The sequence below is a fragment of the Aythya marila genome (genome assembly GCF_965140915.1).
Source record: "Aythya marila genome assembly, chromosome: 29".
NCBI lineage: Eukaryota > Metazoa > Chordata > Aves > Anseriformes > Anatidae > Aythya > Aythya marila.
In genome coordinates this window covers 2,096,482-2,232,120 of record NC_139070.1, presented here as the reverse complement: position 1 = coordinate 2,232,120, position 135,639 = coordinate 2,096,482, and the positions used below count along the sequence as shown (strand labels likewise).

The following is a 135,639-nucleotide window of genomic DNA, read 5'->3' as shown; positions in this document are numbered from 1 at the left end:
GCTGAGCACCCTAAATGTCGAGCACCCCAAGGTGCTGAGCACCCCAATATTCCCAGCCTCAGCCCTGGGGGGGGGGGGGAACCAAATCACGGCCCTCCCCCGGCCCCAACCCCGCAGCAGAGCCGTGGGCCGAGCCTTCCTCCTCCTCTTCCTCCTCTCTCCCCAGCCCACCAGGGATTTGGGGTGGGGGGGGGTGTGGGGGTCTCTCCCCCAGCCCCACAAAGCCGGGGTGCCCCCAACCCCCTCCCTTTGCCCCCCCCCCAGCAGCGAGCAGCTTTGCACAGACGGGGTGACACCGAGAAAAGAAATTTGGGGAGGTGGGGGGGGGATTTGGGTTTGTGTTTTTTTTTTTTTTGGCGGGGGGGGGAGAAGGAAAAGGGGTTGGGGGCGGGGGGTTTAAGTGCAAATGACCGAAAAAAATCCCGAATGCTCCAAGAAGACGTTTCACAGTGTCTAACGAGACTAAGCCCCCCCCCCCAAAAAAAAAAAACAACAAATAAATAAATAAAATAAAATAATAAAATAAAATAAAATAAAATAAAATAAAATAAAATAAAATAAAATAAAATAAATAAAAAATAAAAATAAATTAAAAAAAAAAAAAGGAGAGGGGGCGAGGAGGAGGGGAGAGCCGGGATGAGGGGCGAGATAGGGCTGGCAGAGGGGGGGTCCTCTCCCCATTTGTGTCCCCCCCCCCTCACTGCAACACTTGCCCGCGGGTCTCCGGCAATTTCAAGGCGAGGGAGCTGCCGAGGGCCAGGGCGGTGGAGGCCAGGAGGATGGGCACGGCTTTGGTGATGCCCACGAAGGAGGTGAAGATGCTGATGCCCAGCACGGCCGCCAGCTTGCACAGGGCGTTGAGGAAGCCGAACGCCGTCGTCCTGCAGGGAAATAATCGGGGGGGGGGGGGTGGTGATTAGGAGGGGGGTGCCCGTCCAGGATGATCCCGGGGGTTTTGGTTCCTCACGCCCTGTGCCTGAATGGTTGTGACTGGGTGCGAAAATCTGGCAGCTGGGCACCAAAATTGTGTGCCTGGCACCCAAAACCTCATAAACTGGACCCAAATCCTTGCACCTGGCACCCAAAACCTCATAAACTGGACCCAAATCCTTGCACCTGGCACCCAAAACCTCATAAACTGGACCCAAATCTTTGAACCTGGCACCCAAAACTTCATAAAGTGGACCCAAATCCTTGAACCTGGCACCCAAAACCTCATAAACTGGACCCAAAAACCTCATACCCAGCACCCAAATCCTCACACCTGGACCCAAATCCTTGCACCTGGACCCCAAAACCTTTCACCTGGACCCAAAACCCTCATACCCAGCACCCAAATCCTCTTACCTGAACCCAAAAACCTTGCACCTGGACCCAAATCCTTGCACCTGGACCCAAAAACCTTGTACCTGGCACCCAAAAACCTCTTATCTGGTACCCAAATCCCCGCACCCAGCACCCAAATCCTCACATTTAGCACACGAAACCTCGCGCCTGGACCCCGAAACCCTGCACCCAGCCCCCAAAACCTCACCCCTGGCACCCTGTGTCCCACAGCCCGGCCCCTCGGCCCCCCAGCACCTCTTGTCGGAGGGGTAGAGCTCCACGGTGAGCACGTCCAGGGCGTTCCAGGAGGCGATGCTGACGCCGCCGAAGAGGCAGAGCAGCGCGATCATCGCCGACTCGCTGTTGCCGAAGGAGAGGAAGAAGCAGCTCACGCAGGACATCACGCTGGAGCCGGCTGCGGGGGGGGGAATAGTGTCAGGGCCGGGGGCGCCTCGCACCCCAAAAAGGGGAGAATTAAAGAATTGGGGAGCTGGAGGGGTTGGGAGGGAGCTGCGGAGATCATGGGGTCCGACCCCGTTGTGACAAAGCTGTTCCCTAGAGGGGGCTGCCCGGGGAGGCGTCCAAACGGGGCTCAAATATCTCCATAGGAGACCCAAAACCTCCCTGGGCGGCCCGTCCCAGTGCTCCGTCAGCCTTACTGGGAAGAAACTGGTGCAGAAAGTCCTGAGCTCCATTTTATGGCCATTACCCTTTGCCCTGTCCCTACAGAGCGCTGAGATGAGGTTGCCCAAACCCCTCTGCCCCCCACCCCACACGCTGAGATCCCCTCAGTCTCCTCTTCCCCAGGCTGACCACCCCCACGTCCCTCATCCTCTCCTCGTGGGGAGATGCTCCAGGCCCTATAGCACCTTTATGGCCTTCTGCAGGCCTCTTCTGCGCCCTTTTTGTGCAGGGAGGCCCAGAACAGGCCGCAGCTCCCCAGCTGAGGTGCCCGAGGGCGTCATCACCTCCCTCAACCCACTGCCCATGGTCCAGGACCCCCCAAAAAAAACCTGTGGGGGGGGGGGATTGGGGGTGCCCACCCAGCATGCGGAGGCGGCCGATCTTGTCCATGAGCAGGGCCGAGACGATGTTCCCGGGGAGCACGGCCAAGGTGCCCAGGAAGCTGACGAAGTAGATCATGTAGGCGTTGTTGTCGTCGCTGAAGTCCAGCTGGCAGCCCTCCTTGTTGTGCAGGAAGGTGCTGTTCACCACCCGGCTGTTGATGAACTTGTACTCGAAGAGATCTGCAAAGATTGGGGGGGGGGGGACACCCCAAAGGGGTCGTTAAAAGGGGCGGCGAGGTTGGGGGGCCCGAGGGGGGGGGTTCTGTGCAGCCCCGTCCCCGCTCCTACCGGTGTTGTAGAAGACGGTGGAGATGAAGGTGCAGTTCTTGAAGAAGGTGTTGCTGGAGGTGATGTCCTCGAAGTAGCACTCCTCGAACAGCGAGTCCTCGAACGTCACCGACTTCATCTTCAGGCCGATGAACCTGGGAGGGGGCAAAAAAAAAAAAGAGTAGGGGGGGGAAAAAGGGCTCGCTGCCGTCCGCCGAGCCCCCATCCCGGTGTCCCCGTCCCCGGCGGCCACGCACTTGTCGTTGAAGTACTCGCCGCCCTGGTGGATCTGGTTCTCCAGGGTGAAGTTGAAGGTGAAGTGCCGGACCTTCTCGCGGGTGAAGAGCTTGGTGCGCGAGGCGTACTCGATGTTCTGCAGGTGCTTTATCATGTCCGGGAACCACACCGTCAGCCCGTAGTAGCTGCGGGGTGAGAGAGGGGCTGAGCCCGGCCGCCAACAACCCAGCCCCGTGCCACCAGCCCCGTGTCACCATCCCTGTCCCTGTGCCACCATCCCTGGCCCCATATCACCATCCCCAGACCCATGTCACCATCCCCAGCCCCATATCCCCATCCCCATCCCTGTGCCATGATCCCCATCCCCATCACACCATCCCTGTCCCCATGACACCATTCCAATGCCCATGCCATCATCCCCATCCCCGTGCCACCATCCCTGTCCCTGTGCCACCATCCCTGTCCCCATGCCTTCATCCCCATCCCTGTGCCACCATCCCCGTCCCCATATCACCAGCCCCATCCACGTGCCACCATCCCAATGCCCATGCCACCATCCCTGTCCCCACAACACCATCCCTGTCCCCATGCCACCATCCCCATCCCCACATCCCCCTTCCCAACCCCGTACCACCATCCCCCTGCCACCAGCTGCCCCCACCCATGGGTGCCTCCCCCCATTCCCCCCCTCCCCAATTTCCCCAGCCCCACCTGAAGGACATGGTGAACCACACGGCCATCATCATCAGCGTGATGCGCCGGTACTCGGGCGCGAAGCACTGCTGGAAGTTGCTCCAAACCTACGCGGGGACGGGGCGGGAGGTGACGAGGGGACACCGCAGGGGGACAGCAGGGTCACCCCCCCCCCCAGGGCGCAGGGTCCGTCCCCGGTCCCCACCTGCTGCGAGAGGTTGAGGAATCGGACGAGCCAGCGCCGGTACCACGTGCCGGTGTCCGACTGGATCTCGATGAGCTCGTCCTCCCGCTTGATGGTCTTGATGTGGGTGACCTGCGGGCGCGGGGGGACGCTCTGGGCACGGTGGCCGTGAGCCCAGCCTCGTGCCTCAGTTTCCCCACCCGCTGACGTAGAGCTGCCCCCTCCCCTCCCTCTGTCCACGGGGGTGCTTTTCCTGGAGGTGGCAGCCGGGGGGGTGGCGGAGTGGGTGTGGGGGTATGGGGCAGGGAGGGGGGGTTCTCACCGAAAAGACCCTCTCGGGGTGGCCCTTGGCCCTCATGTTGGTGTCGTGGACCTGCTTCAGCACCATCCAGGCCTCGTCGTGTTTGCCGTTCTGCAACACAAAACCCGGGCTCGCCCTGGCACCAGCCCTGCCCCAAATCCCCCCCCCACCATCCTCAGCACCCATTTGAGGCTGGGGGGGACACCCCCGGCACCCCCTTTTCCAGCTCCGGTCACCTCCAGGAAGAAGCGGGGGCTCTCGGGCATGGTGGTGAGCGCCCCGATGGCGAAGACGGAGGGGAAGGCGCAGACCAGGACGAAAACCCTCCAGCTGTGGAACTGGTACGCGGAGCCCATCTGGAAGCTCCAACCTGCGGGGAGGGGACGGGATGGGACCGGGGGGGGGGACACAGAGGTGGCACCAAGCCCCGGAGAGCCTCACCGCGAGCGCCGGCGTCCTTACCGTAGTGGGGGATGATGGCCCAAGCCATGGCGGAGGCGTAGATGCCCCCGATCATCCAGAACATGCAGAGCCAGCTCAGGTGCTCCCCGCGCTTCTCCTGCGCCAGGAACTCGGAGAAATAGGAGAAGACGATGGGGATGGAGCCGCCGATGCTGGGGACAGAGGCAGAGCGGCCGTCAGGGGGAGGCTGAGGAGATTTTGGGGGGGGACACACGGACACACAGACACACGGACACCCCCCCTGCCTCCTCCCAGGGCGCCGTGCCCCCTTACCCCACGCCCGAGAGCAGCCTGCAGAAGAGGAAGGTGCCGTAGCCTTGGACGAAGGAGGAGAAGAAGGCGAAGACGCTGTTGACGGAGAGGGAGATGAGGAGGCACTGCCGTCGGCCCAGGCGGTCGGCCAGCCCGCCCCACAGGAAGGCGCCCACCATCATGCCCAGGTACACGATGAGCCCTGGGGGGGGGACAGGGGACACGGGGACACGGGGGGGACACGGGGACGAAGGGGGGGGACACAGCGGTGTCAGCCCCTCAGCCCCACGCACCGAGGGGTCCCCCAGCTCCGGGGCGAGGATTCGGTACTGGGGGGGTGCAGGGGGCAGAGGTCCCCCCCCCCCCAGCATCAACCCAGAGCCCCCTCCTCTCATTGTCTGCATCCAGCCCCCCCCCCCCCCTCCCCTCCTCCTTCTGCCCTGAGTTTGCCAGGTCTGGGGGGGGGGGGCACACAATAACACTCGGAATTTGGGCTGCATTGGGGGGGGGATGGAGGGGGGGGTGCCGCAGTGCGGCCAACGCAGCCGCCCGCAGCCCCCCCCCAGAGCGCTCAGCGTCCCCTTATCAGCCCCGAGCAGGAGCAGGGAGATAAGCCTGGGGCTGCGGGGGGGGGGCACAAGGCACTGCTCGGCTGCACAGTGATGCTCACCCCCCCCTCCGGCTGCTGCCTCTCCCCCCCCACCCCAGTTTTCCCAGTTGGGACCAGTGTGGGACTGGGAGGAGGAGGCTGGAGGGAGCTGGATGCCCAGAGAGCTCCTGAAACCCCCCCATGTCCCCATATCTTCTGTGTCCCCCCCCATGTCCCCTGTCCCCTCCCGTGTCCCCCCCCCATCCCCGAGTCCCGCTTGTCCTTCAGGGGGAAGGACGCGCACACCCCACCCACCCCATGGCCTCCCACACCTCCTATGTGCCCCAAATCCCCCAAATCCCCCCAAATCCCCCCAAATCTCCCCAAATCCCCCCAGCCCCATCTCCCCCCCATCCTCCCACACCCCTCCCCCTGCTCACATCCCCGTGTCTCCCCCCCCACATTCTCCTTTCTGCTCCCGTGCCCCCTATATGCCACATCCCCCCCCATCACCCCCCCTCGATGTCCCCTCTGCCCCTCCCCGTCCCCTCGGTGTCCCTCCATGTCCCCTGATCTGCTCGTGTCCCCCATAACCCCTCTCCCCCTCCATCTCCCCTATATCCCACGTGCCCCCCCATGCCCCCCCTACCTCCTCATGTCCCCCCAGACCCCACATCCCCCTCTCTGCTCACGTCCCCTTCCTTGCCCCCCTCTCTCCTCACATCCCCCACACCCCCTTTCCCTCTCCGTGTCCCCCACATCCCAGGTGTCCTTCCATGCCCCCCCTACCTTCTCTTGTCCCCCTCCATGTCCCCTAATCTGCTCGTGTCCCCATACCCCGTGTCCCCACACCCCATATCCCCCTCCGTGCCCCCCCACCTCCCCATATCCCCCATACCCCGCTATCCCTCCCCGTCCCCCTACCCTCCCACTCCCCCCCCTCACTCCCCTATCCCCCCACATCCCCTCCCTGCCCCCTTTCCCCCATCCTTCTCCCCCAAACCCCCCAACCCCAGGCTCACCCAGCATCCCCTTATTGGAGTCGGACAGGCACATGTCCTTCTCGGCGCTGGGCAGCACGAAGCCCACCACGAAGACCTCCACGCCGTCGGCCATCAGGGCCAGTCCCAGGACGAAGTAGAGGGTCCACTGGAAGCGGCCGTGGCCGCACTCCTGCAGGATCAGCTCGTACTGCTGCGCCAACTCCTCCTTGTCCTTCCTCCGCTGCCCCTCGGTGTCGTCGAAGGCGCCGGCGGCCGCCTCGGCCCCCAGCCTCTCGCCGCCTTTCATCGAGTCGTGCCGGGGGATGCCCTGGTACTCGCCCTCGTAGATCTCGTCCTCCTCGTCGTGGCCCTCGGTGGCGTCGCTGGAGGCCCCCTCCTCCTCGTTGGCCCCCTCGCCCCCCCGGTAGTAGCCGTCCTGCGGCGGGTAGTCTTCGTCGTCCTCCTCCTCCTCGAAGCGGGTGTAGGAGCGCTTGGTGTACTCGTCCTGCATGCGGTCCATGCCCTTGCTCACCTTCTTGGCCGCGTGCTTCTTCACCTCCTTGGCGATGTCCTTGGCGCCCCGGATGAACGCCGTCCGGTCTCGGAAGCTCTCATCCATGGTGCCGGGGGGCTGGGCTGGGGCACCGCTGAGGAATTGAGGCCGGGGAGGGGGCTCCGCGTCGGGGCTGCGCCCTCACGCCCGTGCTCGGCAGTGGGGTTTTTGGGGCCGGGCGGCGGCGCCGCCACCCATCCACGTGGCGAAGGCTGGGAGGGGGGCGCGGGGTGGGGGGGGAGACCCTGGACCTGGGGAGCCCAGACACAAGCGGAGCCCACGTTAGGTTGGGAACGGCCCCGCACGGCCCCTCTGGGGTCTGCGAGGTCCAAAGGACGGCGCAATTTGCGGCACTTTTCCGCCTGGCTCGGATGGAGACGGGAGGATTTGGGGCGCCTCTGCCCCGTGGCGAGGCTGCAGGGACCCGGGCAGGAGAGCCCGGTTCGGGGTCAGGCACCCGCAGCAGGGCACGGGGATGGGAAGGAGCAGGAGCAACCCCAGGGGGGGGGTTGTCACCTCTCAGAGTGCCCCCCAACCACGCTCATTCGGAGGAGCAAAGCTCTCGCAGACACATTTCGGTGGCCTTTGGGCACCCGTTGGCCTCGTTGGAATCCAAAGTGGCTTCCCCAGCGGCCAACAACGCGGCTGAGCACGGGGTTTGTTCTCCCCCAGCACCTCCCAGCTTTGGGGCAGCGGCCCCGGGGTCAGCCCTGCTTGGGCGATGCTCCCCAGGAGAGGGGGGGGCACACGTTAGGGTGTGTGGGACCCCCCCGAGCTTCACTTCCACAGCACCTCGGGGCTGGGATCGAAAAATAAACGCGGGTGAGGAGGGAGCAAGGCGCACAGGAGGCCGGTTTGATGCGGGGAGAGGGAGGATGGACCCGCACAGGAGAATGGGCGAGCCAAAAGCCAACGGGGCCACCTCGCCCCTACCTCAACGCCCCCCCACGAGGGACCCCGGTGGGGATGGGGGATCCCTGAGGGGGACAGGACCCGCAGGGGGAATCCCAGCAGCGATTGGGATGAGGAGGGTGCGGGTGGGCCCCACGGCCCCTCCGAGCACCCAGGGACAGCCCAGGGGCCCCAGGCCATGGGACCCCCCCAGTGCCTCCTGCTGCTCCCCAGTAGCCCATTGAGAAAAAGGCGGCGCCACCTCCTCAATGGGGCCGGGCGGGTGGGGCTGGGCCGGGAACCAATCAGCTGCGGGGGGCGTGGCCACCCCACTGGCATCAATGGGGCTAGGGGGGCACGGCCCAGCCGTTCGGCCAATCAGGTTCGGGGGGTGTGGCCACGCACCTGCCCTACCTCCCCCCCCCTTGCCCCTGGCTCGTGGCATCCATAGGGCGAGGGGGTCACGGGATGGGGACAGGGATGGGGACATGGGGACAGGGACATGGGGACGGGGACCCTGGGGACAGGGTCCTGGGGATGGGGTCCTGGGGATGGGACCTTGGGGATGGGGACAGGGATGGGAACATGGGGACAGGGACCTTGGGGACGGGGTCCTGGGGACGGGGACATGGGGATGGGGACCTGGTGAAAGGACCTTGGAGATGGGGACGGGGATGGGGACCTGGGGACAGGGACCCTGGGGATGGGGACCTGGGGATGGGGACCCCAGGGCTCTGTGGGCCCCAGCAGGGCACATGGTGCCCCCCTGGGGGGTAGGGTCCTGGTGACAGCGAGGGCTTGGGAAACCCCTGCCCATCTCCAGGGGGTCACCGAGCCCGCATCCCACCTCACCCTCAAGGGACAGGGGACGAGGAAACCGAGGGGACATTGGGGACATCGCTGCCACCAGGCCACAGGCAGCGCGTCCCCGGTGGGTTCAGCCAGGATTGCAAGTCACCGCCGGGAACCAGGCCGGCTCCGGGTGTCAAAACCACCCCAATCCCTCAGGAAGGGCAGGACGGAGAGAAACCAGCACCACGCAGCCTGAGCCGCCACCGGCCCCACGGGGACCGCGAGGGGAACCAGCCCCCAAAAGCCACGGGGGTCCCCAAAACCTCCCAGGCTTGGCATCGCTGCCCCGGCTCGGCAATCCCCAGCAGGGTGCCGAAGGAGGTTTGGGGTTGGGGGGGCCCTGGGGAGGGGTCCCCAGCCCCGATCCAGGTGCCCGAAGCTCGCCGCGGTGGCGGAGGCGGCGCCGGGGACCACGTGCCCAAGGCCACGTTCCCCGGGGAGGCTTCCAGAAGGGATTTGGCTGCGGCTCCACGAGAGCCTTCGGCCGGAGCCCTGGCCCCGTGCTGCCATCCTGCTGGGACCCCCCCCAACCCCACAAAAACTCAGCCCAGCTCATGACAAGGGATGGCCCCCAGACACCAGCGGGTACGGGCACTGCTGGCCCTGCTGAGGGGCCCGTCACGACCCCCTAACCCCCCCCAAATTGCTATTTTTGACCCCCCCGGCAGCACAAAAGCCTCCGGGCAGCAGCGGCCACGCGCGGCCAGCGCCGCAGAAGTTGAGCCGCAGGGAGAGGGACGCAGCCGTCAGGGCGCGTGTGTGTGTTTGTGTGTCCCCCCCCACCGACAGAGAGAGAGAGGGGGGGGACAGGGCACGGCGGCAAGCTAAAATTAGCCCTTCCAAAATAGCCGGGGCCGTCAGCAGCGCTCCCCCCGGGGTGGGCGCCCACGCCGGCTCTGCGCAGGCACCCGGGGACGGTGCGGTGCCGGCGCTGCGGCACGCCGCGGCCCCCCCCCACCTTATTCCCTCATTCCCCCCCCCCCCTTTTCCCCGAGCTGATTTCTGAATGAAGCCGGGCAGGGACCTCCAGGCAGCCTCAATTCCCCCGGACGCCCACCGCCCTCTGTTCCCCGGCTCGGTGGGGAGCAAAAAAAATCCCATCCCGGGGAACCCCCCCCCCGTTGCCCTCCTCGGGTTAAACCCCAGGGGGGCTCCCGAAGGCGCTGGAAGGAGCCGAGCCGTGGCCTTCAAGGTCATTTTGCCCCCTGTGGGGGCTGCCCCCCCCCCCCCAAGGTGGCACGGTGACACGGCTCGCAGCAGCGGGGAGCTGGCAAAGGGCGAGGGGAGCAGAAGGGAGGCCGAGAAGCCGGCGGGGTGGGGGGGGGGACGGGGACGGGGACGGGGCCCGTCCGCGTGCACCAAGGTCACCGCTGGGCTCCGAGCCGGGGAGCCTCGAGGAGCCGAGCTGGCACCACGCAGGTTGTCAAGACGAGGGGTTTGATCTCACGAGGCGCCCCGTAGGCAAAACGGGGGGGCCCCAAAAACGCTCCCCTGGCTGCACAAAGGCACCGCTGGCCCCCTACCCCGTCGGTGGCGTTAGTCCGGGGGGGCACTGCCAGCCCCTAGTGAAGCTGGGGGGCTCCGGAGCCTTTTTCTCCTGCCAGGTGCCGGGGATGGGCGCAGCCCTGCCTCGCTGCGCACCCCGAGACCCCCCCTCCCCATAAGGGGGTTCCCAGGTCTGGGTCCCCCCCGCAGCCCCCGGCCTTTCCGCAGAGCAGCCAGAACATGGCGACAAGGGAGAGGAGTTGGAAACCCCCCCCGGTGCCCAAGGTCATTGCCGAGCCCCCCCCTCAGCACCCCTGGGGGGGGGGGAGCCGAGGGGCTCCCCCTCCCCAAAACCCGCCGGTGCCCCCAGGAGAAATCTCCGTCCCCGCACAACGAAATCCCCGCTGGTGCTGGAGCCCGGCCACCCGGCAGGGATGCCGAGGGGCTACCAAGCACGCACATTAAAAAAAAAATAATAATAATAATAATAATAATAAAAAATCAAAAATCAAGACAACCCGAAGCCGGAGGCAAGGTTTTTCAGGACAAAATGGCCACAGCCACGGCAAAGGGGAAGCCGAACCCCTCATCCGTCAGCCGGCAACCCCGAGGATGCTCGGGAAAGGCAGCGAGGAGAGGAGGAGGAGGGCGATCCCTTTCCCTGAAGCCCTTTCTCCTTTTTTCTCCTTTTTTCTCCTTTTTTCTCCTTTTTTTCTCCTTTTTTCTCCTTTTTTTTCTCCTTTTCTCTCCCCCTTACCTGCTGCTGCGGCCCCGCTCTCCTCTCCGGCCGCGGGAGGATGCTCCGGCGGGGATGTGGCAGGAAAACAGCTCGCGGGTACCAGCGCTAACGCCGCAGCCTCCGCCACACACGCTGAGCGCTGGGAGAGTCCATTGCAAGGAGGGAGGCAGCAGGAGGGAGGGGGGGGGCCGTGCTACAGCTAGCAGCGATGCGGGGCCGGGGGGGGGGGCCGGGGGGGGGGTCTCTTCCCTTCTCCTTGGTTTTTTCGCCAAGGCGCGAGGAGGGCGGCGATGCTCCGAGACACCCGCGGGGAGCTCCCCGGGGGAGAGGGGTTCCCGTGCTCCGAGGGGTTGGAGGTGAAAGGGGGGGGGGGGACACGACACGTAACGGGGTGCGAGGAGCTGCCCCCCCTTCCCAACCCAACCCAACCCAACACACCACACGCACAAAATCTGAGTCACGTCTTCCTCCGGGGTGGGGGGGGGAATGGGAAAGGAGGAGGGGGGAATGGGGAGGGGGGGGGGGGGCGGATTTCGATTTCTTCCGATCAAATTTTGTCCGCCTGGACGGGGCCGCGCGAGGCCCTCCCGTCGTGATGCAGCACAAACGCTCCCGACGGCGCTGGGAGGAGCGTGGGCACGGGGGGGGGGGGACGTGGGGGGTACCCAACCCTCCCCCGGTGAAGGATTTACCCCTGGGGGGGGTGAAATCAGCTCTGGACCACTCCACCCGCCCAAAAAAAAAAAAAACATAACCCAGATCCCTCCTGGGGGACGCAGGGTGCCCAGGAGGGGGTCTCCCTCTTTTTGGGGGGGACCCCAAAAAGCCGTGCCCGCTCCCCCCGCCTCGTGCAGTGAGCTGGGGGGGGCCGTGCCTGCTCCCCCCCTGCTCCTTCCCTCGTGCAATGAGCTGGGCAGGTCTCAGCACCCCGCAGGTCCCTCAGCAGGTCCCCGTCCTCCTGCTACGAGGCCGAGGAGCTCGGGGTACGAGGCTGAGAGGCCAAAAGGAGCAGGGCGAGGGGCAGCTCGAGCAGCCTGGACGGGCTCTGCAGGAGGCCAACGGGGTTGGGGAGCGGGGAAAGGGGGTTTGTGCACCAGAGGCGGCGTGGGGAAGGATTTGGGAAAAGCCCCACAACCAAAAGAGCCCCTGATGGGAATTATCCTACAACAGGGAACGGGGCTGAGCTAAAGGGGGGGTTTCAGCCCAGCCGGGGCCGGCTCTGGCAGGGGGGGGGCTCTCCCAAAATGTGCTGGGTGAGTGCTTCTCCCTGCGGGTGCCACGTCCCACCGAGCTCTGACTCATGTGCCACGCTGCCACCGCGTCCCCTTCCCCTCGGCGCAGCAGCCGGGAGCTCGTGCTCAGCCCCGAGGCTCCCATGTGAAAAAAGAAAAGCGACACGCGCTGCAGCAGGGCCGGGGGGGCAGCCTGTCCCTCTCCCCAGCTGCTGCTTCTCAGCCTTTCTCCTTCACCAAGGCCTAAAAGCCAGGCACGAGGGGATAAAAACCCAAGGTGGGCTCCGGGGGCTGCCCTCGAGTGATGTCCCGGGGCACGGTGGCTCCTTCTGGGATGTGCTGGTTTTATGCTGGTTTCTTGGGGTCCCCCCCCAGGACCCACCTAGGCAGGACCAGGGCTCTTCCCCACCCCGACAGCTCACTGGAAGGGGAGAAAAAAAAAAAGAAAAAAAAGGGCATAAAGGCATCTTTTTTTTTTTTTTTTTCCTTTTTGCCAGGAACAGCTATTAAAATAGAAGCCGTTCCCTCCCTGCACACACACACACACACTGCAGAGGCTTAACCAGCGCGGCAGGCGAAGGTGGCGACGGCCCCGAATCAGCAGCCAGGGCTGAATCCCGTGCTGGAGAACCTGCAGACAGCAGCTTCCAGGAGCAGCCGGGAGGAGGTGGCACGGGGCAAGGGGCTGAAGGTGGTGCTGAGCCTCGCAGGAGCCGAGCCACACGCTGCCAAGGTCACCCCGGCGCAGGAGCGAGCGAGCCACCTCGCTCGTGGCCCGCGTCGAGGCTTGATCGATGGCTGGCAAGCTGCCTCCCTCCCTGGCGCGATCCTCTGCCCCTCCAGGAACGTTCACAACCACGGGAGCTGGCGGGGATTTGGGGCTTTGCTCACCCAAACGTTGGCAACGAAATAGCGGCTGCCGTCGGCTCCCCGCAGGCAGGTCGAGCACCCATGGGTGTCCCCCTCGCCTCCCTTTAGCTGGCTCCGCACCCATCGCAAGCTAAACCCCTGAAGCAAAACCCCACAGCCCTTCAAATTCACTCCCTTAGGGTCTCCTCGCCTTCAGAAGTCCTTTTTTCCACGCTGCGTTAACGTGTCCTCCCCTGCACCCATCGCCCGCACCAGGGGGGTTTTGGCACTCGTCGTTTGAAGCGTTTGGATTGCAGATTTCAGCTCTTGCAGCCACCTTCTCCAGGCCTAGAGGTGCGAGCGCCGGGGCTGGGGGTACGTCGGGACACGCAGCAGCGCTCCTTCGGCACGCAGACCACAGCGGGGAAGGCAAACGACAGCCCCACGCCTGGGCAGAGCGATCCAAACAGCGGGCGCGTGGTAAACAGCGCTCATCAGGAAGGAAAAAAAAAAAACAAAAACCACCTCCAGCCCAGCTGCTGGCTGCTCAGGAGCAAGCAGCAGAGCCCCTGGCAGCTTCTGGCCTCTTAACCAGCGTGGATTTACTGCTGGTTTACACCTGAGACATCTCCTCCTCCCCTTTTTCTTTTTCCTTTTCCTCCTGGCACAGGTGGAGGAGCCGGAGCCACGCAGGCAGCACTCGGAGGGCCTCCTGCCTCGTCACCCCGCTGCTCATGGCACGAGGAGGAGGTTTGTGGGGTGCTCCTCGGGCAGTTTTACCAGCCAGCAGCAGAGCAGCCCCAGGCTGGAGGCGAGGCTGGCACGGGGAGGCCGCGCCGATGCGATTGCGCCGGGCTCTGGATGAAATCAGCCCGCTCACAGCCAGCCCAAAACAGCCACAAAGCTCCAGGCTCCGAGCTGGGAGCAGTCCTGGGAAGGGTTCGCAGCGCAAGAAGCCTCAAATCTCCCCTACGGCAGCCCTGAGCCGTCCCCGAGGTTGGATTTGAGCACGTTTGAGCAGCACCAGGACCTCCAGCGGCGCCTCACCACTGCTCCCGACCAAGGGAAGCGCCGAGGAGCTCTTCCAGTTCATCTCCCAGAGCCTCCGGTGGCTCCTCACGTGCCCAAGGTGACACAAAATTCGCAGAGCGGTTTTGTTGCCTCCCCAGCAGGCTCTGGATCTCTCCAGACCTCACAGACGTGACTGCGAGGAGAAGCACGGCGCCGTTCTTCCTCTTCGGCCCACGAGGGTGACCAGAGATGGGAGCTAAAGGTCAGCTTTAGCCCTAGGAAGTTCAAACGAAGCAGAAAGCAACCAGCAGAGAGGAAAAGCAAGGCTGGAAACGAGACGGCTTCTCTGCAGGAGAAGGGAGAGCCACGGCAGCTCCCCGGGAAGAGTCCCTATAAGCCAAAAAAAACCCCACTCATAACATCAGCCCCCCACTCGTCCCTCTGGGTTCTTCCCTAAAGCCACAAAAAAACTTGAGGACAAATACCTGGAGGTAACTTTTTTTTTTTCTCTTTAAATCACCTGGATTTCAGAGCCTCCCACATTAGGAAGCCGACAACTCCCCGACTCCAACCGCAGGGGAGAGCCCCTGCCCTCCTCGCACCTCCCCGACTGCAGAGCCCGCTCACCCCCAAAATTTTGCTGCCCCGTGGGTCGTATCAACCCCAAACCCGCAGCTGGAGCGGTTTCCCGTGGCCGTGAGTGGTATCAAAACGGGGATCTCAGCAGGGAAGGGCTGGGGAGAGCAGGTTTCACTGCCAAATCTCTCCTCCGAACGGCGTGGCCGTTTACCTGGGTGCTCTGGCACAAACATCCGAGGACGCAGCGGATTTTAGGGCTTCCTCACAATTTTTCTTTGCTGCAGGGGGGCTGGAGCACGTCAGCCAGCAGCAAACAGCCCGGGGGGAGCAGGAGATTGGGGGCTTCAGCCCCAATTCAGCACCTCACCGGGACGCAGAGCATCAGGACGAGGAAGGAAAGGGCAGGCAGCAGGCGAGGCAGGGAGGGCCCCCTGCTCGTCAAAAGGGTTTATTGGTAAATGGGCTTCACATAGAAAACAAAATCCCGTTAAAAATCCCGTGAAAAATCTTCCGGGTGGAGTTAAAAGGAGGGAGGAGGGGAAAAAAACGACCAAAACGAACGCTATAAAAAAAAACGGGGGAAAAGATGGGGGGAATAAAAAAAAGAGGGGGGAGCTGTGGCGGGGATGGACCCAGCGACGCCTCTCGGGCACGAACACCTCAGTCCAAGGGGGAACGGAGGGCTGAGGGCGGGGAGGGAGCAAGTCCCAGCAGGGAGCTTCTGTTTTTAGGGCAGGGGGCCCCTCAAGGGACCCCGTGGGGGCACCCCGGGGGGCCTCTGGGCGGGCCGGGGGGGCAGGGGGACCCTCTGGTAGCCGTAGGGTGGGGGGCGAGGGGGGCCGTTGTAGCCGTGGGGAGGCATCAGCGGAGGGGGGCCGCGCATCCCGTGGTGCGGCATGGGGCCGGGGTGACCTGTAGGGACAGAGCAAAGGGGTCAGCACCCGCCCAGCCCACCCAAAACCCCACCCTTGGGTGCTGGTCCCACCCCCGGACCCGCGGTTTGGGGAAGCAGAAGGTTGGTGGGAACCCCCTGACCGCGACCCCAGGGGGGTTCGGGGGGGGGATCCTCGCCACACGGGGCTGCCCAGCTGGAGAAAACATCCAAAAACACCCCAAAAACACCCCAAAAACACCCAAAAACACCCAAAAACACCCAAAAACACCCAAAAACACCCAAAAACACCCAGCGGAGCTGCCCCTCGTTTGTCTCACCCCCCCAGGGATGACCCCAAAACTCAAAATCCAGCGCCGGGCAGCGTCTTTTTGTGCCATAATGATGGAGGCTGCCCCTTGCTGCACCCCCAGGACCCCCAGGCAGGGCTGAAGGACGCAGCAGCGCTCAGCACCCCCCCCTTTTTTAAACTTCCCCGCTTGGGAAAGGGGAAAAACTCCCCCAAGCAGCCCTGCATCCCACAGGAAAAGCCCCACACCGCAGGGAACCCGAGGAAAACCCCGCTCAGAGCCCCCAGGTCCCACCCCCAGACACCTCCCCGCGAGGAAACAGCACCAGAGGGCACCACAAATCCCCAAATCCCCCCAGCAGCCTCTCGGGGGGGGTCCCACTTACCCATGGGCGACCCGAAATGAGGTCCTCGGGGCGGCATCCCCATGGGAGGGGGGCCGGGGTGCGGCATGCCAGGCGGGGGTCGCGGCGGGGGCTGCCCTCCGGAGCCCGGGGGTCCTGGGTGGTGCTGGCCCATGCCGGGGGGGCCGTGGTGCACCTGCATGGGGGGCATTCCTGGGGGGAAAAAGGGGAAAAGAAGGGTTAGAAAGGGGGAAAAAGGGAACAAAAAGGGAGATCGTGAGGGTTAAAACATCAGGCGGAGAATCCACGTCGAGTTTTCCGCTATTAAAACGGGGGGGGGAAAGGAAAAAAGCTCTGCCCCGACGCAGGGGGCGAGTTCTGAGGAACAAAGTGGAGGAAATAGTGCTTGGAGAGGAAATAAAAACGTGAAATCTTGCCAGCAAGCACGGTGCAGCCATTAAAAAGGGTTCAGAGAGAAACCACCCCCCTCGGGGGTCTCAGGCAGGGCCCCCTGCAACGACCTCAAAACGTGCTCGGCGTGGCTGCGTCCCTCCCACCCTTTTTTTTTTTTGTTTCCCTAAGATTTTATCCTTTTTCACCCCAATCCACAAATCCTTTCCTCCTGAGGAGCCCGAGAGCCCGGCGCAGCTCTGCAGGGAGGCCTGCTGAGGGTAATTGGCCGGCTGAAGGCTGGAAAAGCAGCTTGAGGTCGGGGAGAGCAGCAGCCAGCTGCTCACAGAGCGCCCTAATCAGCCCGGGGGCTGCTCGAGAGCAGGCAGGAGGAGAAAAAATTCAAGCAGGACAAGAAGAAATTCAAGCAGGGTTCTTTTTTCCCCCTCTTTTTCTCAAACTGACGCCAATTTCCCCGAATTTCTGCGCTCCAGACTGCAGCCTGGATGTCTGAGGCTAAAAATGGGAGGGAAGCAGAGGAAACATTTTGTTCTCGCCGCTCCAACGAGCTCCCGGCTGGCGGAGCTGCAGGCTGCGCCGGGGAGGTTCACACCTCACGCAGGAATCAAGAGCTGGAGGAAAACAAAAACGCCTCGGAGCCTCCTCAGCAGCCTCCCAGCACAGCACCGGGGACTCCTGAAGCTGAACCCGGTCTCGTTTTCGCCTCAGCAGCTCGAGGGAACTCAAATCCTGCCCCGGCTCGATGCCTTTTGGAAGGAATTATTCCCTAAATTACCCTCCCAAAAATCCCACCGAGCTATTTCTGCACCTTTCAGCCCCGGGAGCTCAGGCTGCCGCTCAACAGCCAACTGTGGATCTCCCCCCGAGCTCTCTACCACGGCCACACCACGCACAGCAGCCGATTTTTCCCCGTTTTGCCCCAAAAAACAGCTCGGGGAAGAAAGCAGAGGGGGGATTTACGCAAGGACACCCCACAGCAGAAAGGGATTTGAGCTTTCCGAGCTTACCTGGGTGATGCATCCCGCCGGGGGGGAAGGGGTGAGGGTGAGGGGGGTGCCCACCGCTGGGTGCAGCCCCCGAGGGGGGGCCGGGGGCCCCTGCTCCTGGTGGCATCGGGGGGGGCGGCATGGCAGGGGGCATGCCGGGGGGCAGCGCTCCGGGGGGAGGCACCGGCGGGGGGAACGATCCTGGGGGGGGGAGGCCTGAAAGAGAGAGAAGGAGAGAGGGTTCGGTTGGGCGCAGCACGGAAAAAAGTTTAAAAAAGGAAGAAAAAAACAACAAAAACGGGCAACTGGGGAGGAGACTGAACACACAAACGGCCACGGCAACCAGAAAATGACCAGAAAACATCCAGAAAACCCCTCAGGGTGAAGCAGGAGCCCAGGATCCGACCACTGGGGGCTGAGCCGGGTGGGTGCCAGGGACCTGCTGCCCCCAAAACCCCTCCCCAGCCCACTCTGCAGCCCGCTGCTGCCCCAAACCCCCCCCGGGAGCCCCCAAACAGCCCCCAAACCCCCTCCTTCCCACCCAACGGGGCGCAGAAACCCCTCCCCACTGCCCCTACCCACCCGGAGGGGTGACCCCGGGGCCCAGCGAGGTGACCACGGGGGTGGGGACCGAGGGCGGAGGGGGGGCGTCGGCGAAGAGCTGGTGGGGCCGATCCGCCTGCGAGAGGGGGTTTTGGGCTGCCAGCAGGCGCTCGGCCGCCGAGCCGTGCCGCTCGCCCTTGGAATCCTTCTTGAAGGCGTAGGAGACGGTGATGGGGCGGTTGCAGAGGTACTGCCCGTTCATGGCCTCGATGGCGGCGTCGGAGGCGTCGAAGCTGGCGAAGTTGATGAAGGCGTAGCCCTTGGAGTTGCCCGTGTCGGGGTCCCGCATGATTTTGGGCGTCTGCAGGATGACCCCGAAGGCGCTGAAGGTGTCGTAGAGCAGCTTCTCGTCGATCTCGGGGTCCAGGTTGCCGATGAAGATGTTGGCCCCCACGTCCAGGTTCTTGTTGTGGGCCGAGGCTTTGTTGACGCGGATCGGCTTCCCGTACAGCTTGATCATGTTCATGATCTTGATGGCGTAATCCGCATCCTCCTCGCTGAGGAACTCCACGAACCCATAGCCTGCAACGAGGCAGAGGGTTTAGGAAGGGGCAGAAGCACGGCCTCGTGCTGCTCCCTGCTGCCTCCGACCCTGCTTGTTTTAAAAACAGAGCCCAAGAGCAGCGATCTGCCCTGCTAAGCACCCACCCCTCACCTCCCTTCACCTCCCTGCAGGGCCTCAATGTGCTTCGCGCAGTGAGGGGCCCAAAACTGAGCACAGCACTCCAGGTGCAGCCTCACAGGATGAGAGGGAACGGGCTAAAGATGCACCAGGCGAGGTTTAGGTTGGACCTGAGGAAGAACTTCTTTACAGAAAGGGTTGGGAGGCATTGGGACAGGCTGCCCAGGGAAGTGGCTGAGTCTCCATCCCTGGAGATCTTTAAAAGACGTTTAGATGTAGAGCTCAGCAATGTGGTTTAGTTGAGGGCTGTTAGTGTTAGGTCAGAGCTTGGATTTGGTGATCTTGGAGGTTTCTTCCAGCCTAGGTGACTCTGTGATGCTCACCGCCCTGCACTACTCCTGACACAACCAGGATGCCGCCGGCCTTTCTGCCCACCTGGGCACGCTGCAGGCTCCTGGTCAGGCGAGTGTTGACCAACACCCCCAGCCCCTTTTCCCCTTTCCCTCTGCCCCGTTTCCAGCCCCCCTGCCCCCAGCCTGCAGCCCCACACGGGGTCCCTGTGCCCCAAGAGCAACACCCAACACTTGGCCGCGTTAAACCTCACCCCGTTACCCTCAATCCACCCTCCCCAGCCCCCCTGCAGGCCTGTTGCCCCCCAGCACCCCCCTCAGCCCCGGCTCCCCCTTCCCCAGCCCCCCCCGGAGCCCCTCACCTTGGTGCTGCCCGGTGACCCGGTCCTTGGGCATGTGCGTGTTGACCACGGGCCCGGCCTGGAGGAAGAGCTCCCACAGCAGCGGCTCGCTCACCTTCTCGTCCAGGCCCCCCACGTACACGGTGGCATCTGAGGGGGGCACAGAGCGAGAGCCCCGTCAGGAGGAGGCGGCGGCGGGGGTAGGCCGCGGCCTAGCGGAACGCTACAGCTCGGCTTCCCGAGGCCGGGACCCCTCGAGGGTGAACCGTGAGGGGGAGTTGAAGGTGCCCGGCCCCTGTCGGCCTCCCCCCGGCCCCCGCCGCCGCTCCCCTCCCGGTCCCCGCTGCTCACCCTGGTTCCGCTCCGAGATGGGCCCCGCCGCCATCTTGGCCCGCTCCCGCCGCCGGGACGGAAGCTGCGTAACGCGGCGCAACGCAAGCTGCGTAGCGCCGGGCGACGCCAGGCACGTAACGCAAGCAGCGTAACGCGACGGCCGGGAGTCTACGCGATCTACGTAACGCAGCGCAGTGTGAGCAGCATAACGCAAGCTGCGTAACGCAGTGGAAAGTAAACGGCGTAACGGTGCAAAATGTGACATACGTCACGTAATCTACGTAACGCAGCGCAAAGTAACATATGTAACGCAAACTACGTAGTTCAGCCCGTTTAACCTGCTTAACGGAACGCATGTAACGTAATCTACGTAATGCAGCAAAAGGTAACCCATGTGACGTACCCTACGTAGAGCAACGCTGCGTAACATGCGTAACGCAGCACAAGGCAATCTATGGAACGTAACTTGCGTAACGTAAGCTACGTAACGCAACGCAGCGCCTCGCGCCCTGACGTCAGCGCCAGGCGATAGCCCCGCCCCCTCGCGGCCGGCCGGAAATGGCGTCGGCGCCATGTTGAGGCCGGGCCTGTTATGTCGCGATAGCCCCGCCGCGATAGGCGGCGATATCGGCCCCGCGGCCGGCAGCGCGGCTGGGACCGGGCACCCCCACCCCAGTCCAGAGCCCCCAGCCCGGGTCGTTCACTCAGAGCCACGCCACAGTGCCCGCAGAGCCGCTTTATTGAGCTCCCCGACATAAATCGCGATAAAAAGTGCAAACCGCCGCGTGCAGGCGAGATCCCGACACAAACCTCGATAAAAGTGCACGGCCGGGGGCTGCCGGCGCTCAGAGCCCCCTTTTCCTCTTCACAGCCCCGGCAGCCCAGCCGAGCCCTGGGGTCCCCGCCCCTCCCATATCGCGACAGTGTGTCGCCGATAGAGGCGTGGCGCTGGGCCCCCAGCAAAGCTCGGCCCCTGTGGGAGCAAAGCGACCCCGCGGCGGGGCTGGTGGCGCGGGCCCGGGGTGGTGAGCCCAGCCCCAAGGCACCTGGAGGTAGCAAGGATTTTAAGGCAAAAAAAGGGGAAATCGGCTGTGCCAGGGCGCGCGTGGCACCCCTGGGGTGCTCAGCCTCTTCCAGAGCAGCCGGGGAGCAGCGTGGCAGGAGCTGGCCCCAAAAAGCCTGCGTCAGCCCCAAAAAGCAAGCGCTGGACCCAAAACGCTGCAAAACAGCCCCAAAACGCTGCCAACAGCCCCAAAAAGCCACAGGAGCCCCAGCGAGGAGCAGGGAGGCAGCAGTAGAGAGGCCGCAGGGCGCTTTGGGGGCTGTTCCCCCCCAAAAAACCCCATAGGGGAGCCTTGGGGTCACCCCCCCGTGAGGGACCAGCTCTGTCCTGCTGCTATCGCGACTTATCGCGACGGTGCCAGGGGGCTGCCGGCGGCCCTGGTGCGGAGTCCCTGGGCTTGCCAGGCGCTGAGGCGGTCCTGGAGCAGCGTCAGCTCCTCCGCCAGCCCGGCCGGGGAGGGGGCGAAGCGGCCGTGCTGTGGGGGGGGGGCACCCGTTAGGACGGACGGACGGACACGGGGGGCAGGGTGGGACCCCAAAACCCCGTCCCGCACAGGCTGGGGGGGGGGCAGGAATCTGCTCCAAGATGGGGAGCCCCTCGGGGGGGCGCCCACCTGGGAACCCCAGCACCGCGCAGCCCCCCCCGGGACCCCATTTCCCCCCCCCAGTACCCAGTTTACCCCCCCATAACCCAATTTCCCCCCCAGGGACCCAACTTCCCCCGTAGGACCCAGTTCCCCCCCCCCATAACCCAATTTTCCCCCCAGGAACCCAGTTCCCCCCCCCCATGACTCACTTTCCCCCCTCATCACCCCCCAGCCCCTTTTTCCCCCCCCAGCCCCTTTCACCCCCCCAGCCCCTTTCACCCCCCCCAGCCCCTTTTTTCCCCCCTCCAGACCCCCCCCAGACCCCTTTTTTCCCCCCCCAGACCCCTTTTTCCCCCCTCCCAGCCCCTTTTTCCCCCCCATAGCCCCCCTTTTCCCCCTCCCAGCCCCCTTTTCCCCCCCCAGACCCCCCCCAGACCCCTTTTCCTCCCCCCCAACCCCCTTTTTTCCCCCCCCCAACCCCATTTTCCCCCCCACACACCTGATTTTCGGGCAGGCCCCGCAGGTAGCAGCGACGCCAGAGCCGCACCGAGGGTCCCGCGGCGCAGGGCAGGAGCAGCCCCCGGGGGGGGCTGGGGACGGGGCTGCCCCCAGAGCCCCCCCCCCGCTCGCTGAGGCTCTCGAGGGAGGGGGCCCAGCGCAGCAAACGGGGGGGGGGGCGGCCGCTGCGCCACGGGAGGGGCTGGGGGCACAGCGAGCCCTTGGCCAACGCCAACACCTCCCCGGCCCCCCCGCCTGGCCAGGAATCGGGGGGCTGGGAAATGGGGGAAAAAACGAGGGGTTAGGGGCAAAAGGGGTGGAAAAGGTGGTGGTCGGGGAAAATGGGGAGAAAAAAGAAGGGTTAGGGGGAAAAAGGGGTGGAAAAAATGGTGGTTAGGGATAATGGGGAAAAAATAGGGGTTGGGGTAAAAGGGGGTGGAAAAAATGGGGGTTAGGGAAAATGGGGGAAAAAAATGGGGTTGGGGTAAAAAGGGGGTGGAAAAGGTGGTGGATAGGGAAAATGGGGGGAAATCCAGTGGTTAGGGTAAAAAGGGGGTGGAAGAGACGGGGGTTAGGGAAAATGGGGGAAAATATAGGGGTTTGGGTAAAAAGGGGGTGGAAAAGGTGATGGATAGGGAAAACGGGGAGAAAAAAAAAAAGGGTTGGGTAAAAAGGGAGTGGAAAAAATGGGGATTAGGGAAAATGGGGAAAAAAATGCAGGGGGGACTCGAGCACCCGCATCCCCCCCCCGGACCCCTCCCATGGCTCACCGTGGCCGTGGTTTGGGGGCTCTCGGTGTCGGGGGGGCTCAGGGTGCCGCCGCCCCCCCCCGCCGGGTTCCGAAATCTCGCCCGCTGCTGGGGGCTGTAGCGCAGCGCCCAGTCCCAAACTGGGGGCAGGCGGCTGCCCGGGGGGGGGTCCCAGCAGCCGTTCACCGGCGTGTAGGTCTGGCTGCGGGGCTGCCGCTGCGGGGAGGGGAGAAATAACGGGGTGAGTCCCCAAAAAATTTAGGGAAGGGGGGGGGAATTTAGGGCACGGACGGGGAAACCGAGGCACGGCGCCAACCGCGAGCTGGATGCGGCCGCTTTGGGGGGGCTCGGAGGATCCCCAGCCCCCCCTAAACCTTATGGAGGGGTTTCAGGGGGGTCGCCGAGCCCCTGACCCCGCTCACCGGGCCGCCGCGGCCCCGTTGGCGCTGGCAGGTGAAGAGGAAGGTGCCGCAGTAGGGCTGGAAGGCGCCGTCGTGTAGGGCCAGCAGGAACGCCTCGGTGAAGCCAAAAGCCGCCGGGAATTGGCGCACCAGCTGCCACGTGCAGTCCAGGAACAACGGGAACACCGGCGCCTGCGGGGGTCCCCGACCCGTCACAACCCATACCCAGGGGATTTAGGATGGATTTAAGGGGTTTTGGGGGTCGCCCACCTCCTCCCGGGGGCTGCCGCGCCGCAGCCCGAGGCGGCGGGGAAAGGGGTGGCCGGCGGCAACCCACTCGCGCTGCACCAGGCTCTGGAAACCGGGGAGGGTCCGGGCGTGGGGGTCAGCCAGGAGCTGCACCAAGGAGGCCAGCAGGCAGTTGAGGTCGCGGTCGGAAGGTTCTGGAATGGTGAAAAATTAAGGGGTGGGGGCAGTTTTTGGGGTGTCCCCCCCCCCATCTTGCCGCGCCGCCCGGTGCTACCTTGCAGGAGGACGCAGCAGCGGCGCCCCGCCAGCAGCGATGCCACCTCCACGGCTTTCCTCAAGCAGGCGCTGGGGTGAGGAGGGGTGCAGGGGGGGTCAGGGCACCCCAAAATGTTGCCCCCGCCTGCCTGGGGGGTCTCCATCCCCCCCCCCCCCAATCCAAACTGTGGGATCGGGGTAGCCACCCCTCCGCCGCGGTGCCTCGTCACCCTGCGGCTGCTGGGGGTGATGAGGGGACCCCGAAACGGGGTGGGGGGCCAAATGGGGGGGGGGGGAGAATTTTGAGGGTCGGGCTTTCCCCCGCACCCCAAAATCACCCCGGGCTCACCGCACGTGGTCCAGCCAGCGCGTCGCCTCCAGCGCCGACAGCCACTTCTCCTCGGGCGCCGCGCCTGAAAGGGGGGGGTCAGGGCAGGGCGAGGAGCCTTGGGGTGTCCCCCCCTCAACCCCCCCACCCCAGAACGAGCCCTGGGGTCCCCCCCAATGTCCCCGTGCCCCTCTCACCGTGCAGGCAGAGCGCCCACAGCTTGAGGTGGGCGAGCTGGATGTCGGCCAGGGTGGGCAGCTCGGCGGTGTCGGCCAGCACGCACGGCCCGCGGCCGGCACGCAGCAGCGCCTCCAGGCACCTGGGTGAGGGGGGGGGGGGACACGGAAAATTTACCCCCCCGGCCTCTCCTCGGGCTGGGCAGCACCCCTGAAACCTCCCGACCCGGCCCCAAAATCCTCGCTAAGGATACGGGGGGGGCTCACCTCACGTCCTCGCTGCCCGGCTCCGAAGCCGCGTGGAAGCCGGCAGATCTCAGCAGGTCGCTGCCGCCCGGGTGGTGCCAGCACAGCCGCTGCGGGCGAGACGGGGACGGGGGGGGGGACAGGGGGACACCCCCCAGGTCACCCCTCCCTCGGCAGCACCCCAAATCCTCCCTCCCGCCCCGGCACTCACGGGCACGCGGCACTCCTCGAAGTGGGCGAACGTCCGCTTCAGGTCGTGGTCCAGGAGCCCGCTGGGCACCCAGAGGTAGCGGGGCAGGCTGTGGGCAAATTGGGGGGTGTGGGGGGGGGCGTGAGGTGGGTGCCCCCCACCCCCAAAAAGCAGGGTGGGGGCCGGCAGCCCCTTGGAGCCCTACCTGGGGGCCATGTCGAAGCGCTCGTTGATGGCGCTCACCCTCCAGCCCGCGGCGCCCTGGCGCTTCAGCTCCTTCTCCCAGTCGGGGAGGCTCTCGAAGAGCAGCGTGGGGGCCGAGCCTTCCTCATCATCACCCTCCTCCTCCTCCTCCTCTTCTTCATCCTCCTCCTCCTCCTCTGGCTTGGTTTCTGCCCAGGAGCTGCCGTCCCCGCTGTCCCATGGCCACGTGGCCGTCTCCCGTGCCTGGGCGATGGCGTTGGCCACCTGCGGAGAGGAGCGAGGGGACGGGGACGGGGACGGCGCATGAGCCCCCCACCCTTAATAATTAAACCCGGGGTCGCCCCGGATCGAGGCACGAAGCCCCCCACCCCCGGCTCACCCGGTACGCCTGTGGGGCCAGCCCGTTCTCGTGGAAGTGGAAGCGCAGCAGGCGGAAATCCCGGCAGAAAATCAGCAGCTCCTCGGGGATGAACTTGAGGCTGGAGGCGGCCGTCAGCACCTTGGCCTTGGTGAAGCTGCTGCCTGCGGTGGGATGGGGGCGGCCGTCAGCGCCCACCGAGCCCCCCCCCCCGACCCCATTTGTCCCAGCTGGGTGTTGTTTCCCCCCTCCCAGGTCCTTTACCTGCCACCAGTTTGCGGATGCAGGGCAGTGCCACGTTGTGCTCGCTCTGCAGCGGGGCGACGGAGCCGGGAGGCTGCAGGGGATTTGGGGATTTGGGGATTTGGGGGGCCGCCCCCCTACCCCAAAAAGGCAGCGGGGCTGCAGCCGGGACCCCACGGCCTCCGTCCAGCCGGTGCCGTGACCCACAGCAGCCCCTGTGCCCCCCCCTCGGTCCTGCAGCGAGGAGTTCCCCGGGTGGGTGGGGAATGGGGATCGCGGTTCTGTGTCTAAGGGGAGAGAGGGGGGGACGGGGATAGGGTCGGGAACGTGGCCAGGATGGGGATGGGATGAAGCAGGGGTGCAGCCGGGATGGGATCAGTGTGGGGTCAGGATGGGGCTGGGGTCAGGATGGGGCTGGGATTGGGGTTAGGATGGGGCTGGGATTGGGGTTAGGATGGGGCATGGTTTGGGGTCAGGATGAGTTTGGGTCAGGATGGGGCTGGGTTTGGGGTCGGGATGGGGCTGGGATTCCACTGGGATCGAAGCAGGACGGGGTCAGGATGTGCTGGGGCCGGGGCTGGGATGCAGCCGCGATGGGACTGGGACACGGCTGCGTTGGGGCTGGCTGGGGACGGGGCTGCAGCCAGCAGAGGGTCAGAACCGGGAGCGTTTGGGACCGGGAGGCAGCGAGGTCGGGATCGAGGAGGGGATGCAGCCGGGCTGAGCTCTCAGGGGTCTTTTTGGGGGGGGTCGCAAGGGGTCCCCACCTGCACGCCGTGCCCAGGGGCGGCCAGGAAGGCGACGCGGAGGTTGGTGCAGACCAAGGTGCCCAGCACGGAGCCGTCCCCTTCGCGGCACCGCAGCCGCACGCCCGCAGCCTCCTCCAGCACCACCTCCCCTGCGGGACGGGGCCGGTTGGCCTCCGGCGAGGAGGAGGCTGATGGGGGGTGCCCCTCTCACACCCCCCACGCCCCCCACACCCAGGGGGGCTCTGCAGGCTGTAGGTGACCCCCCCCTAACACCCCCCTCGCCATCGGTCCCCGTGTCCCCGGCCTCCCCTCCCCGTGCCCCCCTCGGAGACCCCCGAGGCTCCGGCACCGCGGAGGCCCCCGGCATCCGGCCACCTGCCCGCGGCCGGCGGCGGAGGCTCCTACCTGGGAGGCCGGGGAAGGCCGAGCGGCTTCCTCCCCTCTCCCCGTTCATGGCGGAGGACTTTGCCCGCCCGGGCGGGACGGGAACGGGACGGGAAGGAGAGCGGGGAGCCCGAGGTGGCAGCAACCGCCCCGTTTCGGCCGCCCGCGGCCCCCCCGGCATCCCGCGGCCTCCGCTCCCCGAGCGAGGCCGGCTCCTGGCAGCGGGAGGCCAGGGCGGAGCGGAGGCGGCGGCGGCAGCGCGGGGCTCGCCGCCAGCCTCAGTTTCCCCCCGCGGCATTGGAAAGGGGGGGGGGGGGAAGGTGTTCAATGAATGGGGTGGGGAGGGCAGGGGGGGCCCCCCCCGTGGGTATAAGGGGGGCTCTGAGCGGGTCCCAGCACCCCCAAAGGGATGTGGGGTGCTGGGGGGCACGGGGGGGTGACGGTTCCCTGAACCCCAAAAGGGATGCGGGGTGCCGGGGGGGGGGTATGCGGCTCCCTGAACCCCCAAAGGGATGCGGGGTGCTGGGGGCATGTGGGGACCTGCAGCTCCCGGCACCCCAAAAGGGATCACTGGTGCCAGAGGGGGGTGCAGAGGGGGGTGCCCAGCTCCTGGCACCCCACAAGGGGCTCACGGTGCTGGGGGGAGGACACGCAGCTCCCTAAACCCTATAAGGGCCGCCTGGTGCCAGCAGGGGATGCTCAGCTCCCCACACCCCATAAGGAGCCGGAGGAAGGGCGCTCAGCTCCCCGAACCCCACGGGGGACCCGTGCACAGCCGGGATTCACCCGGTCCCGTTCGGGTGCCCCCGTCCCGTCCCCGCACCTTCCCCCGGGGGCACCCCGAGGCTCCCGCGGGCTCCCCATTGAGGCCAAGCGGCGGTGCCGGGGAGGATCGAGGCGCTCCGTGACTCATCGCTGAGGCATCGCCATCTCCTCCCAACCCCGGAAAAGCCGCCGCTGGCCGGGCCGTGCCAAGCGGCACCGCGTGGGCCCCCCTCTAGGGGATCCGGGGGTCCTGACCCCGCTCCCGGCAGCAGATGGAACCCCCGGGGACCCCAAAAGCCAACCCCGCCGGCTCAGCCCCTCTGGCCAGGGCAGGATTGGGGTGGCCCAGATCCAAGAACTGGCACCGGCTAAACCTTGGGAAGGCGTCGGAGCACTAAAATCCTATTTGGGGCCCTTTTTGCCTCCAGCTTTTTGGGGGAGCCTCAGCGTCGTGCACCCCCATTTTCCACCTGTAGGAAAATCACCCGGCAGCACAGCCCCAGGGCCCCCCGGGGGGGGCGGCTTGGATGGGTCCCCAGCCCCAGCACCTTGCGGATGAGAAGAATTTCCTGCGGGGCTTGGGGCCAGGGATCGGCACTGGGGCAGCCTCTGCGCCAGCTCGGGGTCAGCCCGGGCCGTGGGGCTGCCCCGAAAGCTGCAGGAAAATTGGCGAGCCGGCACCGACGTGGCGCTGAGCACGGCCCTGGGAGGAAGGGAAAGCGCCGAGGGCAAGAATAAAAAAAAATCCCACTGCTCTAGGGGCTGGGGGGAGGCAAAGAAACCCCGCAGGAACCTGCTCTGAGCTCCCCTGACCCCACAGGGGCTCTCAGCGCCCGGAAGCACCGCGGCACGTTTCCAACCGGCCCCAAAACCTCACCCCGCGTCCCCCAGCTAGCAAACGCCCCTTACCCCCAAATTTGCATTATTAAGGGCACAAAGGGGGGGAGCAGCCTGCTTTGGGGTTTGGAAGCAGCTCCAAAATGTGGGGAGCTCGATGGCACCGGGACACCCCCAGGATGTCCCCGAGGGGGAGGCGCGGGGCTGAGCCTCGGGGCCATCAGCAGAGCCCTTCCTCGGGCTCCCAGCCAGGCCTGGCTGCAGCGTGGGGGCAGGTGGATGGAGCAAAAGCTGCAATAGTTGGCATTTTGTTCTGCTCCAGGAGGGAGCGGAGCTGTCCCACCCAGCCCGGGGCGCTCCCGTAACGCCCCAAGGCTAAAATCCAGGGGGGCTGCACCCGGAGCCGGGGCGAAGCCTCCGAGCGTTGGCCAAAGTCCTGCGAGTTCATGTAGGGATCAATCCAGCTGATTTAGTGCTCGGCTGCACCCAGACCTTTGCTCTTCGCCCCGCTGATGCCTTCTGAACCCAAACCTGCACCCAGAAACCCCGTTTCACCCCCAAAATAGCGCCACGGGGAGGAAGAGGGTGCAGGCGTGCACGGCCCTGGGGCTGGATGGAGCCGGCTGCAGCTCCGTGGGGTTTCCTAATTTCTGAACCTGCCGAAGCAGCCAGCGTTGGCAAGGAGCTGGATTTTATCACCACGCCGTGCTAAGCCTTTGGGTGGGTTTTAAATCCTTCGCCTGACAGCCCCAAAACACCGGGGGAAGGCCCCTCCAGAAGGGGGACGAAGGACGTGACCGGGGCTGGAGCAGCAGCTGGGGAGGGGTCCCCTTTAAAAGCAGCCCCCCAGGGAGCACCCAAAGAGAAGAAATTCTCCCCGAACTCCTCGGATTGATGGGAAAAGCCAAGAAACCCAACACGTCCCCGCAAAACAGTTGGGGGGGGGACGTGGTGGAAGGGCCTGGAGTGGGGGCGACGCTCGTCCCAAGGCGCAGGAAGGAGGCACGGCCGGCGGCGGTGGTAATTAGTTGAACGTCGTTTATTGTCAGTGAATCTAGGGTAGCATAAATGAAGGGTGCCGTGAACAGCCCGATTACAACGCGCCATCTAGTGCTCAGTACAGCAGTGCTCGAACGAGGAGTAGAAATCGCCAACCCGATATTAATTTAAAAAAAAAAAAAAAAAAAAAAAAAAAAAGGATTTTGCGGATAAACGGTTGCAGAATTAATTCAGGTCACCTCTTGTGCGATGGGTGAAGATTGGAGCATCCCCCCCAGCACCTCCCAGGAGGGGCACGGGGGACGTTACGGAGCTCGTTTGGGGAGCCCGGGTGAGACGGGGCCAAGATGGGGCCAAAACCCAAGCTGCAGGATGGGAGCCGGGGCTAAGACAAAACGAAAACGGCCCAAAAGAGTCGTGGATATTTACTGCAGGAGGGCCAGGCTGTGCAGAACCCCCCCAAGGTCCCGATGGCAGCAAAATTTCTTCCCGTTACACCGCTAAGGGCACTTGTTTCGAGACCTTGGGATCGAGGCGCAGCCTCCCCTTCCCCATCTCCTTCGCACGCCGGCGGGGCAGATACGGGAGAAAAAACCCTCGGGTGTTTTGGTGCCCCCGTGCGAGGTGCTGTGGAGCACGAGCTGCTCTCGCTCTCCCACCCCCCCCTTAAAAAAAAAAGGTACCAAAAATATATCGAGCCCCTAAAATATATCAAAACCCTAAAATACGGCGTGGGCAGGGGCTTTAGCGTGGTTAGGGAAAGGAACGGGTGGTTGGGAAATGTCTTCCAATAAATATAAGTTGTATTTAATAGTCCCATAGAAAAAAAAAAAATAATAATCATTAGTTTCACCATAAAGGAAACAAAAATGACCTGAAAAAATCCTTAGCAGTACTGAAGAAACGCGGCCGATTCCCTCGATTCGGTGTGTAAGGCAGGAAGGTTTGGGCTCAGGGATGCTCAGGGAACAGCTGAGATTCTGCACTTCGTAGAAAAAATACTCTTTGCTATTTTACTCTTTTCACTGGAAACCTAATTTTGCCTGAAGTTGTGTTTTTTTCCCACGTTTTGACTTTAAAAAAGCTACGAGCTGTAGTGACGGCGATAAAAACGGCAGATCGAGCACAAACCATGGGGCTGGGCTTCAAAACCGACCCCAAAATGGGGAATTGGGGAATTAATTTGGGGGGAACTTCGCCCCTCACCTCCACCCCCAGGGTCCCGGGGCTGCGGCCGTCGGGGATCCGCGGCCAAACCTCACCGGCAGGGCCACGGCATCAGCGGTGGGCACAAAGCACTCGTCCAAAATCCCCTTTTCTCCCCCAAAAACCCTCAGAAGGAGGAACAGCAGCAGCAGCTCCAGCAGCTGGCCGACACCGGCTGCTCCGCACAGCCCCCTCGGGTGGGTTGAGGTTGGCCGAAACGGGGACAATTCTCCCCAAAAAAAGCAGGAGAGGGGCAGTGAGCTGGTGGAGCAGCGATTTGTGCCTTCTGTCCTCCCCTGCCTGTGGTTTTGGGTGGGGGGCACGGAGCGGCCCCGCTCCTCGTGCTCTCGGCAGCCCCCAAAGGATTCTGCTGCTCTGGGGCACAGGAAAAAGAAGAGGCAGAAAGCGATCCCCGCACACCAAGTTGGGTTTTGTTTCATTTTTAAAAAAGAAAACCACTTGGGTTTGTTGATATTTGGGTTACACCAACGGATTGATGCGGGGTGACCGGGGGGAGAGCCGCCGGCACGGAACCGACCGCGCGTGCTCTCACCCCTGCAGTGAATCCAACGCACCTGAACCCAACCCCAGGGAGAAATTCGCCTCCTTGCATCACTCCAGGATCACAGCACGCCCGCAGCACTCACCCTGCACGCCTCCCCGACCGCATGCCAGCCCCAGGACCCCACGCCGCCGGGCGAAGGGACCCTAAGGAAAACCCCCACCTGCATCGACCTTACTTCAGTGCCCCTTTGGCAGCCGGGCAAGGCTTATCTACGCTCCGAGTAGCAGCGATTTAACAAAACCCAAAAGAACAGCTTGAGTTAGAGGGGTGAAGGAGCTGGGATATTTCCAGGCTGTTGGCTTCGAGCGCGACAGCCCAAACCCAGCCCCAGCGGGGCCGAGCTGCCCCGGTGGGAGCACCTGCAGGGCCTTTCCTGCTTTAAAAAAGCCAAAAGCAGCCATCTCCGACAGGAAAAGCCTTATTTTGGGGCTGGGTTGTTGTTTTTTTAGACGTACATTAAACCTTTAAAACTTGTACGTTAGAAGAAAGCCTTAGTGTATTTGTGAGAATAAGGCTTCAGGTGAGTCCCCAGTGTTAAGCACACTTTCACCCTCTCTGCCCCTTTTCTCTTTTCCCTTCTCCCCGTGGTGGGTGGGGGGGGGATCAGCGCGGGAAGGGATTGCATAGTTTGGTGCCTTTTGGGAAAAAACAAAAACAAAAAACAAAAAAACGAGGGAATGTTGTAAAGCTTTGACTCATCAGCGTAATTCACGTTTTATTTCCACGCGGTCAAATGCTGAACCTTTGCTCTCTACAGGACTGGAACGAGGATCGAGTCCAGTTCGGGATCTACAGTTACAAAAAAAAAGATCTGTGCAAACATTGCAGTGCTAAAGTTACACCCGCCCCGAAAAACGGGGAGCTCAGGGCAGCGCTCGTGCCGCGCCGCGGGGCTCGGCCGGGGAGAAGGGGACGTAGTGGATGGACCACAGCGAGTGTGGGAGGAACGCAGGAGCGGGTTCGTTATTCTTACATTTCACTCTTTAGCCCTATTATCAAAAATATCTTTAATATTACTCAGCCTAAGGTCAGTTAACGTGGCTCAGCAAAATGGAGCCGAGTTAATTCTATTCAGCAGAACAGAGGTAGTATGGAAGTAGCTTGCTCAAGTAGAAAGAGTTATCGTGTGTGTGTGTCCACGCACAGCTGTAAGCTAAGGGCAGCCCGGTGCAGATTTACCTCCCGGTGCCGCGGGGCTCTCTTTGTCCTCCCTGCTTCTCCACGCCGTCGGTTATTGCTGGGTGGAGACACTGACCTCGTTTCTCCGTCGATTCTAAGTCGCTTCGACTGTACCGGTAACGGTTCCGCACAGCACTTCTGCAGGAAAACTCAAAGCCACTCAGCGCTGTGACCACCCCGTCCCCCTCCCACCCCAAGAAGAATCCGAAAGTAACGTTTAAAAACAAAGAGCCGAGCCCCTCGGAAGGGCAGCGCCCCGAGCCCGCTGCTGCGGGGCGCTGGGAGACGTCCGCTGGGCTCAGAACGAGTTCAAACCGAAAACAAAAACAAAATAAAATAAAATAAAATAACATCCTCTTCCGACTAAGCTCCTCTCGGTACCAGAAAACATCACATAAAATAAAAACGGTGTTAAAAAAAAAAAAAAAAAAAAGAAAGAAAAAAAGAAATTAAAAACCTCTCAATTCAAAGGTCTGAGGCTTTCTAACTGAAATTGCTGGGGCATTTTTCGCTCGATTCGGGAGAAGCGCTACGAGAAGTGAGGGTGGAGCCCGGCCGGAGGACCCGTGGGGCGCTCGCTGCCCCCGAAGCTTTGGTCTGGATCGGCGGCGAGGAGCCCCCGCGCCTCGTGCTCCGACCTCAGCTCGCCCTCCACGGCGGCTGGCTAACCCGAGCCCCCCTGGCTAACCCGAGCCCGGCTGGCTACCGAGCCCCCCCCCCGGCTAACCCGAGCCCCCCCTGGCTAACCAGAGCCCGTCCAAGGCGCCCGTGCTCGTGGCGAGGCCGCGGGGAGGAGGGCATCGCGCTCCTCAGCCCGGCCAGGCGCCCGCCGCCTCCCTCCTTCCACGGACAGGGAGAGGAGCGTGGGGAGGGGAGGGGGAAAACTCCGGGCGTTATTGCAGCCCCCCCACGTGCCACGGGTCCGAAGAGCAGCGCGGGCACAGAGCGCTCAGAACCTGTGCACCAGAGCCTCCCGCTCCTTGCGCTTCAGCTCCTCCCTGTAGCAGCAGGAGCAGAAGTTCCCGGTTTCTGGGTGCCCGTAGAAGCTGCAGTTGGGATGCTTGCATTTGGTCTGCTGGACGTTATAAAGAGCCCGGCCCCTGGTTTTGTCTGCTCCTTTCTGCGAGCCGTCCTGCTCCGCCTGCTCCCGGCAGCCGTTGCTGTGCGGGGCCGAACCGCCAGGACCCTCGCGCTCCGCCGCCGGGAAGCCGGGCTGAGAATCCGTGTCCGTGGGGGAAAATCGCCCGGCGTGGGATGGGCTGGAGGCGTGGGGGCTCGGCCGGGGCTGGCCGCAGTGCCTGGGGAGGGTGGCGTAAGGGGGGAGGCTGCTGCAGGGCCCCCCCGCGACCTGGCGCCGGCCGTCGGGGAAGCCGGGGGGGTGAGATCCTCCTTCCGTGCTGCTGGCCACCGAGGGCCGGGGGAAGGTGAAGACGCCCGAGTAGCTGGAGGGAAAAGCTGCCATCTTCGCGCCGAGGGCCAAATCCGGGGTCTGGATGGCGTAAGCAGGAGGAGGCTGGGGGTACGCGGGGCTGAGCATCGCCTCCTCGCCCTTGTGGGCGTTCAGCTCCGGCTCCAGCCTCTTGGCGGGGGCAGCGCTCGCCAGCGCCTTCTTCTCTGCCTCTTTTTGCTTCTGCTCGGCCAAAAAGCGCTCCTCGGCGTCCAGCAGGTACTGCTGGATCATCTCCTCCTGGTACTGGAGCCTGTTGCTGGTCTTGAGGTGGCCGGCGAAGATGAACTTGCGCTCTCCCTGCATGGCAGCCCGGAGGATGCTGAGGCTCAGCCTCACGTCGTTGCTGTACTTGTAGGGGTCCGACGGCTTCTCGGGGGCTGCTTTCCCCGGGCAGGTTTTCTCCACGGGAGCCGACAAGTCTCCTTGGGAAGATTCCTCTTTGCTTCCTTTCCTTGACTTCAAGGATCCCTTCTTTTTCTTCTCCAAGGTATCTCCCTGCCCGTTGCTCACGCCTCCCTTCATACTTTTGCTGTGCATCAACCCTCCCATGTTCTTTTTTAGCTTACTTCCCAAAGTCTTGCCAAAGCTGCCCAGCTTGTTAGCAACCGAGTCTGCTCGTTTTTTATCCTTTTCCTTGTCCTTTTCTCGGTCTTTCTTTGGTTTCTCTTTGTCCTTGCAACCCCTGCTGCCACCGTTGCTTGCCGAGCTGCTGCAGACCGACTCCTTGTCGGACTCCCCTGACTCCGCAGCTGATCGAGCGTCGTCTCCTGCGGAGGCTGTGGGGGATTCTGGCTGGGCCAGAGGCGCCTAGGGAGAAAGAAAACACATATCAAAGTCAGATAAGTTCCTCAGATAAGCCTTTTCAGGCTGAAGGTGAAATAAATGGAGGCAAGCACTCGCTAGGAGAACAGAGGGGACAAGTGGTGGCTCTCAGATCCGGAGTTATTTCATGTCAGCGCTGCAGCCAAAGAGCAACCCGCAGAATTCAGCACACGCCCTGGCCTTGTGCTGGTTTCAGACAGATCAGAGCAGCTCACGTGTAAGTTTGGGGAGTTCTCTCCAAAAGAGAGGAGGAGAAAAAAGCAACACAAACAATAAAAAGCTAACAAACAAAGAAATCCTTCACGCCTGGCAGCCCGGTGACACCCGCACTGCTAAGGCAGCTGCCACGGGGATGTTGGAAGCAGGCAGAAGTTCCCAGAGCTCCACGAGTCAGTCCCGACAACGAAAGGTCCCAGGAAAATTACAGTCAAGCCGCAAGTCAGCTTCTGGTGGCCACAAACCAACAGTTTGTGTTTGTCTTGGAATAGGCAGCAGCCGGCCTCGCTGCCAGACACCTACACAGCAGGCTGCGCCGCTCAGCAGGACGTGCGAGGGCTGCGCTTCAGCTTCGCAGGAAGGACAAAAACAGGCAGGAAAAGCTCGAGAGAAACGCGCAGGCACAAAAACACGAGCTGTTTGTCTGCTCGGAGCTGCGCTAGCTGCCTTTTCCAATGGAAGCACAGACAACCTCACGTGAAGGAGGGCTGGGCAGATGACGACTTCGCTCCCGCCGGGCCCTGCAGAAGGGGGGCTTAAATAATTAAAGAAAACCCTCCTCGTCTCCTTACCTGCGTGTCACAAGGCAGCGTGATCCATTTAACATTCATGTAGCTGTGCAGCAAGTGCAGCTTGGCTTCCAACGATAGCGTCACACTAAAATTTGAAACAAGCACAAGAAGTCAGAGTCAAGTCTTTACCAAGGCATTTGCCTGTTGTATTTATGTTTAAAACGCATGTTTTAACAGGTAAAAACCATCAAGGCAGCAGCAATACAAAAGGTAACGTTTTTGAAGCCTTTTAATTAAAAAGGAAATGAATAAGTTAGAAGATTCCTGTATGTCAGAATCGGGTTTGCTACAAATTAATACCAACCTGGCAAATAATCTTACAGGTACATGAAACGAGTAACAAAAAAGCAGACGTCACAGATCTAAACAGAGCTAGTTTCAAAATGATTTTCCTCTCCACAAAAACAACTTCAGAAAAAAAAAAGCAAAGCTGTTTTCTCAACAATTTCCATTTGTCATTTTGTTTCCATCAAAAACACACAGTACTTCCTATCAGTTTAAAAAAAAAACAAAAACAAACTCAAAACAAAGTATCTGTACCACGTAATACCGTGTCGCTAAAACCTGCCCTGAGCTTTAATAAACGTGCTGATCTTGGAGGTTTTTACGTTTCCTAACCCGAAGTCATATGATGGACAAGTCATGCTTCCAGCTCCCCGACCACGACGCCCACTGTTGGTGACTCCTGGCTCAATAACAGGAAACTCGCTGCTACCAAACCGTGCCGCAGCTCGCCCGTGGTCTGAGCCCAAACCAGGACGGGTGTCTGCCTGCAAGCATCCCTCCGGCCCCTGGGGCTCATGGGCAAAGGTATTTGTTCTCTCTGAGGATGCAGGAAGGGAAAAATGCACCTTTTTGTGCCGGAGAACACAGGCTACAATACCTGACCCTCCTTATCGAAGCCGATAAGATGTCACCACCCTTCCCAAAATATATGAAAACACTCAGGACATCAGAAAAAAAAAAGGAAAAAAAAAGAAAAAGCTGCTCTGTCTGCACTGAATAGGTTCATATCCCAGCACAACTTCCACCCAGACACAAGAAACCCCCCAGTGCTCGTGAGCAGCTGGGGATAAAGACTGAACCGCGCGGCTGCGACCGCTCCGGCGTGCAGACAACCGACCTGGCCAGCTTGACGTTGTCACTGTCGTCTTTCCCCCACTGCCAATCCTTCCCGGGATCCACGGCGAAGTGCACGGGGAGCAGCTTATGCTCGGAGTCTGTCAGGGGGATCACAGCTGCAGGAGGAGGAGAACAGAAAGCCCACTTACTGCCCGAATTGACGAGGTTTGGCACGCTGCGCCCAGGCGACAGCGCCTGTCACTTCTGCGCCGCATCTCCCGAACTGCAGTCGACACAGAAGCCTGACGTCGATCTCCAGCATGCTCCCCACATAAATTAAGCTTTCTTCACGTCACCCTCTTCCTCCAGCCTGTCTAAACCCCATGAGAAGGCAACTTTTCACAGCATCAGCAGCCGAGCTCGGGGCGCTCCCCAAGATCGGTGTCGGTTCTGCCGGCCGCTGGTGGCGCGCCAAAACGTGCACGAGTGCTGCTGTGACTGCCAGGCTCGGGACGTAAATCACTGGGCTTGTTCATCACCTACCTTGATCTTTCGTGGGCTCCTTCTGCTCCATGGATACCAGGGCAGAGAAATGGGCTTGGTCGTACGCCAGAACCAGAGGGGAGCGATGGCATTTGTTGGCTGGAACTTCCAGGGGAAGATAGATGCCTCCAAAGGGAATAGGGGCAAAGGCTGGAAAGAAATCGGGCTGATTAGTTTTCTTAATAGGTTGGAGAGTTAAGACTTGTTTATCCTGAAACTGCTCCAGGACAGGCTGTTTCACTTCAAGGTTTTACCTGCAATTAGCTATCAACTTGAGGGGCAAAAAAAGAAAAACAAAACAAAAACAAACCCCAACCAGACATCCGTTTTATACCAGGAGGAACACAGTTGCAGGATGAATCTGTAGGTTCTACAAAAGCCCTCCTCCACACACACACACACAAAAACAACTTAAATTTGCACACAGAGTGATGGTAATTGATGAATCTTTTCTGACAGGAAATTAAGTCTGCTAGTGGAAAATACTACATGCAGGGAACGGAATTTCCCATCTGTACACACGCGTAGGGGCACAAGAAGATGAAAAGTCAGTGTGAAAAGGCAGCAGATCAGCCGGTGATGCTCAGCTCTATGGCTCATAGCCTCCAGCACAGTCACACCCAGCCCCATGCTCATCGACAGCTGAAAATCAGGCTCCACGGAGCAGAAAGAGCCCGTGGCAGCAGTGTACAGGCAATAAACAGCCTGAGCACGCACAATTAATAAAGACAAACGAGTGCAATTCTTACCTTCTCCCCCCGAGTCCCGCAGCATCGTGTCTGCCACCACTACTATGGGTCTCTTCAGCACGTGGGCCAGGACAAAGACATGAAACTCCTCCAGGCTCTCGTACACAGGTTCCTCAGAGCTTTCAACGCTGGGAAACAAGAAATAAATCAATTTTTCATCCTCTGTGCACTTAATCATTGCTTTTAAAGACAGGAAGCGTTCTTTACAGGCAACAGCATGGACTTGGATCATATTAATGGCATTAAGTTTCATCTTTCCTCTAATTTCGTATTTTAGACCCAGAGACAGATCCAAAAAATGTCCTATTCTGAGGCAAGGGTTTGTTTCCAGGAAATACCACATTGCTACTTGGCACTTCTTGGAGGCTCTTATCTAAAGAGCCTCAAAAGTTGTGTTTGTTTGGGATGGCTGCAGCGATAAAGTGCCCTTGAAACACCGAGGGGGAGAGAACACTGCAGAAATTCTCAGCTTTTGTTTATCGCTCTCATTTTGGAGCCAACAACATGATGAAACGTGAGAAAAGATTAGGTTTTTGTTCAATTCTGGAAAAAGAGCTTTTACCCCACAAAAGGGGTCAGGCAGCATTTAGAGAGATGGCTTTCCATAACATTTTAATGGATGTTTTCCTTGTTTTTCACAATCCTTCAACCCTCCCCTTAAAACCCTCCCGTACAAGCGGGACCAAAGCAGCAAACCCCTCCGCTGCTCCCAGCCAGGTCCCTGGACCTGCCCTCGGGAAAATTATTCCAAGCTGTACATTTAAGGAAGATATTCTCTTCGTTTTTTTTTTCCCCCTGTCCCATCTTCATTATGGCCACCTAAGCCCTGGACACCCCAGCCAGGAGGCTGGAAAGCCTCCCAGCCACTTTGCACGCCCCGTCGGCGCGCTCGCGTGCTCCACGTACCCCCCGCAGTTGCCTCCGTTGGTGCCGTAGTGCACGCGGGGCTCGCTGGAGGCCAGCTTGATCAGCTCGTTCCACTCCTTCTGCCACTCCTCTTCGGTGTAAACGAGACCAGACTGGGAAAGGGACGACAGAACAGAGTCCTCAAAGTGAGTTTTTTTTCCCCCAAATTCTGTAGCAATGCTTTGTACACGCAGCCACGACATCTCTCTATGGATTTAGGCAAAAATAATCAGTATTTTACGCAAAAAAAATGCTAAACTGAGGGAGCGTGGTCTGAACAATCAGGGTGGGAGGTGGGCTGTGAATTGGCTGAAGGAAAAAAGCCAGAGGGTTGGTACTGGGACGAGCGCTGTTCAATGTATTCATCCATGACTCGGATGAGGGAATGGAGTAGGGGATTGGGCTGGGGGATCTTCCAGGGCCCCTCCCAACCCCAAATATTCTGTGATTCTGTGAAAAAAAAGCACACATCCCTCACATTCTCTGATCCTGTGAAAAAAAGCACACATTTCCCAGTCAGCAGTTTCAAGCCAGCAGGGAGATAATCTGCCTAAAATGAAGAGTTTTCAGCCTTGTGGGGTGGAAGTAAACATTTCAACCCCCAGAACGAGAGGAAAGCTTTCCTCTTACTCTAACCACTCCAGTATTACAGCTGACATAACCTACAGCCAAGCGCCAGTGGGAGGATGAGGACTGGACCAGCTAAAGTTTGCCTTTAGAAGTTATTTTCCTTCCTTACTGAGCTACAAAAACAAAAGAAAGACACCGTAACGCCCAGAAGGATCCAACACAAGGCTCGCTGAGGTATTTTAACACACTTGATCCTTTTTTAGCTCTCCAAAGAGGCACAAGGCCCATGGCACAGGCAAGACCCGATGGCTAATTATAAGAGTGGGATGGATTTTTTCCGCCACTGCAGATTCTTTTATGAGCTGCAGTCAAGCTGAGTTGTTTATCCCTTCAGTCCTTTCTTGTTTGTCCATGCACTCAAACCGAGGTTTTACTCACATTTCCTGAGCATGCATGTGATGAGCACCAAACATCAACTCTGCAGTCGCACCACGTGAACCACGAGACCCCCAAAATCAGTGCAAGGGAAGCCCCTGCAAAGCAGGGCCCTTTCCTCGAAAAGCTGCTCTTCTGCTCGATGGAGAAGCTTTCCAATACGGTCCCAAGGAGTTAAAGGGCTCGTTAAGCCTTATTAATCCCAAACGAGGGGAGAAATACCTTAAAACACAAAGCTGCACTTGAGCCTGCCGTGTTAAGGCCGTGAGGCAAGCTGCTGAAACTGGCACGAGGAAGAGCAGGCAGCCCTGCCCTCCTCCTCTCTTCCTGGGCTCAGTGATCAGAGCCCCAGCATCCAAACACAACATCCTCAGTCCACGAAGCTGCCAAGAAAGCCTTCAAGCCACGAACCAGAAGCAGCTGACAGCCCAGCCGGCTCCCTGCTCGTTCAGTGAGGCATTAATTAAGTTTCCCTGCTCCTGGTTAAGCCTCCAGTGGGACTTCTTTCATCATCGATCTGAGCGTAAAGCAAAGAGAGGGAGGAGAATTGTACCCAGAGTGGGTTAGGCAAGCCAGAGCAGCTTCCATCACCCTGGGCTGCCTCTTTCCGAGCTTATTTGGAAAGGAAGAGCTCCTAATCCCCGACTTCCAGCCAACCCCTTACACAGTACCTGCCACACCGGCTGAAGCTGGGCTGCTGCACCTGACTGCAGGCACCACCTACACCCGCCTGCCTCCGAGAAGCTTCTGCCGAGGGTTATGAGAAGGGAAGGACACAAATGAGCCCTCACGCCGAGTATTTTCAAGCCCTTTAAGGTCTGCAAGTCCCAGTGCTTCGCTGGTGGCTAGTTCTGGAGATAGCCCTGAGCACGCAGTTTAAGGAGATGCAACAAAAGCATGCTTTTAATAGCAGTCAAACCTCCAATTATTTATCGACGACTTTGTTTCAAACAGGGAAATAGCTCTTTTTTTTTTTTTTTCAGCCTGTCGAGATGCTAATCTCCGTGCCCTTCCAAAAATAAAAAGGAAGTTGGAAAGTAAACAACATCCTTCAGTGTCAGGTGGAAACAAAAGTTTACTCTGCTCACAACACCACGGCGCGATTCGGGGACATCTAGTAACTTTCCGCCTTGACAAAGCCACGGCCCCGCTGTCGGGGGGAGAGCACGTCGCAGCTTTGAGGAGCCTTTCATGTGGCGAGCTCGCCGTTTCCTTTTTTAGTGGCGGAGGCAGCTCCACGCCTCGACAGAGGCGCAGCTTTGTGATCTTATCGCAGGAGAGCCCTACACGACAGCTCTTCTTTTCTCCTAAAAACACAGCAGCGATCGTGTCCTGGCGCTGCCAACAACACCCTCGCAGCCTGGACGAGGCTGGAGCTTCGGGGAGCGGTGACGTTTGTTTTCCATCAGCAGTGGACGTAACACTGAGCCAATAAAGTGATTTTCCTCCCTTGTAATAAAGAGCATTTCACCAAAGCTTCACAGCCATAATTTAGAGGGGAGGATATTTCTCATCACGGCACGGCCGAGTACTGCAAGCCACAGACTTGCCCAAAATTCAGGACCTTTTTTTTTGTTTTGTTTTTCCTCCCTACGGGATGTTTTCTCAGGATTTTCCCCTCTGCTCCCAGGACCGCGTTCAGTTCCTACCTCCTTGTTCTGCTGCGTTTGCTGCCAGCGCCACCTCCGCTTCAGGGCTTCCCTTTCCACACCTTTATCCATTAAGGTATAAAGGGATTTGCGAAGCATGAGATCTCTATCGTGGAAACCCCACATACCTGCACAGAGAGGGGGGTGGGGGGGGAGGAAAAAGCAGCAGAGGATTAGCGAGAGCTGGCGTTTCCCCATCTTCTTCTGCTATCTCACAGCTGAACTCCTACAACCTGCCACAAAACCAAGGGAAGTGGTAAACTGGGAAACAAGGGCAGAGAAATGTGAGGTGAGCAGGGCCAAACCGAGGAAAAAATTCAACAGCCCCCAGCCCCCTGTCCAAAGCCTCCCTTTCCCACCCGCAGCGAGTTTCTACGCAGCTAAAAGCAGCAGCTGCTGCCTTCAGCTCTAAGGAATGTCCCAGATGAAGCAAAATATTTGCTCATGAAATCACACGGTGCTTTCCGCCAGGCTGATCTGTCGAGGGCAAATTTAGACCAGGTGAAACAAGGCTGTGGTTTTGCTGCGTCTGAGCAGAGCCGGCCACACGAAGGAAATGCCCAACCCGGGTGATTTAGAAGTGTAGAAACCTCCAAAAAGGTTGTCGTGTTTGACAAGGTGAAGTCACAGGAGGCAAACCCAGGCCCTGGAAACTTCCCCGCTCTGCGGGGCCACTCTGCGGTGTGAACGGGCCCTCTGCTATCTCCCATTTCCTTCAGAACCACGGGGAAACTTGCCCAAGGGAAGGGGGAGAAGCTGAACCCCAAAAAAGAATAATTTGGGGAGTACAGAGGCGGTTGGCAGCCCGTTGCCTTCAGCTCAGCCTCTCCCGCTGAGCCCCAGGAGGGCACCTACTGAGGCTCACCCGGGACGAGCAGCGGGCCCATGGCTCCCTGCAGGGCAGGAGAGAAATGCTCGGTGCCACCACGGGCACAGCCTGTCCCCGAGCCAGGTCGGGGTCCTGGGCTCTCCCCACGCCTCCTCCAGCAGCGTCAGCTTCCCCGGGCTGATGGCACAAAGCAGCCAGTGAGGGGAAGGGGAGCTGCGGCCACACATCTCCCCGCACAGAGCTCCTTACCAGGGCCGGAGGGAACCACTTGGTTATTTTTGCAGTCCTGCACCCTACAAGGCTCTTACCCAGGGAGGCGGCGTGCAGCAGGCAGTTCCCGTCGCCCGTGGTGGCCAGGGGGAGCAGCCGCTGGCAGCTGGGGTCCACGTTCGCCCACCAGTTCAGGCGACCTGGGGAGATATTGGAGAGCGTGAAAACGGGGCCCGTTAACGCGCCGCGGGGCCGTTGGGTTCATCTGCTCAAAAAGAAAGGAAAAGAAAATAGAAAGATGAGGAGTGCAGCCTGCTTGGTTTGTGATGGGGAGGCCCGCGGATGTGAGCTGTGTGCCCGGTCTGTGCCTGGAAGAAAGGAGCCACGGAAATGCAACAAAAAGGGCAGAGTGTGGGGACTTGGGGAGGTGGCCGGGCTGCAAGGACAGGCAGGAAAATGCAAAATCCTTAGTTAAGGTCACACAAATTAGAGAGAAAGCTGAAAACAGGAGCAAATCCAGCCAGGGCTTTAACCCAGAGCAGCATTCTCCTTCTATCCAGTTCCCCCCAACCCCAAAAAACAAACATCCTGCTGAGAACACATCCAGGGCACTGGTCCCAAATGGTGCCCAACAACTTTTCCAGTTTTTCCAACTAATAACGAGGCTGCTTGGGGTTGCTTTTAGCAACCAGATCCCTCCTATTTAACGCATCGGTCATTTTTTCCCTGCTCACTGGTTTCGGTACAATCATCAGGAACTTTTGCTGAGCCAAGCAGCTAAGCAGCTTCACCAACGAAAATGCAAACTGACGGCGCTTTACCGGGTTTAAAAATAGCAACTTTTGGGTAATACCAGGCACTTGAATTACTACGAGTCAAGAGAGAAGGTTTTCAGAGCGGCTAAAAATAGTAGCTCGGAAAAATTAACAAACCCACTGCAGTTAAACTCAACGCTAGAAGTTAAACATTTATCCAGGAAACAAAACTGCACGAAATTACCACCTCAGGCTCACAACTCCAGCTAGGCTGTGCCTCGCCCGGCCGTATATTTCTAACAAATATCCCTGTTCCCGAGCACGGCCCCTGGCAGCCACCCCGGCTCTCACGGGAGCAGAGGATTTATGGAAATTGTGCAGCAGAAGCGGGGGCCACTGACAGAAAGCTGCTTTCCAACACCGCCGGGAGATAAAGGCAGGAAAACGCAGCACGCAGGGCTAACTGCGGCATGATGCTGCTCATTTCTCATCCCGGCATCAGGGAAGGAACCTGCTGGAGTTGAAAAAAGGGTTCAGTGCACAGCCCGGAGACAATAGCTCCGCTCGGAGAAGCGGGCTGGGCTCGCTCGGCACAGCTCCTGGCACGGCCGAGGCGCAAACCCGCGCCAAGTGGCGCGGCGCCAGGCGAGCAGAGCGAGAAGCAAAACCAGCATCTCCCAACAGCTAAACAAAAACGCGGGGCTACCGCGCTCAGAGCCGAGCTTTTTGATCCCCTGCACGTTTTTTTCCTGGAGGATTTTGGCTGCTCTTTTTCCGGACTCGACCGCGGAGCTCGGGGACGTCGCCGCTCCCCGGGCGTTTCGCTTGTGTCCAGGCAGTAAAAAGGCCACGAGGTCCCCTACGAGTGTTTAAAAACCAAATTTCTCTGCACGCAGCTATTAGCAGAGGGGCTGGGCAGCTCTGCGTGCAGGCAGAAGGGAAAACAATTGCGTTTGGGAGCACAATGGATCTTCCTGCCATCAGCGCTTCCGCGGCAGCACGAGAAATGCTGCTGCAAGGAGCAGGACAAACCCAGATGAGCGCCAAGCCGTTTGCTCTTGCTGGCTTCCAGCTCGCTCGCAGCAGCGTCCCCAGCTCCCGGCTGCCTCTCGTTTGCCCTTTTGCTTTTCAGCTCCAGGCTGTCACCCCGCTGTCCCCGCTGGCTGGCAGAAAAGCCCTGCCGAGAGCTGACACAGCTCCAGAATTGAAGCCCGGGAGGTCAGCGACAGCTTTTCTGCGCGTCTGAAGCCAGGATCAGGAGCTCCCCTCTGCAGGGGACACCAGGACCACCGCTCCCACAGGATGCAGCCCCGCCACACAGCTGGTTTGGGGATGTTTTGGGACGTTTTGTGGCACGGGGAGAACATTTCTTCGCTCCAGCAGGGACCAGGAACCTGCGTGCAAACGCTGCTTTGTGGAACGCCGCACGTGCTCCCAACAGGAACCACGGAAATGGGGCACGCCAAGAGGAAGGAGCAGCCCCGATGCTCCTCCTCGCCCTGCCCTGACTCACGGAGAAACCAAACGGCTTCCCTGGGGCTACCCAGGGACTCCGGAGCCGTGCTGACACGGCCGTGCTCCCTGCGTGACGGAGGTGGCGTTCCCGGGATGAGCTGTCCTCGGGCTCCCTGGGCTGACGCCACCGCCCGCCGCCGTGCTTGGGTGGCTGCTGCAGAAGATTTTTCTTCCCTTGCTGAAGCTGGAGATGGAGGAGCGGGGCCACGGCCTGGGACTAGGTTACTGATAAAAAAAAAAGAAGAGCAGCTGGAAGTGGCAAGCTGCTTTATCACATCTGAAGTTTGATAATACACCCATAGCCTCCCTCTTCTAATTGATCCGAATTTTCCTTTAAATGAAACCTGCAGGAAAAAACCCTTTGTTTCGGGATCTGGCAGCAACAAGAGCTGCTCCTAACGCGTTGACCCATCCCCAGCTGTTTTCTCCCTCAATGCTGAGCCTCTTCCACGGGTCAGGAGGGACGAGAAGTGAAGGTTTGCTGTGTGTTACGACCAGCTGCGCTGCTGCTCTGCCGAAGGAAGAGAATTTCAGCTGCCTTTCAGAGCCAGGTGGCCCCAGCCGTGAGCTCGTCTCTCCTGTCGGGGAAGCCAGGCTGGCCAGTGACTGACGGGCTGAAATATTTGCAGCTTTGCAAGTGTGATGCTAGTGCGTAAGGCAGAGGGGGGGACGTGCACACACGTGCCTGTGACCACGCACGGGCTAAACCCAGCTGAGAAGCTTCTCGGGAGCCGGGTGATGCATTCCCAAGGGACAGACGTGCGCCGGTGGCTTTGATGGCTCGCTCCGAGACGCAGGGGATTTGCATTCCAGGAACGAGGAACCTGCTCTCGCCAGTCCTCTGCCACCGTTCCAGCAGTGAAGCAAGCAGGCGGGGAGGAGAGGAGCCGAACCCTTCACTCAGCAGTTTTTAACAGTCCACCTACAGATGTTTACTGCAGCATCAGCCTGGAGAGCGAAGCAGAAGTCTCCTTGCCAATGCGCTGGGGGAATTTTGGAGAAGCGCTTGGAGTTGCTTCCCTGACCCCAGGGAGAAAGCCCGACCTTGGAGCAAAGGCACAGCAACTCAGCCTGGGGTTTCTTCCAACTCTTGCTGATTTTTAGGACAGCCCAGGGCAAGGCGCTGCCTGCTGCTCCCCCGGGTGCGCGGCGAGGAAAACACTTCACCTGCAGAACACGGGGCAAGGCTTAAACCATGCAGGGCTCGAACAAAAAGCGCTGAGGTTGGAGCGAGGGCCAAATTTTCAGCTCCACCAAGGCCTTTTTGTAGAACGCTGAGCACGTTAACAGCTTCCCCAGAGGACGGCGTTACGATTTACAGCCACTTGAAAGCGTGCTTGCTCTGCCACATGGGCGTAAAGGGAGCTCTGGATAGAGCACGAAGAGTTATCTTCGCGTTTATTGGTCTATAAAATATCTGCTTAATCCCCTAAGGACAGGGCATACTAAATTAATAAAGGATATCGGTGCAGATCACAGCACCGTGCTCAAAACCCTACTTCAAATCGAGCCTGGAAGATTTTGTATGTGCAGCGCAGCCCTTTGTTAAAGATAAACATTCATTTATAAACGAACCCAAATACACAACGCAGGCACACTTTGCCTTCAGATGGCGCTTTCGAAAAAATCAATTACTAAACATTAACACTGGGAAGTGTCGCCAGCACTTGGATGAAAAAGCACAGCCAAGAGGCCTCATCCAGCTCCCTCTGAGGCCACAGGAATCTCTTGCTTGCCCTGCTGACAGCTCGTGCCTCCTCGTCCGGGGTCACAGACATGCCTCCAACGTGTTTTGTGTTCACAGAAAGGATTCGGGTGAATTACAGCTTGAGAGATCTATGCTGAAAACTAGCTGCTAACTGCCTGAAAGCACCGGAGTTCTCTGGGCCGGAGTTTGTGCTGAAACGCAGCAATCCAATGCCCAGCCCGGGCCCTGCTTGGATGCAGAGATGCAGATAAGTGCATTTGAATTTGCATTAGACACGACAGCTTGACAGTCAACGAAGAGCAACGCCGCTGTAACGAGATCGCTTGGATCAAGTGTTCATTCCCAAAACATGAGAATATTTATTACAGGAACACTGGAGCGGGATGGGACTAAAATTTGACATGAAGAACGCACGTTCTCCTTGAAGGAACAGTTTTCTAGGTATGTGGACAGAAATAAAGGAGAGGTGCAAGGGCTCCCCGGATCTCGCCTGGTTTGCCTCTTTCCCCACCCTGTCCCAACTGCACGCTGTCCTGGTAACACGGATTAGGTTGTTCCCCGCCAGCACGGAGGTCCCCTTCATTCACCAGCTCAATCTTATTTACAGATCACCTAGCAACTATTCAGGAGGAAACCCAGCTTGTTGGAAAACAAACCCGTCTGAGCTCCCGACGTGGTTCCTCTCCGGGCACACACACAAAGCCAGCCGACGAGTTTCCCTGCATTGAAGCAGCAAGCGTATAAAATGCATCATCGATCTGAAACGTCTGTAATCACGGCTGATATTTGTCCGTGATGATTAGCTGCTGGTGGTGTTATGCAATGATTTCTCCCCCCCTCCATTTTCTCACAGTAAAGCCGCTGGGATAGCGCAGGGCACGGGGAAGCTTAGGTGGTGAGATAATGCAGCTTTTTTTTTTTTTATCCTGAGCATTACCATTCAGCTGCATGAGCGATGACGACAGGCTCACACAATTTACATTTGGTGTCTGCAGGCGAAGCGAAGCAGCCTCTTGCTCAACTCTTGCACCACGCTATAAAAAGGGATGAAATAATATCTAGCACAGATACGCGCCCTTGCTCGGTTCTCCACCGCCTAAGGCTTGTGTGCCAGCACACTCCAGTCGGTGCCGCTGCAAATTGCCACCACTGGCTGCATTAGCATTAAAAAAAAAAAGAAGAATTCGGGGTGTAAATGCTCACCAGCCTGCTCCAGCGCCACCAGCATCGACTGCTCGATGAGGTCTCGCTCGATGAAGCTGCGGAACTCCTCGGTGTACACCGTGAGGTCAGGCAACTGGAAGGTGGAAATGGGCATCTCCAGCAGGTGCTCGCTGCTGCCGTTGCTGGAGACGTGGGAACGGGCCAGAGAGACGATGGTAGAGCTGGCGTGGGAAATGCCTCGAGACAGACGTTTTTCTGAGAGGGAAAAGAAGATGAAAAAACCACCTGAACGGTGCAGAAGCAGCAAACTCCGCAGAAGCTGTTATTAAAATCGCTGCCTTCAGCTCGCGTTTTTTGGTCGCCAGAAGCTGAATTGCTCTGACAAATATTTCAGCCACCAGGAGAAGACCAAACCTCTCCCTAGCAGCTTTGGGACTGGGCTACGGGGCAGCGAGACGCGCTTACCTTGCACGATGTCATCCTGCCGCTGCAGCGGCGGTCGCCCCGCGCGGGCTGCCTCCTTCTCGGGGGGTTTGTAGCTGCGTCCTTCGTTGAAGGAGGGCGGTAGGTTCCCCGCGTGCACCTGCCGTAGCTGTTCGAAGTCGCTCAGGGCTGCGCTCAGGTCCCAGTTTTTACCTGGATTGGGAGGCATCAACAGCGGTCACCATCATGGGAGAGAAATCAAGTCAGCTCCTAACCACCCACACTAAAAGCTAGTAATAGCTTTTTATTTACCCGTTGGATTTGAAGATGTATTTAACCAGGATCTGGGTTTCTGAAAGAACTATAACTCAACGTGAAGCGCCCAGAAGATGTTGGGTGTGCTGCCACCAGTGCCACGGGGTGGCTTACGCGTGCCTCGAGCGCGCTGAGCTCGGAGGGAGCTGCTGCTCCCGGGGCTGGACGTCCACCAAACCTCCACAAAGCCCCCAAGACCCTGGGTTCTGCCCGAATTAGCCTTCTGGCTGCGAAACGAAGGGCAGGGTCAACATAAAACGGAAGGTCGGGCTGTGCCATGTCCAGCGGTGCCAGGCAAGCAGCCCCCTGCTCCAGGTCACGCCGAGCGCTGTTTCGTAAGCTGCAGTGAAGATAATCCGCCGTGATGCCGACGCCGCTCCTTTGCTGACCAAGTCGAGCAGCCGACAGCTCTCTGCTCCCCCCACGTTATTGCAGGATAACGCTGGAGCAAGCACGACCTCAGCAGCTGAGGGTTCCTAACTTCTCCAGCGCCTGTCCGGGGTTTTTAGGAGGCAGCCACCCACCTCTCTTCCAGCTGACACCCAGAATAAAAGAGCAAGCAAGGTGCCAGCCAGGCTGGGCAGTAGCTGCAACACTTTTCAGCAGGCTCAAGCCATTACAAGGCAGATGAATTATTCAGTAAAACTTATTCAGCTTGAACTTAGAGGAGTCGGGTGAATCCTGAGAGCAGTTCCACTTCCTGCTAACACTACCCAGCGGGCTGGAAGAATAAATGGTACTCCACTCGAGCCTCTCATGTATGTAATAAATTGACCTTTTAGAAGCCACCGTCTTCCAAAAGCAAGAATATATAGCAAAGAAAAGAGTCTACCATATGGCTTACATTTGCAAAAATTGTGATTTTTATGAACACTGTTAATCTAAGCTCTTAAATTTGCAAGTTAGCAGACAGCGTAGAAAGCAAGCCAGCTTTATATATAGTAACTCCACTACAGAAGAGAGATATAAACTGTCAGTTGGTTTATGTGATAGCTCACAGACAATAAAAGAAATCGTTATGCCTAATTCCCAAAAGGAAATACATTTTTCAAGTATTTAAATCCTTTTGAGAGATGTAATCCGCAACATTTAGCGACTGTCTCCAAGTAGAAAGTTATTTTAAGGTTCACCTTTTGAGCCTTCTTATTTTTTAAATGAAAAACCAAAGAATCAGCATCGAAACGTGCACGAAACTCCAAGCACGAGCAGAAAACCACAGCTCACAAGTTCCTCAGCTCGCCCTCAAACTCCATGTCTGACTAGTTCGCTTCGTACAGCTCTTTTGTTTGACTGCACACTACAGCCTTACTAAGACACACCAAAAAAAAAAAAGGAAAGGCAAATCTGTCTCGCCTCATTTCCACACGTGGAGTTGTCAATTCCACAGAGACTACAGGAAAAACAGCAGCGCTCAGCAGCGCATCGTGAAAACGAGGCAAAACAACTGCTGTCAGAATAAATCAACCGGCGTGCCAGAGCGGGAGAGAGAGAGAAAATTTGGAGGAATACCTGCTTTAACTTTTTTCCATCGCAAGCGTCAGTGTTAATTCTGAAAGATACCATTAGAAATCCCGACGTGAAACAAAGAAACCTAAAACCAGAAGCCAGAAACACGCCACAAAAGCCACAGCTTGCCAGACTTCCGCTGCGACGCCGCGGCCGCACGCTGAGCGGGTGAAGTCCTGCAGCCAGCACACGGCTCACGGGAGCCGGGCGAGGAAAGGCATCCTCCACCTGCTGGCCCTGAGCTGGAGCAAACTGCCTGAAGACACAGATTAGAGCAATGATTTCAGGGCTTTGAGTGCCTCGCTGTCACGGCACCAAGAGGCAGCAAGCGGAGGAGATGGTGTGGATGCTTCAGGAGCGAGCCCTGGGCTCAAGCTACGCAAGAAAAGGGATGGGAGGCAGAAACACCCCCAAAACGAGGTCAAAAAACAGGTGGGAGTTTGTTCTTCAGCAGCAACCTGCAGCAGCTTCTGCAGCGAAGTCAAACTCGCAGGCTCACCTTTGTTCCGAAGACGAGAGGATGATTCTATAGCCGAGGTATCACAGCAAGCATGGTCTTGTGTCGTCTAATTGCATATTGGTTAATTAACTGCCAAGCATAGCCCTCTCTGCTTCACATGCAACGTTTCCGTCCTCCAGCATTACAGCAATATTTACTCACCAGCCTTTTGTCAACATGAACCCAAAGGCAACGCTTGCAAGGAAGCTCCCGGTCCCAAAATTCGGGCCTGGCAGCCTCTCTCCTCTCCCCCTTCCCGCAGCTCCCAGCTCCCAAACAGATCACCCCCAGCCTCTACGCTCAACACGACCGCTAACGAGCAAGTTCTCGATCTCGTGCAGGTTGGGGGACAGAGATTTGACATCAGGCTGTGTTTTAGGGCAAGCACAAATCTTCTGCAGGTAGGCAGAGCACTGGAATGCTGCCAGCGTGGGGTGCTGAGCCTCCCGGGGGCTGCCTCGCCTGCTTAAAAGCGAACGGACTGAGCGCAGGTGGTGGTGATGATGATGATGATGATGGATTTTTGAGCCTTGTCTGCGATTCTTCAGCATCTTTGTGTTTGTTGGGAGCGTCCCGTGACGGGTGCTGGACGTGGCTCCACGTCCGTCGGGCTACAAAGGGACGCTGCCAGGAGAGGTCAGCGGCTCGGCAGCACGCCGCTCGTGGTGCGGAGGGAGAGATACCACCAAAACAGCAATTTATACGGGCATAATCAAACCACCTTCACAAGCAGAACAAGATCTACCAGTAAAAGCACGGTTTTGCCTATATAATTACTCCTCTGCAGCTCGGGAAGTACAGGCAGCCTTCACCTAGTGCTGTGCTTTCAATCCTGCAGAAGGCACAGGAGAAAGCCCCAGGTTTTGCCACCGTTCCGGACCGCTGCTGGCAGCGAACAGAGGATGAGCAGAGGGATTTCGTGGCTCTCTTTGACACGTTCTCCTTCCAAACGTGAAATTCATTAGCTGCTGGACGTGTAACGAGAAACCAGGGCAGAATTTCACCAACCACGCTGCTGACGGCGCCGCTTCAACACCTCCAGCCCCGCGGGTCCCTCCAGCAGCCTCCCTGCCCCTCTTCGGAGCCCCGTCACCCCCAGCAGCCACCTCCCTGCTTTTATCCCCGGCTTTATTTACCTTCCAGCAGGTCTCTGGCCAGTCCCGGCTCTGCCCCCGTTGAGCGAACAAAATCCGACAGGACGATGTCCATATCCAAGGCCGTGTGCTCATGGATTCCTCCCGGCAGCTGGGGTCGACGGCGCCCGGATCAGCACCCCGGCCTCAATCTAGGAACGAGAGAGCAACACCGCACGCGGCTCGCGTTACAGGGCACAAAATAATTAACCCGGGGAAGCAGCCTCGGAGCTGGCTGCGAACTATCCGATGGCAGGTGCCCCCAGAGGAAGGGGGAATGCCTCCCACCCCCTAAATAACCCCAAATAACCGTGCTGCAGGACTGCTGCTGGCCTCCCTGGGCTTCGCCCTCTGTAGGGCAGAGCCGGAGAGATGCTGCAGACGCAGGCACACCAAAGGCTCGGCAGCTTTGGGGAGGAATAATTCTCATTTCAAAGCGACTCGGGGGTGCCCCTCTTCATAAAAATCACAGAGGAACACCCGGGAGGAGAAACGAGGTTGTTTGGGGGCAGAAAGGTTTTCACCTCTGCCCACCTGCCCGCACCGCCCGACCCCTCCAGGGGCCGGCAGCCCTGCGCCGCGCAACCCTGCCAAGGAAGCGCCGCAATTAGCAGAAGTCACCTACGGAAAATAAAACCCAGAAGCCTTTCAGGCACACAGGGCAACCTCCTCTGCTTGCAGAGGAACAGGAACGCCCCAGCCCAGCTCTCCAGGAAGGGGAAACGTCTCGGTTTCTCCCGTGCTTGATTTTAACCGGCCCCGGTGCCGCGGACCTGCAGGGCTGTTTCCTAAAGCTTCCTTTGCCTTTCGCAGCTTTGAGAGCCCTTCAGATCCACCTGGCAAAGGCAGCAAGGACACGACGGGGGAAATGCAAGTCAGTGGGCAGCCCCGGCTGCAAGACCCTGCTGCCCCCAAAGTCTCCACCGAAAGGTTTCCAAAGGCAGCCCCCCAGAAATCCTTCCGAGAGCCGATCTCCTTCCCGGAAGGGAACAAAACCAGCCAGCGTGAAGGTGCACGCTGTAAACCTTCCTTTTTAGCAGGTCCTAAGATCCAGAAAGCCACACGTAGGTGTGTGCTGTGCCTCGCGTTCAGATCCTGATTTACTGCATTCCTCGCGGCACAGATGGAGAGCAGCACGCTCGGCCGAGGCCGGGACCGGGCTAACGCTCGGCGGGATCCTGCAGTTAAAGGGTTATGGTGGAAAAAAAGAGAAATCGACTGTCAAGGAGCATGACCTGCTGGAAAAAACTCCTCCTAAGCTGAAATCTGGCACGTGAGTAAGAGGGGAAAAACCACGTAAGGCTGGTTGATAGCGGCGTTGCCATCCTGAGAGCAGCAGAGGGAATTTCAGCATTGCACAGACGAGCAAACCCGTTTTCTCTGCTGGCGCCTCAAAACCACTGCTTGTGAGGATTATTCCTAAAGATGGGCTGAAGTCCCTAACGGCACCGACTCCCAAACCAAGCCCAGCAAGTGAAACACGAGCTTTAATCTGGAATTCCCTGGCTTTGTTGGTTAAATCCACGCTCTCTAATCATACACTCCTTACACAGAAAAGCTCCTTGATGTCGTTTATCACCAGAGCGATCTCGGGGCTGTTGTCGTCCCAAGGCAATCCTCAAATCCCACGTTCCTTGCTGAATGGGATCCTTTTTAGGAGTAAATGCTTCTTTTTACACACCAGGCAGCTCCACGCGTTGCCGGCATCGCTCTGGGTACGGCTGGAGCAGGCAGGGTCAGTCCCACAGGTGTCAAGCAGGCCAAAATCCCCCCGTACATGCGTGCGTGTGAGCGCACGTAGGCGTTTACGATGCGATTAGGGCAGCTTCCAGCACTGGCTGTAATCCCCCAGCAGCTTCCTCGCCACGTTACGGACACCGGGCTGCAACGGCAGGAGCCCACGGGCCCGAGAGGCAGGCGGTTCCACCGTTACTTGCAGGACGCGGGAATTAAGCAAATTAACTCATGAATATTCACGCTTTGATCTTCCTCAGGAAGCCAGGCAGGTCCAGGACAGCATCCCCACCACACAGACGTCACTCCTGACCCCACAGGTATCATATAACCCCGGCACACAATCCCAAAATGACCTTGGAAATCATCTATTTTTTTTTTTCATTATTATAAAGTCCATTTCTTTAAGCCATCCCAGAAACAGCGCTCAGCGAGGAAACGCTATTTTCCAAATATTTACATTTTAAGCTATTCCAGGAAAAAAAAAATGCCACCAGAAGCAGTGCTCTGCACACCCGAAGCTTTGGCTGTTTAAGGCGTTGTGCAAAGCACCAGCTGAATGTCCCAAGCCCTGTCTCCCGCTGCTATCCACGGCGCTCCCGTCACAAGGAGGGCGTCCAAACCTCCCCTTTTCCACTGGTGAAGAGCCAAAACCAAATTGCCTTAATTCGCAGAGGCTTAAATTAGAACGATTCCCCGCACACTGCCCGCCCACGGGAGGGAAGGGAGGAATTTGGGAGACGCTTCCCTGCCGAAGGCAAAGACGGGGTCGGACCCGTCCCCTGGAGGTCCCCTCCTCACCCATGCCGAGTGGAAGGGGAGCTCCCAATACCCAGAGGCACTCACAAAGGGTGCTTTGGGACAAGCCACTGTCCCCAAAATCTTTCTATTTCCCTCCCAGCAGACAGCCCCCAGCCCCTATGTGACTCCGAGGCATTTCCAAGCCATTTCGCACCCTCCAAAGTTTTTCTCGTTTAATTTCACCGTGGGGCTGCAGAGCAGGAAGGCGCTAATTTAAGACTACGGAAAGCCAACGTGTTCTCCTTAATTGCATTTTCAGGCACGAGAAGGAGTTGAGAGTAAGGAACTCTGAGCCCTTCAAACCAATAAAAATCTTGTTTTGGGGGGAAAATGACGGCGTGGAGCACAACCAGCCCCTGGTGTTCGGGGAGCTCGCACAGCCCGGGACCAGCGAGGCTCCAAATCCAACCACGCTCTTCGGAGTTTCAAAACAGTCATCACATTTAAACACCAGGCAGGAGCGCTTCCCAGTCATCCCCCTGTTGTGATAAGGCCCTATCATCTCCTCCAAATCGCTTTTTGGCGAGAAGCAAGAGGCTTTCTCACCGCTTTTGGCACCGGCACGGCGCTGCAGCCCGAACGGCGCAGGATCGGTGCTCGGATAAAGCAAGCACAAGTGCCAGGCAGGCAGGCACCTTGGGGTAAATGCTTTGTAAACAGCTTTCCGGGCCCAAAGCCATCGCCTATTACACGCAGCCCCATGGGCTATGTACCTGCGGTATCTTGGCAGCGCGCTGGGAAGCAGCAGACACATTTACGTGCAACGATTTATCTAAGGAAGAACAGCAACAGGGTGGCCGTCACGCTCACCTCGCTGAGGCCTTCAAAACTTCACAAAACTCCATTTCTTTGCAGATGGGGTATCGGTGACACCACCTCTACCACACCGTGGGAGCTGGGATGCGGAGGCAGCTCTGCCCGGGAAGGATTTACATCTACAGGGCTGGCCTCGCATCAACGAGGCTTCACATCCTTCCCAAAAAACTTGCATCGAGGCCCAGAATAGATCTCCGGGGAAGAAGAGTGCCTCATTCGCACTGAAATCCTCAGGAAGATTTCTGTTTGAATAAACACTCTGCTGTAAAGCTCACAATTGCACATTGTTGTTGGCACCCCGTCGGTAAAACCGCCCGGAACGGGGCACCGGGAGCCAGTGTATTCACCCAGCAGCCAGCGTATTTGGGGGGAACACTGCAAAATCTACACCCAGCCGGATTTCCAGACTCCCAGGGGATAGGAGTTACCCATTTCTGCAATCTGCTGGCCTCTGGGCCATGTCCCAGCACACAAAGAGCAGCAGCGAGATGGAGGGGTGGTGGAGCAATGGGTGCAGTGCCTTATTCCCTTTCCCTCACAGTCAGCTCTGCCTTCAAAGTGTGGAAATTCACTTCCACGGGAATAATTTGACCGTAACACAGCTTGGTCACCACAGAAAGTGGGTTTTGGGGGCTTTGCTCTCGCGCCTGCCCCGCCGCCTCTGCCCAGCGAGCCGCGGCCCGCGCAAGAAGTCAACTTGTGAAGGGTTATTATTGAGAGGCTTTTTTGTTATTTTATAAGAAAGCATTCTTTATTTTGCACTAACACCCTTCTCAAAGCTACACAAGCAGGCTCCTGTCTGGCAGGCAGCAAAGCTGCTTGCGTTTCCTTCACATTTTCCTCTTCCACGGTCCGCATCTCCTCAAAGCGCTTTGATGAGACACCAGAACCGGGGATTATTCACCTCACAACAGCCCGCCACAAGAAGCTGCCCCCCACCAGAAGCTGTAAAAGCACTGACTTCACGGAAGGCTTTCATCCCAATTACTCTTATCAAATATTTTAAGGCCATGTTGGCGACCGGCCTGGCTGCTGCCCTCCTTCCCTGCCGCGTGCGGCCTTCGGCCCTGCTCCTCCGGCACGTCGGCGAAGCAACGCGACACACCCCAGGGGAACACAGGGAGACCCAAAGCAAGAAGCAACGCGACAAAGCTAAACTGAAAACCAACCAAAAGGAACGAAAAAAAACAAAAAACAAAACCACCAAGGCAGAAGGGCCCGAAAAGCCCAAGAGCCAGCCAACCTCCTCCTCGCCTCGGCGGTGCCACACAGCTCGGGCGAGGGCTCCCACGAAGGACGCGACAACCGAGCCCCAGCCCACTGACACCGGTGTCAATATTTTCGTGAAAGCCTGCCCACCTCATTGTAGAAACCACAATGTCCTGGGCTGTTAGGAATTCCTGGAGTTCACCGCCTCTGCTGCCGTGACGCCAGCTCGGAACTATGCGGCGTCGCGCTGCTCGCCCCTCACGACGAGGAGAAGCCTACGTCCGAGGCGAACACTGGCATCTTTCAGGCCTCAGGGTTGCAGTTTTCCTCACAATTTGCCGTATTGCCAGCCAGATAAAACCAGACCGGGTGTTTCGGCGAGCTGACCTTTCCCCTCCCTCAGCCCAAACACCAGCACCCGTAACCTCCGTGCTCCTTTCATACCCCACAATCTCTCTCCGAGGGCCATAAAGATAAGGAATCAGCTAAAAGCTCAGCGCTGCTCACACGGAGCCCACGTGGCGCACGTTCACCTAACTTTCTATTCTCCTTTTTCTTCAGAAAAGTGCAGCTTTTCAATGCTTTGTCCAGCCAACCCCCAAGCAGGCAACCAGCAGCACCTTCGGCAGGTCTGCGGGCTGCGGCTCCTCATCTTCAGCACGGCGTCCCCTGAGGCAGAGCCAAAATATTCAGATTCTGCCCCAAACAGGTGACAGGCCAGGCCTGGATGGACAGGTGATGTTGGAGGCTGCCATAACCTGGAGGGAAAGAAGTGCTGTCCCAAAACTGGCTCCTTTTTGAGGCTGTGAACATCTCCAAGAGCCTCTTCCCAACATCACCTGCCAGGGGATGCTGCACGTGGGCATGCAATAACGTTAGGAAACCCAAACCTCTGGGAATTCACACATTTTTAGAGCAGCCTGGCATGACGTTGGACTCACCGAAGGGCCATCGCCAGCCCCCTCGCTTCAGCGGCGTCCCCTTTCCAGCAATTCTCCGAGTGCCCCCGCAGACAGAAACAGCTTTATTAGGACGAGTGCAAAACACCTACCCCACAGGGATGTCACAATATTGCGTTAGCTAATGCTTGTAAAATGCTATAAAAAGCTTAATTAAGCCTCGCCCTTATGAGACACTGGAAGGACTCTCAGGCTTGTTGCGCAGGCAGCAGCCAGCACCGCGCAGCACGGGCATGAGCCTGGGAAGCGTCTACGTTTCAGAAATAATCTTGGGGAAAAACACCAAAAAAGCATCAAGAGCATTCACCTCGCAGTCAGAGGCAAGGATCCCGGTCAGCATTTTAAATGTTCACCTGCAAAAGAGCCCAAGGATCTGATCTAACAAACAACAACCTAACCACGCGCAGGGACGGATCCTGACGTGACCGAGCACCAGCTGCACGACTGAAGAGCCGCCGCCGCCACGAGCCTCCCCGACTTCTGCTTCCAAAGCATATAAAAAGCCCTTTACGACCTGCTTACATGAGGGCAAAGCGTGTGCGTTCGGTGCTGCCACAATAACTGCTCACAGGGAGCAGATAAGGCAGGAGCTGGCAAGGTGCTAAGCGCCCCGTGCTGCTGCCCTACACGGACGCGCTCGCTGTGCCCGTAATGTCACCATCCTCCGCTCGGGGACCACTTCTAACCAAAGCAGGGGAAGGGAGAGCTCCCAGCAGGATCCTCCAGGAGGATCTGCAGAAATCACAGCCCCTGGCACCAGGACCAAGAGTCCTTCATCTGCACAGACGGGCGCAGGCTGAGCTTCTGCCCCGAGCCTGCCACGAACGCCGCGGTGCGAAGTTCCTCTGTGCAGGCGAGCTCCCAAAGAGGCCCGGGTTTAGGAACAGCAGAATTAGTCGCTCGCATCTCTGAAGACCGTATTCGGAAGTGTATTAATTCAGTTTCAATGGGGTTTGGGCTTGTTTTAAAAGATTGGCATTATATTGTGCTCTCTTGTTTGCTCATGCCATTCTTATTGCGCTGGGCTTCAGCAGCGCAGACTCAAAACAAAGCTAAAAGGCTATTACCAAATTATCCCCCCAAACATGAGCTGTTTCTAAAATGCCAAAGCCGCAGGGTGTTGCTTAAATCAACAAAAGGAAGGAAAAGAGAAGAGGAAAGGTTAGCAAACCACCCAGCACCCCTCCTGGTACGCGTGGGTACTTCAGGCCGCCGCACCGAGATCCCCCATCGGGCTCGGAGGCGTTTCACAGAACTGCCAGCGAATGGTTTCAGCCTGATTCACTGTTTTTTCATTGTCCTGTCCAGAAAGGATGACTGAGTTCATTGCTACTGGAAATATTTCACCCTGTTTTGCTGTCGTGTCTGAACACGCCGTCATACTTCACAAGCATGGGTCCTCTACCAGCCTCGGAAGGGAACGAGCCGCCAGCGTTAGCTCATGCCAGAGATGATTCCTGCATGAGAAAACCTTCTCCCCCCAGCCAAGACCAGAGGTTTCATCCCCGCAACCTCCAGAGAGGATTAAATCTCCCCAGCACCTCACAGTGACGCACTGAGAGCTTCCAGAAACTGTTCCCAGGGCTCTGCTTGGCACCGAACCACCCCGGGCAGGACCCGCCAGCCGCTTTATCAGCTCTGTGCAAACACAGAAGGGAGGGAAGCACAGGGACACAAACTTACACCTGGACACAGCTCCGCTGCTAAAAACCTCCCGAATTGCAGACATTTAGGAGCCGTCGTAACTCGACTTGCCTGGGCAATAGCTCTGCCCTGTTCCTTGAAGGCCAATCTTACCGAGACCAGCAGCATGAAATCGTCAGTCCCAGCACAAAAGCGGGGTGAATAGAAGCAGAAATGGAGCAGTATTTATTTTTTAGCCGGTCTCACCAAGCTGCCCGTCAGGCTGATGCTGAGGGAGGGGTCGGAGGGTGGCAAACCCACGAGCCCCAGCTCCCGAGGTCCAAACCCAACCACCAGCACGGGAGCGGGCTCTCGGAGGTGCCTCACGTATGTCTGGGTCCTAAAATAAAACGAAAGTAAGAAAAAGGTGTCTGCCTTCAGGGCTTGGGCGTCCGTTTCCCGTTCACCCGAGGCAGCAGGACACAGCAACCAAAACCACGTAAGGAAACTCCACGGCTTCAGCCCAAGGAAAACGCTTCCTTCTGCGTGAAAAGACACTTCGCTTTGCCTTTCACTTTTAAACTCCGGCTTTTAAGTCAACATCTTGAAAGGTATCAGCCACCAAAGATTTGAATTCCTCCTCTGCACTGCCAGCATTTTGATTTTAAGCCGGATTGGGGTTGGATCGGGCGCGTTTCCCGGGCTGGGTGCTGAAAGCTGTTTCCTTACGATTGGGGATGCCAACGGCGAGCACGCGGGGTCGCAGGGAGCCTCTGAGTCAACGAGCATCAGCTAACGAGGAGCAGAACGAAGAACAGCGAGGCCGTGGGCTACGTGGGGGCGAACAAGACCACAACAAAGGCTTTGGGAAGCAGAATTTGCCCGATCCATGGCTAGGCTCACATCACTGATCGCTTTAATTCGCGAGGCACGGGTAGAAGCCTCGCACCGGGACACTCCGCGCTCTGCTAGCTCCCCACCTAGAGACGGCACCGAGATTTTCTCACGTTACCTCTGGGCTGCTCCGTGCTCCTTTTCAGCAAGGTCTCGCCGTGCTCCTGCCCCCTCGCCGCGCACCGGGACCCAGCGGAGCGAGGCAGAGATTACACCCAGCGGCCGTGAGTCACACGCGGCTCGGCGCCGTAATGAGCTTGATCCTCAAACAGGATTTCTTGCTCGGTCACCACACCCATAGAAACAGAGAGTGAAAGCTGGGCAGCCACCGCCGGGATGCCTCCACCTAACTCTGGGACGAGGAGGCAGCAAACCTCAGAGCGGGGCCCTCCAGAGCACTCAGGGACTTTTGCTTACCAACGCACGGCTCTTTTGGTTTTTAACAACCACAGGAGCAAAAAAAAGCCCTCACCGCGCACCTGAGGTGTTTTCAAAGCTGGCTCAAGTCCCGTAAATGCTAAAAAATCACAAGGAAACAGATTTTTTCTGGATCTCTACGCTGCAGAAGGTGCTGCAGAGCTATCGCTGCCGGCTCAGGACCCGAAGCCCAGCAGCAGCTCGCTGCCACGATGCCCTGGGAGGAATCCCCCAGCTGCTGCTCTCCTGCCCTGCAGGGCTCCCCCGCGAGGTCCCAGCAGCCGAAGCGAGCAGCAGACCTCGATGCGAAGCTTCTGTTGCTTGTTGCTCCTAAATTCAAAAAAAAACGACCCCAAAAGCGGCGCCGAAGGGCGCTTACCTGCAAAGCAGAGCTTGCCTGCGTGGCCCTGCCTCGCGCCCGACGAAAGCTTCGTGATGCAACCCAGAGATGCAGCGCCCCGAGCAGCCCCCCGGCCGTGCTGCCCGAGCCCTGCTCTTGACTTAATAAGCCTTATCAGGAGAGCTCCTCCAAAATAAGCTCCTCGCGTGGCTCGGCTCCAAATGAGCCGGACGGGAAGCGCGTGGGCCTCGAGGGAGGCTCCTCGCTGCTGCCTCCTGCCCCCAAGTCCCTGAGGAGCCCCCGCTGCGACTCGGGTCACCCCACGCACAGCGGGGTGCCCGAATGCGGTGCGAGGAGCCCCCTTTATGACTTTTCTCGTGGTCGCTCAGCTCCGAGAAGAGATCCTGCAGCCCGCACGGCACCACCAAGGTGAAACTTCAAGGGGCTGATCGTCACCGAGCCCCTGACAGCAGCAAAAGAATTATTCCCGGTGCCAAGGCAGGTGTGGGGTCACGGGCACGAGAGGGACCCAGCCCACGAGGCAAAGTTAAGACAAAAATGTTTGTTCCTAAATAGAAGCAATGGGCGGGCTGAGGACGGGGCGCTGAGCTCGTGGGGCTACGGCGCTTCGTGCTGGGCGCAAAACGGGATTTTTGCAACAAAAAAAAACCTCCACGGGACCTCCACGACGGGGAGCAGCTTTCCCAAAACGCTGCCCCTCCAGAAGGCCAGGGCGCAGGAGAGGCAGCAGCGAGGGGAGGGTCGCCTTTTGTAAACTTTCGCCGGGATCCCTGCGACGGTTTTCACGCGCGCGCGGCTTCCCTGAAGAGCACGCCCCGTCCTATTTCCATGGGCTGCAGCCACCTGCTCGCCTTTGCTCTAAATTCAGCTGCGCTAATTTCGACTTCCAGCCGATTCTCCAGCTCGGATTGAAACCCGTGCCCGCAGCAGCACGGGAACAGAGCCGCAAAGCCAGGGAAAAGCCGGCTTCAAAGGCAGGCGGAGCAGCCCCGCTGCCCCCCTGCCCCACCGGGCGCTGTTCTTCAGCAGCTCCTCTTCCCCGAGGCTTTTTCAGGAGAAATCCTAAAGCCAAATGTTTTGCTCCCTCCTCCGAGCCTCCACTGAAGCCTTGGTGGAAATTTCACCCGGAGAGGCCGGCGGAGACATCGGCGGGGCTCGCGGGAGCGGGGCGAGAGCCAGGAGGACGGCGAACTCCTGGCACCAGGACACAAAATTGAGGCTCTAGGACGATTTCAGCCCAATTTTTGCAAGGATTTGGGCGCACAGCTCCTCGCCGCCTCCCCCCGCGATCCCTCAGCTTCTGCAGCAGGCAAAAAAAAACCCACAACGTGCTCTCGTGTGCTTTAAACACCAAATTTCCCCAAAGAGCAGCTCCACCAGTGCATTTTCCATCACCAACATCCCTCTCATCTCCCGAGCGAGGAGCTTTTTCCTCGCTGTGCTGTGGGGACGACTCGCGAGGGGCAGAGAGGAGCCGGCTGCCCGCGCTCCCGTCCCAACTTTGACGCTGCGCCTCACCCTGCCAACTGCTTCCCTCGCACCCACTTGAAATGTCAGCTTTTGTTAAGCTGAAACCCTTAACTCCGAGCCTGGCCTTACAATTAGCACCACAAGGCGGTTTTTTTTTTATTTTTTTGGTCTCGTTGCCTTTTTTTTTTCCTCCTCCAAAGCAGCTCGCAAAAGTTTTCACACCCCGAGCGCCGCCGCTGCTCCGGGGGGCAGCGAGAACGGCGAGGCAGAAAACAAACCCCGGCTCCTAAAAGGGAGAAATTCAACTTCAGCAGCAACCCGATGTCAATAATCCCAGCCACCAAGTTTTTCAAGCTTTCACTCCTCCTGCTCTGCCACTTATAGGGCAGCAGCTTGATTCGTGCTCGGCCCCGCGACTCCAAGCTGCAAACCGTGCTCCGAGCGGGACGTGCGGCATCCGAGCAGGGCCACAGCTCCTGACGGTGCCCAGGGTGCTCAGCACCCAAAAACCGGCCCAGAAAGCAGCCGACAGCTTTGCCACAGCTCCAAACCCTCGGCAGGAGCAGGAGGACCCGCAGGGTTCGCTCCGGTTTGAGCACAACCGCGGCGTTTCGAAGCCACGTGGATTTCCAGAGCGCTAATCCCCCCCCAGCTCTGGGCGACGCCAGAGGAAAGCGAGGAGATTTTGACACGAAACCGCTGCGGGTGAGGGAGTTTGAACAGCCCAGCACCACGCTGCACCCCTCTCCACCTCCATCCCGTGTATTTTGGGCGTGTAAAGGCCCTGCCCGGTTGTCTCGCAGCCGGTTATTTGGGCGGCCACGCGCTTTTGGCTCTGGCACCGTAAGCGGCGCGGCCAGGCCGGGCTTCGTCCTCCCCAGGGCGCTGCTCGAGCCTGAATTATTCAGGTCCAGCTCCGCAACGCCAGGAGACACGGACACGGACACGGATACCTGCACGGATACCTGCACGGATACCTGCACGTCGGGGGAGAGGCACCTGAGCGGAGGAGAGGCTGCTCGAGGGATCCTCGCGGGGCAGAACGGGGCCGGGGGATCCTCATGGGGAGAAACAGGGCTGGGGGGGGGTCTCAGGGGGATGAATGGGGCCAGGGGGGTGCTGGGGGGTTCCTCACGGGGATGGGGGCACCTCAGGGGCTCCTCAGGGAGATGGGGGCTCCTCGGGGGCTCCTCATGGGGAGAAACAGGGATGGGGGGGACCTCAGGGGGATGATCTGGGACAGGGGGGTGCTGGGGGGCTCCTCACGGGGATGGGGGCTCCTCAGGGAGAGGAACAGGGACACGGGAGTCCTCAAGGGGATGAATGGGGACAGGGGGGTCCTGGGGGGCTCCTCACAGGGACAAACAGGGACAGGGGTGTCCTCAGGGGGGCTCCTCAAGGGGTCAAATGAGGAAAAGGGTATCCTCGGGGGGGGGAAGAACAGAGATGGGGGCTCCTTATGGGGCTGAAGAGGAATGGGGGTTCATCGGGGGGCAAACAGGGACAGGGGCACCCTGGGGGGGCTCCTCGGGGACGGGGGGGTGTCCTCAAGAGCTCCTCAGGGGGAAAAAGGGGGACTGGGGGATCCTCGGGGGGGCAAATGGGGATGGGGGGGACCCTTGGGGGGCTCCTCAAGGGGATGGGAGCGCCTCGGGGCGTGCCCCAGGGGGACAACCGGGGTCGGGGGGGGACAAACGGGGACGGGGGGGGGACAAACGGGGCCGGGGGGGGACAAACGGGGACAGGGGGCTCCTCGGGGGGCTCCCCACGGGGACAACCGGGGCCGGGGGCACCCTCACGAGGCCGAACCGGGCCGGGGGGTGTCCGGGGGGGGCTCCTCGGGGGGCTCCTAACGGGACCCCAGGGCCCCGGGGCGCGGCCGCGCTCGGGGCCCGGCGGCGGCAGCGAGGCCCCCACGGGGCCGTGTCCGGGACCCTCCCGGAGCCGGGGCTGCCCGGGGGGAGCCCGGGGGGAGCCCGGAGAGGGGCGGCCGGGCCTCACCGGGGGTCTTGGGACCCCCCCGGAGCCCCCGGAGCCCCCGGTACCGGGCACCGGGCACGGCCCCGGCCTCACCGGGACCCCCCGGGCCCGGTAGTTGGGGGCCCAAAGGGCAGCGCGGACCCCTCCGGGCCCAACCCCGACACCGACCCCGGCCCCACCGGGAACCGGCGGCGGGGCCCCGGTACCGGGCACCCCCCCCCCCACTCCCAGCCCCTACGGCCCGGTGGGACCCGGAGAGCGCCCCGAGCCGCTGGGATCGTTACCTGCGAGCGGCTCCATGCCGCACCCGGGGCCGCTGCCGCCGCCGAGGCCGAGGCCGCGCTCCCGGAGGAAGCGGAGGGGACCGGGACCGGGACCGGGAGGGGGGGGGGGGGGCGGCGGAGGGGGGCGGAACGCCTTGCACCGCCCCCGTGCCCGCCCGGAACGGTGACGCCGCCCCCGCGGCCGCCCGGAGCGCTTTCGCGGGAGCACGCGGCCTCCTCCGCCCCGCCCCCTCCTCCCCCCTCTCCCCCCCCCCCGTCCTGGGCAGAGCCAATGGCGGCGCGGGTGAGGCCCCGCCCCGGCGGCGGCGCGTGGCGCATGCGCGGGGTGGGAGGAGGGGAGGGAGGGGGAGGGAGGGGCGGGGCTTCGGGGCTGGGGGCGGGGCCTGGGGGCGGGGCCTCTCTATAGGGCAGGGATGGGGGCTTAGGGGAGTGTGAGTGGGGTCTGCGCCCCTGTAGGGGGCCCTTATAGGGCCTTTATGGGGTCTGCACCCTTGTATGGGGCCTTTATGGGGTCTTCATTGGGCCTTTTTGGGGTCTGGACTCCTGTATGGGGCCTTTATGGGGCCTCAATGGGGTCTGCACCCCTGTATGGGGCCTTTATGGGGTCTGTATGGGGTCTGCACCCCTGTATGGGGCCTCAATGGGGTCTGCACCCCTGTATGGGGCCTTTATAGGGTCTTCATTGGGCCTTTATGGGGTCTGGACCCCTCTATGGGGCCTTTATAGGATCTTTATGGGGTCTGCACCCCTGTATGGGGCCTGCATGGGGCCTGGGCCCCTCTATGGGGTTTCTGTGGGGTCTGTGGCCCTCTATAGGGCCCGTACCCCTGTGTGGGGCCTTAATAGGGTCCAGACCCTGTTATGGGCATTGTATGAAGCCTGTACCTGTTACGGGGCCTTAATGGGACCCGCACCCCTCTATGGGGTCTGAGCCGCTGTGTGGGGTCTGTGCAGGGCCTGTACCCTTTATGGGATCTACATGGGGCCCGCACACCTTACACAGCAGCACCCCGGCCACCTGGCGGGACCCGACTGACCCCGAGGCCTCTTCACAGGGGGGAAAAAAACCCCTCGGGACGCTTCCCCGGGAGCGGGGCCGGCGGTGCCGGGTCCAGGGCGATCCCCCCACGGCCCCGAGCGGCGCGGGGCCGTCACGCGCTGCTCCGGCCGCTCAACGGCCGCTTTTGTTCCCCGCTCGCCCTCGCCCTGTTTGTGCCTCGCACAATAGGATTGTTTACGGGGCCGGGGCGCAGAAAAACCCGGCGAAGAAAGAACCGTCTGTGCCGCGGGGTCCCGGCCTCGGGAGAGGCTTTTTTTGGGGTTTTTCACCCCCCTCAGCGCAGCGTTGGGTCGGAGGAGGGATGGTGCTGAGCGCCCCCGAGGTCCGGGCTTGGTGCCCCCGTCCTCCCTCGTCAGGGGTCAGCGGGGTGTGAAATAAAGCTAAAATCTCGCCTCTTTGCTGCCTGGCCTAATTTCAACCTTTTCCTGTCGCCACAACCGGGCGTCGTCGTGGGGTTTGTGAGGGACGGGGTGCACGAGGGTGTCCCCCATGGGCAGAGCGCGTTGGGGCCGTGCTGGTGCCCATGGGGTACAGACGCGGTGTGGGGCAGCTCCTCTCTGTCATACCAGGGCCGAACAGAGCCCTAGAGGCCAAACCTGCCAAAAAACCCTCTTGTGGTGTCTCAAACCACCTCCGTGTCCCCGTTCAGAGCCCTGCTCACGCAGCCGACCCCACCAGGCTGCCGGCGAAACCTCGGGGTTGGCCCCCGAGCGGCTCCACTCTCACCCCATGACCCCAAATGACAGCACCCGAACGGCTCCTTTGGGGTTTTCCAGCCCCGTCCCGGGGTCCTGCTGGATGTCCCACAACCGTCCCGTTGGTGGATGTTCCCCCAGGCTACGCTTGGCCCCTCGGTGGGGAACGGGGCTCGGTACGGGGACACGGTGCTGAGGGGCGCCCGGCCAAGTGCCGAATGCCTTTGGGGCCCCATGGTGCTAACACAACCTGCCCCAATTCTGCCCCTTTAGGGAGGCAGGGAGCACCCCCAGAAGGAGGGACGGGGTGGGTTGGGTGTGGGATCAGCTGAACCCACTGCTACGGGACCACGGGGACATCACGAGCAGGGGGAACAAACTCAAAACACCGGGCCCCAAAACACCGGGACAGCCCCATAGGGACCCAGGGCCCTGCTGCAGGCCATGTGGGATCTCCCCCATCTACCTCAGCCCCGATCCGGTCCCTCTAACCCTCCGGAATCTGTTTCTGGATTGGATTTTTTTCCCTTTTTTTTAATATTTTTTATCCCCCTTGGATGAAAGCTGCCTCAGAACTTCCTAGCTGGAAACCTCGCAGCGGCGGCGGGCTCCTGCGCAAGTTGCTCCGCAGATGCCAGCCCAATAATAGCGCTTTGCACTTCTAAAGAGCCTTTCATCTGCGGATTTCTGAGGACTTCACATATGGTAATGCCTTAACCCTTCCGCCAGGCCCCGGTTTTATTCCATTCACTTCACAGACGTGGGAGGCAGCCCTCGGCTCGGGGAGGTTAATGGACTCGTCTGCGTTCCCAGCGTGTCAGCTGCGAGGCTGGCGAAGGAGAGCAGCGTTCCCCGCATCCAGCCCTAATTGGCAACGGCGGAAAGTGGAAAAAAAAAAAAAAAACTCGGATTTTTCCAAGCCTGGGCAGCCCGCTGCCAGCTGCTGCTGCCGAACTGCACGGCCCGAGCATCGCCCCCCGCGTTCATCCTCCCAGGAGCAGGAGGAAGGAGCGGGGCGCAGGGGGAGAAGATGCGAGCGCCAACATCAGGAGGGGAATTGAGGAGGAAAGCGTCAAACGCCTGAGCTGAAAAACCCTGTTCTCACTCAGTTGCTTTGTGAGGAAAGCGGTCGGGTTGTTTCGGCTGGCTCGGTGTCAGAAATCGTGTGAGAGAGAGAAGAGGACACAGGAAAAATGTTGGGGTGAGGCAGCGCTGGGCAGAGCCAGAGGTGGAGCTCCAGGGGAAACCCACATCTGGCTCTGCTGCCATAGGCGTGCCCCGGGGTCTGAACTTTCCTTTGGAAAACCCCAAATCGCAAGGACAAAAATCTGAGAGAGCTCCGGGCCTGGTGTGACACCCTCGGCACACCCCTGTGACAGCTGGGGCGGGCCGTCTGGGTTTGAACGCCTCGGAAATTAAAATCACATCCTAAAACTGATTCAAAACTCCTTAAGGCAGAGGCAAACTCAAGCCCTGAGCCACGTTTATCTCGCTCTATCACTTGTGCCCCTTCCACGGAGAACAGGGAGGTTAAATGCCCGCCTGCCCGAGGCTTGGTGGCACGGACTTGGTCTCCAAACTCTGCCCCAGCGCCCCTCATCTCCCCAAAACTCCTCCACCTCGTCTGGAGCTTCGGGCGTTGGTGGTGGGCACAAGGAACGGCCAAACCCCACGGGGGAGATGCCAGACAACAGCACGGCCCCCCTGTCCCTACAGCACAACCTAACAGGAGGACACGGCAGCACCTTTCCACCGAGGATGTGGAAAAGATTAAAGCACGGCCGTGGCTGAGCGCGGCGCCTCGCCAGGATTTGCCAGGGGACAGCAGGATAAAGCAGAAGAGTGCCATAAAGAGGATAAGGGGTTGGAGGCGGCGAGGATAAGGACGGGAACAGATGGCGAGCGCTGCCAAGACACCGGCAAAGGGAGGCGAGGCACCTGCGAGAGCGGGGCTGCCGCTGCCGAGGTTCGTGCCGGTGCCGTTTCGCCTCCTCCTGGACCCGACCACTGAGCTCTGGACCCGTTTGTGAAGAGGATTCTTAAAGGCCTGAGCTCGCAGGGTGATGAAGGAGCTTTCCTTACCTTAAAACCCACTGACTTTTTTTCCAAAAAGCTGCTGGAGTGGCCAATTAACTCAACGTCGCCGATGCGTGGTTGCAGATTCCAAAAGCTGGTTGGGGAGGTTCGGGACCCAAAAGGACCTCAGCTTGTTTACTCCCTTCCCCCATTCCCCCCCCCTCCATCGCTGTTAAAAGGAGAAGTACAATAAGATTATGAAAAAATAATGAGGTGCAGTAAAGCATTGCCCATAATGAAGTGTGCTCAGTTTCCAGGGCCAACAGGAAACCACAAGACTTACTGTAGGCCAGCTCAATAGATGCAGAAATTGTTCCCAAGGCAGTTAAATGGAGTTGCTTGTGCTTACTAATGAGAGATAATTGAGGAGGAAGAAAGCCATGCCTCCTCGTGGGGCGATGACTTTTTCTTTTTGCTCGGAAGAGCAGAGGGTTAAACAGCAGCCGACGCGTAAAGCCAGCAGGAAAATAAATTTTGAAAACAGTTTGAGCTTCGGAGGCCTGAAGCTCTTCAAAAACAGAGCCCCATCCAAACCCTGTTTTATTTGCCGAGAGCTTCTTCTTGCAGCACATTTCCTCAGGAGACCCAAGCGCTACGGCAGGAGACGTCTCAGACCCGAGCATCACTCCCTGGGTAAGGGGCTGACCCAGAGAAGGGCCCCGAGGCTCTCCCAAGCCACCAGAAACCAGCCCCGGAGCCAGGCCTGGGGCTGCCGTGCCGCGAGCTACGCAGCCTCTCTTGCACATGGGAGAGAGAGAAAGAAAATTATTTCATACCGATGAAAACCAGGGGAAGAAAAACGCGACGAGACACGCGGGCACAATCGTTTCCGAGCACCTATGCCATTTTTCCAAGTCTGCAAGAATTCCAGCTCCGCTCTGCTGGCAGCGGTTAAGCTTTGCCAGCGATCTGCTTTTCCTCTCCTGTGCCTGATGTTATTTTTTACCCTTTTATTGACGCGATAGGAAAATAACGTTGCTGAAGACATTAATTTACGGGCACAAAGCCTGAGTTCTTGAGCTGTGCTCGCTGCGGACTGACCCGGTCCCGGTGTCGGCAGTGACAAAGCCTCTGGGCTGGGAGCAAGGGGACTCGAGAGAGATGCTCGTGGCACTTCTCCGGCTAAAAGGCTGCTGCCTTGAGGTGTTCAGGGCCTTTAAAGAGATGAGCATTGAAGCTCCATGCAATGTAAGGCCCTGGCAGAGAGGTTACCTCGGCAGGAACACGCGGCATGAGCGGAAAGTAGACCCTGCCGGGCACCAAAACACAAAAGGCAGGAGCTATTCCACGGTGTTGTTTGACTCGGGATGGTTTCAGCTCTCCTTGAGGCTGCCTGTTTTTCAGCCCGAGCCTCCAGGATTTCACGCAGGCGCTCGTGTCCAGCCAGACGGCTGATCTGAGCGGTTACGTGCACGAAACCGTGCCTCTGGTTTGGAGTGGGAAGGAAGAAGGAAGGCGCAGCCCAAGCCAGTGATGTCGCTGGTCAGACACGTGGCTCAAACAGAAAATAGCGGGATAAAACATGGACTACGAGCTATGCAAAGCACAAGTCTGCAGTTTCTCCAAACACGAGGAATTCTGCCTAAACCAGCCCCCAGTTTTTGCTGTTTCACATCCCTACGGAGCGATTCCTCCGATTAGCTACCCTGAAATCCTTCAGGTAGCGGGGACAGCTACTTGGATTTGGCAGAAGAGCCAGTCTTATCTGCCACAGCACAGGCGGTGATTCCTTTATTCCTACATGAAGAAAGGAGCAGCACTGCTTTCATGATGTGTGACACCGGCGCGGGGATCAGAGGCTGCAAAGAGGAGGACGACCGTGACACGGCAGCGCGTGACGTCCCAGCCACCGCAGCAGACCCTGGCCTACTTCCCCTTGGAAACGAGAAAAGGAAAACCTTCTCCTTTTTAATTAATCGAGATAAAAATGGTTCTCTTAAAATAGGCACCCCCGTAATCCTGGGACAATCCTATTGACTAAACTGAGGCACCCAAACCTGTCCCGGGTCTGTTACGCTGTTTAAATAGTAATTGGACTAGAATAATCATTAATGAGATAAGCAGAACTTTATTTGCATAGCTATTTGAATAAATTCTTAAGTAAGAGTTAAGTTAAAACCGATGTCAAACATTTTGTTGGCCTGCAACAATTCATGTTGACATTAAACCACGCTTCCACAATCCGAAGTCATCCTGCAGGAGAGGAAAATAAAAAAAAATAAAAACAAGTTCGCTTTAAACATCTTTTCTGCAAATAAAGCTTAAACACCTTAAAAGCGAGATGGACATTTTCACTCTCAGTAGCTGATAAAATAATCACGGGAACCATTTTTACCGTGGAATATTTCTTTTGTTAGCGGCAGGAAGTTTTGCCACCCCCATTATTTGCTCATCTATTGCTCAAAGCTCAGGCGTGGCAGGGGGAAAACAAAAAGAGATCAAAAATGAGCAGCGCCTGAGCACAATTTGCTGCATCCACATGAAGCCAAGATAGCTGCATTACTTGGGCCGGCGACTCTCCAACCATCTGGCCAAGTTTAGAAGGCAAATAAAGAGAGGTAAAAAAGGTAAAATCTGCATCGAGACCCACTTTGTCTTTTGAAATAAATTAACTGGATGAATTAACCAAAGCTCTGTGTTGCTAGCTTAGCGTGCCTCTAATTTTGCTCACTATTACTGCCTGGTTGTCCTTTGCAAGAAGCTGCTGGGATCTTCAAATTATTTTCTACGTCTGATTCAGGGAAACCTGGGGGAGCTCGGTGCCAGCCCAGCTGCTTGGCTCTGCCCTACAGCAGAACAAACAGTCCCTGACTCAGAGGGATTTTGAGAAGACGTTTCAAACGCAATCCCTCTGCTGGCAATTTAAAGCCAGGCTCCAGCAGCGTAAGGCAATTTGGGTATTTTTCTACGGCTGGATGTCTCACGAGCATCAGACTTTCTTTTCAGATGGGTCTGATGCTACCTGAATATGTCCAAAAATCGGTACCTGATGTCTCAACATTGACACTCAGCACTGGAACGGAGCTGCTGTTACAGCTTTTGATGTAACGAGAGGTTTCGACAATAAAAATAGAGCTTGGTGTATTTCTGTACGTACTTTACATGTTGAATGTGAACATAATTTACAGCCCACAGAGCAGATTTTTCAACCAAACCCACTGCATTCACTCTGTAATACGTTACCTTCAGCTTTCTTCACCTGTCTGAGTTGCAACAGTCCTGCAATGAAAGAATATTCCACCCCCAGTAATTACACAAATTTTGAATTCTTAGAGTAAAATATTAAATGTTAAAATAACGACATAATTCTCACATTATATTTTTGATTTCTTAATTCATTAAGTCAAATCTATCACTAAAGAAAATGGCAAAAGCATAAAAAAAGGCATTTGTTTTCCTCTAAGGCCAATTAAGGGATGTGCTTAAGGAGGAGACAACACTCTCGGCTTATTTAGTTGAAAGAAAAATCATCGCTGACATCGTCACAAAAGCATTACCAAGGAAACCGGACAAATAATTAAATGATAAGTACTTCCCAGACACCGAATCATTTAAAATCTAAACAAGGCCAGAAAACAATAGGATGCAATTAAATACCGACGCTTTCAGTTTGCAGCTAAAACACCAAAATCTTTTTTTTTTGGACAAAGCATCGTAGGGACATGGACTACCTGCTCTAAGCACTCTGCAGGATGCGACCCTGAGCATTTCCAACAGCAAAATTAAATTTAAAACGGGACCTCGGGTGGTAATTAAGTGCATGCTTAGCAGGCAACATGCGAGCAGCTCACCTGACGAAGAAAAGGGGAGTTGCTTAATTGGAAGCGAAAGGCAGGGTTTAGTCCTTTATCCATTTTGCTATAAATAGGGAGGTGACAGTTCGGGCTCTGTTTTGTTTAGCTCTGTTTTAGCTCCGGCACTCTGGAAATAGCACCTAATCCCAGCTGCTGTTCTTGTGAGATTAACGGGACCAGAGGCTGTTCCGGGTGCTCCAACGTTACCGAACCTGAACTGGTGTTCTTAAAAAGGAGCATTACCTAATTCTCAGCAGAACTAGGTAACTTCCTTGTCCTTTGAGCCTGGAAGCACACTTTTTGGACTTACCGAGCTCTCCCACCCTGCACAGCCGTCAGCACCAGAGCACAGACAGCTCTGAAAGCCCGTGGCAGAGGGCGTGCAGTGCTGAAATGCTTCTGTCTTACAGAGCAAGCTGCTCACCTGGGTTTGAAATCAGCCTCGCAGCAAAAGCATGAAGCTACTTTAACAGGAATTGGAGAAAAAACGTGCAATTTTGGGCAGAAGGAGGAGAAGGGCTAGTGCTGGGAGAGGGAGAGATGGGAACCAGGGGAAAAGAAGAGAGGGGGTGACAAAACCTCTCAAAATACATGATTTGCAGAAGTGTCTGAGTGGTTGACACGAAGGGAAAAAAGGCTCTGATGCCATCTTTAGGTGTCCCAAATAAAAACCTCCAGTGTCAGAACTTTCCCACCACCTGGCTTTCATGAGCAGGTTACTTTTTTCCCGACCTCTCTCTTTGGCAAGACAGATTTCACTACAGGACCTAGCAATTTTAAAGGCAGGTGAGTCATGTCCCAAGAGATGTAGGGCTTATGACCAAGAAGCTGCTGAGTTTTGTAGGGCCAGGACAGCGCCACGGCAGCCCCGCTCCAGCACCTCTTTCCCAGCCCTTACCTCTCCTCCGCTCCGCAGGCGCCCTCTGTCTGAGTGCTGCAGGAATTCAAGCACAATCAAAATCATTTCAAAACGCCCTGATCTTCCGTAGTGTTCTCCAGCAGTTGCATTTTGGGGCTATTTATGCTTAATTAGTTATTTAATCTAAGCTGCTGCCAGCTCCCACTTAAACTCCAGGGCTTTAATTAAAGCTGATAGCGAAATAATACTGAAATAGGGTGTCAGTGCTTTTCTTTTTTTTTTTTTTTTTTTTTTTTTTTTTACAGAACAAAACAAATGACAGAAACATTTTACAACTCCAATCTAAGCGTTTCAAATAAATAAATAAATAAATACATTTATGTAGCCACTAGATTTGTGAAAACACCTTGGAAAGCACCCAAAACTTCCGTGAAACATCTGGTAGACGGATCACCTTAGGACTCTGAAAAGCAGAGTTGTTCCTCTTACTAATTTACCTAATCAATTCAGATGGAAAAAATAAAGCCATTTTTCAAGTGATGACACAATACACGATCTCCTGTTATTACTTCAAGAGGCATTGGTTAAGCAGACCTTTCCCCTCGCTCACCTCGCATGTTTGGTCTGGTCCCGTGGCGTTCTCTTATCTGCTAGGTTAAAAACAGAGGCACAATCCTTGTAACGTTCCAACTTCCCTGCATGCTTCACATCCCAGATATGACTAGGAATGCCAAATATTTTTCTTATAATTTCGTTTCAGCTGTAACAGCACCAGGAAGGCTCCTAGTACTGCACAAATGTTTTCTCCATCACTTAAGCTCGTGGTGGCTACGAGCAGGTGGGACGTGCACCAACGCAGCATGGAGCTGAGCCTCCAAGCACAGCTCTACCAGGGTGACACAGGAAAGGAAAACACTCTCAGCTGTCCTCTCACTGCTTATAGACAACGTACCTGGGCCGTTAAGTTGCTCAGACTCTTCATCCTACACAGGAGAGACAATTCAGTTTAGAAGCAGTCGAAAAAAAAGCAAGTTTTTGCTTTTTTTTACAAATCTTAGGAAGCCCACTTTCAGAATTTCATTTGAGCTTCTCATATGCCCCACAAACAAACGTTTCTCTACTGCAGGTAAAGGAGATAGGGGCCAGTTTATAGCTGCTCTTCCTTTGCTCCCTTTTGGGATACAAAGGTTTTGTTGTTGTTTTCTTTAAAACTGTTCCCGACGCTTGCCTCTTCTCCACAAAAAAGGGCACAAGCTCCCATCATTTTTACAATTAATGTCTCCAGGGCTTCCTTCCCTTCCTCTGACTATTTTTCATGTCACAGCAGCACAGCTGTATGCTTCAGAGGACCCGTAATCTCATCAGAGCCCTCCCAGAATTTGTCAAGGCACTGACATATTTACCCAGAAGTTGGTGACATTTAAGTAGTTGGAGATCTCGCCAGAAAGTCTCTCGATCTCACTTGGAAAAGAAAGCAAAATGCAAATAGCTGCGTTACTCGACAGAACCATTCTCAGGTACAAAGCTGATAAAGGCATCAATTTGTCACAGAACTTTAGGCACCAGAAATTGGGAAGATTTATTAATTGCGGGTGAAATTTGCTCTGCCCTTCTCAAAGGGGCAAAGCCACAAAGCCACATCCGTTTAGCTCAGCTGTAGATCATTTTTAACCCAATGCAAGATAATCCTCATCCTTACTTTTTATATTCTTCTCTCCTTATCGCCCAATCTAGGAAGAAAAAGGAATGGCACGTTACTTTTGCTGCCCAAACTAAAAGGTGAAGCTCCCTTTCCCAAACGCAGCAGGAATCACCACCGTTTCCTACCCATGGTGGAACCAGATGGCTCAGAAGGATGGGGACAGGTTATCCCACCCATAGCTTCCTGGATTCAGTGCCTAATTTATGAAATCTTAATGAGAAAGATTTGCCTTTTGGGAGATGCTGAGGCACGCCGTGGACAATTTACCTTTTGTTTTATATCGCAGCCTGGAGTTCTGCGGAAGAGAAAACAGAATGGAAGCAGCACTGAGCACAAACACAGAAACATTAACAGTGAAATCTATGTCTAATAAAAAAATCAAAGGTGTTAAACTGCTGCGTGTGCAGTTGCAAAAAGCTGTGCTACACCAAGCTGCCCACCAACACAGAGAAGTAAAACACGTACCGCGTTTTTAAGCTTCCTATTCTCTGTCCTCAAAGCATCAATTTCCTGGACCTGGGATAGGAAACAAACATCGTGTTTTGAGCACTGAGATCAGTATCAGCGTGGTACATTCTTAACGTCAGCTTTCTGTAGGGCTGAACAAGCGTCTTTGACTTTAGAACATCTATAACTGCCTTTTAGTCTTTATGATGCAGGCTGTTCTGGAAAACAACACGAAATCGATGCCAAACCAATATCATTTATTTAAATTAACTAACATTCTGCTTGCACCGCTTGTGTTTCTGCTGTTGCAATGCTTACGACGTTCCAGATGCAGACAAGAATGCAAAAACACCCAATTCTTCCAGAATTAAGGATGGCTTTTCTCTAAATGCAACACACCCTGCGATGTGCCAGCTCCCTCTCTGCAGAAACGACAGCAGCCACGAGGTGCACAACCTGCACACTGCAGAGGGACGATATTATGCTCACTAAATCACACTCACACACTTTTATGTGTTTATAAGCCAAACTTCCTCAACTCACTAGACTGCGGAGATTGTCCCTGGACTTGCAAAAGGCACTACAACTGCTTTTTGCCTGCAGGAATTGGGATTTTTAAATCGCACCCCGTTCACTCACTAGAAAGGTAAAAGAGCACAGCTTGCAAGGAGAGAAAAAGATTCATTCTTAATGCAGCCAGGAGAAACGTGACGCTTTTGAACAGCTCGGTCACGCTGCTGCATGAGCAAACTTCGCGTCTCGTCCCCGTCCCCAAGCCTCAACAGTCAGCCTGTCACTAATGCGTTGTGACCGTCCCCAAGAGTGCTTTCGGAACTGTTACTCACGGACTGACTGCTGTCTAGAAAGGAGCAGATTTCATGGACAAGCCTCTTCCTCTGGTCTTTATTTTTCCTATAAAATACAACAATTTTCAGCTGTAGCCGCATTTCCGTGATGTATTTGGATGTATATTAAATGTAAATCAGGCAGAACAAAAGATGAGCTGGGAGCGTGAAGGAGTTCCTGCGTGTCAGCTTTTAGGCGAAGGTACTTACAAGATTGGCAAATAGCTTTCATTTTTCAGCAGCACCTGCTCACCGCCTCCTGTATGAAACACGCACGTTGTGTGATTACATTTTTATGAACATCAGAGCCCTTTCCCAAAATTGTCACGCTCGGGAATAAGAACAGCAGCAGAATAAATAGCACAGAGCTAAAGGTTAGCGGAACAGGCACCGGCGCCAGTCATGCCAGGCTTGGTGGATGGCGTTAGGGATAAATTATGGGTCCAAAAGAACTGAGGTGGTTAGTTAATTGCACACAATACCCAGAAGATGTCTGGACACGTCCCTTTTACCTTCCACGTGCTGGAAGATGCCTCGTGGCAGTGCTGCTGGGTACCTACCTCGGCCTTCACACAGCGGCATGTTCAGGAGGAGCCCTAGGAACAGGAGGAGGGCTCGGTTTAGTGCCCGGTCCCTTCCCTTACTGAGGTTGAGTCCCCTTCAGCCCCGTGATGAGGGGGAACGGGGACTTGGTCAGGTGAGGAGGGAAGGGACGGGACCACAGGTGGGTGCGGGACTTTATTCAGGAGCATGGGGGGAATGGGACAGCCCCAGGGCAGGACCCCAACCCCACAGCGGGCTCAGGACTGACAGGACCCCAACCCCACAGTGGGACCCCAGCCCCACAGAGGACCCCCAACCCCACAGGGGGCTCAGGACTGACAGCATCCAGCCCCACAGTGGGGACCCCAGCCCTACAGGGGGCTCAGGACTGATGGGACCCCAACCCCAGAGTGGGACCCCAGCCCCACAGAAGACCCCCAACCCCACAGGGGGCTCAGGACTGAAGGGACCCCAACCCCACAATGGGATCCCAACCCACAGTGGGACCCCAGCCCCACAGAGGGCTCGGGACTGACAGGACCCAGCCCCACAGAGGACCCCCAACCCCACAGGGAGCTCAGGACTGATGGGACCCCAACCCCAGAGTGGGACCCCAGCCCCACAAGGGGCTCAGGACTGACAGGACCCAGCCCTACAGCAGGGACCCAGCCCCACAGAGGGGACCCAGCCCCACAGGGGGCTCAGGACTGACGGCCCCAGCCCCAGCCCCGCACCCTCCGCGCCCAACGCCCGGCCCCACAGCGGGGATCCGCCGTTACCGGGCCTGCCGGCGGGGGGGGGGGGGGGTGGAGGTGAGGTCGTGCCGCGGGGCATGCCGGGAGTTGTAGTCCGGCGCCGCGCTGCGCCCTGTAGGTACTTGCGGCTGGAGGACTACAAGTCCCAGGGGGCCGGCGGGAGGCGGCGGGGCCGGGCCTGACAGAGCCGAGCCGAGCCGAGCCGGGCCGGGTAGGACGGAGCCGGGCCAAGATGAACGCGGTGCTGGCGGTGAAGCAGTACGTGGCGAAAATGATCGAGGACAGCGGGCCGGGCATGAAGGTGCTGCTGATGGACCGCGAGACGGTGAGAGAGGGGCTGGGGGGGGGCGTGTGTGGGGTGTGTGGGGCCGGGGGGGTGGATATGTGGGGCTGGGGGCGATGTGTGAGGCCTAAGGGGGGCTGTGGGGCCGATCTGGAGGGATGTGTGGGGCCCGGGGCAGTGTGTGGGGCTGTGGGAAAGTGTGGGGTTTGGGGGGAGGCGTGTGGGGCCAGGGGTGTGGGGCTGGGGAGGGGGATATGTGGGGCTGGGGGCGATGTGTGAGGTCTGAGGAGGCGTTTGGGGCCTGGGGGGACTTTTGGGGCCGAGGGGGGTGGATGTGTGGGGCTGGAGGTGATGTGTGGGGTCCAGGGAGATGTCTGGGGCTGGGGAAGGTGCATAGGGCCTTGGGGGGGGGACATATGGGGCCCAGGGTGACATGTGGGGCTGGGAGCTACGTGTGGGGCCCCAGGGTGACGTGTGGGGCTGGCCTGTCCCGCAGACTGGCGTGGTGAGCATGGTGTACACGCAGTCGGAGATCCTGCAGAAGGAGGTGTACCTCTTCGAGCGCATCGACTCCTTCAACAGGGAGCCGATGAAGCACCTGAAGGCCATTTGCTTCCTGCGCCCCACCAAGGTAAAGAGCTCCCCGAGCACAGCGTTGGGCCCGAGGTGCTGGAGGGGCTTTGGGCAGCCTGGGCTCCACAGGCTGTAATGAGGGACCCCGATGGGATGAGCAGGAGGCGTGGACGCGTCTCATCCTCTCTGACACAGCAGCAGCGGTTTTAAATCTCTCCCCCGTCCTGTTTTTGTTCAGGAGAACGTGGAATATCTCATTCAGGAGCTGCGGAGGCCGAAGTACAGCATCTATTTTATCTGTAAGTGCATTCCGTTCTGACGGGTAAGTCAGGCTTTGCAGCCAGAGCCCGACCTGATGCTCAGTAGAAAACGCTGATGCAAGACACTACAACCACCCTCAGACACTTACAAAATGCTGAAAGTGTCTGAGTTCTAGTTCTTATGTTACTTCAATCACCAAATTATTTTAGCAAAGGTTGTGTGTGTGTGAAATGAAACAGTTAAACTGAAACTACTCACAGAAGATCTTTGCAAAGCAACACCTTAGGTTTGTATTGCTCTGTTATGGGTTACTTCTGAAAAATTCTGGGGTTTTATAACTTTGTGTTGCTTCAGAAATGTGAGGGAAGGCTAATGCTGGCAGCAAAGTGCCTTAATTCTAAGGGAAACAAGTGCACAGGGTGAGAGGCTGACCCAAATTCTGAAGGTAAATCATTTAGAGGCAGCGTTAGGCCTCTCAGCCCAGCTTGGGGCTAAACTCGTAGCAGGCATCTTGTAATGCCTGCTGCATCAGGCAGGCGTTTCTCGCTCATGCTGTACAATATTCGAGGGATTTTGGAAATCAACCAGAACAGCTGCTGAAGGCCAGGCCTCACAGAGGCATCTCCCTTCGTGAGGTTCTGGGGAAGGAGCTGAAGCAGCCTCTAGATGTCAGCGTCGCTCCGCAGGACAAAGCTCCTGCCTCACAGCGATGCCAGATGCTTGTCCCAAGCCGTTTCACCTTGTTTGTCTCTTACCCGGGGAAATCTACCGGCTGTGGGGCTGCCTGGTGGAGCAGGGAGGGGAGAGGGGAGCCAGCCCTGCCTTCCCAGAGCCATCTCATCCTGCTGCATCTCCATTCAGTGCAGTAGTCACACACGGGGTGCTGGCACCAGCAGCAGAAAGCTGGTGCAGGGCTCACAGTGGCTGCGTGAGCTCCCTTCCAGCCTGAAATGCCCGCGTGATAATTGCAGGTGTCAAGTCAGACGAGCTCTGTGGCAATCTGCTCGTGTGGGGAATGAGGTCAGGCAGTTTTCCTGCGCTGTGTGCCGCTCGCAGCACCTGACCGTGCTCGTGCTGTTGTTCTCTTTCAGATTTCAGCAACGTGATCAGCAAGAGTGACATCAAGTCCTTAGCTGAGGCTGATGAGCAGGAAGTCGTGGCAGAAGTCCAGGTGAATTTTTGAATGTTTTTAAGTAGATTTCTTAATCCAGAAGCCCTGGGAAGGTGAAGGTGGAAGCTTGAGGACTCTTGAACAGCACGCAGCAGCACTGCACAAAAAAAATACCCCATGTGTGTCCTTTTCCTCCCTGCCCTCCGCTGTCAGAGCCACTGCTGTCATCTGCCTGTCCCCAGGCTGCCAAATGTCTGCGACATCGACAAAGAGCTCCCTGCACAGAAACACACCAGCAAGTGGCTTTTCAGGGAGGAGAAACGATCAGAGTTTGGGCAGTGCTTAGGTTTTAGTGCTGCTGGTGCTAGATCACGTCCCTTTGTGGGCTGAATAAGGGCTGGCAAGACACCTGACTGCGTTTGCTTCCCCTTGTTGGCAGGAGTTCTACGGAGATTACATCGCTGTGAACCCCCACGTCTTTTCTCTCAACCTCTTGGGCTGCTGCCAGGTATGGAAGAAGCCCCTGCTCCTCTCCAGGGCCTCATTCTGTGGTTAGAGGGACCAGTAGCTGTGGCAAACTGGGCACAGTGGTGGGCTGATGGCGGGGTGCAGTCCGTGAAGGGGCAGCTGGTCCTTCAAAGGGGCTGGCAAGGAGAAGAATAATGGGAAATTGGGGTCGGGGCCTTTGCTATTTCCCCCTCTTTCAGCCAAAATCTCTCTCTGCTTCCAAATAAACACGTGGGGGTGGTGTTTCTGTGTCAGATTGAACCTTTCCTTCCAGGGCCGCAACTGGGATCCAGCCCAGCTGGCCAGGACAACCCAAGGGCTGACTGCTCTGCTGCTGTCCCTGAAGAAATGCCCCATGATTCGCTACCAGCTCTCTTCTGAGCCGGCGAAGAGGCTTGCTGAGTGCGTGAAGGTGTGGTGAGAGCTTGGCCACGATGTCAGATGAGTTTGTCAGCTTGGTTTGATTTTAACTTGTTGAGAAGTCGATGTGTTTGGAGGAAATACCCTTCTTCAGCTGATTCTTGGAGATGTTGCCCTTTCCTTGGTGTGGCTTTGGGCAGGGCACGTCCCTTGTCTCTGAAAAGCCTCTACACAAGGTGAAGACCCTCATTTCTTACACGTCTCACAGTTTGCACCCTCACTTCTTACAATTCACAGGGGGTTTCCTGGCGCCTTTTGGGAACAGGTCGTGCTTTATCAGCAGCTCCGCAGCCTGAGGCAGCAGCACAACTTTTTGTTCACCCGTGCCCAAAGCAAGAGGGAACTTCTTCCAGGTAAACCTATGCTCAGATAGCTTTTTTTTTTCTCCTTTTCTCACCAGCAAGTGATCACTAAGGAATACGAGCTCTTTGACTTTCGGCGCACAGAGGTTCCTCCCCTGCTCCTCATCCTGGACCGCTCCGACGATGCCATCACCCCGCTGCTGAACCAGGTGAATCAATCATCGAGGGGCTGAGGGAGAGGAGCAGGAGTTCTCAGAGTGCACAGAGCCCTGTGCAGCAGCAGCGAGGTGGAGTTTGCAGCCTGCCAGAGCAGGGTTTATGTTCAGAAGGTAAAAAAGGAGACGAGCGTTGCCCCTGCTCTTTTTCAAATCCCTCTCTTGTCTCCTGGCTTGATTTTTTTCAAGCTGCCGAGCACAGATCCTGCACGGATCAAGCGTCAGGCACGTCAGGGCTCCCATCAGCTTTCAGTTTTCTCTTTCCATTAGTATTCTTCTTCCTTGGGTAAATGTAGTGACTCGCTGGTGTGCAGGAACACCCCTCCTGCTGCCTCAGGAGCACAGAGGCACGTAGGAAATTAAGCAGTTTGTAAACGTGGAAGCTCTGCAGCCAAAAATACGTGACCCTTCGCAGGCAGAGGAGGAAATAGAACTAGCTGAGCAGAACAATCAGTCCCAAGCACCTTTTTGGGGTGGTTTTCCCATGTGTCTGCGCCAGCGAGGAGCCGGTCTAAGCGCCACAGAATTTATTCTGGTGGCAAAAGTTTAAGAAGTGCACGCTTCAAACAGAGGTGTGCTGCTGCAGCAAAGTGGCTTGGAATTCAGCCTGAGCTCTGCTTTTTGTTGCTGTTTGTCCTGCTGAAGCACCACTTGCCTCTCTCTGCCCCCATCCTTGGCAGTGGACGTACCAGGCCATGGTTCACGAGCTGCTGGGGATCAACAACAACCGCATCGACCTCTCTCGCGTGCCAGGCATAAGCAAGGATCTCCGGGAGGTGGTCCTGTCTGCTGAGAACGACGAGTTCTACGCCAACGTAGGTGCTGCTGTCTGCTGGGTGGGATCCTGGTGAGGGGATGGGTTTAGGAATTGGGTCCCATGCTTGGTTTTGCCGTGCAAAAGGATCTTCCCAATTGCTTCAGGCATAAGGGTGGAGATGTATGGCTTACGTAGGGTGGAATCAAGGTGTGATGCAAGCGACATCTGATGAGAAATAACGCGGCTGGTTCAGGGTTTTAAATAAAACCTGGGCCTGCCTCAAAGCTGCTTGCTGGGTTGGGTCTCGGGCAGATGATGCGTGGTGGCACATCGGTGCACCAAGGCTCCTGCCCGAGTGGCTTTCTCTCACATCCCCTTGTTGTTCCCTGCAGAACATGTACCTGAACTTCGCCGAGATCGGCAGCAACATCAAGAACCTCATGGAGGATTTCCAGAAGAGGAAACCCAAGGAGCAGCAGAAGCTGGAATCCATCGCGGATATGAAGGTAACAACAACATGGTGTCTCTCTGGAGGCCAGACGCTTCTCCAGGCCATTCTGCAGTGTGATCTACAAGCTTGCTCCTTCTGCCTGCTCTCTAAGCTGCTGCTCAGAGCTTCCTGGAACCCAGCAGCCCCCCAGCTGAACCTCTAAGCCCTCATTTAAGTGCCTGGCTTAACCCAGCACGGCTGTGCGGAGGTTAGAGCTGAGCTGGCTCACCTGGCAGCTGCTCCGAGCACAGGCTGATTCATTTAGTCACCACTGAAGATTTAAAGAATCCTGGCAATGTCTCTGGAGATAGTTTCCATATCCTTGTGTTTAAAGAGTAAACCAAAAGTGCAGCCAAACATTTTGTAATTGAAGAAATCTTCGGGGCTTCTGGATTTGAGGGGTGTGAGCATCCATATACCAGCACCAGGCTCGCTTACGGTGAGGCAAATAAGTGCCTGTGTGCAACCCAGGGACGAGCTGGATGCTTTTTGCTGTTATTTGGAGAATTGGTTGCTTTGCTTTCCCCTCTGCAGGCGTTTGTGGAGAACTACCCGCAGTTCAAGAAGATGTCCGGCACGGTGTCGAAGCACGTGACGGTGGTGGGCGAGCTCTCCCGCCTGGTGGCCGAGCGCAACCTGCTGGAGGTGTCGGAGGTGGAGCAGGAGCTGGCCTGCCAAAACGACCACTCCAGCGCCCTGCAGGTACCTTAAATCTTCCTGCTTTGATCCCGTTGCCCCCCCCGGTTGAGGGAGGTTTGGTACCGAAAACCAGGGGGAGTGGTGCGTGCAGATATCCCGCAGGGCTGGGGCACTGGGGGTTGGGATTGCTCCTCTCCTCCCCGTTCGGTTCAGATGAGGATGAATCATAGTTAATAACTGGCTGGAGAAGCATCTCTGCAGATTGTCTTTGCATTTCACACGCCGCGTTCCTGCGTTAGATGCAGTCAGCTGGCTCCTGGCAGGCTGCCTGCAGGCACCGCTAAATCAAAGCTTGGCCCCCGAGCAGCACTGGGTGAAAAATGGAAACCAAAAAGTGGCCTAAACCAGGCTGCTCCTTGAGGTGGTGGGTTTTACTTTTTAAAAAAAAAAAAACAAAAATGGTGAAAAGCCTCCTAGAGAAAAGATTTTGTTGGCAAAGAGGACTGCAAAAGCCTAAAAGAGGCTTCTGTTATAGCTGGGTATAGACTGGAGGTCTGACCCCGTGCTGGCTTGCTGGATTCCACGACCTGACCTCCCATCTGACAGCACGTCGGTAGCGACAGGTCGGGGCTGCTGCCTGGTCAGGGAAAATAGCAGCATTGTCGAGAGGGGCTGTGTTAGAGCAGAGTTCAGCCACTGCTTCAGTGTTAAAAAGCGATTCCTTAGTTTTTTTGTGGCTAGGGTAGATGATACGCTGCGTAACGGGCTCCTTTATGCAGCACAGCAACACTTGGACAGGAAAATAAGGCTGAGGATCTCCAACGGGTGTGAGATACCTGTCTTCTCGGGCTGTTACGCCGTGTTCCAGGTGGGTGGCTGAGCGATAAGATCAGTTCTTCAGGCACTGCCAGGTCCTGAGCAGGTGTGAAGCAGGACAGGCCTGTCAAAATCCCTGCAGCCACCCAGATTTGGGAGCTCAGAGATGCGATCCGATGGCTTTTGGTTCATAGGATTTAGAGGACCAAGTGCTGAAATGAGGTTGTAGCCATAAAATGCATTTCCTGAAGGCCTCCTCTGAGGTTCTCTTGTTGTTTCACAGCTTCTGGGTCAAGCCTGTGCAGGTTAAAAGTCAAATACTTGGCTTGTGATCCTTCAACACACCGTGCCTGTGCTGGGAGCTGCTGTTCCTGCTGTTCCAAGCAGGTTTGCTGCTGAGGAACTAACACAGCACCCAGCGTTGATGCTGAGGCTCGGGTGCTTGGCGTTGCAGACCCTTTTTGGTCTGCTTTTCTCAAGTGATGTTGGATTTGTAGGGATGAGACGACCTCGTGGTGCTGAGGCAGCTGCAGCAGCCGCGCTGTGGTTAACGTGGCCGTGCTGGGAGGTGAGCAGAGGGGCAGGCAGGGAGCTGAGCCCCACCAAGAGCTGCAGGGTGGTTGCTGGAGTTCACCCAGGTGCTCGTTTGGGTCCTGCTCTGCCCTAAATGGGTGCTTCTGCCCTTCTCACAGTGCTCAAGTTTGTTCCCAGCCCCACGCCGGAGGAGCTCTGGTGTGCTTCTGGCAACTGAGAGGGACTGAAAGCCGTGTAGAGGCTAGAAAATAACTGCAAAGTTGCAAAAAAAATGATCTGGGATCTTTCTGCACGAGACAGAGGTCAGCATCTCTGGAGCTGCCCCGTTCCCTGTCGCAGTCTCCTAACGGCAGCGCCGGGCCAAGGCCACGGGCACAATGAACAAGGCAGAGCACGAAATAAAGGCAGGATTGTTCTGCCCCTGACGTAACTTCAGCAATTGTTAATTTCTCTGGCGGCCGGGGCCCCCGAGCACAGGACGTTTTGGTTACTCTTTCCCCGCTCTCATTAATCCCCACGTCGTACGGGAGCCTTAAGGGGAGGTTTGGGATCCCACCTCCCGGGCTGGACAAGAGCTTTTCTGTTCCCCGAGCTCCCCGCGGGCTCGGGCAGTGCTGCTGTGCTGCCAAAAAGCTCGCAAGCCAACATCTCCCCGGGACGGCTCCGTCCTTCCCCGTACAGGTGAATTCCTGCCCTCAACAAGGTTTTTACCCTTCGCCTCGGGGATCCTCCCCCAAGCCAGGATTTCACCCCCTATTTCTGGCAGATAACGGCAAGCGGAGCTGAATCAGCTGGGGAAAAAACGGCAACGCTTTCCCAACATTGTTTCACAGCTGTTTGCAGGATGTTTCCGCGCTGCCTATCTGTCCTGGGAGGGTGGGAGAGCCCTGCAGAGATACGCTGGGCTTTTCGGAGCGTTTCAAGGTCACGTTTGCTTAGGGTGGAAACAATCCTAGCTGGTTCCGTCCCTCGCTTGGAACTGCTGCCGCTAATGCAGCTGTACAACTGGCAGCTCCTCTAATTCCCTGCGTTGGAGCTAGGGCAGGCGGATTGTTTTGCTTTCACGGGGAGAATTTCAGGCTCTGGGGTGTACTCGAGCATCTGCCCAGCCCCGACCAGATGCCCGCGAGCACCTCCAGCAGTCGGCGCCTCTTCTGCCAGAGCCACCTCCGAGCTCAGAGCTGAGAAGCTTCTCACTCCCACTGCTCCCCCAAGCTCCCAGCCTGGCTCTCGTGTGTGTTCCCTTAGCTCCAAGGCTCTACCCAGTGACTGAGAGGGTGCAGAGAGGAATTAAGTCCTTTTTTCTTGGAACGAGGTGGCCCCAGTGCTTCTGTGGCCAGCTGCCAGCTTACACGAGCCTTTCTATCCTGCCCACGGTCCCTGTGGGGGTTCCACATCTTCCCTGGGAGTGGTCTGTGGTTCAACAGGCAGCTTTTTGGGGCGTGCACCCTTCGTATTTAACATGGCACCGTGTTCCCTTCAGCAGGAAAAGTAACAATCTCCGTGCTGGAAGGAAATACCCGTGGGTTTTGTATTTCCCTCTCCGCTGATGTCGTTTTTCTTTGCCTTTCCCTGCTTTAATTCCTTCCTTCCTTCGCTTCCAAGTGTCTTCGTGCTCGTCCCTCTGCTTCCCACACCCAAAGACTGTGTGAGTGTGATGCTGCTCCTCCACAGCTTCCGAAAGAAACCAAGATCCTTGCAGTTGTGCTCTTGGCTCTTGGCAGTCAACCTGCGGGCCAGCCTTTGCTTCACCGAGGTTGGGAAGGAGAAGAGATGAGAAATTCCTACGTGTGTCTGCTGCAGGGGAGGCACACACCAAGCTGAGCTCTCCCTGCAGAACATTTTGGGGCGTTAATAACCCAGCAGGACCGGGTTACAAATCCCCAGGCCCACAAAAGCAGCTCGTGCTCCGCTCGCCCTGACCGCAGAGCCCTCCAGAAGCTCGGCTCCGTTCCTTCCTTCCTCCCAACTTAATTCCCTCGCGGCCCTCCTCCGTGCAGTGTTGTTGCTAGGCAGTGGGCTCGCTCTCGGTCCCATTTAACGTCCTTCAAAGGCCTCTCCCTCACCTCCTCTCTCCCTCTCTTGCAGAACGTGCGGCGCCTGCTGCAGAACCCCAAGGTGACGGAGCTCGACGCCGCCCGGCTGGTGATGCTCTACGCCCTGCACTACGAGCGCCACAGCAGCAACAGCCTGCCGGGGCTGCTGACAGACCTGAGGAACAGAGGGGTGTCAGACAAATACCGCAAGGTAGCTGCCACGTTTCCCCTTCTGCTGGGGCAGGAGGGAGATTTGGGATGTGTTCCTCGGGGGAAGGCGCCTGGTGGTGGGGCCTCGGCGTAGCACGGCGCTCTTTTTGTTGCTTTTCCACCCCAAAGAGAGCCCGGAGGTCAGCTGGGGGCTGCGGGTGCTGCTTCACAGCTGATTCCCTAATTCCCAGTTCCAAAAGCAGTGATGTTACGAAGGATTTTGGTGAAGCAGAGGTGGCGTGCGTGCCAGGAGGCTGCTACAACCGGCGTGGGGCACGGACACGGGGCCCGGTGCGTGCTCCTTTTGCCTGCCCCCAGCTCCTGCTGGCGAGGCAGTGGCTGCAGGGATGTGCTGAGCCCGCAGCAGGAGCCCGGCTGGGAGGGAGAGGGTGGCAGCGCCTGGCAAATGCGGAGAGCAGCTGGAGAGGAGGTGGAGAAGCAGAATGATGTCACCTCGCGTGGAGGATCTGCTCGCCCTGCAAAAGGCTGGGGGAACGACAGCCCCTCTCCTCGTGCAGGCAGCGTCACGGCGCTGGGGCTCTTGTTGGAGGGGGGGAACGCGTCTCTTCTGAGTGCTGAGTGGACAGTAACTGCCTGGAAACAGCTTCCCTGTGTTAAAAAGATTCTGGTTTTGCCTCTCTCTCTGCACAGCTGGTGTCTGCTGTTGTGGAGTACGGAGGGAAACGGGTGCGGGGCAGCGACCTGTTCAGTCCCAAGGACGCTGTGGCCATCACCAAGCAGTTCCTCAAAGGTCTGAAGGTACGGCTCTGCCACGGGTGAGATAACAACAGCTGTAGTCAGAGTCACAGCCACAGGGCAGGACTCTCATGGGCTGCAGTGCCACGTGGTGTGGCTTTCAGAGTTTAATAGTAAGAGCACGGAGCATTAGGGCAGAATTTTCATGTAGATGATGGGAGTTGGTTGCAGAAAAGCCCCCCCAAACCTCGACTCAACGGCTAACACTTGCTGTATCCGTCAGATAAATGCTGGGGCTTTTTGAACGTGGCTTTGCTGAGCATCTCAGCCTGCTGCCTCGCTGTGTGAATTCCTAACAAGAGCTTCTTCTGCACTGCAGGGCGTTGAGAATGTGTATACGCAGCACCAGCCTCTCCTGCAAGAAACGCTAGACCAGCTCATCAAAGGGAAACTCAAGGACAGCCAGTTCCCCTACCTGGGGCCCAACACTCTCCGGGACAGGTACGTGGGGCCTCGTAGGGCAGAGCTGGGAACTGGAGCGCGCCTGCTCCTCCTGCTGCTGCCACCTGCTCTGTGGTTTGTCCCTGGGTGAAAAAACCACCTCGGGCTTGTCAAAGAAATGTCCTGGTGGTGTAGGTGGTGGCTGTGCTCTCAGGTAGGTGCTGGGGAGGGCTGTAAAGACAGACAGAAGGCTTCCTTTCTTGGTGTTCAGCGCTGGCCGAGTCATCAAGACCTGACATTCCTCTTGTAAGAGCTTAGGTAAGGGATAATGCCACTGCACCACGCTGCCGGGATGTTCACATGATGGATTTCAGCATGCCCCCTAACTTCACTCCATACCATCTGGCGTTTATTTGCAGAGTCCCAAAAATAGCCCAACTGCTAGCTCTCCCTTCTGAGCCAGTTACTATTTCTGAGCGGAATGGGATCTTGCTGAACGTGGCTAATAACTGAAATTGAAAAGGGCCCTGGCTGCCTGCTTCGAGCTGACTTTGCTGGAGCTCAGCTCAGCTGTTGTGAAGTCGTTACGGGTAAATACGGGCCTCGGATGAGGGCACCGAGTGGGCAGAGGGAAGACCCCAAGCTCTCTAGCAGCTTTCTGGCCAAACCACTGCTTTGTTTGGTGCCTCGCTTTCCTTTCTGTGGATCCTGTGAAGCTTCTGTAGCGTGCTGGGTGGGGGTTTCTTACTCCAGCTCGTGGTAATCTCCTCTGAGGGGACGAGCCCGCTGCTACGTGGCTTCCTCTGGGTGATCCGTGATGAGAGGTGGCTGCTGCAGGGCGGTTTGGGCTGAATTAAAACTGCAGATTCGTTTGGAACGGGAGAGAAATGGGTTTGGGGACCAAGATCCAGCCGTGTTGAGGGGGTGAGAGGGTCAGGGCATGTCAGGGAGCGAGCGTTCGTGGCCGGCTCCCCGAGGCACGCACACGCTGCTCTTCCTCCCTACCCCTGCCTTGGGACATTTGCCTCCCTCTGATAAAAGGGAAAATCTGTTTTGTAACAGGGGAGCTTCCAAATTCCCTGCCAGGCTGACGGCAGGAGATATAAATCGCCTCCTTCATGAATTAAAAAAATGAATTCTCGTCATAGAAGAGACAAATTGTTTGGGTATGTCCTTGGGAGGCCGGAAGGTATCCGCCTTGCTCCACATTTTACCTTTCAAACTGAAATGGTGGATTTGGGACGGGGTGGCTGGGCAGTTGCAATGAGTGTGTGATAGCGAGGGCAGCAGGAATGCTGTCGTCTCTCCTTGAAACCAGCTCTCGACTGAGATGGATTTCAGCCCGGCAGAAAGGATTGAGGGATGGGGTCCGACATGGAGCAGGTGGAACAGCAGAAGCTGCACCCAGGCATCCCTGACCTGACCTGGTGCTGAGCTAAGCTGGAAGTGGTCTTCTGACCTTCATCTTCTGGCTGTCAATGCTCGGTTACGCTCTGCTGAGCTGCGTCTCACTCGGATTTCCCCTCTAAAATGTTTTTGTAAGAAGGCACAGGAACCCACCCCTGAGAATCCCGCCACGAAGAGCACCCAAATAATTCGTCTGGGGGGGCGCGTGGGAAAGGTTCGCTTCCTACCTAGAACTAAAGCAAAGCAGAAGTCGGACAAAGAAGGGAAATGAAGTTTCCACCTCGCTCCCTTCCCGCAGCAGCTGCAGCCTTGTCCCGTGGCTGCCTGCCGTGAGTCCTGGGGCTTTGGTAAAACAAAATCCCAAAGAGAAGGAGCTGCCAAACGGTAACATCCTAAAAACGGGGTCTCAATTTAATAAAGGGTTTGAGCTATAAGGGTTGGAAGAGAAAGGGCCACTTTATGGCTTTGCCCTTGTGCCAAAGGAGTTGAGGAAGGGATTTACATTTAATAATTTCCCCAAACTCTGTGCATTGAATCAGAGCCCGAGGTGATCTGGGCTGTCCTTCTCCTGGCTTTCTGCGGGCAGGGGATGGCGTGACAGCGACTGGCAGGGGTTCAGCCCAAGGGCAGGGCGAAAGGCTTTGTGTTTTTTGATCCGAGGGAGGCAGTGGCTCGAGCAGCAAAGAATGCAAACAGATTCTTTTTAACTATTTCTTTCTGCGTCGAACACGACGCTCCTGCGAGGGAGGAAGAGCTCGTGGCCCAAATTCAGCTGTGAGAACTGGCAGCAGCGAAGGAAAGGGAATCTGCAAAGCACCGAGCTCCTAGGAGAGAGCAAGAAGCAATTCTGCTGGCTTCTGCTCCTCCTTTCCTTCCCGCTGCGTTAAATATCAGCCTTCCTGGTGTGCCACAAGCCTGCAGTCCCCCTCTGCCTTGCTGCTGGAGATCGCTGGCTGGAAAAGCTCCTAAAGCTTCTCCCCTTCACAGCGAGGGGCAGGGGCCAGGGGAGAAGCCTCCAAACACCTCGTGAGCTGTGTGAGACCTTCCGAGCTCTGCCCAGGCCTCCCCTTGGGGTGGAGCTTTTGCTCCGTTCACGCCTCGGCCTGGGAATTTCTCTTAATAGGGGCATTTGGGATCGCAGCAGCTGGCCCCGATCCTGCTTACCTAAGATGGCCGGAGCCCAGCTCGTAGCCGAGCAATCGGCCCGCGGGGCAGCTCTGTCACTGTCACTGCCACGTTTAGAAAAACCAAACAAGGACCTGCAGCAGCCTCTGGGGCACTCCTCGGAGAGCCCTGAAGGTCCTGCCGTTAAGGTCCTGCCATCAGCCACCTCTTCTTGCGAGCCCCGCTCCGAAAACCCCCTCAGAATTCAGGTGCGGGACGCGAGGACTCGCCGCTCTCATCCCGTTCAGGGCGTTCTGCGCCCTCAAGCCAGGCTCCTGCCCCTGCTGGGTCAGTTGGAAGGGCAAGTTCCTCTTTGCCCGCTCGAGGAGGGGAAGAATTTGTGACTGAGGGGAAGAATTTGGAACCGGCTGACCCCTTGGAAGTGCCTGCAGCTGACACGCGGCCAGAGGCAGCTCCTGGGGCAGCGAGCACAAAATCTCCTTTTTTGGAGCCCTCAGCTCGCAGCCCGCGCTGTGTGCCCGGCTGCCTTTGTGTCTGAGCTCACACAGCGCTGCCCTAAGGACGAGGGGAAGCGGTGCTCCCGTTAATCCTACACGTTGCCTGGTGCTCGGGGTGGTTTTGTGGTTGTTTTTTAAGGCAGAGCTCTGCTTGGGTCGCTGTTTGCTCGAGGAGGTTGCTTTGTCCTCCCCTCCGAAGTGCCTGAGTGCTCCGCGGTGATGAAGCCGTGCACAAGATGTAACCCGGGCACTGACGGTAACATACAGCCTCACCCTCACCTGTGGCCCTCCGACATCTCGTTAGGCTAATTAACGTGACCCTGACCCCTAGCAGAAGGCTGCGACCAGCCCTGCACAGGCTTCAGGGACCACAGAGTGGGAAGGATTTGCAGGGTGGATGTGGTGGCACTGAAAGGTGACAGCAAACGTCCAGACTGGGGCGTGCTGAGACATGGCAGAGGAGTGTGTGGCAGCCACTTCTGCCCCTAAATTCCTCGGGTCTTTAACACTTTTGACCCGAAATTTGTAAGTGGTGGCACTGGGGACTGCACGAGCTGACAAAATTGGGCTCGTGAGGATTTTCGGTCTACTTCTGACAACCGAAACTGTGGGATCGCTTCCTCACCGTGCCTCCCCTCCCCTTAGAGTCCCATTCCCCAGAGATTTGGGCACGTTTGTGTCTGGTTTCCCAAAGCTCAAAGGAGGAGGCAGGGCCCTGGGGACAGCTCGGTGACGGGCGCTGCGGTGCGAAACCCTCCGTCTGCCTTCGCGAGCTGCTCGAACCTGCGTGGCTGCTAAATATAACCCCGCTTCTCTGCAGGCTGCAGGAGATTTCACAGCCTGATCCTGTGCAGGGGACGCCGATGGCAGCTCTGCTCTTTGTAGCCCTTTTTTCTGAGACCCAAATCCCCGATGTTCCCTCTCCGAGCTGCTCCCCTGCGGCTCACGGGAGCTGGCTCAGCAGGGAGCAAGCGAAGCCACAGAGCCCAGGTGCTCTCTGGGGCCATCCCTGCCTCGTGCTCCGGTTGCTTTGTCACTGATCCAGAGTTTGCCCAGGGCAGAGGGGTGCCTGATGCCTTGGTTGCTGCAGCAAGTGGCTGTACCCTAATAAAAGCACCTATTTGGAGAGCAGGGAGCACTTTGGAGGCTGCAGCGGGCAGGTAATCGTGTCGAGACTTTGTCCTCTGCAGCGAGACGCTCCGGCTCGAGTGGTGGATGGTACCTCGCAGCCAGGATGCCACCCAGGCCTTTTTACTGTAGATTCGGCAGAAATCATCCCCTCTGAGTTTTCTGAGAGCAGAAAACTGGAGCAGTGAGGGAGGATGGTGCGGGGAAGGCGCAGCCTTCGTGCGAGAGCAGAAGGTGCAGGGCGCGGGTCCCGTTCTGTGCTCCGCTCGGGGACGCACCGCAGAAACGAGGCACGGCCTGGGGAGAGCAGGCAGCAGGAGCAGGGCCTCGGCGCCCCTGGCTGCTGCGGGATTTCTCCTTGACCCTCGTGCCTTCGTTGCAGGCCCCAGGACATCATCGTCTTCATCATCGGAGGGGCGACCTACGAGGAGGCGCTGGCCGTCTACAACCTGAACCGCACCAACCCGGGGGTGCGCATCGTCCTGGGGGGCACCACCATCCACAACACCAAAAGGTAACGGCCTCAGGCCTCACCGGGTGCCCAGAGCTGCCGACGTGGGCCTGGGTTTGTGCTTCCTGAGGGATCTTTACGGCAAAATAAGAGGCAGAAACGTGTGGGAACGGTCCGAGCCCTGCTTCCATGCGTTATGTTACCAAGCTGAGGGTTTAACGTGTGCCTGACTGGATCCGAGGGCAGGGAGGTAGACGTGTGTAGTTCCTCCTGCTTAGAATTCACCAGGCACCCCAGGAGGAATGAGAAGGCAGCGCAGCACGCAGGGATTCAGACCCGGCTGTGGTCTCGTTGCCTCTGCTGGAAGTCTGGAGCGACTGCGTGTGATAGCAGCGAAGCCGCTGTGCCTATGATTAGAACCGGGCTCTGCGACTGCACTGCCTCTCTGCCACCCACGAGCCTGCAGAGCATTGGCTGTGCCTTCTCCATTTCTCCCCAGAGAAAGGAGCTTTCCTTCTCGGTTCGCTTTACGCTCCGGGTTGCCTTCTTGGGAGGCCAGACGTTGTGAGGGCTTAATCCCTGCCCGCGCTGAGCTTCGCTGGTTTCCTGGGTCACCATCCCCGGAACGTTTGGGCAGCTGGGAGGGCTCGTGCCGGGCAGCATCGATGCCATTTCACCGAGCGAGCCGCTCCCAAGGGAATCTCAGGGTCTTTTGGGGAAATCCCAAACCCAAATTATTCATCCGAGTATGAGACCACGGGTGAAAATTGAGCCCGCTTGGGTTTTTGTTTTTTTTTTCAGCGCAGCTTGTTGCTAGCCAAGGAGAGAACCACGAATTCTTTTAGTACGTTCCCTGCTCCCTCCTGCTGCACCGCTCCGTCCCTCTCGTGCTGACGTTGCGGGGCTGTTATCTGCAGGAGGGGAACGTTGGGAATGTGACAGGTGACCCCCGGCTCCCCCATGTGTTGCAGCAGGAAGCCTGGTGGAATCCAAGCCTGGGGCGAGCCCCTCGAGTTGTCCGGCAGCTGCTCTGAGCCTGAAAGGAGCTCTGGGCTGGGAGGGAAGCACAGCTTCACCGTCCCCGAGTGGAAACAGGCAAAAAGAGTCCTAAAGAAGAGGGGAAAGTCACTCTTCACAGCATTTAGGATGAAGTCTCCACGCTGACAGCTTCAGGAGCCTCCACAGTGTGCCCTGGGGATGCACGCCGCCAGCACCACGGCTCTGGGGGGCAGGCAGGCGTTTGCCAGGCACCTCCTTGATCTCAGTTACTGACAGGTGGACCCAAGCGTGGTGTGTAGGCTAAAAAACGGCTTGGGTTTGGGCCATGTGTGTGCACTGCTGCTGTATGAGAGTTCTGGGTCTTATTTATAACACCCCCTGCACTTTTGCCCTTCCCTTCCGTGCCTGGAAGGGATCTCCAGGCTCCAAAGCTGCCTGCACAGATGCAGCAACAGTTCTTCTGCAAGGCAATTCAGTGACCGATCATTTGCTAAGGAAAAAATGCCCAAACCCTGCAAATTCCCAGCGCCTGCTCCAAAATTGGGCCTTTCTTTGGTTTAGCAGATGATTGGAAAGCTCCTGAGCTGGTGCTGGCCCAGCAGCAAATTGCTTTTACGAACTGGGTTACGAAGGCAAGTCTGTATTAGCCCACATCTCGCCCGATTCCTGCCCAAATTACCCAGCTTCCTCAACCTTCTGCTTTACAAAGTAGCCTCTGAACTAAATCCTGTTTTAGCCAGGCCTGGAAATAGTCACAAAAAGAGACCAGCAGACGTACTAGCTGCTCTTCGACTTAGGAAAAGAAGGGAATTAAGTCAGCTTAAACCTTGCAAGGATGCAAAATAAAACCTGGTTTGTGTTCAGCCTTCCGTCCGCGGTAAGCGATGCCTTTTGAGGCTGATTTTGACATTTACCAACAGGCCCGCATCAAACTTTTTTCACCAGCATCTGTGCTGAGAACCTGGATGGCGCCGTCGTCGCGCCACGCTGAGCACAACGCCAACAAAACCCAACGGAGTAAGCGCTGTGAAGCTGCTGATGGCAGAGTAGCTTTTTCACGCCAGATTGGAGGTTGAGACCTGCCCCAAAAGCGTCTCGGTGTAGCAGAGTCAGCAAAAACTGTCACTGGGACAGGGAAAACCTAGGAGAAGGAGGCAGGGGGGTGAGGAAGGAGGGGATCTGCTCCGGGTTCCCATCCCAGCTCTGCTGCTGACCCCGGAGGTGATGTTGGGCAGCTCTCCTCGTGGTCTGTTGGCAGCAGCAGGTCTCCGAGCGGCTCCTGGCTGGATGAAATTCCAGATTTGCAGCTGCCTGCTGGGCTCCCCGGCGTCGGTCGGTGCTGGGAGGAGTAACGTTAGCTAGCCAGGGCTTCTCCCGTGACAGCGTTTTGGCGCAGTCGCTGAATTATTTACAGGAAAACGAGGGTGCTGTATCAGAATTTGCATTTCAAAGAATGAAGCTGGGGAGAAAAAAAAAAAAAAAAAAAAGAGGAAAAACGGGCTGTTGCTTGGTAAGGGCTGATCACTACACGGTCCTGCACAGGAGCTGCAGGATGAGGACTGCCGAGGGTCCTGTAGTGACAGCAGCCCTGCCTCAGGTGAGTTCCTCTTCCCTCGTGGCTTGAATCACATTTCCTTAATGCTGAAAGGCCACGGTGGGGGTAACAAAACAGCTAGCACTTTGGCAGGGATCTCGAGCACTTTTCGAGGGCCTCCTGCGTGCAGGGCGAGCTGAGAAAAGAAGCTCCCCGTCACCAATTCAAGCAGTGTGAGGCTCCCGGGTGTTCCAGCAGCACACCGAGGTGTCTGATGCGAGGAAACCTAGATTTTATTGCGCCCTAACTCCTGCGGTAATCCTTTGGCCTCCCTTTAACGAGCCGTTGCTTACGGCTGCGGGATTAGGGCTGATATGTCACAATAAACAAGGAGATTTCTCTATTAATGCGCTGAGCAGCCCGTGTAAGCACGCTAATCCCCTGCTTTCATTGTTCGGACCAGTCCAACTCAAACTGTGATCAACATCTGTGTCTGGGGGGGTGCGGGGTGGCTTAAGGGCTCTGCAGCCAGCGTTTGGATGAAGCGGGAGACGGGCGAGCCTCGGGAGCTGGTCGTGGTGGTGGAGCTGTGAGGTTGTGAGAGGTCCCTTGTGTAAGGGACCCTGCCTCGTCCGGTGGCTGCGCTGCACCCAGAGGCTTAAAACCGGGCTGAAAATGCTCTTACACAACCCTCTGTGCTGGCAGAGAGGTCTCAAAGTACCCGTTTACAGTTGCCTTCCACTCAGCAGCGATGTCAAGGGGAATCTGTCGCTGCTGATCGTTCTGGATTCGTGTCTGGGAACGCAAAATAAGGGCAGGAATCTTTTAGCAGTGCTCACACGTTGAAATGAGGCACGTAGGCAAAGGGATTCCTTGGAAAGAAGTCAGGCTACGGAAGCCAACGGGCTCTGGTGGTGGAGTTTATTCCTCTGGTGGAAAAAAATCCCCGTGGATTTACAGGAGATGAGAAAATTGGTGTTTCTTCTCTTCCCCCTCTGCCTCTAGCAGGGAAATCCGCGCGGTGCTCCCGCTCCACGGGCTCTTTCCTGGCATCACCCAGGGCAGCCCGGTCAGTGACAAGGCTCAGAGCGTGCCCTGGGTCTTCTCGTCCTGTCCAGGGGGCTGCAACCAGGAGCTGGGAGCAAAAAAAAAAAAAACAAAAAACAAACACATTAAAGCCTCCAGAGTGCTGAAAAATCAGGTGAAACTCAGAGCAATGCAGAAATGCAAAGATGAGACAATTTCTGAGCCTCGTCCGGCATTGCGCACGCTCAGGTTTGCTGCACATCGTTCTGTCCCCTTTCAGTTCACTTAATTTCTCATTTATTTTTACCTCCGTGCCCACTACCAGGCAGCCCTCTCGCTGCAGTGCCCGGAGGATACACAGAGCCGTGTTTGGAAGCGCTCGGAGATCCTTTGAGAAACGCCAACAGGGTGGAAAAAATCTGGTGTTGTCAAGGAATTTTCAGGGTTTTGCTGATCGGGCCAGACTGGCTGCCGCTGTTACTCGTGAAACTTTGGCAGCCCTCCTGAAAATACTTCTGTTAGGGCTTCTCAGGAAGGTAAGGAAACCTTCCTGGCCGCGTTTTCCTGCGTGAGGAGCCGAGGGAAGGCTCGATGCAGAGCTGTGCCCCGTGCTGGAGGGCCAAAATGCCACTTCTGGACCATAGCAGCCTCCAATTTCGTGCAGGAACCAGGTAAATTTGGGCAGAACCGTGCTGGAGTGAAACCCACGGGTTCTCGGTAGCTTTCCAAGAGGATTTCAAGACCCCAAGTTGCATTTTTGGGAGCTGTGAGTGCTCGCAGCAAGGCGCAGGGCGCGAAGAGCTCCGAAAACGAAGGGTGACGACGGAGGAACATCTGGCGCCTGGGGCTGCCTCATCCGGAGCGCAGGTTGAGCACAAACCTGCAGGGATTAACCCCAGGGGATATTTACCCTGACCCACTTACCCACTTACCCGGAGCTCGGGTGCCAAACGCCGCTGGGCTGCGTCCTCAGCAGAGCCCCCGTGGGGGCTGCGGGGCTGCGAGGGGCTTCTGAAAGCACTGAGTTAGCCTCGGACCCTAACCCGCTTTCCAGACCTCGTCAGCCAACTTGTTCCCAAGGCTTAGTGGTCCTGGAGGTCTCTTCCAACCTCGCTGCTTCTGGACGGGCTCACAAATTCCCATTTTGGTGTCTTGGTATCAAATTTGGGCAGGATCTGGAACCCACCGCCCAGACCCACGGACGTCTTCGCCAGCTGCCGCCTGCCTCCCGCCTGCCCCAGCCTTTTTTTCCCTCTGCAGCTGCCCCCAGCAGCTGATCTCCACGGGCCAAGGGGTTGCTGAGAAGCCCAAATGTGTTGGGTTTGGCTTTCCGACGGGACCGTTGCTCTGGGACATGGTTGTTGGGGTCCCTTGGGAAATCACGGGGAGCCTGGCATGAAGCTGAGTGTGTGTTTAAGCGTTTTACTAGGCTGAAACTTCCTTGAGACCTGCCCGAATGAATGGTGGGTGCCTCAGAGGTTTCCATTATCAGATTCAGATGTCAATCCTTAAAACCCTGTGGTCCGTAGGGCAGAAATTGGAGGCAGGGCCCTGCTGCGGGGCTGAGCCCGGTGATGATGCACGCAGCGTGACCCAGCCTGCTCCGGGGGCTGCTTTCCGGAGGGCCCTGGCTGCAAAATGCCAAAGATGCCTCAGCAGGAGGCTTCCACCCTGCCCCTTCCTGCCTTATCACCCCGCAGGAAGGCTGAGAGCTGGCAGAAAGCCGAGCCCGGCCTTCCTGGCTTTGTTACCAGAGGTGAGCGGGGCCGGGCTGAGCCCACGCGGATCCCTCCTGGGAGCCCTCCTGGGAGCCCTCCTGGGAGCCTCGTTGGCCCTGGCCTTGGGGAAAACCTCCCCGAGCCTTTCAGGGTCCCCCCAGGGCCAGTGCTGGCCTGGTGACCTGTGCTGGGCTGCTCCACCTTTGGGTGCCCAGGGCAGGGTGCTGCCATCCTGTTCCTTTGCGCTTTGCTCTCCGTGCTCTCCGGGAGCGAAACGTTGCCTCCGCTCACCTGAACTTCTCTTGGCAGCTTCCTGGAGGAGGTTACGGCTGCAGGGTTCCGTGGCCGAAGCACCGAGAGCTCCCAGGCGCCGCCGAGGCCAAGCAGCAGACGATGAATCCTGGAGGAATTCCCGTCCCGAACCCTGCCGAATGCTGCCGTTGGCATCCGAGGTGACGCACCGGGGCGTGCCCCAAGCTGCAGCCCCCTCGCTGCCCTCCCACTGCCGCAGCTCTCGGGACCTCTCCAAGTTGTGGCCCGCAGGAGAAGTCCCTGCAGCAGCCCGGAGGCCCTGCACGGCGCTGGCCAGTGCATCTCTGGAAGGTGATGGGCACTGCAGGACCTTTGCTCTGCTCAGTTGTCTGTATATTTTGAGTCCTATTAAACGATCCGTTTTACCAAACCTCTCATCTGGTGAATGGTTCTCGATGTTTCTCCGAGTGCCACGGGGGCAGAACGACGTCCTCAGTGCTCTCTGCTCACTTCTGGTTACCTTAAACCAGCACAAACCTGCCCCTTTTCTTGCTCCCGTGTTGTGAGCGTTGTGATTCCCTCATAAAAGTGACTCTAGCAGTACAAAAACAAGGTGGGTTTGAAGAGAAGCAGAGCATTGCACTTCTGGAGCAGTGCTGGGAGCAGAGGTGCTGTCATCACGAGTGCGGATCTGGACCAGCAGAGGCTCCTGGGGTGCAGCCAGGAGAGGCAAGGAGGATTTGTTGGTTGTTTTTTTTTTTTTGTTCTTTCCAAATTTCCTTTTATTTTAGGTCCGGGAACTGCGAGAGCAGCACAGGTTAAGAGGCAGAACAGACGTCAGCAGCCTGGATGCCTGGCTCCTGCGAGCGTCTGCTGCCAAGGAGCTGGGCTCTCCCTTATCTCCTGCCTTCCCGTAAGCGGACAGGACTGAACCTCCCGTTCCCTGCGAGCTCTGCAGAGCTGCCACGGACGGAAAATGCTTGAACTCGCACTCATTTCTCTGGCTTCATTCCCTGAAGCAAGGTCATCGCTCCGAGCTCGGGCACCCATCCACCCAAAACCAACCCCGTGGTGCTGAAGGCTTGATGCTCCGTGCGGGAGCCTCACCAGGGCTGTGGTGTGACAGCAACGGGGTCAGGGCACGGGGCAGGGTTCCCACACACACCCTTAGGGACCGCTTCCTTCCTCGCTCGGGGCCATGGGGCTTTGTTTGCGACGGGCCAGGTGCTGGCAGAGCTTCCAGCCCATCTCCTGCATCCGTGCCTCTCGGAAGCTGACACGTTTTGCTGCTCTCCCTGTAGGATTCACACCCCACAGCACTGCAGTCCTCGAAGCTGGGGCTGTTGGAGGCAGGGGACAGGAGCCGGGTGCCCAGACCTGGCTGTTATTTAGCCAGCGGGCTCCGATGTTCCCGTCGGGCAGCTCCGTCTCCCACCAGCCGTGGAAGTTTTGCTCCTGGTACCGCGGTGGCTGGGACTCCACTGGCATCTCCCAAGTCAATCCTGCTCCTGAGCCTTTCCCTTCACCATCTCCCCGGTTTTGGCTTCCTGGCGAGCGCAGGTTTGGCCCAAACCCGACACAAAACCCTTGGGGCTTTGCAAACCAGAGGCTCACATCGCGGAGAAGCGCTAGGGTTTGGCGTTCCCCTCGGCCATCCACAGTTTTCTGCCCCACCGAGCTCACAAATTCTGTACAAAATGAGCAGGCAGCAGCTGGGGAGGGGGTTTTTCTCCTGCCCCTGCCCCAGGCTGCACGCTATGAACCGGGGACCCCACAGTGGTGTTCCTACATCCTTATGGCACCTGCTGGAGCCACGCACCCCATCCATCCCAAACCACCCATCCCCGGGCTGCCCGTCCTCCCTGGGTCTCTTTGGGGGTCAGCACTGGAGTGACAACGACCCCACCTCGGTTCTTAGCCCCTGGGCTTTGCCCCCGTCTCTTTCGGGGCTTTCTGCCGTGCCGACAGATGCCCGAGATCGTTTTGTGGGGTTATTCATTTGCCTCCTGGTGGCCATACAACGCCGGATGGGGGGGAGAAGCAGCTCCCAGGGGCCTTCCTCTGACGTCTTGGGAAGGAAAAGCTGCGGCTCGGGTCTAGGGCATCACGAACAAAAGCCCCCCCGCCCCGAAGACTCGCTTTCCCAGGGCATTTTCTCATGGAGAAACCGCCGAGCTGAAAAGGAACCAGCAGGGCCCTGGGTAGGAGGTGGGAGGCTCTGGGCTTTCTGTGGCTCGGCTCGCATTGTTCCGCGCTGGCGGGGGCGACGTGGGGGAGCCTCGGCCATTCAAAGCCCCGCTCCTCGCCACGGCTCCTGCAGGCTCCGGGCTAAAGGGAAGAGCCCTGGAACCGCAGCCAGCATCTGCCCAAGGAGCAGGGACCAGAAGGAGCTGGGAGGACGCCCCTTGAGCTTCTCCATCCCCAGGTGCTGGAAGGCGAAGGGCAAAGCCGTGGTTTGGGGAGAAAGGGAGGCGATGCCTCCTCAGGATGCTGAGCCCGGGTGAAATTTTTGCTGCCCCCTTTTTTTTTTTTTTTTTTCCAGCACAAAATGCAAATGTGGCATTGAACCGCTTTGCTCACGCGTTCGGCTGAACTGTCAGGAGGGTGTTGTGTTTTTTTTCCAGAATCAAAACTGTGGAGAAACTTCATTTGGCAAACGTCAAACTAGTTTGGGCCCCCCCGGAATAAAATTAAGTTCCCTTTTCTTCCCAACTCAGCCTTTCTTTGTAACAGAAGGACTTTCAGCACCTCGGGAGTGAAGCATTTTGCTCCATGCATGGTTCTTTATCTGCTTGGTGCTGGGCTCTGCTGGGGTCTGCCCCTGCACCCAGCGTCTCTGACCCTGAGCGGTGGCACCCATGGGTGTCGGGACCCGGCTGCACCGAGGGAATTGAAGCCGGCTCCGAAATCCCTGGCCATCAGCGAGTGGTTTCCAGCCCCCCCAGGTCCCCGTTTCCCATCCCACTGCTCCCTCCAGCCCCCAACCACCCTGGGATCGTCAGGCTGAAGTTTCCCACCCGCGCCGGCTCGATCCGGAGGTGAGGTGAGGTTGGGAAGAAAGGTGCTGGAAATGCTGCTGGGCATCGCTCCGGGATGCATCTCTGCAGGTTTTTGGGATGCTCCTGGCCCTTCCACGGGCTGGAGGGGCTGGGTGCAGACCTGCCTCGCCCCCAGGTCCCCAAATGTCTCGCTCTCATCCAGCCCAAGCCCTGGTGCTGTCCATGCCGGGGGTCTCCAGCTTTGCCCACCCTCCTGCTGGGGGTGGGCTGAGCCAGGAGCCCCCTGCGGGAGCCACCTCGCTGCCACCCTGAGCCCCAAACCCTGCAAAATCTGACATCCCCCCTGAGCTGACCCCGTCCAAAAAGCACTGCTGTAATTGTCCTCAGAAACGAGGAAAAACGCGTGCCCTAATTAAACTCTCTTCGTCTTCCTGAGCAGCAGTTTCACACTTGATATCCAGAGGCAAAATGATGCAGGGGGGGGCGTGAGGTGGGGGTGTTAAAGTGCATAAATAAACCGAGGGTGTTTGTTGTTCTGCTTTTGCAGCAAGAGGATATTTTGGTAGCTGTTTGTTATGAATCAACACATCGTCGGGGGGGAAAGCTGCAACATCAGGGCTGAGAGGAGCGAAGAGGGTGACTGAGGACAGCAAGAAGGACGTAGCCACGAGGGCGGAAAGGTTTTAATTTCAGCTGCCCTTCCAGGTCCAGCAGAACGCAGCGGGGTTTTTGTGCCCCGTGCCACCAAACCCAAAGCTGCAGGGCAGCGCCGCGAGCCGCTGCGGAGCTGTTTCTCGGGCCACGGCCTCATCTCATGCAAAAGAAAGCAAAAAGTGAGGGTTTGGGGTCAGTTTTTGGAGCAGCGAGGAATTGGGGGTGCTGGAGAGACGCGGTGCAGGATCCCAGCACCCAGCACCCACAGCGGGACCCTGATCACTGCACGGACCCTTTGGAGCACCCAGGTGCTACAGAAGTGGTCATCGTCGGTTTTTAACAGGAGATCTGAACCCTTCTGCTCCTGCCTGGCCTGCTCGCACCCAAGGGGCCGCTCCAGCTTGGGGCCAAACGCTGCTTTTTCCTGCATCGACGTTTATCGGGTGCTTTTGCTATATCCTGCCTCCACCACAAAAAAAAAATAATAAAATACGTCGCTACTGGAAAGCCAAGCTGGGAAAACAAACGGTCCCAGCATCCAGTCTACACAGAGGCTGTTAAACTATGGGTCGAGTTCATTAGCAGCTAATAAAGGACTAAATTCTTCCATTAGCTGTTCCGGTGTGTGAGATGCGGGGATTTCACTGGGGGCTGGTTGCCTGCGTGTCTGGGCACGAGGCCATCCGTGCTGTGAGCGCGCATCGCAGGACAGCCCAGGCTCGCTGCAGGCAGGATGGGGACGGGGATGGGGACACGGGGACAAGCAGAATCACCCTCTTTCCATGTGCCACCCTGGCTCAGAGGTGGCTCAGGGAGGCCACAAACACCCCATCCCCAGCCCTCCGAACCCCGCATCAGCACTGTCTGGGTCGCTGCCAGCAGCGGGGCTGCCCATTTCAGGCACGGAAACGTGAGCTGGACTCCCTCCTATCTCCCTTCCTTCCGTGCAAGCCGCTGGTGTTTCCAGCCCTGAATCAGCGGTCGCATCCTCTCCCACCGTGAGTCACTGCCACAGGGCTGCTGCAGCCAGCTACGCCCCTCGGCTCTTCCGAAGCAGCCCGAGGATTTCAGCTCCAGCTCAATTCCTCCTCCTTGGGCCGAGCGTGCTGGTGCTTGGCCATGGGCGGACGCTCGGTGACTTCCCAGCACGGGGACGGCCATCGGCACCGCGTCAGAGTCCGGTTGTGCCGGGTGGGCGATGAGACGTGGCCGTTTGCACTGCCCGACGCCTTCCATGTTTTGTCAAAGCCCCTTTTCCACTGCTTTGATCGATGGGGGAGTGGGTTGGGAATCGTTGGGACCCTCTAATTAACAAGAGGTAGTTGGGCTCAGAGGGGTAGGAAGGCACCCGGGTGCACCCGGCGCTGCGCATTGGTTCAAAAACCCACTCATATATCCATATATCCATAAATCCACAGCCACCAACACCAGGCTGTGCTGAGCATCCCGAGGGAGGGCACTGGAAGGAAGCAGCCCCCCAGCACGGCGCTTGATTTCAAGGGCATGATGAAGCTCTCCCAGTGGACAGAGCCTCCCCCCCAGGCACCGGGGGCCGTAGGTGGTCACCTTTTGGGTGGAGAGCAGGCTCCTTGCTCACAAGCCCCCAAAACACTCCGCTATTCGGGCTCACCATCCGACACCTTAAAAGCCCCAAGCGGCCCCTCTCGAGTACACCATCAGTATTCTCCACGCATTAATTCCAGCGCACTCAGGTTAAAATCCAGTCTGCAATCGGCGAAGTGTGGGCGTGTGCCAGACTGACGGCTCGGATGGAAAATTTTCACCGTGAAGCAACCAGCGGATCGATTGATCGGCAATTGATCAATGGATCAGCGATTGATCAATGGATCAGTAATTGATCGATCTATCTCTTTCTCCTTATCTGCCTCGTTCTGAACAGAACCGTTTCTCCCTTTCTCTTTTTTGTTCTTTTTTATGTGCCTCTCTCTAACCCTGTCTGTGATCCCCCACTGGGAGTTCTCAACTCGCAACACCTGCTGAAATAAAACAGGGAAGAACAAATAAGCAGAAAAAGGGGCTTTTTTTTTTTTTTTTTTTTTTTTTTTTTTAAAGCCAAGCATTTCCTTAGATCTGGGAGGCCGTGCCCCACATCTCACCATGTAGGTCCCTGCCTGCAGGTATCGGTGCCAGGCAGTGGGCCCTTCTCCGAGCCCCCCAGGGGCTGGCTCTTTTCCCAAACCGTGGTTACACATCCGAAATCTCGGCCGCTGTCGGGGCAGAGCCCCCTGCCCGTGCCTCCTGGCCGCTTTGCCACATCCCGGGAAGTTTTGCCGCGACCTCGGCCGGGCACCCGTCTGCCGGGGTGCCCCCCGCCCATCAGCAGCGAGTCAGAAACAAAGAAGAAAACCCTCGTGGGCTGCGATTCGCCCTTTATTGTGAACCCCAGACGTCACACGCGCACGGCTATAGATGGAGCTCGGGAGCCCAGGCCAGCCCAGTGCAAGCCCACGAGAGCTCAGTGATGGTGGTGGTGGAGCTGGCTGCCGGGGGGGGACGCGGTGTCTGTGCGGCTAAGGATGTGTTACAGAGGCGGGCTGGTCCTCATGTAACTGGAGAGCGTCTGTAATCTACAGAGGGCGAGGACGGAGCGGGAGGGAGCGGAGGTGCCCTGTGTATTTCCCAGCCTCGCTCTCCCCAAGAGGAGGCCGCCGGGAGCCCCTCTCTCCGACCCCCCCCCCCACCCCCTCCCCATCTCCCTCCGGCTCGGCGCACCGAGGAATGATGAAAAAAACCAATTCTGCCAAAAGGGTGAGTTCGGATCGCTTCTGCTCCGGGGCACGGTGGGGTGGGGGAGGCTCCCGGATGGTTTGGGGAGGGGGAGCTCGTCGCCTCCTGCCGCCTCTCCCCACCACAGCCCCTCGCTTTGCGAGAAGAAAAAAAAAAAAAAAAAGCAAGCCCAACCGGATCAAAACAAAACCAAACCCAGCGCCGTCTCCCTCTCCTCTGCTGCCCAGCGCCTCTCCTTCCTCTCGGATTTGCCCGGAGATGCAATTCGCCGCTCAGGGCAGAGCGATGTGGGCAGGCAGTTTTCATTTCTGCTCGCAAGGAAACGATAAAATCCAGACACCATCTATCTGTCGCTTTGCTCGGTGCCGCCTGCGTGTGCCTGCCGTGCCCACAGATCTTATCTGCCCCTGGGCAGAAATCTCGAGCAGAAACCCGAGCATGGATTTCGCCTCTGGGACTAAATGTTGATAAAAGGCTCAAAAAACGCGATTTCCACTGCAGTAAAAATAAAAATAAAAATAAAAATAATTAGTTGCAAATCTCCTCGTTCCTCTTTCCGGCAGCAGATGCACGTTGGGGGAGGCAAATGCAACCCAGGCGCCTTTCTTATATAATGCAGGGGTGAAACCCTGCCCGTGGGGCTCGCGTCGCCCCCCGGCGCTGTCGCTGCCCCGGAAAATCCACACGGAGGGGATGGGGCCAAGAGGCGGTGGGGGGCCAGGGGCCGGGGAGCAAAGTTGGGCGAGGAGGGAGGGGGAGAAGTGGATCGGGAAAGCACGAATTAACCCCGTTTTTCCTCCCTGTTTCCTTCCCTCTCCCTTTGTGTTAGGGCCACCAGGATGGAAACCAGCAGTCTGCGCAGCCCGAGAAGGTCGGCTGGGTGCGGAAATTTTGCGGGAAAGGCATTTTTAGGGAAATCTGGAAGAACCGTTATGTGGTTTTGAAGGGAGATCAGCTTTACATCTCGGAGAAGGAGGTAGGCTCGGTTTCGTTTTCCTCTCCCTTCCCCCCCTTCTTCCCTTTGCACATGAAAAGCGCCGCGAGCCCCAAGCCCCCCACAGCCCCCAGGGGCTGGGACCGGACCCCCCCTTACAAGACCTCTCCATGTCCTCATGCTTGCTGTCCCCAAGAATGGGGAAATTCAAGGGGTTCACCAGCAGCTGGAAGCGTGCCCCTGCTCCAGGCTGGGGCCTGGGGCTTGCTGTGGGGTTTACGTGAGATTTAATGGGATGTGACTCGCAGCTGGGCCCTGGCTGTCCTCGCACAGCTGCCCCCCCTTAGTTTTGTCTCGATCAATTTATCAGGAAGGGACCCCCCAGGCAAGAGCTCTCCTCCCTCTGAGCCCTCCTTAAAAACTCACTGTGAGGGATGAGAGGGTGGGGAAATTGGGGTGAAAACACCCCATTTGGGTCAGGGCCTGGTGGGTCCCTGCCTCTGGTGTCTGGCTGTTGTTCAGGGCTGGGGGCTGCTCCGAGGCACGCCGCCTGGCCCAGCCTGATCAATTTAGGACCAATTTAGGATCTGGAGAGATAACGGGGTCCTGAGCATGATGCATAATTTGATTTAGAGGCAAATTGAGTCACGGGGCACGGCAAAGCGCAGGTGGGGATAAACGCTGCAGGGCAAAGGGCCCAAACAAGGGAAGGAGCAGCGACTGGAGGCACCCAAACCGAGTGTGTAGGTTTGGGAAAAGTTGGGCGGAGAGACAGGTTCGGGAGGCAGGAGTTGTGGCCAGGAATCCTTCAGTCCTGCACATCTCCAGAAGTAACACGGGCTGGATAGGACGTGTTTTCAGCAGCAGGCCCAGTCACCTCGCGTGGCTCCCCCCAAGCAGCTCTCGTAACCTCTGGGGCCAGGGGTCCGAGCTTGGGACCTGCTGGACACAGCGATGAGCAGGAGGGGGAAAGATTCACCCACAGCATGCTGCTGCACCGGCTTGGGGGAACGTTTTGCTGTGCCAGGGCCCTGCTCCGAGGTGGCGTGGAGGCAGATGTTTGGGCAGAAGGAAGCCTGGTTATGAGCTGGCCACATGGAGCTTGTGCTTAAAGGGGAGAGGAGTCCCCACCAGCGAGTCCAAAGGGCCCTCCCCGGGATGGGGAGCACACGGGGTCGTGCCTGGGAAGATGAGAGCATTTTCCAGAGCCCCGGCCACCCCGAAGGCCCAGCTGCGCTGCCACAGGCTGTGCCGGGGTGGGTGGCGTTGTCGCTCGCCAGTGCCCCGAGTCTTTGAACGGCAGAGAATAAAGCATGAGCAAAAGGCTCTGCTTGGCTGAGCAGCAGGGAAGCCTGGGCAAGCGAGGCTGCACTCATACGGGAATCACCACCAGGGAACATGTGCAGGAAGAAGCTGTCTGTCTGTCCATCCGTCCCTCCCATCCGCGTCTCATTAACGGCCCTGAGCTCCACGTCGCGGCGGGCACGGGGTGCCTGCGTGGCCACGGGGTGCACCTGAGGTTGCTTCAGGGCGAGTGCATTAATTTCTTCACGGAGAAAAAAACCTAGCGTGTGTGCAGCTGAAGCAGTGCTGTAGCTGTGTGCATGCGGGTATGTGTGTGAAAGGCCATAAATAACGCGCAGCAGTGACTGCCTATGTCTTTATATGGAAGAATCCGCGGTGGTGTAGCGATGTGGTTGCAGAGGTAACATCTGGCTGCGTGCACGTGCACCCAAGTGTGTGCCTGTGGGAATGAAAAACCCACCCGTGTCCCTGCTCCGGGGATCTAAGGGTCCGAGGTGGCTCCGGCTGCTGGCATGTGGTGCTGGTTTGGGGTGTGTGTGCGTGGACGTCTCAGGTTTGCACATGGATGTGTGTGTGTGTACGGGGAGGTGTCCGGTGTGTGCGTGCATGGATGTGTCAGGTGTGTGTGTGTGCACAGATACTGTGTGTGTGCGTGGATACGTCAGGTTTGTGCATGGATATGTCTGGTGTGCGCATGGACACGCCTGCGGTGGCTGCCCACTGCTCTTCATTTCCAAGACTTCCTGCTCCATGCAGCCGGGACTTTTAACCCCAAAACCTTCAGCAGAGCCAGGCCTCCGCACACCAACCCGCTCTGGGACCTGCCGTGGTGCCTGCACTGCCCCCTCCGCAGAGCCACGCATCCCTCGGTGCTCAGGCTCCCTCCGCGCCCCCTTCCCTGGCAGCAGGTGCCTGAGGCTCCTGCCAGTGGCTTAACAAATTGGGACTTAAGTGGAACAGGATGGAGCCTCTTTGGGCTTTTCACACGCCAGATTATGCCCAGTGGAGAAAATGGAGCCACTGCTGGGTTGTGCTGGTGAGCGGTGCGGGAGGCTCCGCTCCGGAGGCAGCCTCTGTGCTTGGGAATCGCTGCTGGGGGGGCTCCGGCCACAACCAAGGAGGGAATCACCCAGTGGGAACCCTGAGGAGACACAGGCAGAAAGCTCTGGTGGGAACGGCCCCTAGGCAGCTGGAAACTCAGCGAGGAAGCTCCATCGCCTGCTTCAGCAAAAGATCAAAGCCCTCTGCTCTAAATTATTTTTGCTCCATCAAAGCCACCGGGGCAAGGTGGATCTGGTGGCTGGAGCGCAGGAGCTAACTCCCGCATTAACCTCGGTGTTTCTTGTCAGCTCCTCTTAAGCTCAGAAGCTGCTGTGGACCAGCGGGCGCGTTGCTCGTGGTACAGGCAGAAGGGGGTCAAATGCTGCCCTCAGCTCTGTTCATGGGAACCTGCTGGGAATCCCTGTGCCTTTCCAGGGGCCTGCCTGGGACCCGTGCTTGGCGGCTGGCTGTGGTTTATTAATTTTGGTTAGGAGGTGCTGGGAACGGCTGATAAAAGCCTGGGCTTTGTCTCTGGTGGAAACCAGGTCTGGAAGGAGAGGAACCGAGCTTTATTAACCAGCTGATACACCTGGAAAAGGCGGGCAGGGCTCTGAGCTGTGCTCTCGCATTCGGGCATCAGCTGGAGGCTGTGAACCTGCCCTCCCAGCCCCGGCCTTTCGCCCTTCCAAGCACGCACCGAAATGGGAGCTGGGGTTTGCAGCCCGCGGTCAGGGCCGGGAGCCTGCGCTCGGCTCCGCCAGCCGAACTCGGTGAACTTAGGCAAAAAATCCCTTCATTATTTAGCATTTGGTCATCAGCCAAAAAAAAAAAACAAACAAAAAAACACCATTCAGGGCAGCAACATGCGCGGCAAGATGTGCTGAAGCGAGCGGCTCTCTGCGAAGCAAAACCTCCTTCAAACTATTTCTGCGTTCTTCCCCCTCCACACCGGCTCCCTTCGCCTCCCCCCCCAGCCCCCCAAATTTCTGGTAATTGTTCTCCTGTTTGTAGCGCGGCTTTGTTACTGCTCCGCGCTTGGGAATTGCAGCCAGACCGCCACAGACACAGCTGGGCTCCTGCCACTTCCTGCCAGGAAGCCCAGGGCTGTCCAGACAGCATGAAACGGCCCCGCGATGATGAGATGTTAATGAGGAAATGCTTCTCGGGGCTTCCTTCAGCCTTTTCTTGTTTGCTACCAACGGCGGCGACTCAATTAGCACGAGAGCACTTGAAAAGTCGGCTGCTCTCGCTCCCCGCTCGCTACGGCACCACCAAACGCCCGGCGCCTGGCAGGGATTTGTGCACACACGTGGGTGTGCAAGGGCGTTTGTGTGTGTGCAGAGCAGTGCCTGGTGTTCCTGTGCATGTTCCCTGTGCACACCACGGCTGCGAAGCGCCGGTGCTGCCCCGGTGCTGCTCCCGTGCCGGTGCCGCTTGTGCCCACAGGGAGGCTTCGGCTTTCGGCCAGCTGGGACCTGCTGCCCCTTCCCTCCTCGCCTCTTGCACCTTGAAAGCTTCCTTCCTCCCTCCCCACCTTCCTCCTCCTCATGCTCGGCCAAGCTCGGTTCCACACTTTGCACTTCGGACACTTTTGGCACAAGGTCTCGGTGGCCCCGTCCCGCACGATGGCACAGGTGGCACCAACGCTCCCAGTCCCGTGCCGGGGTGGCTGTGGGTTGGGGTGGCACGGCACGGGGAGCAGGGCCATGGGTGCAGGGTGCTCCGAGAGCCGAATTTCTCGCAGGCTGATGATGGGGGAGCAAGGGATGGAGCAGGCGGCAGCCGAGCGATAGCCTGATTTCAGCTGAACTGTGCAGAAATTTCGGTCCCTCTGCTGGGTGGCAGAGCTGAAGTGAAACTTTCGTCTCCGCTCGGGGAGTGCAGGCTGGCCGGTGCCAGCCCCCGGGCTGCCAGCGTTGGGCTGCTGGGCTTGGCAGGTTTCTTGCTATGCCCCGAGCCCCTCATGAATATCTGGTGGATACGTTCTGCTCGGTGCCTTGTGATTTTCTGCAGCCTTCTGTATTTGCGCCGAGCCTGCCGCGGCGCAGCGGGGAGCTGTTCGGGTGAATCCCACCAAAGGATCACGAGGGGAACCTCTTGCTGCAGAGCAGAGGGCAGGAGCTGCCCGTCGGGGAGGTTTGAGACCCGTCTGCTTGCCCCACATCACACCCATGGGGGAGAAAGGACCCAAACCCACCCAGACCCACCCAGCACCCTGAGCCAAGCGCTCCCTGGTTGGTCTCAGCCTCAAAACTCTGGTGGGAAAGACCTCAAGGCAGCCCCGTGGAAGCTGCAGGAGCCCCAAAGGTTTTCCTGCAGGGTGAAAAGCTGGGTGGTGGGCAGGATAGGGCCCGACACCCCGCAGGAGGGCTGGTGGGCCCTGGGGAGCCACCACCCCTACAGCCCGGAGAGCCAGGCACAAACAGGGATGGGAGCTGTGGGCAGGAGATGCTCAGCCCTTCCCAGAGCTCAAACCTTTCCTCTAAGAGTTTCGAATTCGGCATCCGAGACTGGAAATCACCCCTCCTTCAAACACCTGCACTCGACCTGCACTCAGCAGAGGAGAGGAAAACGAAGGAGCCCAGGGGACAGCCACAGCGATGCTCCGGCTGCAGGACCACACGGTGCTGGGTCACCCCGACAAGAGCAGAGCCCAGCGCTGCTCTGCCGCCTCCTCCAACCCCTACAAACCCCACAGGATGAAGGAGAAATCGCCCCACATCCCTGCTGCCAGGGACGGGCACCGGCGGCTCCTTCCAGCCCACGGCTCCTTCCTCCAAAACGTCCCCCAAAGCCCCACGTGCTGCACGGCTGCACCAAGCCCAAAGCCCTGCTGGTGGAAACGAGGAGAGCCCCCTCGCAGCTCAGATTCTGCCCAGTTTGCCGTGGGATTGCTGCGATATTTGCAGCAGCAGCAGCAGGGGAACATCACGCACAGCACGCGGAGAAGCGCCTTGGCTCGGTCAGCGCAGAGCCAGCATGGACCCAAAGGATTTTTTTCACTTGCACAGAGCCAAAAACCCCCGCAGGGGGCTGAACGTGCCCACCTGGCCCAAAACTAAAGTTCTGGACCCCAAAGCCATCCCTTTAGTGCTCATGGATGGGGCTCAGCCCTTTAGGGTTTGTCACAGGTCTGTGCACACGCAGGGCACTGGGGACGAGCGCGGTGCCACAGCCCCGGCACATGTCAGCCCCGGTCTGGTGGCACCTGAAGGGTGTTTGTCCCCACCACCTACAAGCCTGAATGCTCTGCAGACCCCTGTAGGTGGTCCTAGGGGTGAGGCAGGCTAGAGGCAAGGGTTTGGGCTCCTGGAGGGAAGGTGTCTGGCTCGCCTGCCTCCACCGCGCAGGCTCTGGGTGTCTGAGACGCGAGGGGAGGGCTGGGGAAGTCCCAGTGACCTACATGAGCAAACATCTGGAGCAAGGACTTCTGCCGCAGCCGGGGCTCGGGGGGATCAGCTCCTCCTGCTGCAGACGGCTCGGGCTGAGTTCAGCCAAGATTCTTGGAAAGAGGTGGATTCAGGATTAGAAACGCACGGGGAGGGAATACGAGCGGGCACGACGTGCCAGAGATTTCCCTATCTGGTCACGACAGCCTGTAGGCAGCGGAGGATGCTTTGAGCAGAAATCAGGCGCTTTTGGGGCTGCGCCCTAGAGCCTGGGGCCAAGCTTGGGGGTCCGACTTTTGCTAAGGACAGCAGCGGAAGGGAAGGCTGCACCCCACGGCTGCTAGGGGAATGGATGTGGAAGCAGAGACATCTTGCAGCAGCTGCGAGGTGGCCGGCTGGTGGCTTCACAACGAGAACTGAGAAATGCTTGCGGCCTCGAGCCTCGGCCCCGGCGCTCGCTTCCCCCTCGGATGTCCCACGGGACCCCAGGCCGAGCCCCCGGCGGTGCCTCGATGAGCCCTGAGCCCCTCGTCGGGGAGCAGCACGCTCCTGGTGGCCGTGGGCCGGGGCTGGGTGTGCTTCACCCGCCCCCCGAATCAGCTGTCAGGCTGCGCTAATGCCACCGGGTTAAAAATAGGAAGCGCTAAGCTTCATCCCTCCGGCTGGTGCGGTGCTGTCTCGGGAAAAGCAGCGAGCACCAACGTGATCGCCCCTCGTAGCCACCTCCTCCCGCAGGCAGGGTCCTCTCCACGCTGCTGGCACCGATCCTGCTCGGTTGGGGGGTCCGCAAGCACCGGGCAGAGCCTGCCCACCCCGCGGGGACTTTTGGGGTGGCGCAGTGACCGCGACGTGCTTGGGGTTCCCGGAGGAATCCTGGAGCAAAGCAGGAGCTAACCCAGGAGACTGATTTTCAAGTCATCCTTCTAAATACGTCTCCCGACTCGAGTTAATGATACCATGCTGAAAAGCTCTGTTTTTCCCCCAAAACAGAGCGTAGCACCAGCTAGCAGTGCTGCACTCGTGCCCTGGGTGGGCGACGCTCACCCCAGGTCGGGCACCCCCCGTCCGTCGGCACCTGCTCCAGCTGACACCCGCCCGGCGGCCGTTTCTGTTTTGTTTTGCAGGTAAAAGATGAAAAAAACGTGCAGGAAATGTTTGACCTGAGCGATTATGAGAAATGTGAAGAGCTCAGGAAGTCCAAAAGCAGAAGCAAAAAGAACCACAGCAAATTTACCCTCGCCCACTCCAGGCAGCCTGGAAACACGGTACGCAAGCACGCGGTCAGCCCCGGAAAGCCGTGAGCTCTGGGGGGCTCGATGCAGTTTTGGGGGTGATGCCAAGCAGCCTGAGCTCTGCAGGAGAACAAAATGAGGTTAAAAACCCACAGATCTGCACCGCGGGGCTGGTGGCACTGGGAGAGCTGTGGGGAGGAGTGGGGGCTCTGCTGCGGGGTCGCACAGAGAAGGTGGCCAAGGGGAGCATCAGAGCCGCAGGGGGATTTGTCCCATGAGTGCTGCCTAAAAAGCTAAAAAGTGCCAGGATGGGGGCACGGCTGCCTGGGAGCAGGACCCCGGAGGTCTCAGCTCCTCTGCAGATGGAGGCAGCCTCCGTCCTGAGCCGTCCCTGGCTTTGGGAGGAGTTGGGTAACACCCTGCAAGGCAGACGGGGAGGAGAAGGGGGAAAATGGGAAGCGGCCGCGCCGTCCCCAAGCGACATGAGCAATGGGACAATTGAACAAAACGCTGCAGAGGCCAGAAGTGAGCATCCCTGGAGGGCTTTAGGCTCTGACCCGAGTCCCTTCTTTTCTAGGCTCCAAATCTCATCTTCCTGGCTGTGAGTCCGGAAGAGAAGGAGTCCTGGATTAACGCCCTCAACTCCGCCATCACTCGTGCTAAGAACCGCATCTTGGATGAGGTGAGCGGGACGCCGACGCCTCAGCTTTAATATTTCGGGCGATGCTTTTTGGCTGCCTGTAGGGTGGGCTCTGCTGGAGCTGCCGGTGGTTTGACCCCACCTAGCCTCAGAATTCCCGTGCGAGCCCTCAAGCCTTGCACAGGGATTGGGATTGTGGAGGGGAGGGCTTCCTAGGGCTTTCCAGAGCTTTTCAGGGCTTCCCAGAGCTTCCTTCCTGTCCTCGCTGTGCGTTTGGGTTTGCAAAGGAGCTTTAAGCAGTGGCACTGAATTAAGGAATTAGCTGAAAACCAACACGGTCCCCTGCTGAGAGCAGCCCACGGGCACCATCTGCCACCCCACCTCGGCCCCTCGCCATCCTGCCGAGCCCTCCGGTGCCGGGGCCGTGCCCCTCGCCGCGTTTCAGCCCCGTCTCGCATTTTAATGCTCCGTGCCAATGATTTTAGCCCCCAGCCTCTCCCATCCACACTCAGGGCTGCGCTGACGGTGACACAAACCCCTGTAGAGAAGGGGAACTTAGGGCATAGCACAGGAAAAGCTTCGGAGCAGGGATCGGGATGGCAAGGCAGTGGGATGGCTGGCTGTGAGGAGAGGCGATCGATCACCGCTACGGAAATCTCTACAAGTAAATGCAGCTGGGAATTGCCAGGAATGACTCCAGGCACAGAGGGGATGGATGTGGGGACCCCAACAAACCTGACCCCTCGTCGGAAGCGTTGGGTTTCCCGAGCACCCGGGTGCTCACCGGGCTTTGCCACCCCTGTAGGTCACTGTCGAAGAGGACAGCTACCTCGCCCACCCGACGCGCGACAGAGCAAAAATCCAGCACTCCCGACGCCCCCCGACACGGGGACATTTGATGGCTGTGGTACGTACGGCAACCCCCAGGCCGGCTAGGTAAAATTCCCTGTGGCTATTTCATTTATAAGCGGGTGCTTGAGCTCTGGCTCGAGCTGTGACTTGCCACGAGCCTCGGGGCTCCCCTTGGGTGCCAGGAGCAGCCCTCCGGTCCTGCAGCGCTCTCCATCGCGTTGTGTAGGTCTGGCGGAGTCACCAACACCCGTGTCACCAGGGCTGGAACCGAAATGCTCCTTTGGGGTCCTGCTGGGGGGCGTCCCTGGGGCTGGGGGCCGTGTCCCCACGTTGGCACATCCCACTGTTTGTCCACCCCGTGCCCTGGCTAGGAGCAGGGACCCGGCACACGCGGGGGCTCTGCCGCTCGCCCACGCTCGCTGTTGTCCCTGCTCCATCATGGCACACCCAGGGGACGCACGCCTGAGGTTTCGGTGCCTCTCCAGATAACACGAGCCTAACCCACACCTCTCTGCCCCCCCAGGCATCTACCTCAACCTCTGACGGCATGCTGACCCTCGACCTGATCCAGGAGGAGGACGCCTCCCCGGAGGACCACGGCACCTGCGAAGAGAGTTTTCGGGTGGACCTGGACAAGTCGGTGGCACATCTCGCCGCCGGCCGGCGCCGCTCGGATTCAGAGAACGTCAAAGCGCCGGAGAAGGGCCGGACTGGGAGCCTCCCGAGGCGGGAGGTGACCTCGTGGGACAGGTCCGCGCCGCGCAATGACTCCTTTGACAAAGGGACCATGTACACCCCGCAGGTCCCCAAAAAGCTCTCGCACTCGGAAAAGAATAAATGTGCCTCCATGGAAGAAATCCTGTCCCGGCGGGACTCCTCCGCGCACCGGGCGGTGCTGAGGAGGGGGCTGGAGGCGCAGTTTGCCTCCGCGGAGCCGGAGCAGCTGTCCCGGATACAAGAACTGGTTGCACTGAAACTGGAAAAAACTCAGGAACTGCTGACGGAGGTGAAGGGCTACGGGGAGGGCAAGAGGAAGGCCAAGGACTCCAACACCAGCACCAGCACCACCACCTCTTCCTCCTCCTCGTCTTCCAAGTCGGACTCTGAGAGGATCCTGCAGGAATCCGAGAGGCTGCTGGGGGAGGCTTCCTCCACCTGGAGCCAGGCCAAGAGGGTGCTGCAGGAGATCCGGGAGCTGAGGGACCTGTACAAACAGTTCGAACTGCAGCAGTCGGACTCAAAGCCCAAACAGAGCTCACAGGCCCACTACAGGAAGAGCATGATGTGAAGGCAAGCCTTGGGATGGGGAGGGAGGGACACGGGAGGGCGGCCGTTTGGTCTTTTTTCTTTTTCTTTTTTTTTTTTTTTAATTATTATTATTTTCAGTGTTTGGAAGAGTGAAAAGGTGCCTGTTCTCAACTGAGTTTGCTTCTCAAAGCTCGATCCTTTCCTCTCCTCCATCACCCCTCCACCCACCCCACCCCCCCCGGTGAAACGACCCCGTGCTCCAATAAATTCAGTTGCAGTTTATACCTCCTATTTTAAAAAGCACCCTTTGCACCGCAGGCCCCCAGCTTCTGTCATGCTTGGAGGACGGCAGAAAGCACCAGCTCCTACAAAATGCCCCTGCATGCCTGGAGCAGCACGTGCGTAACGATGGGGACGGATGCTCTTGCGCTGTACGAGCCCTGGCTTTGCTGCTCTCCAATCCGAGCTGTATCCTGCACCGCAGCTCCTTGACCAGGAGTCTTGTCTTGCTCCCTCACTGTCCTCTCGGAAATAAATGACAAACAAAAGGTGTCCGTCCCAGCCAATGCTTGCAAGTCCCCCATCACCCAGGAACTGTCTCGGAGATGCTCGGAAGCTCCGGCTGACCTCAGGTTTCCCGCGAGCCGGCGGCGGCGGCGTGGGCTGGACTGCAGCCGCGAGGCTCCCGTCCGGGCACGGTCCCGCTGTGAACTCCGGGGTCGGCGGCTGCTCGTCTCGTGGTACATTTTTCAGCCCTCCAAAGGGAGGGCAGCAGGTATGCAATCCATGCCCAAACCAGCCCTGGCTCCGGCGATGCTTTACAGACCCCCCCCCCCAGCCCCGCGTGATGGGAGTGAGCGGCTCCACGTCTTCCTTTCCGTGCAAATAGAGGATGAAAGCCTTGAATCTACCCGACAGCCCGTGCGGGTTGTTTGGCGGGGTTGTTTGCTGGCTTTTTCATTTTCATTTCTTCTTTTTTTTTTTTATTTTTATTTTTATTTTTCCTCTTTTCTTTGAGCTGAGGGGAAATGGAAAAATCAGGGTTGCGTGCAAGCGGCAGCCGGAAACCGAGAGCCAAAGGGAGTTTTGGTGGGTTTGAATCTTGCTCGGTGGGGTGGCAGCGGGTCATCCCTGCTGCTCCCTGGGGTCAGGATCAGGCCCACCGAGGCGAGAGCTTTGCTCCACGGGGCTCAGCTCGCATGCCGTTATGCAGAAGGGCACGAGGTGGATGTCAGGATGTCTCGCAGGGCTCAAAGTACACCAATGTGATAACATCCAATCGTTATTTTATTTTATTTTTTTTTTAAAGAAATCCAATCCCCTTGCCTACATTGCGAATAACCCCTGAAAATATTAAAACCAAGAGAGTTATTTCCTGGCTGCAGTCGGTGTTGTCTATTTTCTTTTAACCCCGGGCTCCCTGGGACAGGAGGCTGGCTCCCGTCACTTGTGCTCCGCTCCCCAGGGCCGTGCTGCTGAAGCAGACGCCAGCGCTGCGAGGAAAGCATTTCTGCTTGGTTTCCATTGCTCCTCCTCCCACCTTCCCATCAGAATCGTTACTCCTGGCACCGGGTTCCTGAAGGTCTCATTACGGACAGGCTTCAAACCCAGCCTCGCGCCAAGCTCTTGCTCGCTCCCGGCTCTGGCACAGCTCTTGGCCCATCGCCGAAGGATGGTTTTGGGATGGCAACACCGGCGTGGTCATGCTCTGCTGCTGAGCCCACACTGCTGCAGGCCGGGGGAACACATCTCACCCATCCAGCACTTCTGTTCTAGCATCTTTCCTCACCTTTGGTATCACTCGAAGGATCTGTCTGGTTGCATCAGAGGAAAAAGCATAATCCCTAGAAGAGACTAAAAGGGAACGCGCGTGAGCCACTCCGATAAAACCCTTCCCGTTCAGCTCTTTGATCAAGAGAACAAGAAAAATATGCAAATAATTTCCAGGTGTGACACTCAGCATTAACGCTAGCCTTGTTTTCAAAGTAGGAAAGCTATTCCAAAAGCCCGGCGGTGTGAATTGCGCAGGGACGCGCAGGTGCCACGAGCGAGGATGGGAACACCCCTGGTCTTTCTTCAGCGCCACGTTAACACAGAAATCGGCCGATTAACAGGGCCTGAGCAGTTCCAGAGGCACTGAGGTCACCCAAAACATGTCCCTGTTTTGTGAAGTCAACACGCGTGTTTCGGTTCTGCCTTGACAAAGTTTTGGGGCTGGATCCTCCTGGCTGTCCCCTGCACCCTGCTCCCCCCAGGAGGTGTTGCACGAGGGTAGAGAAATGGGATGATAGCAGCTTTTTGGCCCAGCCCGTGCAAGCCTTTTTCCTTGTAACTAAAACGAGGTTTGGAGGAGATGATGGGGCTGATTTAGGGAAGGTTCGTTGTTGCCAAAGCTGAATTTTCTTTCAGATTTTGCTCCTGTTGGGAAGCATCATTTCTGGCAGGGCCCAGGGAAAGGGAGCATCTTATGAAGGAAAAGAAAAAAAAAAAAAAAAGAAAAAAGACTTTTCAGAGTACAAAACCTCTATTTTTCACTTGGGAATATTTTTGTATTATAAAAAAAAATAAATAGTTTTCCCTTAATAATTGCTCCAAGTCAAAATAAAACATTTTGTTTTACCAAGCGCCTCCCACTACAAAGAGAAAGGGTAGAAAGATCCCCCACCCCTTCTCCCAAATGGGCTGTAATTCTGCGCCCTTTTTATTCTTTTTTTTTTTTTTTTTCAATTATTTTAAAATTTTCAAAGTTCTCCCCTGTCAACCCGACTTGTGGGATTAGAGACAAAAAGCCAATTACGAGCAAGAATGGCACGTGCATGGAAAACGTGCCAGCCACTCCGTGCTGCTGCACCTTGAGCGCAGCCCCCAGCGAGCAGACCCAGAAGGGGTAGAAATTTTGCTTTTTATCAATAATACTAATAACAAAGAGCCTTCATGCTGCTATAAACTTCTGCAAAGGCTTCCAGAGGGTGTTCTGGAGTCAGGATGGTTTGGAGCCCACCTGAAGCACGGGACACTGGGGTCGCACCCCAAGAAGCTCCCTGTTGTCCCCAGCTCCCCGCAGCATCACTGCCCCTTCCAAAAAGCCCCTTGGAGCTGCTCTGAGCATTGGGCAGTGATTTTTTTTCAGGGAGCCCAGATGTTCCCAGGTGAATGAAATCACAAATGAAGAGTTTCTCTGAGCCTGGTCCCCAGCCAGCAGGACGAATGGCAGAGCCCACCGGGGAGCCGAGAGTTTTGGCATTTTGCTTTGGTGCTCACCAAAGGGGGACGTGTCCCCCGGGATGCTGCACAGGCAGGGAAAACTTGCAAGGGGAACAAGTGGCGTTGCAGGCAAGCGGAATATTTTTAAGGCAGCAGCTCAAGAATGCCAAGAGCAAGATCCCTTCGTGTGCCCAAGCTGGGGGAACCTCAGCATTTGGAGCCCGTCCTCCAGGCTCGGCCCCACGTCTGCCTGCAGCACCGTGCCCGGTGTCACCGAAGAAGACAGGGAAGAGCCCCAGGTCCCTGCCCGCTGGAGGGCTGGTGAGCAGCCCAGAGCTGCTGAAAATACCTGAAAGACAAATACCTGAAAGAGATGGTGCAGGAGCAGCTGTAGGTGCAAACAGGAGCTGGTGCCGTGCAAGTGCTGACCACGGTTTGACTCCGATGCGTGCCCAAGTCAGGGATTGAGGTGTTGAGCTGTGAAACACCCTTTCAAAAAGGAAATTTCCAGGCTGGCTTTATTCCGGAAAATTGCTCCCAACTTCTCCTTCAGGGACATTTCCAAAGGCCTTTCGTTTTGATTTCTGACTTTCTTCCCTTTCAGCTGTCATCCCCAGCATTATGCAAGCGTTTGCAAGGGAAAGCATTGCCAACAAAGTGGTGGATCCGAGGGTTCGACGCTCTCAGCACGGCCTCCTTCCTCCTCCTCATCCCAGTGGGGGCTCTCGGAGGGACCCGGGACTCTTGGGGAAAGCAAGAAAACTGCCCGCCTGCTCCCCCAACACCTCTGCCTCCCTTCCCTTCTGCAGCCCAGCCTCCAGAGCTCCTCCAGCCTCACTCCCCACTCAGAGGGCGACGCAGGGCAGGGGCTGTGGTGCCCACCAGGGTGCGAGGTGCCCACCGAGGTCCGATTTTGTTGAAATCCTCCCCAGGACCACACCTCGGGGTCCCGCTTGTGTGGCACACACAGCGACGCGGTGTCCCTGAGGCTCCCAGCCACACGCTTGTTTCTCAGGTGTTAAAACTTTGAGTGTTATTTAAGACTTTTTGCCAAATCCCCTTCCCTGAATCTGCCTTCCCTTCTTCCTGCACAGCTGCAGCGTGCCAAGGAACCTGCCCCGAGCCTGCTGCGGGCTCCTGTTAAAGAAGCTTGCACCTACTTACTGGCTTTTTCAATAGGAAACAGCTTTCCTTGGCTCTTTTGTAGGGAAACTCCCCCCAGTTCTCCTCTTACGTGTGCTCCTGTCCCTCCAAACACACCAAAAAAAAAGGCAGGAAGAGAAAACTTAGAGAAAAACTGCCCCCTGCTCCATCTCCCCCCTGCTCCATCTCCCCCAGCTCTCCATGCTTCATGCACGGGCTCTCTGAAGGAGTGGGGACCCCGGCCCCTTCCCGGTTCGGTCGGGCTCAGGGGGCTCCAATAAATGGCACCAGCCCCCCCCCAACCCTCCTTGCACACCCGTGGGGACCACCCTGGGGCTCTGTCTCCTTGCCCTGGCTGCAGCCTCCCAGAAAACTTGAAGGCTATGCACTTCTGGGATTTTCTCCCTCGTCTGCCTGTCCTGAGAGCAGAAGGGGCTGGCCAGAAGCCCCCAGCCTCCTGTCCTCCCCCCGGAACAACCCCTGAATGGTTTCCAGAGGGCTGGGAGCTGTTTGCACCCGAGCTCCAAGAGCCCACAGCTGACAAAAGGCACCAGGAAGAAGGGAGCGGGGACTTTGCAGAGCTGGGGGCAAGAAAAGGGGAGATTTTAGGGACCGGTAAGGGGGCTGTAAAACACGAGGAGGCCGAGGCCTGGAGAAGCGTGCTCTTGGAGGCCGCGCTGTGCTGGCGGAAGGAAGCAGCAGGAGGAAGGCTGCCCCTGACCCTTGCCCGGCCTCCGGGCTCCTCCGTGGCCTCGACAGAGCTGGGTGGGCACCCGGCCATCGGCCTGAGCCTGGTGTCCCCCCCGGCAGGCCCTGCCTTTGGTCCCGGTTCTGCTGGAGGACCGGGGCGCTGCGCCCCAGCCCAGCCCAGAGCCAACTCCCGGCCTTCTGGCAAAGGATCTCAGGGACTCACGGGTTTTAGTTATTTGCTGGAAGGTTGGTTTGGCCTTAAAGGACAGCGGCGTGGGCAGAGCAGGGAGGTGGTGGTGGCCAGCCCCTTCCTCTTCTGGACATCACGAGCTCCAGCCCGCGAGGAGCCGCCAGCGGGGCCGGGTGCTTGGCACCCACCAAAGGCTCTGGGTTGCACGGACGCCCTCCAAGCAGCTTCTCCTCACAGCAACCACGCAGTTTGCAGGGATGCCACTGCCATGGGTTGCAGGAGACATCTGAAGGCCGCCACGATGAGGGCAGCCCTCGCCAAGGAGCTCGCCTGGCTGCAGCGCAAGGCTGCGGCCACCCCCTTTTTCTGTCTCCTGCTTTGCTCGGACACCCAAAGTTCCTCTGCGCTTAGCTTCCATCCATCACCCAGCTCCGGCAGCGGCTGAGCACAGGGGAACGTAGTTATCGGGAGCACATTTCAACACCTACCCGGTCAGACCTGCCCAAGGTTGGCTTTGTTGTGTGGTACCAGGGCGCGCTCCTCTTCCACCGCTCTTCTTCCACCGCCCAAAGGGGTCAAATCGTCTGCAAACCAAGGGAGCGAAGGAAAACCCCGGAATAATGAATCCTTGTGCGTAATGAACCGTGTGGCTTCATCTCCCAACTAGGCACAGCCCAGAGGAAAACAAGTTTCCAGAAAAAAAAAAAAAAAAAAAAAAGGAATTTAAGGGCTTGGGTCCCCCACCACCTCTGAGAGCGTGTCGGTGGTTTGGGAACAGAAATGCCACCAAAAGGGACAGGATTCGTTTTCTCTGCCATCAGTCAGTTCACATCCTTACCCAGAAACGGTATCGCCAGTAAATCTAAACTATCGCAGACGCTCATCTTGGGATGGATAAATCACCTTCCAGGGGTATTGATTTCCTCCCATTAGCTGCACACAAGCCCAAGCAGCTGAAGTTGGCGGAGCTGATTCCTGCCCATAAGCAAAACGCCATGTCCTGCCTCTAACTCGTCAAACTCCTTGGAAAGCCTTGGTTTCCATGTCTATTGTACAAAGGGGCTTTGAAGGTGCTATTTTTTTTGCTGCGACCGCTCAATAGAATATTTACAGACCTGATTTTGTTGTTGCTTGATCTATCAATTCTTTTCCTCTCTGACTTGTATTTCGGTTTCTCCTTTCCTCTTCTTACAAAGGGGATTTGGGAGGGGGGGAGTGGAATGGGTTGTTGCTTTTGGAACCAATCTGCACTGATTTTTATGTCAATTAAACCTTCCATATGTACAGACTCTGGGACTTTGTTCCAGTCTGCTGCAGCTCTGTTTACTTTGATTGATTTTAAGGCTGTGATGAAAAGAATTTTTTTAAATTAAAGGAAAACTATAAAAAAAAAGAACTCTTTCTTAATAGATTTTGCATAACCAGAACCACCACGTGATGTTTCCAGGACTAATACTGAGCACATTTTCATGCTGATGAACCAGATTGCCCCATGAAGAGCTCTTTTCTCGATGGAGGTGCCGTGCCAGTGACCTGCTGGGATGGGTGGTGCTGGCATGAAGCATCGGGTGCTGCTCATACAGGGCGAGGGCAGCACTCAGACCCTGTCAGCCCCACAGCAGCCCTTGGTCATGACCTGCTGCCACTGCCAGCATCCCCAGCCAGGTACCCCCGGAGGCAGGTTTGGGTCAGGTATCAGGAAGAAATCTTTCCCCAGGAGGGCGGCGAGGCCCCGGCGCAGGCTGCCCAGAGGAGCTGGAGGTGCCCCTTCCCTGGGGGGGGGGGCCCAAGGCCAGGCTGCATGGGGCTGGGGGCAGGAACCAGGTGGGTTTTGAGCTCCCTGCCAACCTCACCCATCCCACAACGCTGTGACGGGGACAAGGGAGACTGCCAGCGGGCTGGGACTCCCAGCATTTCCTCCCCAAACCATCGATGGAGAGCTGGGCTGGGCTGGAAGAGGGCAGCGAGCTCCTTTCCCTCCCAGGCTCCCACCAAAGCCTCCTCCCCGGAGGCCAGCAGGCAGGGGAGGCTCAGGACCTGCTGCCTGGAGGAAGCAGCACCCTTTGCCACGGCGAGGTCCGCAGCAGCAGAGCTTATTGCCACCCCAGCAGCTCATCGCACACGCGCTGCCCAAGCTCGCGGCGTGGATGCTCTGCAGCTCCTGGAATCGCACAGCTCCCTCCTACACGTCCTCTAAATATACAGTAACACCCCGCAGGATGCAACGGCCAAGATTTGGGTTCGTTCCCTGCTTACAGGTCCCTGGCTGGATACCAGATGATTCCTGCAGCAGGCTTAAGGCACCTGGACTTGGTGGTCTTTGTAGGTCCCTTCCAAATGAACCACTCCATCCCATCCCATCCTGTTCTGTCCTATCCTATCCTATCCTATCCTATCCTATCCTATCCTATCCTATCCTATCCTATCCTATCCTATCCTATCCATCCCATCCTTGGGGATTGAATCTGAACATCATGCCTTTGCATAACCCTGTGGAAGGACAGGCTCTTTACCAGTGCCTACAAAATCACTCTAGTGCTAGCTGTTGGCAACAGAAATCCAACCTTGGCTCCCTGCAACCTCCTCAGCAGTAACTGGTGGTCTGCAGGAAGCAAGCGTTCAGGCTAGTGCTGCAGTGATCCAGGCTAAGATAGGAAAAACAGGTTGGAAAACTAGATTTAAGATGCACAAAAAAATGCATTTAAACTCTTCCAGTTTCCATCCTTTCTAGGCTTGCTCTTAAACCCCAAGAAATGTCCTATTTCTTGGTTCACATTTCAACAACCTCACCTACACATGGCAGCTCTTGCAGACTGGCTTCAAGAAATCACTCTTAAAAATCAGATGGAGACTAAAAACCTTCAGCAGCTGTAGGAGTTGGCCTGTAGGATTTCCACCCCCACTGATGGATTTGCAAACCCTGCTCTCAGTTTATAAATCTCAGCCTCGTTTTTATTAACCCTGCCGTGGCTCCACAAATCCTGTTAGAGATGCACAAATCGCCCCAATCTGCACCAAAGGAAAAGCCCCGATTTATAAACCCACACGTTCTGCTTGGGCAGTGAGGCCGTGCCGTGCCGGACCCGCTTCACAAACCCACTCCTGTGGTTTTGATCTCAGCCTGCTGCTGCCTCCGCCTCCGGGGGAATCGCGGTGGCGTGGCTCTGGGAGCTGGAAGAGTTAAGAAGAATGCCAAAAAAATTAAGGTTGGGGTGAGCCAGAGGGTTGTTGCAACGGCTCTTCTCCAATTTTCAGCCTTCACCTCCGTCTGCCCCAGCCTCTACCTGCTCCAGCCTTCACCTCAACCTGCTCCTTCACCTCCACCTACTCCAGCCTTCACCTCCTCCTGTCCAAGCCTTCATCTGCTCCAGCCTCCACCTGCTCTGGCCTTTACCTCCACCTGCTCCAGCCTCCACCTGCTTCAGCCTCCACCTGCTCCAGCCTTCACCTGCTCTGGCCTTCACCTGCTCCTGCCCCAGCCTCCTCCTGCCCCAGCCTTTACCTGCTCCAGCCTTTACCTGCTCCGACCTTCACCTCCACCTGCTCCACCCTCTACATGCTCCAGCCTCCACCTGCCCTATCCTTCACCTCCACCTCCTCTGACCTCCACCTGCTCCGACCTTCACCTCCTCCTGCCCCGACCTTCACCTGCTTCAGCCTCCACCTGCTCCAGCCTCCACCTGCCCTATCCTTCACCCCCACCTCCTCTGACCTCCACCTGCTCCGACCTTCACCTCCTCCTGCCCCAGCCTCCACCTGCTCCAGCCTCCACCTGCTCCGACCTCCACCTTCCCCAGCCTCCCCCTGCCCCATCCTCCACCCCCCCCAGCCTCCACCCCCCCCAGCCTCCACCTCCCCCAGCCTCCACCCTCCCTCCCCCGGCCTCCCCCCCCCCCCCAGCCTCCCCCCGGCCTCCCCAGCCTCCCCCCTGGCCCCGCCCCTCCCCGGCCTCTGCCTCTCCCGCAGCCAATCAGCGGCGCGCTCCGGCTCCCGGCCATATAAGGAGCGGCGCCGAGCCTCCCCCCCCCCGAGTCCCCCCCACCACCCCCCCAGCATCCTCCTCCCGGGTCCTGAACCCGACGCCAAAAATCCCCGTTCCCAGCTTTTTTCCCAACCTCAAATTGATGTAAAACCACCCCAAACTCGGGGCTTTTGTCCACCAACGCAAAAGCAATTCCCGTTAATTCAATGCCCGGGGGGGGGGGGAGGGATAAACGCGTCTTCCTCGGCGGTTTCTTGCAAGATGCGTTAAAAAAATATAATAAAAAACAATAAAAATAATTTAAAAAAGAGAATATTAAGAATAGAAAAAATAAATAGGATATTTGGATTAGAAAAAATTAAACAGAAAACCCCTGAAGCCCCCGGTGCCTCGTGCCAGGTGGGTGGATGGATGCCCAGAGCGATTCCCGGAGGTGCTGGTGTAGGGAACTGCAGAGATTTATTTGTGTTTTCCCCCTGAAGGCAAATGCCTTGCGAAGATAAGGCCCGAAGAGCTATTTCGGGAGGTCTGCAGGAGGTGGAAAGCTGCACGCCCCCTGGTATCCCAGCCACGGTGGTAAAATCTGGTTGAATAACGCGTTCAGAATGTGCTGGGAATAAAATCAATGGGATCCGAGCGCTCCATGCACAGGGAGCTGAGCAAATTCTCTTCTTGGTGCTCATCCCAGCACCCCGAGGAAGTGCTGAGCGTCTTCTTCGGTTCTGGTTTCTGCAAATCTCCCTGGAGGGGCTTTGCTCTGTAGGAAACCCGACTCACGCACAGCATCGGGCATCCTTCAAGTCTTTCTGCTTGCTGTTGATAGTTCCTCACAAAACGAAAGCACGGTGTTGCTTTCCGTAGACAATTCCTCCTTGGAGAACTGGAGTATTGAAATCCTCTTCCGAGTCCCGAGAGAGAGGGGGGAAAAAATAGAAAATAATTTGACCTACATTCACAGGAAGAGTTCTTGAGTTAGCAAGTTCCAACCAGTTTTCCAAATTAAAGCTCAGCAAGAGCTGGCTCACTTGCCCCAAAACAAACAAACAACAACAAACCCACAAAAAAAAATCATTTATTTGGAACCTATGTGAGCAATGCCAGGAAAACAACCATGAGCCATGGAAATGGACAGCAAAGGGCTCATTTAGGACCCCTCCCATGACCCCATGGACCAGCAGGAGGCAGGATCAAGAGTTTGGGGATTATGCCCCAACCCAAGTGGCTTCGGAACCGCTTCTTGTCCCTGGGATAAAGGACTGCGAAAGGACAGGCCCTCAAATAGCAATACGTGGGACTGGAGATATCAGAAAGTAGCAAGGAAAAGATGAAAAAATATCAATTAACATTTGTGCTCTGGGAGCTCTTTCCTATATTCTATATCCTCCATCCTACTGGAAGATCTTGGCGACATCGACATCTCTGTTAGTGTCCCGAGTCTGCAGAAGTCACTGTTCTGAAGACATCGCCTCATTAAGGCTCCTTCTGACTCCCAAAGCTCTACCCGATCCCAAACCAAGACATGGGACTGTGCCACAAACGGCTGCTGGTGCTGGGTCTGATCCTGCCCTGGGACGGGCAGATGGATCAGATGGTTTATTATGGCCAGTTCCTAATTTTGTTTGATCTCTAAGCAACTAATTGTAACTGACTTTAATAATAATCCCGATTAATCAATATATAGAGCACTTCTAGGCCTAAACACTGGCTTTGGACAGATGTCTCCATCCCTAATCTTTCACCTCAAGAAAAAGATGCCATGCTTACAGATTCAGGGAAATGTGCCTGCTCAGGACAACACTTCAGCAGATGTCCATTTTTCATCCATTTTCATCATGGGTTTACGTGTTTTCCCAAATTAGGGATACCAAGACGGGAATGGTAGCTACCCAAAGCAGAACTATATCATCTCCTGAGCATTTTGCCATTATTAGGCTCAAGTTTTGGTGTCGAGCTTGGGTGTTTCATTGAACCACGGACAATTGAGAGTGGCTGGGCTAGGAGCGGCATGTTTATCAATATTTTCACGTGCAAACAGAGGCAGGTTCATTTCTCCAGCTAGGAAAGATGCTGCTCAGCCCTACTTCTTTTTACATAGTGTTTGCCCAGAGCATCCTCGGTGCTGCTTCTGCCCAGGTCCTCGGCATGGGAGCCGCTCGCCGCATGGCACCGCTCCGTCGTGCCTCCTTTTTGAGGCAGGACCAGAATTTTTCCTTCTAACTCCTAAAAGCCTATCCGCATACATAATGGTTAATATCATCTGGCTGAGGGTCTCCCCAGTTAGCTCTTTGAGGACACTTTGTGTAAGTTTTATGGAATGGCTCTTTTAAGCAATTTTTCCTACTCGCCGCTATCGGTTACTAATGAACTGGAAAACAGTGCATCATCATCGGGTGATTCTGGCACATCTTCCTTGGTTCTTTCCAAACTCTGATGAGAAATATTTATTAAACATTTCTGGCTTTTTCTGCGTAATTATGAGCAGCATTAGTGTTTCCATCTAGTAAAAGTCCCGGACTATTATTAGGATTGCTTTTCTCTAAACACGATTTTAAAAATACCTTATTTTGTCCCTAAAACTGACAGCCAGGAATTTCTGCCTTAAGTTGCCTTTGTTTCTTCTGTATTACACACACTTCATGAAACTAATCTGTATTAATTACTCTCAATCCCTCCATCTCCTCGTTTCCATTTGTCACGTATTGCTTTTTTGTTCTAATTGCTGCCTTTGCCACCGCGTCTGTGCCAGATGGACTCTCTTGAGCGAGGAATTACAGCTCTTTGGTGGCTTAACGCAGTCTTTTTAAAAGCTCAGCCACCTTAATTTGTGCCTTCCCATGTGAGATCCGTGCAGCCTCCCAGCTCCCTTCACCTTCGGGAAGGCAGAATTTGGGGTGGCCAGGAGGCAGGACAGCCCTTGCTAATGTCACCTTTGGCCATCTCCAGGTGAGATGTGTCCCACGAGTCCGGGTGGACACAGAGGGCCACGGAGAGCTGAAGGCATCTACAAGCAGCTCCTGGGATGTGTTTTGGGCTTGGATAAAAAGCTGGGATAAAAGACACTAGTAAGGAAAGCAAAGTGATGGCCAAGCAGGTGAGCACAGCAGCTGGCGTGGGAGAGACTGAGTTGCTGCGAGTTGGATTTCTGTGGAAATGTTTGTGTCACCGGCTGTGTTTTCAGGCATACCTGTTTTGTTTGACTTCATAAAATGGCCCTGAGAATACCATCCTGAGCCTTCCACTGTGATAATTTCTAAATTTTTTGAAAAAACTCTTTTCAAAATCTCCCTCCTCAGAGGAAAGAGAGTGTTCTTTCTTTTCTTTCTTTCTTTTCTTTCTTTCTTTCTTTCTTTCTTTCTTTCTTTCTTTCTTTCTTTCTTTCTTTCTTTCTTTCTTTCTTTCTTTCTTTCTTTCTTTCTTTCTTTCTTTCTTTCTTTTCCTTTTTTTTTTCCTCTCTTTATAAATTCCCTCAATGTCTGGGAGGGGTCAGACAAGCCAGAGTTCAAAGTGCCGGAGATCAGAGCACCATGACACAGTGGCTGGGGAGTTCTGCATATAGATGATTACTGCTTCTTCCCAAAAGAGTCGTATAGTTCTGGAAATCCTTCCCTTCAGGCTGATAGAAAGGAGACATTTCAGAGCTGTGTGGTTAGAATAAAGAGTTCATACATGCCTGATAGGCAGACAGAGGGTATTATTCAGAGCTGTAAGAATTGGTGGCTTTACAGTATGATACTGAGCAGTATGCAAAGGACTGGCATTAATTGGAACTACCCAGCGGAGATGTGGACATAATTATCTAAAGGACCAACTCTCAACAGATGGACTTAGTCATGGCAAACACACAGCCCAGCTATCTAAAGAGCAAAAATGCAAATGCCCTAGAAGGGAGCCAGCTGAAGTCCTGCGGCTAATGACAAAAAGGAAGGACCGCTCCGTAACCCAGAAAAAAAACCCTTCTTCTCCTCTCCAAGATGTTGCTCCTTGAGCACATTGCAGTCGTGGCTGCCTCCAGTTCCCTGGCCTCAGACATCACCCTGTGCCGAGAGGGAGGGCAGGCGGGTGGGGAGGGGGCTTGGCACCAGCTCTGTCCCTTGGGGATGCCGTGGGTCCCTGCCCAGGGGATGACTGAGGAAGGGGACAGGGCAGAGAGCGAGGAACTGAAGCCCTGAGCAAGCAGGGAGGATGGTCATGGCCATGCTGAACGCACGTGATGGAGAAGCAGCAGTGCTGAGAGGTCAGAGCCAGCAGAGGAGCCTGGTTTCATTCTCTTGGTGCTGTAGCAGAAGCAAGTCACTTGATTTCTTCAAAACAGCCTCCCGCTTCCTCCGAGCCTGTGCTCTTCCTTCCAGCCCACGTGCTGCTATATATAATCTCCGCGCTGTCTACCTTTTCTGCAGCCCAATCTGGGAGTCATGCTTCCCAGAAATCATGAGACGGCACCCAAAATCACGACGGTGCTTGCAAAGAGCCTGGTATTCTTGGTTGCTTGCTTTCTGATCCTTCTGATAGGCCACGGGGTCACTTTTTAAGGTTTGTAGCTGTTGGCAGGAAAGCAAAATTGTGAAGTTCTGTAAACAAGATGCTTCTCTTTATTTTATGGGCTCATAAGAATAACATTTGGCCTTTGCGTGTCAAGTGTATTGTTACCAAAATCAGTTTATCTGTCTCCCTTTTCAGGAAAGCTAAGCAAATGTGCCCTCTGCCATCTGTTTCCTCCCTGCTTCCAGTGAAGGTCCTAACCCTAACTCACCATCTAGTCATCAAGAGGCACAGTCACAGAGCAATCTGACTATGTGACTGGGGAAATAATGGTCTGTAGCAGCAGCCGCCTCATCTGTTACGTGATAGCAAGGCTAATTTCTCTGGAAGTTTAGCCTTGAGCAGATATCTGTCATCCAGGAGAGCTTATTGATCCCTGAACGGATTGCAGCCCCTCCTGCTGTGGACAAATGTGGACGACCCAGTCTCATTGCTAGCATGATTTCAGCATAATAAGATGTTGTATTTATTTGTAGGATTTTCATATGAGTTATTTGGTTAAACACTGACTCTTTCACGAGCAAAAGAGTGGAAAAGATTGCTTTTTGTTATGGGGGGGACTGGTCTGTAGCCCTGGGGGACGTGTGTCAGCATTACGTAGCAAAGCTGGGGCAGCGTGAGCACCACGAGCACCATTCACGGACACGGTCGCAAGCTCCTGCTCCAAGGGTTGGACTCAGGTGCTTCAAAACAGCCGAGCAAAATCCTGCACACAAAAGGTGGGAGCAAGAGATCAGGGTGCAAGGGCCAGAGCCTGCCACTCTTCAGCAAACGGGAGCACCTGCTGCATGTAACAGAGCTGATAATGCCTCGTTATACAGAACGGGGGTGATGCTCAGCTGGATGCATTCAAAAACCTGTAAAAATGGGTATCATCTCCCAGTGGTTTTCCTCTGACAATCCCCTCACCATTGTAGTGACCCAAAATTTTTGCTGGCAAAGCTTTCCTCGCTCTCAGACAGCTTGTGACCTGCTTATTCCTCTTCCTTTAGTTTTGAAATGTCACTGTCTATATTTTGAGATGTCTTAAAAGCGACTTCCCCTTTTTAGTGCCTTCTATACAGTTTTCCATCCTTTTCTTACTGCTTAGCAGTTTAGAAATGTTTCCATTACAAAGCAAAATTGCCTCAAAATCACAATCTGTTTGTTTCTAGGGGCAATATTCATGGATTCAGAGGGAAAAAAAAAAAAAAAAAAGAGGATATTTGGTCATACAAAACTTTCACCATGCAGAAATTTTATTTCAGCTGCACCTTACCAAATATCTGCTCACGGCAGCGTATGGAGTAGGGGGCTCCTTCCAACATGGGGCTGCAACGTAGTGCCCATGAGGAGGAGGAGGAGGAGGAAGAGGAGGAGGAGGAGGAGGAGGAAGAGGAGGAGGAGGAGGAGGAGGAAGGGGGCCTGGAACTGCTGCTTGGGTGCTGACTCTGCCCGTTCCCTGGGGCACGAGGGGATGAATCGCCTCATCCTGAGCTCTCTGATGAGGAAGAAGCTGCCGTGCCCTCGTGGGTTGCTGCGGGCGATCTGGAGGGGGCACGCTGCTAATTAGCACGTGGTGAATGTGATTGTGAAGGAGCACTGGACAGGCCTGAAGAAAGTCCCATTTCCTTTAAAAGCAAAATAAAAACTAGAGGTGCCAATTTAGATCAAGAGCATAGAGGGAGATCCTTCAGATCGGAACAGGCCAGGTGCTCGCTAGGGGTAGAGCAAGGAGGGTGCCAGAGAGAAGGGAACTGGGTACGAAGGATTGTGAACATATTTACAGCCATCTGGCACCCTCTAATTATCCAAATGACGAAGCTGCCTGAGTGCTCACCAAAATGTGGAGAGTGAGGGAAGGAAGGAGTTTGTTTGGGCAGAGGATCTTGAGTGCTTCATGCTTTCAACGTATGTTTTTTGGAAATGTTTTATATCACTTACAAGATTATTTATATTACTGGAGATGTAGGAAAATGATAGCAGAAGGACATGGAAGGGCTACTCCTTCTGGAGTTTTCCTTCCAGGTTTCTAAAAATCAAGTCATAGGAAAGAAAAGAAGCAGTTTCTTGGGAGGCAGCATCAGGAATTGGGAAAGAATCAGGAAAGCTTGATTCCTTCTCAGCTCTTCCACTGACACGCTGTTAGCATCATCTGAAGTCTTGTAGTTTCTAGTTTCTTGCTGCAACACCTGGAATCGTGTTATTTAGGGAAAAAATCCCAGGTTTTGCAACTACAGAGGAAACATTTGAAAACGATGTCACGCTGCTTACTCACAAAGTAACAAGGAAAATTAAAGTTTATGTTTTTTAAGCACCACTATTATGCTTTTATTGGCCTTACTGATGATTATTGAATGTCTGGAATCGCCAGTCAGTTGTGTTATCTTTAAATTGCTTCGCTTTGTTGTGCTTTCTTTCTGTGAATTGATGGTTTTGACTTCTTTTGTTGTTTTTATCACTGTCCAGCTGGGAGGATGTGGGCACGAGCTTGCAGCTCAGCTCCTTCCTTAGAATGAAACTGGCCTCTCCCACTTGGGAGAGTTTTAGTTTTAAGCCACTCTGCAGAAATGCAGGCAGCAGTGCAATTCTTGGGTTGCAACTACAGGACGTCCCTTCGCCTGACAGGAACGAGTAGGAAAAAGCAGTCATTTCATGTGAAATCTTGAGTATGTTTTCCTCTTCTTTTTGATCTGGGAGATACCATAAAGTCAAACACCGTGGTGTGATATTTTTAAAGGCTGAATAATTTTATGACCACTAATAACATCTGCTGTTCCGCCTTTTAAGAGAAGGGTAATCAAATTTCATGCTTCAGGGTATTAACCGATCACAGCAAGTACCCAAATCAGCTCTTTATTTTATTCTTCTACCAGGAGCTAAGCAGCATGGGCTGCCTGGTCTCAGTCTCGTTCAGCTGGGAACTGGACTCTAATGACAAATTATTTGTTCTGGCCTGGTAAGAAGTAAGGTTCTGGATTAAAATTTGACATTTGTGGTTGCTCACGTACCACAGCAGATACCAAAGTATCCGTCACATCCTCTGTAAAATCTGTATTTTTCTTTCTCCGTAGTGGTTCGAGCACACCTCACCTGTAGCCCTGTGTGGATGGCATTAAAGCAGCACGGGTATTGCCACGGGAGCTCACCTCAGAAGGCTTCTGCTTTTGTTCCCTGAAATGCAGCTCCCTGGGCTGAGCAGGACGGTGGCTGCAGCCGTTTGTAAACGAGCACCGCAGAAACAAGAATTAAATCAGGATCCAATACTCAGCACAGAAAGAAAAGATGAGCATTAGCTAAATAGAGCTCAGCAGCTCTGATGGGGAGGAACAGGTCTGAGGACGGTGCGGTGAGGCTAGGGAAGAAAACCGTCTCCTCTGGCAGGAAAACAACGGAGCTTCGCGTTCAAATGTTTTGAGTGAGATGTCAAACCAAGGCTTCGGCGTGCTTGTCATCGGGAAGGTTTCTGTGGTACCTCGTGTGAGAGCAGACATAATGAACACCGTGTTCTGTCAGCTTCCAACCACGGATTTCTTGCATTTTCCGTCTTTGATTTCTCACTACACTTAATAAAATTGCTTTTCACTTTCCTGCCCACGTGCTCTTCGTGTTCCTAGTGAGCCGTAAGTTCTATACAGCATTTTCTGCCTCCCAGTCATTATATCCTTGTCATTATAGCCATTTATGCCAGATTTCTTCTTTAAATACATTTTTCAAAATGCATTTCTTTCCTTTTTATACATTTCTTTTATTTTTTGGATAGTTTGCATAAGGTCTTGGGTGTTGCAGCATGGATGTATTTTTTTGTGTGTGTGTCCCCCCCCCCAGCCCCCCTTTCCATTACAGTTCCTTTCTTGTCTTCTGGCAAGTTTGACTTCTCTCTTTTTTTTTTTCTGGTCTTTTATGGGATGTTGCCAGATATGCTGAGCCAAAGCTGTTTCATTTCCTCAATTTTGACCTGATCTTTTTGACTCATTTACAAAAAATAATAAAAAATAAATAAATAAAATCCTTTTCTTTCAACTTTTCATTTGATTCATTCTTTGTTTGCCAAAATCTTTTTCTTTCTACATTTCATTTGATTCGTTCCTTGCTCGCCCAATCTTTGAGTCCAGTTGACGGCTTTTGGTACCATTTCTCACACGAGAAATACCAGGTGGAATTAGGTGATATCACAGTAAAATTACCCTCTTGTGCTACGATGCCTCCAAGGCTCATGGCTAAGTCCATGAGGTACTGACAGTCCTGGTTAGTGAGCTGATCTCAGTATTTCTTTACAATTTCCTGCTGCTGATGACACGTCTGCCTCTGGGCATCACCTCCTCTCACACTAGAAGACGTTTATTTGGTCCTGCCTCTGCCCGCTCTGGTTTGGTCATGGTTCCCAAACGACCTGAGCTTGCTGCAGCCACTGACCACGGGCTGGTCAGCGCAGGAGGCAGCCGAGGCTAAAGGGGGAGAGATTTTTGTTGGGACATCTCACTTTGTAGCACGCCTCCTTGTGCTTTGCATGTTTTCAGAGCTTCGAAGGTCCCGGCGAGTGAAATGTTCACGTGAGGAACGTGCGGGCACTACCTCGGCTTCACACTGCCCTTCCTGCGCGAAGCTTATCAGAAGGGGAACGAAAAGTTGTCTTGCTCTGCCCTCTTATGATGGTATCGCATCTCCAGCTGTTTTTTATGAACCATGTCCTGGCTGCAGCTAAGAGGCTGTCACGTTAAAACCTAAGATATGTGCGTGGATGCTAAGGTCTAAGTGACTGTATTTAACAGGGTTGACTTCAGGCATTGATGCACACGTTCCTGTACTGCCCACTTGTTTCTTCTCCTTCTTTAATCCTCCTCTTAACAAATTATTTGAATGGTTTATAACAGCATTTCTGCACCGAAAAAAAAAAAAAAAAAGTCATGTTCCAAGTGAGACTGAGCCAGGGGAGCCCACCCAGCAGAGCAGAGGCCGCGTTAGCTCAAGCCTGGAGCCGAATCCCCCAGGTTTTCCACCCAGTCCTGGTGTTAGCCTGGTGCAGAGCAAGGCAGCCCCCTCTCCCTGCAGGGCACGCACAAAGTTTGATTGCAAAGAGTTGCAGACAAGCCGGGATTAGATGAATTAAATCATACGTGTTGTTCTTACAAACAAAACTCTCTAGCATCGGCCTCTGGAGAACAAAAGGAGGCTAAAAATCTTCGCAAATGATGACATAATGAAGAGAAACTCTGCAACTTCTGGCATGGCCCCTATTCATCCTTTACATTACATTGCATTAAACAGCATGTGCAGAACTCGTGGCCAGCACTTACACTCCTCTGTTTCAAACTGAATAAAAAGGGTGGTCCATGCTGCTCGCTAGTGTTCGTGTGCTCACCAGAGAGCTTGCAGAAGACACTGATGAGGTTGCAGCACTGAACTCGCAGCCCAAGGTGGTCCATTTTTCATTGTCCTTCCACAGGAATACAAGCCCATTGTGTAAAGACACTGGGGACCAAAGGAAATGGTTGCAGCATGACTTCAGCCCTGGAATCTTATTATGAAAATGCCTAAGTGCATTAAGCGAAATGGCGAGCCTATTCACGGGAGACACAAAAGAGTGGACATGGATGCGTGTGGCAACACTTGTGTTGCAATTGTCGTTCCCACTCACTGCTTTTAACCTATCATTTCCCTGATTAACTCAGCAGTCAGTATCTCAAGTTTTGAACCACGCTCCAGCACTTCCAGGTGTTTTCTAGGGCTCTCTTATCAGATCCGTGGAAATACTCCGGGGATGCTGGGGTGCTCGTGTCCATCTCAAATGCATGCAACAAATCAGTTAAACATATCTGCACTCAACCTTTACCCAATGTTCCCAAAAGGAAATAATCCCCGCACCACCACCAAAAACATCGTGCCGTGCTTAGAGACCCAAAAGCTTTCTCCACCTGTTCCCATTTCCCACCCTCCTTTCTATTTCTCATTTTTTTTTATATGTTTGCCCATGATGTATGTTACCCATCCACTGGTGTGAGCACACTCTGGGGCTTGTGGGGCCCAAGCACTCCTTGACGTGACCCCCATGCACAGGAGCTGCCTCCAGCTGCATTTCCTGACAGCCAGAAGCAGGAAGAACAGGAAAGTGCGTTTGCAAAAGAGATTATATTCTTAATATCGGGAGCTCCTGCTGACAGGAGCAAGCTTTCCTAGCTGGCTGGAAAGCATTCAGCAGATTTCACATTCTTAAATAACGGAGTGAAGGCAGTGCCTCGAAATCCAGAACCCGTTTGATTGAGTGATGGATGTTAAAAAGTGCCAAACTGCCTCTGCTGCTGCACCCAGAAGAAACACCCCCAGACACAGCGAAGACATGCATCTAATGCAATAAAAGGGCTGGGGGGTGAGTGGAAAGAGGAGATGCTGTTGCTGGAATGGCAGTCCTCAGTTATGTCTGCGTGATCTTTGGCACTGCCCAGGGCTGTGCAAGTTTTCAGTGCTGTCCAGAAGCCTCCCCCCTCGCCCTGCTCCAGCGTGGGTCTCTCCTATGGGACACAGTTCTGCCCCACAGCCCTCAGCCACCAAACCCATGCACATGAACCCTATACAGACATCGGTGTAATAACATTAAGTGTCAAAACCACACCGTAGAAAGGAAACCCAAATGTACCGAAACACTGGGATTCCAAGAAGGTCATCACATCCACTGAACCAACCCCCTTTTCACCCAGTGGCTGGGATTCTGCTTGCATGCTCCATTACTAAAAATAAACAAACAAACAAATAAATAAATAAATAAAAGTTGTTTTTCTTGTATAAATGCCACTGTCCTTGACTCAGGACTTTGTGCGAGAGTAAGGAAATTCAGTAACAGAAGAAAAGAGAAGAAAATTAGCGACGGCCTGCAGCCACACAACCCTAAACTGGGATCTCGTTACAGTTTATGAAATCAGCTTCACTGGTCCTGACTGGAAGGGGAACAAGGAGCTGCCAAGGATCTCCCAGGTATGAGAGGAAATGGCACTGACGCTCGAATCCCCAGCTACCTAGAAAGACAGATTGATAGCTCAGCGTGTGGCACTGCTCAGCAGAGGCCAATAATTAACCTGATCGCTTTAGTTGTATTAGAGGTCAGTACATGCTGTCCTGCTTAATAAAAAGAAAAATTCTCATTGTGGCATTTGGTTATCGTTCAGCATCTAGTCTAGCATCTTTCTTGTAACAACCGCTGTTGCTCACTGCTCCAAATTAACACGCGGCTCACTAGATGCATTATTTTTTTGTAATGCTGTCCACAGACACTGGAGAGCAGAAATACCTCCTAGAAACCAGCAGTTCCTAAGCACAAGATTTGATTATCTTATTTTAGCATGCGCATTATGGCCCAGATTTTGAGCTGCAGCTGTGTTGTGCCGCGGGGACTGGCTCCTGTCTAATTTGGAGCAACGGCAGATCAGGAATTGGTACAATTACTGTGCCACAATGCTGCTCCAGCCACAGCTCCATTTCCCAATTAGCCTCTGCACCAGAAAACTCAGAGAGAAGATGATAGGGAAGTGGCTATACGTGGCTTGGGGAGACTCCACGACAGGTAGAAATCCCCCGCTGACCGAATCTGTTGAGACTACAGCTGCTTCATGTAATTAGAGAGGCATAAAGCAGTTAGCTATAGGACCAGATTGTCCACTGCGACTTACTGAGGTTATTCTGGCCCAAAGGATGCAATTAATTACTATCATTACTTGTATATTTAGGAAATCAGCCTCTAAATTTAGTAAACGTAATAGGATACAAAGTGTGTTGGCCAGAAAACATGGTAAGGTACAGAACCTCACTGTAAACAAACTATAAACAGCTCTAAGGCCAGCTTTGGCCTTAGAAAAGAATGCAACGAACCCCAAAACCCAAGAATCCTAGGTATGAGACCAATTCCCGCATGACCAGACCTATTTTTCTACCAGAAAAACCTCCTGCTGTGGAGCTTTTGGACTGGTAAAAGGAAATTCTACCTATAGAAGGTTTACAAGGAACTCAAACGATACCTGTGAAAATGGTATCGGATTTTGCTGCTTTTATGGTCATTTCAGTGGGCAGCATGTGCTTTGCAGGCAGGGTACGGAAGCATTTATGGAAGGATGACCCCACAGGGTTGGCCTGGTTCTAACCCAAG

The 135,639-nt window shown here is 56.8% G+C and overlaps 7 protein-coding genes across 15 annotated transcripts; 2 read left to right on the top strand and 5 right to left on the bottom strand.

Annotated features, from left to right (window-relative positions):
• Positions 1-697: 697 nt before the first annotated feature.
• On the bottom strand, positions 698-6,980 carry SV2A (synaptic vesicle glycoprotein 2A; the record flags this gene model as incomplete). Its single annotated transcript, XM_082780603.1, has 12 exons — positions 698-881; positions 1,582-1,741; positions 2,370-2,573; positions 2,682-2,815; positions 2,918-3,082; positions 3,609-3,697; positions 3,796-3,906; positions 4,097-4,186; positions 4,312-4,445; positions 4,538-4,689; positions 4,811-4,991; positions 6,401-6,980. The coding sequence occupies 12 exons, from the start codon at positions 6,978-6,980 to the stop codon at positions 698-700; spliced, it is 2,184 nt and encodes a 727-aa protein (XP_082636729.1).
• Positions 6,981-15,131: 8,151 nt separating this feature from the next.
• Positions 15,132-19,775, bottom strand: SF3B4 (splicing factor 3b subunit 4; the record flags this gene model as incomplete). Its single annotated transcript, XM_082780863.1, has 6 exons — positions 15,132-15,464; positions 16,120-16,290; positions 17,496-17,690; positions 18,057-18,599; positions 19,412-19,540; positions 19,742-19,775. 6 exons carry the CDS (start codon positions 19,773-19,775, stop codon positions 15,280-15,282), a joined length of 1,257 nt encoding a protein of 418 aa, XP_082636989.1. The 3' UTR covers positions 15,132-15,279.
• A 538-nt stretch (positions 19,776-20,313) lies between these two features.
• MTMR11 (myotubularin related protein 11) lies at positions 20,314-26,622 on the bottom strand. The gene is made up of 15 exons (XM_082781155.1): positions 26,424-26,622; positions 26,037-26,167; positions 25,291-25,363; positions 25,048-25,190; positions 24,670-24,932; positions 24,486-24,573; positions 24,296-24,384; positions 24,050-24,171; positions 23,874-23,937; positions 23,544-23,614; positions 23,291-23,463; positions 23,042-23,212; positions 22,641-22,835; positions 21,872-22,144; positions 20,314-21,261 (listed from the first exon to the last, which is right to left on the bottom strand). The coding sequence occupies exons 1-15, from the start codon at positions 26,581-26,583 to the stop codon at positions 21,130-21,132; spliced, it is 2,148 nt and encodes a 715-aa protein (XP_082637281.1). The 5' UTR covers positions 26,584-26,622; the 3' UTR covers positions 20,314-21,129.
• Positions 26,623-29,047: 2,425 nt separating this feature from the next.
• On the bottom strand, positions 29,048-63,630 carry OTUD7B (OTU deubiquitinase 7B). Of its 5 annotated transcripts, none has more exons than XM_082780734.1 (14): positions 63,533-63,630; positions 50,988-51,136; positions 47,574-47,744; positions 47,148-47,363; positions 42,065-42,166; positions 40,928-41,055; positions 38,274-38,386; positions 37,368-37,495; positions 36,619-36,768; positions 36,137-36,251; positions 35,014-35,098; positions 32,910-34,210; positions 31,954-32,091; positions 29,048-31,563 (listed from the first exon to the last, which is right to left on the bottom strand). In XM_082780734.1, the coding sequence occupies exons 2-14, from the start codon at positions 51,058-51,060 to the stop codon at positions 31,473-31,475; spliced, it is 2,811 nt and encodes a 936-aa protein (XP_082636860.1). In that variant the 5' UTR covers positions 51,061-51,136; positions 63,533-63,630; the 3' UTR covers positions 29,048-31,472. The 5 variants fall into 5 exon arrangements, 4 of the variants coding, with proteins under 4 accessions (XP_082636860.1, XP_082636861.1, XP_082636862.1 ...); XM_082780735.1 differs by lacking the exon at positions 63,533-63,630 and adding an exon at positions 59,817-59,859; XM_082780736.1 differs by lacking the exon at positions 63,533-63,630 and adding an exon at positions 52,534-52,590.
• Positions 63,631-69,417: 5,787 nt separating this feature from the next.
• LOC309888664 (uncharacterized protein) lies at positions 69,418-76,350 on the bottom strand. Its single transcript, XM_082781104.1, has 13 exons — positions 76,333-76,350; positions 75,571-75,606; positions 75,221-75,269; positions 75,011-75,077; positions 74,184-74,234; positions 73,986-74,013; positions 73,716-73,746; positions 73,420-73,477; positions 72,969-72,999; positions 72,627-72,663; positions 72,056-72,091; positions 71,155-71,176; positions 69,418-70,582 (listed from the first exon to the last, which is right to left on the bottom strand). The coding sequence occupies exons 2-13, from the start codon at positions 75,590-75,592 to the stop codon at positions 70,559-70,561; spliced, it is 456 nt and encodes a 151-aa protein (XP_082637230.1). The 5' UTR covers positions 75,593-75,606; positions 76,333-76,350; the 3' UTR covers positions 69,418-70,558.
• A 150-nt stretch (positions 76,351-76,500) lies between these two features.
• Positions 76,501-97,207, top strand: VPS45 (vacuolar protein sorting 45 homolog). 2 transcript variants are annotated; one of them, XM_082781063.1, is made up of 15 exons: positions 76,501-76,633; positions 77,088-77,222; positions 77,403-77,463; positions 78,517-78,596; positions 78,976-79,044; positions 79,318-79,455; positions 79,864-79,974; positions 80,661-80,795; positions 81,130-81,243; positions 81,762-81,929; positions 85,305-85,463; positions 86,114-86,221; positions 86,538-86,659; positions 91,139-91,270; positions 96,794-97,207. In XM_082781063.1, the coding sequence occupies exons 1-15, from the start codon at positions 76,541-76,543 to the stop codon at positions 96,879-96,881; spliced, it is 1,713 nt and encodes a 570-aa protein (XP_082637189.1). In that variant the 5' UTR covers positions 76,501-76,540; the 3' UTR covers positions 96,882-97,207. The 2 variants fall into 2 exon arrangements, with proteins under 2 accessions (XP_082637189.1, XP_082637188.1); XM_082781062.1 differs by lacking the exon at positions 96,794-97,207 and adding an exon at positions 92,179-92,481.
• Positions 97,208-102,873: 5,666 nt separating this feature from the next.
• Positions 102,874-119,462, top strand: PLEKHO1 (pleckstrin homology domain containing O1). Of its 4 annotated transcripts, none has more exons than XR_014319161.1 (8): positions 102,874-103,158; positions 103,967-104,113; positions 110,931-111,071; positions 111,616-111,720; positions 112,484-112,585; positions 113,054-113,820; positions 114,097-114,553; positions 117,587-119,462. XR_014319161.1 is itself a non-coding variant. In XM_082781053.1 (7 exons), exons 1-6 carry the CDS (start codon positions 103,129-103,131, stop codon positions 113,816-113,818), a joined length of 1,281 nt encoding a protein of 426 aa, XP_082637179.1. In that variant the 5' UTR covers positions 102,874-103,128; the 3' UTR covers positions 113,819-113,820; positions 114,097-117,197. The 4 variants fall into 4 exon arrangements, 2 of the variants coding, with proteins under 2 accessions (XP_082637179.1, XP_082637178.1); XR_014319162.1 differs by lacking the exon at positions 117,587-119,462 and adding an exon at positions 115,208-117,195; XM_082781053.1 differs by lacking the exon at positions 117,587-119,462 and having other exon boundaries at positions 103,976-104,113; positions 114,097-117,197.
• The last annotated feature ends 16,177 nt before the right edge of the window (positions 119,463-135,639 follow it).

Excerpts from the sequence above, each read along its gene's own strand:
- OTUD7B (XM_082780734.1), bottom strand. The coding sequence starts at position 51,060 with ATGGACATCGTCCTGTCGGATTTTGTTCGCTCAACGGGGGCAGAGCCG. Across the intron at positions 47,745-50,987 it reads GGCCAGAGACCTGCTGGAAG|GTAAAAACTGGGACCTGAGC; the intron begins GTAAATAAAGCC and ends CTCCCAATCCAG. Across the intron at positions 32,092-32,909 it reads CGGGAGGCTCTGGTGCACAG|AAGTGCTGTGCGGAACCGTT; the intron begins GTTCTGAGCGCT and ends GTTTTCCTGCAG.
- VPS45 (XM_082781062.1), top strand. The coding sequence starts at position 76,541 with ATGAACGCGGTGCTGGCGGTGAAGCAGTACGTGGCGAAAATGATCGAG. Across the intron at positions 76,634-77,087 it reads TGCTGATGGACCGCGAGACG|ACTGGCGTGGTGAGCATGGT; the intron begins GTGAGAGAGGGG and ends CCTGTCCCGCAG. Across the intron at positions 86,222-86,537 it reads AGTTCCTCAAAGGTCTGAAG|GGCGTTGAGAATGTGTATAC; the intron begins GTACGGCTCTGC and ends TCTGCACTGCAG.
- LOC309888664 (XM_082781104.1), bottom strand. The coding sequence starts at position 75,592 with ATGCCGCTGTGTGAAGGCCGAG. Across the intron at positions 74,014-74,183 it reads ATAGGAAGCTTAAAAACGCG|AACTCCAGGCTGCGATATAA; the intron begins GTACGTGTTTTA and ends TCTCTTCCGCAG. Across the intron at positions 72,664-72,968 it reads TGAGCAACTTAACGGCCCAG|ATAAGAGAACGCCACGGGAC; the intron begins GTACGTTGTCTA and ends TTAACCTAGCAG.
- MTMR11 (XM_082781155.1), bottom strand. The coding sequence starts at position 26,583 with ATGCCGGGGGGGCCGCGGGCGGCCGAAACGGGGCGGTTGCTGCCACCT. Across the intron at positions 24,385-24,485 it reads TCGAGGAGTGCCGCGTGCCC|CGGCTGTGCTGGCACCACCC; the intron begins GTGAGTGCCGGG and ends TCTCGCCCGCAG. Across the intron at positions 21,262-21,871 it reads GGGGCCTGCCCGAAAATCAG|CACGGCCGCTTCGCCCCCTC; the intron begins GTGTGTGGGGGG and ends CCCCCCCCACAG.
- PLEKHO1 (XM_082781052.1), top strand. The coding sequence starts at position 103,129 with ATGATGAAAAAAACCAATTCTGCCAAAAGG. Across the intron at positions 103,159-103,966 it reads AAACCAATTCTGCCAAAAGG|GGCCACCAGGATGGAAACCA; the intron begins GTGAGTTCGGAT and ends CCTTTGTGTTAG. Across the intron at positions 104,114-110,930 it reads TTTACATCTCGGAGAAGGAG|GTAAAAGATGAAAAAAACGT; the intron begins GTAGGCTCGGTT and ends TTTGTTTTGCAG.